The sequence below is a fragment of the Eucyclogobius newberryi genome, unplaced genomic scaffold (assembly GCF_026437365.1).
Source record: "Eucyclogobius newberryi isolate DKJ021-1_F unplaced genomic scaffold, fEucNew1.0.hap1 SCAF_13, whole genome shotgun sequence".
NCBI classification, from domain to species: domain Eukaryota; kingdom Metazoa; phylum Chordata; class Actinopteri; order Gobiiformes; family Gobiidae; genus Eucyclogobius; species Eucyclogobius newberryi.
In genome coordinates this window covers 37,005,723-37,113,280 of record NW_027315757.1, presented here as the reverse complement: position 1 = coordinate 37,113,280, position 107,558 = coordinate 37,005,723, and the positions used below count along the sequence as shown (strand labels likewise).

The window sequence follows — 107,558 nt, the reverse complement described above, 5'->3', positions numbered from 1 at the left end:
ACAGCGTAACGCGTGTCCTTTAAGTCAGTGTGTCCTTTAAGACAGTGTGTCCTTTAAGACAGTGTGTCCTTTAAGACAGTGTGTCCTTTAAGACAGCGTAAAGCGTGTCCTTTAAGACGGCGTAACGCGTGTCCTTTAAGACAGCGTAACGCGTGTCCTTTAAGACAGTGTGTCCTTTAAGACAGTGTGTCCTTTAAGACAGTGTGTCCTTTAAGACGGCGTAAAGCGTGTCCTTTAAGACGGCGTAACGCGTGTCCTTTAAGACGGCGTAACGCGTGTCCTTTAAGACAGCGTAACGCGTGTCCTTTAAGACAGCCTAACGCGTGTCCTTTAAGACAGCGTAACGCGTGTCCTTTAAGACAGCGTAACGCGTGTCCTTTAAGACAGCGTAACGCGTGTCCTTTAAGACAGCGCAACGCGTGTCCTTTAAGACAGCGCGACAGTGTGTCCTTTAAGACAGTGTGTCCTTTAAGACAGTGTGTCCTTTAAGACAGTGTGTCCTTTAAGACAGCGTAACGCGTGTCCTTTAAGACAGCGTAACGCGTGTCCTTTAAGACAGCGTAACGCGTGTCCTTTAAGACAGTGTGTCCTTTAAGACAGTGTGTCCTTTAAGAAAGTGTGTCCTTTAAGACAGTGTGTCCTTTAAGACAGTGTGTCCTTTAAGACAGCGTAACGCGTGTCCTTTAAGACAGCGTAACGCGTGTCCTTTAAGACAGCGTAACGCGTGTCCTTTAAGACAGCGTAACGCGTGTCCTTTAAGTCAGTGTGTCCTTTAAGACAGTGTGTCCTTTAAGACAGTGTGTCCTTTAAGACAGTGTGTCCTTTAAGACAGCGTAAAGCGTGTCCTTTAAGACGGCGTAACGCGTGTCCTTTAAGACAGCGTAACGCGTGTCCTTTAAGACAGTGTGTCCTTTAAGACAGTGTGTCCTTTAAGACAGTGTGTCCTTTAAGACGGCGTAAAGCGTGTCCTTTAAGACGGCGTAACGCGTGTCCTTTAAGACGGCGTAACGCGTGTCCTTTAAGACAGCGTAACGCGTGTCCTTTAAGACAGCCTAACGCGTGTCCTTTAAGACAGCGTAACGCGTGTCCTTTAAGACAGCGTAACGCGTGTCCTTTAAGACAGCGTAACGCGTGTCCTTTAAGACAGCGCAACGCGTGTCCTTTAAGACAGCGCGACAGTGTGTCCTTTAAGACAGTGTGTCCTTTAAGACAGTGTGTCCTTTAAGACAGTGTGTCCTTTAAGACAGCGTAACGCGTGTCCTTTAAGACAGCGTAACGCGTGTCCTTTAAGACAGCGTAACGCGTGTCCTTTAAGACAGTGTGTCCTTTAAGACAGTGTGTCCTTTAAGAAAGTGTGTCCTTTAAGACAGTGTGTCCTTTAAGACAGTGTGTCCTTTAAGACAGTGTGTCCTTTAAGACAGCGTAACGCGTGTCCTTTAAGACAGCGTAACGCGTGTCCTTTAAGACAGCGTAACGCGTGTCCTTTAAGACAGCGTAACGCGTGTCCTTTAAGTCAGTGTGTCCTTTAAGACAGTGTGTCCTTTAAGACAGTGTGTCCTTTAAGACAGTGTGTCCTTTAAGACAGCGTAACGCGTGTCCTTTAAGACAGCGTAACGCGTGTCCTTTAAGACAGCGTAACGCGTGTCCTTTAAGACAGCGTAACGCGTGTCCATTAAGTCAGTGTAAAGCACACGTGTCCTTTAAGACAGCGTAAAGCCTGTCCTTTAAGACAGCGTAACGCGTGTCCTTTAAGCCAGTGTGTCCTTTAAGACAGTGTGTCCTTTAAGACAGCGTAAAGCGTGTCCTTTAAGACAGCGTAACGCGTGTCCTTTAAGACGGTGTGTCCTTTAAGACAGCGTAACGCGTGTCCTTTAAGACGGTGTGTCATTTAAGACAGCGTAACGCGTGTCCTTTAAGACAGCGTAACGCGTGTCCTTTAAGACAGCGTAACGCGTGTCCTTTAAGACAGTGTGTCCTTTAAGACAGCGTAACGCGTGTCCTTTAAGTCAGCGTAACGCGTGTCCTTTAAGTCAGTGTAAAGCACACGTGTCCTTTAAGACAGTGTGTCCTTTAAGACAGTGTAACGCGTGTCCTTTAAGACAGTGTGTCCTTTAAGACAGCGTGTCCTTTAAGACAGTGTGTCCTTTAAGACAGTGTGTCCTTTAAGACAGTGTGTCCTTTAAGACAGCGTAACGCGTGTCCTTTAAGACAGTCTAACGCGTGTCCTTTAAGACAGCGTAAAGCGTGTCCTTTAAGACAGCGTAACGCGTGTCCTTTAAGACAGCGTAACGCGTGTCCTTTAAGACAGTGTGTCCTTTAAGACAGTGTGTCCTTTAAGACAGTGTGTCCTTTAAGACAGTGTGTCCTTTAAGACAGTGTGTCCTTTAAGACAGTGTAACGCGTGTCCTTTAAGTTAAAGTAATAAAAGAATAAATTGTCTCTTTTCTCTAAATCGGTTTAAATCAAGGACATTTCAGAACATGTTTGATAAAGAGCCAGTCGCACCTCAGGGTTTATGAAGTCCAAGAATGTTTCTCCAAATATTCAAAATCATCTGCAAAACAAAACCAGCGTTTAACGTTTCACGTAGACAACGATTCTTTTCATATTTGATTTTCTGGCTTTATATGAAATGAGACAAAAAGACATGATTTGTGTCATTTCCTCTTCAGAAACTCGGGCTTGTCGGGCCAGAGGTGCACTTTGACTTCAGATTGAGTCAGAGCCCAGTGCGAGTCATCACAGAGAGGAACAGGACGAGTCTGGAGAGTTTCAACAGAAGATTCTCAGAACCACGTCACAGTTGAGTGTTTTTGTGGCTCGGAGGGAGAGGACTTTCTAACCAGGATTAATCAAACTAATGTGAATGAAGATAATTGTACTCTAGCTGTGTTTGTGACGGGGGAAATGTCAGAGCAGGCTTTAAAGACTCAATTTACTATGATATGTGTCCTTTAAGTCAGTGTAACGCGTGTTCTTTAAGACAGCGTGTCCTTTAAGACAGTGTGTCCTTTAAGTCAGTGTAACGCCTGTTCTTTAAGTCAGTGTAACGCGTGTCCTTTAAGACAGCGTAACGCGTGTCCTTTAAGACAGCGTAACGCGTGTCCTTTAAGACAGTGTGTCCTTTAAGACGGTGTGTCCTTTAAGACAGCGTAACGCGTGTCCTTTAAGACAGCGCAACGCGTGTCCTTTAAGACAGTGTGTCCTTTAAGACAGTGTGTCCTTTAAGACAGCGTAACGCGTGTCCTTTAAGACAGCCTAACGCGTGTCCTTTAAGACAGCGTAACGCGTGTCCTTTAAGACAGCGTAACGCGTGTCCTTTAAGACAGCGTAACGCGTGTCCTTTAAGACAGCGCGACAGTGTGTCCTTTAAGACAGTGTGTCCTTTAAGACAGTGTGTCCTTTAAGACAGCGTAACGCGTGTCCTTTAAGACAGCGTAACGCGTGTCCTTTAAGACAGTGTGTCCTTTAAGACAGTGTGTCCTTTAAGACAGCGTAAAGTGTGTCCTTTAAGACGGCGTAACGCGTGTCCTTTAAGACGGCGTAACGCGTGTCCTTTAAAACAGTGTGTCCTTTAAGACAGCGTAACGCGTGTCCTTTAAAACAGTGTGTCCTTTAAGACAGCGTAACGCGTGTCCTTTAAGACAGTGTAACGCGTGTCCTTTAAGACAGCGTAACGCGTGTCCTTTAAGACAGCGTAACGCGTGTCCTTTAAGTCAGTGTGTCCTTTAAGACAGTGTGTCCTTTAAGACAGTGTGTCCTTTAAGACAGCATAACGCGTGTCCTTTAAGACAGCGTAACGCGTGTCCTTTAAGACAGCGCAACGCGTGTCCTTTAAGACAGTGTGTCCTTTAAGACAGTGTGTCCTTTAAGACAGTGTGTCCTTTAAGACAGTGTGTCCTTTAAGACAGCGTAACGCGTGTCCTTTAAGACAGCGTAACGCGTGTCCTTTAAGACAGCGTAACGCGTGTCCTTTAAGACAGTGTGTCCTTTAAGACAGTGTGTCCTTTAAGACAGTGTGTCCTTTAAGACGGCGTAAAGCGTGTCCTTTAAGACGGCGTAACGCGTGTCCTTTAAGACGGCGTAACGCGTGTCCTTTAAGACAGCGTAACGCGTGTCCTTTAAGACAGCCTAACGCGTGTCCTTTAAGACAGCGTAACGCGTGTCCTTTAAGACAGCGTAACGCGTGTCCTTTAAGACAGCGTAACGCGTGTCCTTTAAGACAGCGCAACGCGTGTCCTTTAAGACAGCGCGACAGTGTGTCCTTTAAGACAGTGTGTCCTTTAAGACAGTGTGTCCTTTAAGACAGTGTGTCCTTTAAGACAGCGTAACGCGTGTCCTTTAAGACAGCGTAACGCGTGTCCTTTAAGACAGCGTAACGCGTGTCCTTTAAGACAGTGTGTCCTTTAAGACAGTGTGTCCTTTAAGAAAGTGTGTCCTTTAAGACAGTGTGTCCTTTAAGACAGTGTGTCCTTTAAGACAGTGTGTCCTTTAAGACAGCGTAACGCGTGTCCTTTAAGACAGCGTAACGCGTGTCCTTTAAGACAGCGTAACGCGTGTCCTTTAAGACAGCGTAACGCGTGTCCTTTAAGTCAGTGTGTCCTTTAAGACAGTGTGTCCTTTAAGACAGTGTGTCCTTTAAGACAGTGTGTCCTTTAAGACAGCGTAACGCGTGTCCTTTAAGACAGCGTAACGCGTGTCCTTTAAGACAGCGTAACGCGTGTCCTTTAAGACAGCGTAACGCGTGTCCATTAAGTCAGTGTAAAGCACACGTGTCCTTTAAGACAGCGTAAAGCCTGTCCTTTAAGACAGCGTAACGCGTGTCCTTTAAGCCAGTGTGTCCTTTAAGACAGTGTGTCCTTTAAGACAGCGTAAAGCGTGTCCTTTAAGACAGCGTAACGCGTGTCCTTTAAGACGGTGTGTCCTTTAAGACAGCGTAACGCGTGTCCTTTAAGACGGTGTGTCATTTAAGACAGCGTAAAGCGTGTCCTTTAAGACAGCGTAACGCGTGTCCTTTAAGACAGCGTAACGCGTGTCCTTTAAGACAGCGTAACGCGTGTCCTTTAAGACAGCGTAACGCGTGTCCTTTAAGACAGTGTGTCCTTTAAGACAGCGTAACGCGTGTCCTTTAAGTCAGCGTAACGCGTGTCCTTTAAGTCAGTGTAAAGCACACGTGTCCTTTAAGACAGTGTGTCCTTTAAGACAGTGTAACGCGTGTCCTTTAAGACAGTGTGTCCTTTAAGACAGCGTGTCCTTTAAGACAGTGTGTCCTTTAAGACAGTGTGTCCTTTAAGACAGTGTGTCCTTTAAGACAGCGTAACGCGTGTCCTTTAAGACAGTCTAACGCGTGTCCTTTAAGACAGCGTAAAGCGTGTCCTTTAAGACAGCGTAACGCGTGTCCTTTAAGACAGCGTAACGCGTGTCCTTTAAGACAGTGTGTCCTTTAAGACAGTGTGTCCTTTAAGACAGTGTGTCCTTTAAGACAGTGTGTCCTTTAAGACAGTGTGTCCTTTAAGACAGTGTAACGCGTGTCCTTTAAGTTAAAGTAATAAAAGAATAAATTGTCTCTTTTCTCTAAATCGGTTTAAATCAAGGACATTTCAGAACATGTTTGATAAAGAGCCAGTCGCACCTCAGGGTTTATGAAGTCCAAGAATGTTTCTCCAAATATTCAAAATCATCTGCAAAACAAAACCAGCGTTTAACGTTTCACGTAGACAACGATTCTTTTCATATTTGATTTTCTGGCTTTATATGAAATGAGACAAAAAGACATGATTTGTGTCATTTCCTCTTCAGAAACTCGGGCTTGTCGGGCCAGAGGTGCACTTTGACTTCAGATTGAGTCAGAGCCCAGTGCGAGTCATCACAGAGAGGAACAGGACGAGTCTGGAGAGTTTCAACAGAAGATTCTCAGAACCACGTCACAGTTGAGTGTTTTTGTGGCTCGGAGGGAGAGGACTTTCTAACCAGGATTAATCAAACTAATGTGAATGAAGATAATTGTACTCTAGCTGTGTTTGTGACGGGGGAAATGTCAGAGCAGGCTTTAAAGACTCAATTTACTATGATATGTGTCCTTTAAGTCAGTGTAACGCGTGTTCTTTAAGACAGCGTGTCCTTTAAGACAGTGTGTCCTTTAAGTCAGTGTAACGCCTGTTCTTTAAGTCAGTGTAACGCGTGTCCTTTAAGACAGCGTAACGCGTGTCCTTTAAGACAGCGTAACGCGTGTCCTTTAAGACAGCGTAACGCGTGTCCTTTAAGACAGTGTGTCCTTTAAGACGGTGTGTCCTTTAAGACAGCGTAACGCGTGTCCTTTAAGACAGCGCAACGCGTGTCCTTTAAGACAGTGTGTCCTTTAAGACAGTGTGTCCTTTAAGACAGCGTAACGCGTGTCCTTTAAGACAGCCTAACGCGTGTCCTTTAAGACAGCGTAACGCGTGTCCTTTAAGACAGCGTAACGCGTGTCCTTTAAGACAGCGTAACGCGTGTCCTTTAAGACAGCGTAACGCGTGTCCTTTAAGACAGCGCGACAGTGTGTCCTTTAAGACAGTGTGTCCTTTAAGACAGTGTGTCCTTTAAGACAGTGTGTCCTTTAAGACAGTGTGTCCTTTAAGACAGTGTGTCCTTTAAGACAGTGTGTCCTTTAAGACAGCGTAACGCGTGTCCTTTAAGACAGCGTAACGCGTGTCCTTTAAGACAGCGTAACGCGTGTCCTTTAAGACAGCGTAACGCGTGTCCTTTAAGACAGTGTGTCCTTTAAGACAGTGTGTCCTTTAAGACAGTGTGTCCTTTAAGACAGTGTGTCCTTTAAGACAGCGTAACGCGTGTCCTTTAAGACAGCGTAACGCGTGTCCTTTAAGACAGCGCAACGCGTGTCCTTTAAGACAGTGTGTCCTTTAAGACAGTGTGTCCTTTAAGACAGTGTGTCCTTTAAGACAGCGTAACGCGTGTCCTTTAAGACAGCGTAACGCGTGTCCTTTAAGACAGTGTGTCCTTTAAGACAGTGTGTCCTTTAAGACAGCGTAAAGTGTGTCCTTTAAGACGGCGTAACGCGTGTCCTTTAAGACGGCGTAACGCGTGTCCTTTAAAACAGTGTGTCCTTTAAGACAGCGTAACGCGTGTCCTTTAAAACAGTGTGTCCTTTAAGACAGCGTAACGCGTGTCCTTTAAGACAGTGTAACGCGTGTCCTTTAAGACAGCGTAACGCGTGTCCTTTAAGACAGCGTAACGCGTGTCCTTTAAGTCAGTGTGTCCTTTAAGACAGTGTGTCCTTTAAGACAGTGTGTCCTTTAAGACAGCATAACGCGTGTCCTTTAAGACAGCGTAACGCGTGTCCTTTAAGACAGCGCAACGCGTGTCCTTTAAGACAGTGTGTCCTTTAAGACAGTGTGTCCTTTAAGACAGTGTGTCCTTTAAGACAGTGTGTCCTTTAAGACAGCGTAACGCGTGTCCTTTAAGACAGCGTAACGCGTGTCCTTTAAGACAGCGTAACGCGTGTCCTTTAAGACAGTGTGTCCTTTAAGACAGTGTGTCCTTTAAGACAGTGTGTCCTTTAAGACGGCGTAAAGCGTGTCCTTTAAGACGGCGTAACGCGTGTCCTTTAAGACGGCGTAACGCGTGTCCTTTAAGACAGCGTAACGCGTGTCCTTTAAGACAGCCTAACGCGTGTCCTTTAAGACAGCGTAACGCGTGTCCTTTAAGACAGCGTAACGCGTGTCCTTTAAGACAGCGTAACGCGTGTCCTTTAAGACAGCGCAACGCGTGTCCTTTAAGACAGCGCGACAGTGTGTCCTTTAAGACAGTGTGTCCTTTAAGACAGTGTGTCCTTTAAGACAGTGTGTCCTTTAAGACAGCGTAACGCGTGTCCTTTAAGACAGCGTAACGCGTGTCCTTTAAGACAGCGTAACGCGTGTCCTTTAAGACAGTGTGTCCTTTAAGACAGTGTGTCCTTTAAGAAAGTGTGTCCTTTAAGACAGTGTGTCCTTTAAGACAGTGTGTCCTTTAAGACAGCGTAACGCGTGTCCTTTAAGACAGCGTAACGCGTGTCCTTTAAGACAGCGTAACGCGTGTCCTTTAAGACAGCGTAACGCGTGTCCTTTAAGTCAGTGTGTCCTTTAAGACAGTGTGTCCTTTAAGACAGTGTGTCCTTTAAGACAGTGTGTCCTTTAAGACAGCGTAAAGCGTGTCCTTTAAGACGGCGTAACGCGTGTCCTTTAAGACAGCGTAACGCGTGTCCTTTAAGACAGTGTGTCCTTTAAGACAGTGTGTCCTTTAAGACAGTGTGTCCTTTAAGACAGTGTGTCCTTTAAGACGGCGTAAAGCGTGTCCTTTAAGACGGCGTAACGCGTGTCCTTTAAGACGGCGTAACGCGTGTCCTTTAAGACAGCGTAACGCGTGTCCTTTAAGACAGCCTAACGCGTGTCCTTTAAGACAGCGTAACGCGTGTCCTTTAAGACAGCGTAACGCGTGTCCTTTAAGACAGCGTAACGCGTGTCCTTTAAGACAGCGCAACGCGTGTCCTTTAAGACAGCGCGACAGTGTGTCCTTTAAGACAGTGTGTCCTTTAAGACAGTGTGTCCTTTAAGACAGTGTGTCCTTTAAGACAGCGTAACGCGTGTCCTTTAAGACAGCGTAACGCGTGTCCTTTAAGACAGCGTAACGCGTGTCCTTTAAGACAGTGTGTCCTTTAAGACAGTGTGTCCTTTAAGAAAGTGTGTCCTTTAAGACAGTGTGTCCTTTAAGACAGTGTGTCCTTTAAGACAGTGTGTCCTTTAAGACAGCGTAACGCGTGTCCTTTAAGACAGCGTAACGCGTGTCCTTTAAGACAGCGTAACGCGTGTCCTTTAAGACAGCGTAACGCGTGTCCTTTAAGTCAGTGTGTCCTTTAAGACAGTGTGTCCTTTAAGACAGTGTGTCCTTTAAGACAGTGTGTCCTTTAAGACAGCGTAACGCGTGTCCTTTAAGACAGCGTAACGCGTGTCCTTTAAGACAGCGTAACGCGTGTCCTTTAAGACAGCGTAACGCGTGTCCATTAAGTCAGTGTAAAGCACACGTGTCCTTTAAGACAGCGTAAAGCCTGTCCTTTAAGACAGCGTAACGCGTGTCCTTTAAGCCAGTGTGTCCTTTAAGACAGTGTGTCCTTTAAGACAGCGTAAAGCGTGTCCTTTAAGACAGCGTAACGCGTGTCCTTTAAGACGGTGTGTCCTTTAAGACAGCGTAACGCGTGTCCTTTAAGACGGTGTGTCCTTTAAGACAGCGTAACGCGTGTCCTTTAAGACAGCGTAACGCGTGTCCTTTAAGACAGTGTGTCCTTTAAGACAGCGTAACGCGTGTCCTTTAAGTCAGCGTAACGCGTGTCCTTTAAGTCAGTGTAAAGCACACGTGTCCTTTAAGACAGTGTGTCCTTTAAGACAGTGTAACGCGTGTCCTTTAAGACAGTGTGTCCTTTAAGACAGCGTGTCCTTTAAGACAGTGTGTCCTTTAAGACAGTGTGTCCTTTAAGACAGTGTGTCCTTTAAGACAGCGTAACGCGTGTCCTTTAAGACAGTCTAACGCGTGTCCTTTAAGACAGCGTAAAGCGTGTCCTTTAAGACAGCGTAACGCGTGTCCTTTAAGACAGCGTAACGCGTGTCCTTTAAGACAGTGTGTCCTTTAAGACAGTGTGTCCTTTAAGACAGTGTGTCCTTTAAGACAGTGTGTCCTTTAAGACAGTGTGTCCTTTAAGACAGTGTAACGCGTGTCCTTTAAGTTAAAGTAATAAAAGAATAAATTGTCTCTTTTCTCTAAATCGGTTTAAATCAAGGACATTTCAGAACATGTTTGATAAAGAGCCAGTCGCACCTCAGGGTTTATGAAGTCCAAGAATGTTTCTCCAAATATTCAAAATCATCTGCAAAACAAAACCAGCGTTTAACGTTTCACGTAGACAACGATTCTTTTCATATTTGATTTTCTGGCTTTATATGAAATGAGACAAAAAGACATGATTTGTGTCATTTCCTCTTCAGAAACTCGGGCTTGTCGGGCCAGAGGTGCACTTTGACTTCAGATTGAGTCAGAGCCCAGTGCGAGTCATCACAGAGAGGAACAGGACGAGTCTGGAGAGTTTCAACAGAAGATTCTCAGAACCACGTCACAGTTGAGTGTTTTTGTGGCTCGGAGGGAGAGGACTTTCTAACCAGGATTAATCAAACTAATGTGAATGAAGATAATTGTACTCTAGCTGTGTTTGTGACGGGGGAAATGTCAGAGCAGGCTTTAAAGACTCAATTTACTATGATATGTGTCCTTTAAGTCAGTGTAACGCGTGTTCTTTAAGACAGCGTGTCCTTTAAGACAGTGTGTCCTTTAAGTCAGTGTAACGCCTGTTCTTTAAGTCAGTGTAACGCGTGTCCTTTAAGACAGCGTAACGCGTGTCCTTTAAGACAGCGTAACGCGTGTCCTTTAAGACAGCGTAACGCGTGTCCTTTAAGACAGTGTGTCCTTTAAGACGGTGTGTCCTTTAAGACAGCGTAACGCGTGTCCTTTAAGACAGCGCAACGCGTGTCCTTTAAGACAGTGTGTCCTTTAAGACAGTGTGTCCTTTAAGACAGCGTAACGCGTGTCCTTTAAGACAGCCTAACGCGTGTCCTTTAAGACAGCGTAACGCGTGTCCTTTAAGACAGCGTAACGCGTGTCCTTTAAGACAGCGTAACGCGTGTCCTTTAAGACAGCGCGACAGTGTGTCCTTTAAGACAGTGTGTCCTTTAAGACAGTGTGTCCTTTAAGACAGTGTGTCCTTTAAGACAGTGTGTCCTTTAAGACAGTGTGTCCTTTAAGACAGTGTGTCCTTTAAGACAGCGTAACGCGTGTCCTTTAAGACAGCGTAACGCGTGTCCTTTAAGACAGCGTAACGCGTGTCCTTTAAGACAGTGTGTCCTTTAAGACAGTGTGTCCTTTAAGACAGTGTGTCCTTTAAGACAGTGTGTCCTTTAAGACAGTGTGTCCTTTAAGACAGTGTGTCCTTTAAGACAGCGTAACGCGTGTCCTTTAAGACAGCGTAACGCGTGTCCTTTAAGACAGCGCAACGCGTGTCCTTTAAGACAGTGTGTCCTTTAAGACAGTGTGTCCTTTAAGACAGTGTGTCCTTTAAGACAGCGTAACGCGTGTCCTTTAAGACAGCGTAACGCGTGTCCTTTAAGACAGTGTGTCCTTTAAGACAGTGTGTCCTTTAAGACAGCGTAAAGTGTGTCCTTTAAGACGGCGTAACGCGTGTCCTTTAAGACGGCGTAACGCGTGTCCTTTAAAACAGTGTGTCCTTTAAGACAGCGTAACGCGTGTCCTTTAAAACAGTGTGTCCTTTAAGACAGCGTAACGCGTGTCCTTTAAGACAGTGTAACGCGTGTCCTTTAAGACAGCGTAACGCGTGTCCTTTAAGACAGCGTAACGCGTGTCCTTTAAGACAGCGTAACGCGTGTCCTTTAAGTCAGTGTGTCCTTTAAGACAGTGTGTCCTTTAAGACAGCATAACGCGTGTCCTTTAAGACAGCGTAACGCGTGTCCTTTAAGACAGCGCAACGCGTGTCCTTTAAGACAGTGTGTCCTTTAAGACAGTGTGTCCTTTAAGACAGTGTGTCCTTTAAGACAGTGTGTCCTTTAAGACAGTGTGTCCTTTAAGACAGCGTAACGCGTGTCCTTTAAGACAGCGTAACGCGTGTCCTTTAAGACAGCGTAACGCGTGTCCTTTAAGACAGTGTGTCCTTTAAGACAGTGTGTCCTTTAAGACAGTGTGTCCTTTAAGACGGCGTAAAGCGTGTCCTTTAAGACGGCGTAACGCGTGTCCTTTAAGACGGCGTAACGCGTGTCCTTTAAGACAGCGTAACGCGTGTCCTTTAAGACAGCCTAACGCGTGTCCTTTAAGACAGCGTAACGCGTGTCCTTTAAGACAGCGTAACGCGTGTCCTTTAAGACAGCGTAACGCGTGTCCTTTAAGACAGCGCAACGCGTGTCCTTTAAGACAGCGCGACAGTGTGTCCTTTAAGACAGTGTGTCCTTTAAGACAGTGTGTCCTTTAAGACAGTGTGTCCTTTAAGACAGCGTAACGCGTGTCCTTTAAGACAGCGTAACGCGTGTCCTTTAAGACAGCGTAACGCGTGTCCTTTAAGACAGTGTGTCCTTTAAGACAGTGTGTCCTTTAAGAAAGTGTGTCCTTTAAGACAGTGTGTCCTTTAAGACAGTGTGTCCTTTAAGACAGTGTGTCCTTTAAGACAGCGTAACGCGTGTCCTTTAAGACAGCGTAACGCGTGTCCTTTAAGACAGCGTAACGCGTGTCCTTTAAGACAGCGTAACGCGTGTCCTTTAAGTCAGTGTGTCCTTTAAGACAGTGTGTCCTTTAAGACAGTGTGTCCTTTAAGACAGTGTGTCCTTTAAGACAGCGTAACGCGTGTCCTTTAAGACAGCGTAACGCGTGTCCTTTAAGACAGCGTAACGCGTGTCCTTTAAGACAGCGTAACGCGTGTCCATTAAGTCAGTGTAAAGCACACGTGTCCTTTAAGACAGCGTAAAGCCTGTCCTTTAAGACAGCGTAACGCGTGTCCTTTAAGCCAGTGTGTCCTTTAAGACAGTGTGTCCTTTAAGACAGCGTAAAGCGTGTCCTTTAAGACAGCGTAACGCGTGTCCTTTAAGACGGTGTGTCCTTTAAGACAGCGTAACGCGTGTCCTTTAAGACGGTGTGTCATTTAAGACAGCGTAAAGCGTGTCCTTTAAGACAGCGTAACGCGTGTCCTTTAAGACAGCGTAACGCGTGTCCTTTAAGACAGCGTAACGCGTGTCCTTTAAGACAGCGTAACGCGTGTCCTTTAAGACAGTGTGTCCTTTAAGACAGCGTAACGCGTGTCCTTTAAGTCAGCGTAACGCGTGTCCTTTAAGTCAGTGTAAAGCACACGTGTCCTTTAAGACAGTGTGTCCTTTAAGACAGTGTAACGCGTGTCCTTTAAGACAGTGTGTCCTTTAAGACAGCGTGTCCTTTAAGACAGTGTGTCCTTTAAGACAGTGTGTCCTTTAAGACAGTGTGTCCTTTAAGACAGCGTAACGCGTGTCCTTTAAGACAGTCTAACGCGTGTCCTTTAAGACAGCGTAAAGCGTGTCCTTTAAGACAGCGTAACGCGTGTCCTTTAAGACAGCGTAACGCGTGTCCTTTAAGACAGTGTGTCCTTTAAGACAGTGTGTCCTTTAAGACAGTGTGTCCTTTAAGACAGTGTGTCCTTTAAGACAGTGTGTCCTTTAAGACAGTGTGTCCTTTAAGACAGTGTAACGCGTGTCCTTTAAGTTAAAGTAATAAAAGAATAAATTGTCTCTTTTCTCTAAATCGGTTTAAATCAAGGACATTTCAGAACATGTTTGATAAAGAGCCAGTCGCACCTCAGGGTTTATGAAGTCCAAGAATGTTTCTCCAAATATTCAAAATCATCTGCAAAACAAAACCAGCGTTTAACGTTTCACGTAGACAACGATTCTTTTCATATTTGATTTTCTGGCTTTATATGAAATGAGACAAAAAGACATGATTTGTGTCATTTCCTCTTCAGAAACTCGGGCTTGTCGGGCCAGAGGTGCACTTTGACTTCAGATTGAGTCAGAGCCCAGTGCGAGTCATCACAGAGAGGAACAGGACGAGTCTGGAGAGTTTCAACAGAAGATTCTCAGAACCACGTCACAGTTGAGTGTTTTTGTGGCTCGGAGGGAGAGGACTTTCTAACCAGGATTAATCAAACTAATGTGAATGAAGATAATTGTACTCTAGCTGTGTTTGTGACGGGGGAAATGTCAGAGCAGGCTTTAAAGACTCAATTTACTATGATATGTGTCCTTTAAGTCAGTGTAACGCGTGTTCTTTAAGACAGCGTGTCCTTTAAGACAGTGTGTCCTTTAAGTCAGTGTAACGCCTGTTCTTTAAGTCAGTGTAACGCGTGTCCTTTAAGACAGCGTAACGCGTGTCCTTTAAGACAGCGTAACGCGTGTCCTTTAAGACAGCGTAACGCGTGTCCTTTAAGACAGTGTGTCCTTTAAGACGGTGTGTCCTTTAAGACAGCGTAACGCGTGTCCTTTAAGACAGCGCAACGCGTGTCCTTTAAGACAGTGTGTCCTTTAAGACAGTGTGTCCTTTAAGACAGCGTAACGCGTGTCCTTTAAGACAGCCTAACGCGTGTCCTTTAAGACAGCGTAACGCGTGTCCTTTAAGACAGCGTAACGCGTGTCCTTTAAGACAGCGTAACGCGTGTCCTTTAAGACAGCGTAACGCGTGTCCTTTAAGACAGCGCGACAGTGTGTCCTTTAAGACAGTGTGTCCTTTAAGACAGTGTGTCCTTTAAGACAGTGTGTCCTTTAAGACAGTGTGTCCTTTAAGACAGTGTGTCCTTTAAGACAGTGTGTCCTTTAAGACAGCGTAACGCGTGTCCTTTAAGACAGCGTAACGCGTGTCCTTTAAGACAGCGTAACGCGTGTCCTTTAAGACAGCGTAACGCGTGTCCTTTAAGACAGTGTGTCCTTTAAGACAGTGTGTCCTTTAAGACAGTGTGTCCTTTAAGACAGTGTGTCCTTTAAGACAGCGTAACGCGTGTCCTTTAAGACAGCGTAACGCGTGTCCTTTAAGACAGCGCAACGCGTGTCCTTTAAGACAGTGTGTCCTTTAAGACAGTGTGTCCTTTAAGACAGTGTGTCCTTTAAGACAGCGTAACGCGTGTCCTTTAAGACAGCGTAACGCGTGTCCTTTAAGACAGTGTGTCCTTTAAGACAGTGTGTCCTTTAAGACAGCGTAAAGTGTGTCCTTTAAGACGGCGTAACGCGTGTCCTTTAAGACGGCGTAACGCGTGTCCTTTAAAACAGTGTGTCCTTTAAGACAGCGTAACGCGTGTCCTTTAAAACAGTGTGTCCTTTAAGACAGCGTAACGCGTGTCCTTTAAGACAGTGTAACGCGTGTCCTTTAAGACAGCGTAACGCGTGTCCTTTAAGACAGCGTAACGCGTGTCCTTTAAGTCAGTGTGTCCTTTAAGACAGTGTGTCCTTTAAGACAGTGTGTCCTTTAAGACAGCATAACGCGTGTCCTTTAAGACAGCGTAACGCGTGTCCTTTAAGACAGCGCAACGCGTGTCCTTTAAGACAGTGTGTCCTTTAAGACAGTGTGTCCTTTAAGACAGTGTGTCCTTTAAGACAGTGTGTCCTTTAAGACAGCGTAACGCGTGTCCTTTAAGACAGCGTAACGCGTGTCCTTTAAGACAGCGTAACGCGTGTCCTTTAAGACAGTGTGTCCTTTAAGACAGTGTGTCCTTTAAGACAGTGTGTCCTTTAAGACGGCGTAAAGCGTGTCCTTTAAGACGGCGTAACGCGTGTCCTTTAAGACGGCGTAACGCGTGTCCTTTAAGACAGCGTAACGCGTGTCCTTTAAGACAGCCTAACGCGTGTCCTTTAAGACAGCGTAACGCGTGTCCTTTAAGACAGCGTAACGCGTGTCCTTTAAGACAGCGTAACGCGTGTCCTTTAAGACAGCGCAACGCGTGTCCTTTAAGACAGCGCGACAGTGTGTCCTTTAAGACAGTGTGTCCTTTAAGACAGTGTGTCCTTTAAGACAGTGTGTCCTTTAAGACAGCGTAACGCGTGTCCTTTAAGACAGCGTAACGCGTGTCCTTTAAGACAGCGTAACGCGTGTCCTTTAAGACAGTGTGTCCTTTAAGACAGTGTGTCCTTTAAGAAAGTGTGTCCTTTAAGACAGTGTGTCCTTTAAGACAGTGTGTCCTTTAAGACAGCGTAACGCGTGTCCTTTAAGACAGCGTAACGCGTGTCCTTTAAGACAGCGTAACGCGTGTCCTTTAAGACAGCGTAACGCGTGTCCTTTAAGTCAGTGTGTCCTTTAAGACAGTGTGTCCTTTAAGACAGTGTGTCCTTTAAGACAGTGTGTCCTTTAAGACAGCGTAAAGCGTGTCCTTTAAGACGGCGTAACGCGTGTCCTTTAAGACAGCGTAACGCGTGTCCTTTAAGACAGTGTGTCCTTTAAGACAGTGTGTCCTTTAAGACAGTGTGTCCTTTAAGACGGCGTAAAGCGTGTCCTTTAAGACGGCGTAACGCGTGTCCTTTAAGACGGCGTAACGCGTGTCCTTTAAGACAGCGTAACGCGTGTCCTTTAAGACAGCCTAACGCGTGTCCTTTAAGACAGCGTAACGCGTGTCCTTTAAGACAGCGTAACGCGTGTCCTTTAAGACAGCGTAACGCGTGTCCTTTAAGACAGCGCAACGCGTGTCCTTTAAGACAGCGCGACAGTGTGTCCTTTAAGACAGTGTGTCCTTTAAGACAGTGTGTCCTTTAAGACAGTGTGTCCTTTAAGACAGCGTAACGCGTGTCCTTTAAGACAGCGTAACGCGTGTCCTTTAAGACAGCGTAACGCGTGTCCTTTAAGACAGTGTGTCCTTTAAGACAGTGTGTCCTTTAAGAAAGTGTGTCCTTTAAGACAGTGTGTCCTTTAAGACAGTGTGTCCTTTAAGACAGTGTGTCCTTTAAGACAGCGTAACGCGTGTCCTTTAAGACAGCGTAACGCGTGTCCTTTAAGACAGCGTAACGCGTGTCCTTTAAGACAGCGTAACGCGTGTCCTTTAAGTCAGTGTGTCCTTTAAGACAGTGTGTCCTTTAAGACAGTGTGTCCTTTAAGACAGTGTGTCCTTTAAGACAGCGTAACGCGTGTCCTTTAAGACAGCGTAACGCGTGTCCTTTAAGACAGCGTAACGCGTGTCCTTTAAGACAGCGTAACGCGTGTCCATTAAGTCAGTGTAAAGCACACGTGTCCTTTAAGACAGCGTAAAGCCTGTCCTTTAAGACAGCGTAACGCGTGTCCTTTAAGCCAGTGTGTCCTTTAAGACAGTGTGTCCTTTAAGACAGCGTAAAGCGTGTCCTTTAAGACAGCGTAACGCGTGTCCTTTAAGACGGTGTGTCCTTTAAGACAGCGTAACGCGTGTCCTTTAAGACGGTGTGTCCTTTAAGACAGCGTAACGCGTGTCCTTTAAGACAGCGTAACGCGTGTCCTTTAAGACAGTGTGTCCTTTAAGACAGCGTAACGCGTGTCCTTTAAGTCAGCGTAACGCGTGTCCTTTAAGTCAGTGTAAAGCACACGTGTCCTTTAAGACAGTGTGTCCTTTAAGACAGTGTAACGCGTGTCCTTTAAGACAGTGTGTCCTTTAAGACAGCGTGTCCTTTAAGACAGTGTGTCCTTTAAGACAGTGTGTCCTTTAAGACAGTGTGTCCTTTAAGACAGCGTAACGCGTGTCCTTTAAGACAGTCTAACGCGTGTCCTTTAAGACAGCGTAAAGCGTGTCCTTTAAGACAGCGTAACGCGTGTCCTTTAAGACAGCGTAACGCGTGTCCTTTAAGACAGTGTGTCCTTTAAGACAGTGTGTCCTTTAAGACAGTGTGTCCTTTAAGACAGTGTGTCCTTTAAGACAGTGTGTCCTTTAAGACAGTGTAACGCGTGTCCTTTAAGTTAAAGTAATAAAAGAATAAATTGTCTCTTTTCTCTAAATCGGTTTAAATCAAGGACATTTCAGAACATGTTTGATAAAGAGCCAGTCGCACCTCAGGGTTTATGAAGTCCAAGAATGTTTCTCCAAATATTCAAAATCATCTGCAAAACAAAACCAGCGTTTAACGTTTCACGTAGACAACGATTCTTTTCATATTTGATTTTCTGGCTTTATATGAAATGAGACAAAAAGACATGATTTGTGTCATTTCCTCTTCAGAAACTCGGGCTTGTCGGGCCAGAGGTGCACTTTGACTTCAGATTGAGTCAGAGCCCAGTGCGAGTCATCACAGAGAGGAACAGGACGAGTCTGGAGAGTTTCAACAGAAGATTCTCAGAACCACGTCACAGTTGAGTGTTTTTGTGGCTCGGAGGGAGAGGACTTTCTAACCAGGATTAATCAAACTAATGTGAATGAAGATAATTGTACTCTAGCTGTGTTTGTGACGGGGGAAATGTCAGAGCAGGCTTTAAAGACTCAATTTACTATGATATGTGTCCTTTAAGTCAGTGTAACGCGTGTTCTTTAAGACAGCGTGTCCTTTAAGACAGTGTGTCCTTTAAGTCAGTGTAACGCCTGTTCTTTAAGTCAGTGTAACGCGTGTCCTTTAAGACAGCGTAACGCGTGTCCTTTAAGACAGCGTAACGCGTGTCCTTTAAGACAGCGTAACGCGTGTCCTTTAAGACAGTGTGTCCTTTAAGACGGTGTGTCCTTTAAGACAGCGTAACGCGTGTCCTTTAAGACAGCGCAACGCGTGTCCTTTAAGACAGTGTGTCCTTTAAGACAGTGTGTCCTTTAAGACAGCGTAACGCGTGTCCTTTAAGACAGCCTAACGCGTGTCCTTTAAGACAGCGTAACGCGTGTCCTTTAAGACAGCGTAACGCGTGTCCTTTAAGACAGCGTAACGCGTGTCCTTTAAGACAGCGCGACAGTGTGTCCTTTAAGACAGTGTGTCCTTTAAGACAGTGTGTCCTTTAAGACAGTGTGTCCTTTAAGACAGTGTGTCCTTTAAGACAGTGTGTCCTTTAAGACAGTGTGTCCTTTAAGACAGCGTAACGCGTGTCCTTTAAGACAGCGTAACGCGTGTCCTTTAAGACAGCGTAACGCGTGTCCTTTAAGACAGTGTGTCCTTTAAGACAGTGTGTCCTTTAAGACAGTGTGTCCTTTAAGACAGTGTGTCCTTTAAGACAGTGTGTCCTTTAAGACAGTGTGTCCTTTAAGACAGCGTAACGCGTGTCCTTTAAGACAGCGTAACGCGTGTCCTTTAAGACAGCGCAACGCGTGTCCTTTAAGACAGTGTGTCCTTTAAGACAGTGTGTCCTTTAAGACAGTGTGTCCTTTAAGACAGCGTAACGCGTGTCCTTTAAGACAGCGTAACGCGTGTCCTTTAAGACAGTGTGTCCTTTAAGACAGTGTGTCCTTTAAGACAGCGTAAAGTGTGTCCTTTAAGACGGCGTAACGCGTGTCCTTTAAGACGGCGTAACGCGTGTCCTTTAAAACAGTGTGTCCTTTAAGACAGCGTAACGCGTGTCCTTTAAAACAGTGTGTCCTTTAAGACAGCGTAACGCGTGTCCTTTAAGACAGTGTAACGCGTGTCCTTTAAGACAGCGTAACGCGTGTCCTTTAAGACAGCGTAACGCGTGTCCTTTAAGTCAGTGTGTCCTTTAAGACAGTGTGTCCTTTAAGACAGCATAACGCGTGTCCTTTAAGACAGCGTAACGCGTGTCCTTTAAGACAGCGCAACGCGTGTCCTTTAAGACAGTGTGTCCTTTAAGACAGTGTGTCCTTTAAGACAGTGTGTCCTTTAAGACAGTGTGTCCTTTAAGACAGTGTGTCCTTTAAGACAGCGTAACGCGTGTCCTTTAAGACAGCGTAACGCGTGTCCTTTAAGACAGCGTAACGCGTGTCCTTTAAGACAGTGTGTCCTTTAAGACAGTGTGTCCTTTAAGACAGTGTGTCCTTTAAGACGGCGTAAAGCGTGTCCTTTAAGACGGCGTAACGCGTGTCCTTTAAGACGGCGTAACGCGTGTCCTTTAAGACAGCGTAACGCGTGTCCTTTAAGACAGCCTAACGCGTGTCCTTTAAGACAGCGTAACGCGTGTCCTTTAAGACAGCGTAACGCGTGTCCTTTAAGACAGCGTAACGCGTGTCCTTTAAGACAGCGCAACGCGTGTCCTTTAAGACAGCGCGACAGTGTGTCCTTTAAGACAGTGTGTCCTTTAAGACAGTGTGTCCTTTAAGACAGTGTGTCCTTTAAGACAGCGTAACGCGTGTCCTTTAAGACAGCGTAACGCGTGTCCTTTAAGACAGCGTAACGCGTGTCCTTTAAGACAGTGTGTCCTTTAAGACAGTGTGTCCTTTAAGAAAGTGTGTCCTTTAAGACAGTGTGTCCTTTAAGACAGTGTGTCCTTTAAGACAGTGTGTCCTTTAAGACAGCGTAACGCGTGTCCTTTAAGACAGCGTAACGCGTGTCCTTTAAGACAGCGTAACGCGTGTCCTTTAAGACAGCGTAACGCGTGTCCTTTAAGTCAGTGTGTCCTTTAAGACAGTGTGTCCTTTAAGACAGTGTGTCCTTTAAGACAGTGTGTCCTTTAAGACAGCGTAACGCGTGTCCTTTAAGACAGCGTAACGCGTGTCCTTTAAGACAGCGTAACGCGTGTCCTTTAAGACAGCGTAACGCGTGTCCATTAAGTCAGTGTAAAGCACACGTGTCCTTTAAGACAGCGTAAAGCCTGTCCTTTAAGACAGCGTAACGCGTGTCCTTTAAGCCAGTGTGTCCTTTAAGACAGTGTGTCCTTTAAGACAGCGTAAAGCGTGTCCTTTAAGACAGCGTAACGCGTGTCCTTTAAGACGGTGTGTCCTTTAAGACAGCGTAACGCGTGTCCTTTAAGACGGTGTGTCATTTAAGACAGCGTAAAGCGTGTCCTTTAAGACAGCGTAACGCGTGTCCTTTAAGACAGCGTAACGCGTGTCCTTTAAGACAGCGTAACGCGTGTCCTTTAAGACAGCGTAACGCGTGTCCTTTAAGACAGTGTGTCCTTTAAGACAGCGTAACGCGTGTCCTTTAAGTCAGCGTAACGCGTGTCCTTTAAGTCAGTGTAAAGCACACGTGTCCTTTAAGACAGTGTGTCCTTTAAGACAGTGTAACGCGTGTCCTTTAAGACAGTGTGTCCTTTAAGACAGCGTGTCCTTTAAGACAGTGTGTCCTTTAAGACAGTGTGTCCTTTAAGACAGTGTGTCCTTTAAGACAGCGTAACGCGTGTCCTTTAAGACAGTCTAACGCGTGTCCTTTAAGACAGCGTAAAGCGTGTCCTTTAAGACAGCGTAACGCGTGTCCTTTAAGACAGCGTAACGCGTGTCCTTTAAGACAGTGTGTCCTTTAAGACAGTGTGTCCTTTAAGACAGTGTGTCCTTTAAGACAGTGTGTCCTTTAAGACAGTGTGTCCTTTAAGACAGTGTGTCCTTTAAGACAGTGTAACGCGTGTCCTTTAAGTTAAAGTAATAAAAGAATAAATTGTCTCTTTTCTCTAAATCGGTTTAAATCAAGGACATTTCAGAACATGTTTGATAAAGAGCCAGTCGCACCTCAGGGTTTATGAAGTCCAAGAATGTTTCTCCAAATATTCAAAATCATCTGCAAAACAAAACCAGCGTTTAACGTTTCACGTAGACAACGATTCTTTTCATATTTGATTTTCTGGCTTTATATGAAATGAGACAAAAAGACATGATTTGTGTCATTTCCTCTTCAGAAACTCGGGCTTGTCGGGCCAGAGGTGCACTTTGACTTCAGATTGAGTCAGAGCCCAGTGCGAGTCATCACAGAGAGGAACAGGACGAGTCTGGAGAGTTTCAACAGAAGATTCTCAGAACCACGTCACAGTTGAGTGTTTTTGTGGCTCGGAGGGAGAGGACTTTCTAACCAGGATTAATCAAACTAATGTGAATGAAGATAATTGTACTCTAGCTGTGTTTGTGACGGGGGAAATGTCAGAGCAGGCTTTAAAGACTCAATTTACTATGATATGTGTCCTTTAAGTCAGTGTAACGCGTGTTCTTTAAGACAGCGTGTCCTTTAAGACAGTGTGTCCTTTAAGTCAGTGTAACGCCTGTTCTTTAAGTCAGTGTAACGCGTGTCCTTTAAGACAGCGTAACGCGTGTCCTTTAAGACAGCGTAACGCGTGTCCTTTAAGACAGCGTAACGCGTGTCCTTTAAGACAGTGTGTCCTTTAAGACGGTGTGTCCTTTAAGACAGCGTAACGCGTGTCCTTTAAGACAGCGCAACGCGTGTCCTTTAAGACAGTGTGTCCTTTAAGACAGTGTGTCCTTTAAGACAGCGTAACGCGTGTCCTTTAAGACAGCCTAACGCGTGTCCTTTAAGACAGCGTAACGCGTGTCCTTTAAGACAGCGTAACGCGTGTCCTTTAAGACAGCGTAACGCGTGTCCTTTAAGACAGCGTAACGCGTGTCCTTTAAGACAGCGCGACAGTGTGTCCTTTAAGACAGTGTGTCCTTTAAGACAGTGTGTCCTTTAAGACAGTGTGTCCTTTAAGACAGTGTGTCCTTTAAGACAGCGTAACGCGTGTCCTTTAAGACAGCGTAACGCGTGTCCTTTAAGACAGCGTAACGCGTGTCCTTTAAGACAGTGTGTCCTTTAAGACAGTGTGTCCTTTAAGACAGTGTGTCCTTTAAGACAGTGTGTCCTTTAAGACAGTGTGTCCTTTAAGACAGCGTAACGCGTGTCCTTTAAGACAGCGTAACGCGTGTCCTTTAAGACAGCGTAACGCGTGTCCTTTAAGACAGCGTAACGCGTGTCCTTTAAGACGGTGTGTCCTTTAAGACAGCGCAACGCGTGTCCTTTAAGACAGTGTGTCCTTTAAGACAGTGTGTCCTTTAAGACAGCGTAACGCGTGTCCTTTAAGACAGCGTAACGCGTGTCCTTTAAGTCAGTGTAACGCGTGTCCTTTAAGTCAGTGTGTCCTTTAAGACAGTGTGTCCTTTAAGACAGTGTGTCCTTTAAGACAGCGTAAAGCGTGTCCTTTAAGACAGCGTAACGCGTGTCCTTTAAGACGGTGTGTCCTTTAAGACAGCGTAACGCGTGTCATTTAAGACAGCGTAAAGCGTGTCCTTTAAGACAGCGTAACGCGTGTCCTTTAAGACAGCGTAACGCGTGTCCTTTAAGACAGCGTAACGCGTGTCCTTTAAGACAGCGTAACGCGTGTCCTTTAAGACAGTGTGTCCTTTAAGACAGCGTAACGCGTGTCCTTTAAGTCAGCGTAACGCGTGTCCTTTAAGTCAGTGTAAAGCACACGTGTCCTTTAAGACAGTGTGTCCTTTAAGACAGTGTAACGCGTGTCCTTTAAGACAGTGTGTCCTTTAAGACAGCGTGTCCTTTAAGACAGTGTGTCCTTTAAGACAGTGTGTCCTTTAAGACAGTGTGTCCTTTAAGACAGCGTAACGCGTGTCCTTTAAGACAGTCTAACGCGTGTCCTTTAAGACAGCGTAAAGCGTGTCCTTTAAGACAGCGTAACGCGTGTCCTTTAAGACAGTGTGTCCTTTAAGACAGTGTGTCCTTTAAGACAGTGTGTCCTTTAAGACAGTGTGTCCTTTAAGACAGTGTGTCCTTTAAGACAGTGTGTCCTTTAAGACAGTGTGTCCTTTAAGACAGTGTGTCCTTTAAGACAGTGTAACGCGTGTCCTTTAAGTTAAAGTAATAAAAGAATAAATTGTCTCTTTTCTCTAAATCGGTTTAAATCAAGGACATTTCAGAACATGTTTGATAAAGAGCCAGTCGCACCTCAGGGTTTATGAAGTCCAAGAATGTTTCTCCAAATATTCAAAATCATCTGCAAAACAAAACCAGCGTTTAACGTTTCACGTAGACAACGATTCTTTTCATATTTGATTTTCTGGCTTTATATGAAATGAGACAAAAAGACATGATTTGTGTCATTTCCTCTTCAGAAACTCGGGCTTGTCGGGCCAGAGGTGCACTTTGACTTCAGATTGAGTCAGAGCCCAGTGCGAGTCATCACAGAGAGGAACAGGACGAGTCTGGAGAGTTTCAACAGAAGATTCTCAGAACCACGTCACAGTTGAGTGTTTTTGTGGCTCGGAGGGAGAGGACTTTCTAACCAGGATTAATCAAACTAATGTGAATGAAGATAATTGTACTCTAGCTGTGTTTGTGACGGGGGAAATGTCAGAGCAGGCTTTAAAGACTCAATTTACTATGATATGTGTCCTTTAAGTCAGTGTAACGCGTGTTCTTTAAGACAGCGTGTCCTTTAAGACAGTGTGTCCTTTAAGTCAGTGTAACGCCTGTTCTTTAAGTCAGTGTAACGCGTGTCCTTTAAGACAGCGTAACGCGTGTCCTTTAAGACAGCGTAACGCGTGTCCTTTAAGACAGCGTAACGCGTGTCCTTTAAGACAGTGTGTCCTTTAAGACGGTGTGTCCTTTAAGACAGCGTAACGCGTGTCCTTTAAGACAGCGCAACGCGTGTCCTTTAAGACAGTGTGTCCTTTAAGACAGTGTGTCCTTTAAGACAGCGTAACGCGTGTCCTTTAAGACAGCCTAACGCGTGTCCTTTAAGACAGCGTAACGCGTGTCCTTTAAGACAGCGTAACGCGTGTCCTTTAAGACAGCGTAACGCGTGTCCTTTAAGACAGCGTAACGCGTGTCCTTTAAGACAGCGCGACAGTGTGTCCTTTAAGACAGTGTGTCCTTTAAGACAGTGTGTCCTTTAAGACAGTGTGTCCTTTAAGACAGTGTGTCCTTTAAGACAGTGTGTCCTTTAAGACAGCGTAACGCGTGTCCTTTAAGACAGCGTAACGCGTGTCCTTTAAGACAGCGTAACGCGTGTCCTTTAAGACAGTGTGTCCTTTAAGACAGTGTGTCCTTTAAGACAGTGTGTCCTTTAAGACAGTGTGTCCTTTAAGACAGTGTGTCCTTTAAGACAGTGTGTCCTTTAAGACAGCGTAACGCGTGTCCTTTAAGACAGCGTAACGCGTGTCCTTTAAGACAGCGTAACGCGTGTCCTTTAAGACAGCGTAACGCGTGTCCTTTAAGACGGTGTGTCCTTTAAGACAGCGCAACGCGTGTCCTTTAAGACAGTGTGTCCTTTAAGACAGTGTGTCCTTTAAGACAGCGTAACGCGTGTCCTTTAAGACAGCGTAACGCGTGTCCTTTAAGTCAGTGTAACGCGTGTCCTTTAAGTCAGTGTGTCCTTTAAGACAGTGTGTCCTTTAAGACAGTGTGTCCTTTAAGACAGTGTGTCCTTTAAGACAGTGTGTCCTTTAAGACAGTGTGTCCTTTAAGACAGTGTGTCCTTTAAGACAGCGTAACGCGTGTCCTTTAAGACAGCGTAACGCGTGTCCTTTAAGACAGCGTAACGCGTGTCCTTTAAGACAGCGTAACGCGTGTCCTTTAAGACAGCGCAACGCGTGTCCTTTAAGACAGTGTGTCCTTTAAGACAGTGTGTCCTTTAAGACAGTGTGTCCTTTAAGACAGCGTAACGCGTGTCCTTTAAGACAGCGTAACGCGTGTCCTTTAAGACAGTGTGTCCTTTAAGACAGTGTGTCCTTTAAGACAGCGTAAAGTGTGTCCTTTAAGACGGCGTAACGCGTGTCCTTTAAGACGGCGTAACGCGTGTCCTTTAAAACAGTGTGTCCTTTAAGACAGCGTAACGCGTGTCCTTTAAAACAGTGTGTCCTTTAAGACAGCGTAACGCGTGTCCTTTAAGACAGTGTAACGCGTGTCCTTTAAGACAGCGTAACGCGTGTCCTTTAAGACAGCGTAACGCGTGTCCTTTAAGACAGCGCAACGCGTGTCCTTTAAGACAGTGTGTCCTTTAAGACAGTGTGTCCTTTAAGACAGCGTAACGCGTGTCCTTTAAGACAGCGTAACGCGTGTCCTTTAAGACAGCGTAACGCGTGTCCTTTAAGACAGTGTGTCCTTTAAGACAGTGTGTCCTTTAAGACGGCGTAAAGCGTGTCCTTTAAGACGGCGTAACGCGTGTCCTTTAAGACGGCGTAACGCGTGTCCTTTAAGACAGCGTAACGCGTGTCCTTTAAGTCAGCCTAACGCGTGTCCTTTAAGACAGCCTAACGCGTGTCCTTTAAGACAGCCTAACGCGTGTCCTTTAAGACAGCGTAACGCGTGTCCTTTAAGACAGCGTAACGCGTGTCCTTTAAGACAGCGTAACGCGTGTCCTTTAAGACAGCGCAACGCGTGTCCTTTAAGACAGCGCGACAGTGTGTCCTTTAAGACAGTGTGTCCTTTAAGACAGTGTGTCCTTTAAGACAGTGTGTCCTTTAAGACAGCGTAACGCGTGTCCTTTAAGACAGCGTAACGCGTGTCCTTTAAGACAGCGTAACGCGTGTCCTTTAAGACAGTGTGTCCTTTAAGACAGTGTGTCCTTTAAGAAAGTGTGTCCTTTAAGACAGTGTGTCCTTTAAGACAGTGTGTCCTTTAAGACAGCGTAACGCGTGTCCTTTAAGACAGCGTAACGCGTGTCCTTTAAGACAGCGTAACGCGTGTCCTTTAAGACAGCGTAACGCGTGTCCTTTAAGTCAGCGTAACGCGTGTCCATTAAGTCAGTGTAAAGCACACGTGTCCTTTAAGACAGCGTAAAGCCTGTCCTTTAAGACAGCGTAACGCGTGTCCTTTAAGACAGTGTGTCCTTTAAGACAGTGTGTCCTTTAAGACAGCGTAAAGCGTGTCCTTTAAGACAGCGTAACGCGTGTCCTTTAAGACGGTGTGTCCTTTAAGACAGCGTAACGCGTGTCCTTTAAGACGGTGTGTCATTTAAGACAGCGTAAAGCGTGTCCTTTAAGACAGCGTAACGCGTGTCCTTTAAGACAGCGTAACGCGTGTCCTTTAAGACAGCGTAACGCGTGTCCTTTAAGACAGCGTAACGCGTGTCCTTTAAGACAGTGTGTCCTTTAAGACAGCGTAACGCGTGTCCTTTAAGTCAGCGTAACGCGTGTCCTTTAAGTCAGTGTAAAGCACACGTGTCCTTTAAGACAGCGTAAAGCCTGTCCTTTAAGTCAGCGTAAAGCCTGTCCTTTAAGTCAGCGTAACGCCTGTCCTTTAAGTCAGCGTAACGCGTGTCCTTTAAGACAGTGTGTCCTTTAAGACAGTGTGTCCTTTAAGACAGTGTGTCCTTTAAGACAGTGTGTCCTTTAAGACAGTGTGTCCTTTAAGACAGCGTAACGCGTGTCCTTTAAGACAGCGTAACGTGTGTCCTTTAAGACAGTGTGTCCTTTAAGACAGTGTGTCCTTTAAGACAGTGTGTCCTTTAAGACAGTGTGTCCTTTAAGACAGCGTAAAGCGTGTCCTTTAAGACAGTGTAACGCGTGTCCTTTAAGTTAAAGTAATAAAAGAATAAATTGTCTCTTTTCTCTAAATCGGTTTAAATCAAGGACATTTCAGAACATGTTTGATAAAGAGCCAGTCGCACCTCAGGGTTTATGAAGTCCAAGAATGTTTCTCCAAATATTCAAAATCATCTGCAAAACAAAACCAGCGTTTAACGTTTCACGTAGACAACGATTCTTTTCATATTTGATTTTCTGGCTTTATATGAAATGAGACAAAAAGACATGATTTGTGTCATTTCCTCTTCAGAAACTCGGGCTTGTCGGGCCAGAGGTGCACTTTGACTTCAGATTGAGTCAGAGCCCAGTGCGAGTCATCACAGAGAGGAACAGGACGAGTCTGGAGAGTTTCAACAGAAGATTCTCAGAACCACGTCACAGTTGAGTGTTTTTGTGGCTCGGAGGGAGAGGACTTTCTAACCAGGATTAATCAAACTAATGTGAATGAAGATAATTGTACTCTAGCTGTGTTTGTGACGGGGGAAATGTCAGAGCAGGCTTTAAAGACTCAATTTACTATGATATGTGTCCTTTAAGTCAGTGTAACGCGTGTTCTTTAAGACAGCGTGTCCTTTAAGACAGTGTGTCCTTTAAGTCAGTGTAACGCCTGTTCTTTAAGTCAGTGTAACGCGTGTCCTTTAAGACAGCGTAACGCGTGTCCTTTAAGACAGCGTAACGCGTGTCCTTTAAGACGGTGTGTCCTTTAAGACAGCGCAACGCGTGTCCTTTAAGACAGTGTGTCCTTTAAGACAGTGTGTCCTTTAAGACAGCGTAACGCGTGTCCTTTAAGACAGTGTAACGCGTGTCCTTTAAGTCAGTGTAACGCGTGTCCTTTAAGTCAGTGTGTCCTTTAAGTCAGTGTGTCCTTTAAGACAGTGTCCTTTAAGACAGTGTGTCCTTTAAGACAGTGTGTCCTTTAAGACAGCGTAACGCGTGTCCTTTAAGACAGCGTAACGCGTGTCCTTTAAGACAGCGCAAAGCGTGTCCTTTAAGACAGCGCAACGCGTGTCCTTTAAGACAGTGTGTCCTTTAAGACAGTGTGTCCTTTAAGAGTGTCCTTTAAGACAGCGTAACGCGTGTCCTTTAAGACAGCGTAACGCGTGTCCTTTAAGACAGCGTAACGCGTGTCCTTTAAGACAGCGTAACGCGTGTCCTTTAAGACAGCGCAACGCGTGTCCTTTAAGACAGCGCGACAGTGTCCTTTAAGACAGTGTGTCCTTTAAGACAGTGTGTCCTTTAAGACAGTGTGTCCTTTAAGACAGTGTGTCCTTTAAGACAGCGTAACGCGTGTCCTTTAAGACAGTGTGTCCTTTAAGACAGCGTAACGCGTGTCCTTTAAGACAGCGTAACGCGTGTCCTTTAAGACAGCGTAACGCGTGTCCTTTAAGACAGCGTAACGCGTGTCCTTTAAGACAGCGTAACGCGTGTCCTTTAAGACAGCGTAACGCGTGTCCTTTAAGACAGCGTAACGCGTGTCCTTTAACACAGCGCAACGCGTGTCCTTTAAGACAGTGTGTCCTTTAAGACAGTGTGACCTTTAAGACAGTGTGTCCTTTAAGACAGTGTGTCCTTTAAGACAGCGTAACGCGTGTCCTTTAAGACAGCGTAACGCGTGTCCTTTAAGACAGCGTAACGCGTGACCTTTAAGACAGCGTAACGCGTGTCCTTTAAGACAGTGTAACGCGTGTCCTTTAAGACAGTGTGTCCTTTAAGACAGTGTGTCCTTTAAGACAGCGTAAAGCGTGTCCTTTAAGACAGCGTAACGCGTGTCCTTTAAGACAGCGTAACGCGTGTCCTTTAAGACAGCGTAACGCGTGTCCTTTAAGTCAGCGTAAAGCACACGTGTCCTTTAAGACAGCGTAAAGCCTGTCCTTTAAGACAGCGTAAAGCGTGTCCTTTAAGACAGCGTAACGCGTGTCCTTTAAGACAGCGTAACGCGTGTCCTTTAAGACAGCGTAACCCGTGTCCTTTAAGACAGCGTAAAGCGTGTCCTTTAAGACAGCGTAACGCGTGTCCTTTAAGACAGCGTAACGCGTGTCCTTTAAGACAGCGTAACGCGTGTCCTTTAAGACAGCGTAACGCGTGTCCTTTAAGACAGCGTAACGCGTGTCCTTTAAGACAGCGTAACGCGTGTCCTTTAAGACAGCGTAACGCGTGTCCTTTAAGACAGCGTAACGCGTGTCCTTTAAGACAGCGTAACACGTGTCCTTTAAGACAGTGTGTCCTTTAAGACAGTGTAACGCGTGTCCTTTAAGACAGTGTGTCCTTTAAGACAGTGTAACGCGTGTCCTTTAAGACAGCGTAACGCGTGTCCTTTAAGTCAGCGTAACGCGTGTCCTTTAAGTCAGTGTAAAGCACACGTGTCCTTTAAGACAGCGTAAAGCCTGTCCTTTAAGTCAGCGTAAAGCCTGTCCTTTAAGTCAGCGTAACGCCTGTCCTTTAAGTCAGCGTAACGCGTGTCCTTTAAGACAGTGTGTCCTTTAAGACAGTGTGTCCTTTAAGACAGTGTGTCCTTTAAGACAGTGTGTCCTTTAAGACAGTGTGTCCTTTAAGACAGCGTAACGCGTGTCCTTTAAGACAGCGTAACGCGTGTCCTTTAAGACAGTGTGTCCTTTAAGACAGTGTGTCCTTTAAGACAGTGTGTCCTTTAAGACAGCGTAAAGCGTGTCCTTTAAGACAGTGTAACGCGTGTCCTTTAAGTTAAAGTAATAAAAGAATAAATTGTCTCTTTTCTCTAAATCGGTTTAAATCAAGGACATTTCAGAACATGTTTGATAAAGAGCCAGTCGCACCTCAGGGTTTATGAAGTCCAAGAATGTTTCTCCAAATATTCAAAATCATCTGCAAAACAAAACCAGCGTTTAACGTTTCACGTAGACAACGATTCTTTTCATATTTGATTTTCTGGCTTTATATGAAATGAGACAAAAAGACATGATTTGTGTCATTTCCTCTTCAGAAACTCGGGCTTGTCGGGCCAGAGGTGCACTTTGACTTCAGATTGAGTCAGAGCCCAGTGCGAGTCATCACAGAGAGGAACAGGACGAGTCTGGAGAGTTTCAACAGAAGATTCTCAGAACCACGTCACAGTTGAGTGTTTTTGTGGCTCGGAGGGAGAGGACTTTCTAACCAGGATTAATCAAACTAATGTGAATGAAGATAATTGTACTCTAGCTGTGTTTGTGACGGGGGAAATGTCAGAGCAGGCTTTAAAGACTCAATTTACTATGATATGTGTCCTTTAAGTCAGTGTAACGCGTGTTCTTTAAGACAGCGTGTCCTTTAAGACAGTGTGTCCTTTAAGTCAGTGTAACGCCTGTTCTTTAAGTCAGTGTAACGCGTGTCCTTTAAGACAGCGTAACGCGTGTCCTTTAAGACAGCGTAACGCGTGTCCTTTAAGACGGTGTGTCCTTTAAGACAGCGCAACGCGTGTCCTTTAAGACAGTGTGTCCTTTAAGACAGTGTGTCCTTTAAGACAGCGTAACGCGTGTCCTTTAAGACAGTGTAACGCGTGTCCTTTAAGTCAGTGTAACGCGTGTCCTTTAAGTCAGTGTGTCCTTTAAGTCAGTGTGTCCTTTAAGACAGTGTCCTTTAAGACAGTGTGTCCTTTAAGACAGTGTGTCCTTTAAGACAGCGTAACGCGTGTCCTTTAAGACAGCGTAACGCGTGTCCTTTAAGACAGCGCAAAGCGTGTCCTTTAAGACAGCGCAACGCGTGTCCTTTAAGACAGTGTGTCCTTTAAGACAGTGTGTCCTTTAAGAGTGTCCTTTAAGACAGCGTAACGCGTGTCCTTTAAGACAGCGTAACGCGTGTCCTTTAAGACAGCGTAACGCGTGTCCTTTAAGACAGCGTAACGCGTGTCCTTTAAGACAGCGCAACGCGTGTCCTTTAAGACAGCGCGACAGTGTCCTTTAAGACAGTGTGTCCTTTAAGACAGTGTGTCCTTTAAGACAGTGTGTCCTTTAAGACAGTGTGTCCTTTAAGACAGCGTAACGCGTGTCCTTTAAGACAGTGTGTCCTTTAAGACAGCGTAACGCGTGTCCTTTAAGACAGCGTAACGCGTGTCCTTTAAGACAGCGTAACGCGTGTCCTTTAAGACAGCGTAACGCGTGTCCTTTAAGACAGCGTAACGCGTGTCCTTTAAGACAGCGTAACGCGTGTCCTTTAACACAGCGCAACGCGTGTCCTTTAAGACAGTGTGTCCTTTAAGACAGTGTGACCTTTAAGACAGTGTGTCCTTTAAGACAGTGTGTCCTTTAAGACAGCGTAACGCGTGTCCTTTAAGACAGCGTAACGCGTGTCCTTTAAGACAGCGTAACGCGTGACCTTTAAGACAGCGTAACGCGTGTCCTTTAAGACAGTGTAACGCGTGTCCTTTAAGACAGTGTGTCCTTTAAGACAGTGTGTCCTTTAAGACAGCGTAAAGCGTGTCCTTTAAGACAGCGTAACGCGTGTCCTTTAAGACAGCGTAACGCGTGTCCTTTAAGACAGCGTAACGCGTGTCCTTTAAGTCAGCGTAAAGCACACGTGTCCTTTAAGACAGCGTAAAGCCTGTCCTTTAAGACAGCGTAAAGCGTGTCCTTTAAGACAGCGTAACGCGTGTCCTTTAAGACAGCGTAACGCGTGTCCTTTAAGACAGCGTAACCCGTGTCCTTTAAGACAGCGTAAAGCGTGTCCTTTAAGACAGCGTAACGCGTGTCCTTTAAGACAGCGTAACGCGTGTCCTTTAAGACAGCGTAACGCGTGTCCTTTAAGACAGCGTAACGCGTGTCCTTTAAGACAGCGTAACGCGTGTCCTTTAAGACAGCGTAACGCGTGTCCTTTAAGACAGCGTAACGCGTGTCCTTTAAGACAGCGTAACACGTGTCCTTTAAGACAGCGTAACGCGTGTCCTTTAAGACAGCGTAACACGTGTCCTTTAAGACAGTGTGTCCTTTAAGACAGTGTAACGCGTGTCCTTTAAGACAGTGTGTCCTTTAAGACAGTGTAACGCGTGTCCTTTAAGACAGCGTAACGCGTGTCCTTTAAGTCAGCGTAACGCGTGTCCTTTAAGTCAGTGTAAAGCACACGTGTCCTTTAAGACAGCGTAAAGCCTGTCCTTTAAGTCAGCGTAAAGCCTGTCCTTTAAGTCAGCGTAACGCCTGTCCTTTAAGTCAGCGTAACGCGTGTCCTTTAAGACAGTGTGTCCTTTAAGACAGTGTGTCCTTTAAGACAGTGTGTCCTTTAAGACAGTGTGTCCTTTAAGACAGTGTGTCCTTTAAGACAGCGTAACGCGTGTCCTTTAAGACAGCGTAACGCGTGTCCTTTAAGACAGTGTGTCCTTTAAGACAGTGTGTCCTTTAAGACAGTGTGTCCTTTAAGACAGCGTAAAGCGTGTCCTTTAAGACAGTGTAACGCGTGTCCTTTAAGTTAAAGTAATAAAAGAATAAATTGTCTCTTTTCTCTAAATCGGTTTAAATCAAGGACATTTCAGAACATGTTTGATAAAGAGCCAGTCGCACCTCAGGGTTTATGAAGTCCAAGAATGTTTCTCCAAATATTCAAAATCATCTGCAAAACAAAACCAGCGTTTAACGTTTCACGTAGACAACGATTCTTTTCATATTTGATTTTCTGGCTTTATATGAAATGAGACAAAAAGACATGATTTGTGTCATTTCCTCTTCAGAAACTCGGGCTTGTCGGGCCAGAGGTGCACTTTGACTTCAGATTGAGTCAGAGCCCAGTGCGAGTCATCACAGAGAGGAACAGGACGAGTCTGGAGAGTTTCAACAGAAGATTCTCAGAACCACGTCACAGTTGAGTGTTTTTGTGGCTCGGAGGGAGAGGACTTTCTAACCAGGATTAATCAAACTAATGTGAATGAAGATAATTGTACTCTAGCTGTGTTTGTGACGGGGGAAATGTCAGAGCAGGCTTTAAAGACTCAATTTACTATGATATGTGTCCTTTAAGTCAGTGTAACGCGTGTTCTTTAAGACAGCGTGTCCTTTAAGACAGTGTGTCCTTTAAGTCAGTGTAACGCCTGTTCTTTAAGTCAGTGTAACGCGTGTCCTTTAAGACAGCGTAACGCGTGTCCTTTAAGACAGCGTAACGCGTGTCCTTTAAGACGGTGTGTCCTTTAAGACAGCGCAACGCGTGTCCTTTAAGACAGTGTGTCCTTTAAGACAGTGTGTCCTTTAAGACAGCGTAACGCGTGTCCTTTAAGACAGCGTAACGCGTGTCCTTTAAGACAGCGTAACGCGTGTCCTTTAAGACAGCGCAACGCGTGTCCTTTAAGACAGTGTGTCCTTTAAGACAGTGTGTCCTTTAAGAATGTGTGTCCTTTAAGACAGTGTGTCCTTTAAGACAGCGTAACGCGTGTCCTTTAAGACAGCGTAACGCGTGTCCTTTAAGACAGTGTGTCCTTTAAGACAGTGTGTCCTTTAAGACAGTGTGTCCTTTAAGACGGTGTGTCCTTTAAGACGGTGTGTCCTTTAAGACAGCGTAACGCGTGTCCTTTAAGACAGCGTAACGAGTGTCCTTTAAGACGGTGTGTCCTTTAAGACAGCGTAACGCGTGTCCTTTAAGACAGCGTAACGCGTGTCCTTTAAGACAGCGTAACGCGTGTCCTTTAAGACGGTGTGTCCTTTAAGACAGCGCAACGCGTGTCCTTTAAGACAGTGTGTCCTTTAAGACAGTGTGTCCTTTAAGACAGTGTGTCCTTTAAGACAGCGTAAAGTGTGTCCTTTAAGACGGCGTAACGCGTGTCCTTTAAGACAGCGTAACGCGTGTCCTTTAAAACAGTGTGTCCTTTAAGACAGCGTAACGCGTGTCCTTTAAGACAGTGTAACGCGTGTCCTTTAAGACAGCGTAACGCGTGTCCTTTAAGACAGCGTAACGCGTGTCCTTTAAGTCAGTGTGTCCTTTAAGACAGTGTGTCCTTTAAGACAGTGTGTCCTTTAAGACAGTGTGTCCTTTAAGACAGTGTGTCCTTTAAGACAGCGTAACGCGTGTCCTTTAAGACAGCGTAACGCGTGTCCTTTAAGACAGCGTAACGCGTGTCCTTTAAGACAGCGTAACGCGTGTCCTTTAAGACAGCGCAACGCGTGTCCTTTAAGACAGTGTGTCCTTTAAGACAGTGTGTCCTTTAAGAATGTGTGTCCTTTAAGACAGTGTGTCCTTTAAGACAGCGTAACGCGTGTCCTTTAAGACAGCGTAACGCGTGTCCTTTAAGACAGTGTGTCCTTTAAGACAGTGTGTCCTTTAAGACAGTGTGTCCTTTAAGACGGTGTGTCCTTTAAGACAGCGTAACGCGTGTCCTTTAAGACAGCGTAACGAGTGTCCTTTAAGACGGTGTGTCCTTTAAGACAGCGTAACGCGTGTCCTTTAAGACAGCGTAACGCGTGTCCTTTAAGACAGCGTAACGCGTGTCCTTTAAGACGGTGTGTCCTTTAAGACAGCGCAACGCGTGTCCTTTAAGACAGTGTGTCCTTTAAGACAGCGCAACGCGTGTCCTTTAAGACAGTGTGTCCTTTAAGACAGTGTGTCCTTTAAGACAGTGTGTCCTTTAAGACAGCGTAACGCGTGTCCTTTAAGACAGCGTAACGCGTGTCCTTTAAGACAGCGTAACGCGTGTCCTTTAAGAGTGTAACGCGTGTCCTTTAAGACAGTGTGTCCTTTAAGACAGTGTGTCCTTTAAGACAGCGTAACGCGTGTCCTTTAAGACAGCGTAACGCGTGTCCTTTAAGACAGCGTAACGCGTGTCCTTTAAGACAGCGTAACGCGTGTCCTTTAAGACAGCGTAACGCGTGTCCTTTAAGACAGTGTGTCCTTTAAGACAGTGTGTCCTTTAAGACGGCGTAAAGTGTGTCCTTTAAGACGGCGTAACGCGTGTCCTTTAAGACGGCGTAACGCGTGTCCTTTAAGACAGCGTAACGCGTGTCCTTTAAAACAGTGTGTCCTTTAAGACAGCGTAACGCGTGTCCTTTAAGACAGCGTAACGCGTGTCCTTTAAGACAGCGTAACGCGTGTCCTTTAAGACAGCGTAACGCGTGTCCTTTAAGACAGCGTAACGCGTGTCCTTTAAGTCAGTGTGTCCTTTAAGACAGTGTGTCCTTTAAGACAGTGTGTCCTTTAAGACAGTGTGTCCTTTAAGACAGCGTAACGCGTGTCCTTTAAGACAGCGTAACGCGTGTCCTTTAAGACAGCGTAACGCGTGTCCTTTAAGGCAACGCGTGTCCTTTAAGACAGTGTGTCCTTTAAGACAGTGTGTCCTTTAAGACAGTGTGTCCTTTAAGACAGTGTGTCCTTTAAGACAGCGTAACGCGTGTCCTTTAAGACAGCGTAACGCGTGTCCTTTAAGACAGTGTGTCCTTTAAGACAGTGTGTCCTTTAAGACAGTGTGTCCTTTAAGACGGTGTGTCCTTTAAGACAGCGTAACGCGTGTCCTTTAAGACAGCGTAACGAGTGTCCTTTAAGACGGTGTGTCCTTTAAGACAGCGTAACGCGTGTCCTTTAAGACAGCGTAACGCGTGTCCTTTAAGACGGTGTGTCCTTTAAGACAGCGCAACGCGTGTCCTTTAAGACAGTGTGTCCTTTAAGACAGTGTGTCCTTTAAGACAGCGTAACGCGTGTCCTTTAAGACAGTGTAACGCGTGTCCTTTAAGTCAGTGTAACGCGTGTCCTTTAAGTCAGTGTAACGCGTGTCCTTTAAGTCAGTGTGTCCTTTAAGTCAGTGTGTCCTTTAAGACAGTGTCCTTTAAGACAGTGTCCTTTAAGACAGTGTGTCCTTTAAGACAGTGTGTCCTTTAAGACAGCATAACGCGTGTCCTTTAAGACAGCGTAACGCGTGTCCTTTAAGACAGCGCAACGCGTGTCCTTTAAGACAGCGCAACGCGTGTCCTTTAAGACAGTGTGTCCTTTAAGACAGTGTGTCCTTTAAGACAGTGTGTCCTTTAAGACAGTGTGTCCTTTAAGACAGTGTGTCCTTTAAGACAGTGTGTCCTTTAAGACAGCGTAACGCGTGTCCTTTAAGACAGCGTAACGCGTGTCCTTTAAGACAGCGTAACGCGTGTCCTTTAAGACAGTGTGTCCTTTAAGACAGTGTGTCCTTTAAGACAGTGTGTCCTTTAAGACAGCGTAACGCGTGTCCTTTAAGACAGCGTAACGCGTGTCCTTTAAGACAGCGTAACGCGTGTCCTTTAAGACAGCGCAACGCGTGTCCTTTAAGACAGTGTGTCCTTTAAGACAGTGTGTCCTTTAAGACAGTGTGTCCTTTAAGACAGTGTGTCCTTTAAGACAGCGTAAAGTGTGTCCTTTAAGACGGCGTAACGCGTGTCCTTTAAGACAGCGTAACGCGTGTCCTTTAAGACAGTGTAACGCGTGTCCTTTAAGACAGTGTGTCCTTTAAGACAGTGTGTCCTTTAAGACAGCGTAAAGCGTGTCCTTTAAGACAGCGTAACGCGTGTCCTTTAAGACAGCGTAACGCGTGTCCTTTAAGACAGCGTAACGCGTGTCCTTTAAGTCAGCGTAAAGCACACGTGTCCTTTAAGACAGCGTAAAGCCTGTCCTTTAAGACAGCGTAAAGCGTGTCCTTTAAGACAGCGTAACGCGTGTCCTTTAAGACAGCGTAACGCGTGTCCTTTAAGACAGCGTAACCCGTGTCCTTTAAGACAGCGTAAAGCGTGTCCTTTAAGACAGCGTAACGCGTGTCCTTTAAGACAGCGTAACGCGTGTCCTTTAAGACAGCGTAACGCGTGTCCTTTAAGACAGCGTAACGCGTGTCCTTTAAGACAGCGTAACGCGTGTCCTTTAAGACAGCGTAACGCGTGTCCTTTAAGACAGCGTAACGCGTGTCCTTTAAGACAGCGTAACGCGTGTCCTTTAAGACAGCGTAACACGTGTCCTTTAAGACAGTGTGTCCTTTAAGACAGTGTAACGCGTGTCCTTTAAGACAGTGTGTCCTTTAAGACAGTGTAACGCGTGTCCTTTAAGACAGCGTAACGCGTGTCCTTTAAGTCAGCGTAACGCGTGTCCTTTAAGTCAGTGTAAAGCACACGTGTCCTTTAAGACAGCGTAAAGCCTGTCCTTTAAGTCAGCGTAAAGCCTGTCCTTTAAGTCAGCGTAACGCCTGTCCTTTAAGTCAGCGTAACGCGTGTCCTTTAAGACAGTGTGTCCTTTAAGACAGTGTGTCCTTTAAGACAGTGTGTCCTTTAAGACAGTGTGTCCTTTAAGACAGTGTGTCCTTTAAGACAGCGTAACGCGTGTCCTTTAAGACAGCGTAACGCGTGTCCTTTAAGACAGTGTGTCCTTTAAGACAGTGTGTCCTTTAAGACAGTGTGTCCTTTAAGACAGCGTAAAGCGTGTCCTTTAAGACAGTGTAACGCGTGTCCTTTAAGTTAAAGTAATAAAAGAATAAATTGTCTCTTTTCTCTAAATCGGTTTAAATCAAGGACATTTCAGAACATGTTTGATAAAGAGCCAGTCGCACCTCAGGGTTTATGAAGTCCAAGAATGTTTCTCCAAATATTCAAAATCATCTGCAAAACAAAACCAGCGTTTAACGTTTCACGTAGACAACGATTCTTTTCATATTTGATTTTCTGGCTTTATATGAAATGAGACAAAAAGACATGATTTGTGTCATTTCCTCTTCAGAAACTCGGGCTTGTCGGGCCAGAGGTGCACTTTGACTTCAGATTGAGTCAGAGCCCAGTGCGAGTCATCACAGAGAGGAACAGGACGAGTCTGGAGAGTTTCAACAGAAGATTCTCAGAACCACGTCACAGTTGAGTGTTTTTGTGGCTCGGAGGGAGAGGACTTTCTAACCAGGATTAATCAAACTAATGTGAATGAAGATAATTGTACTCTAGCTGTGTTTGTGACGGGGGAAATGTCAGAGCAGGCTTTAAAGACTCAATTTACTATGATATGTGTCCTTTAAGTCAGTGTAACGCGTGTTCTTTAAGACAGCGTGTCCTTTAAGACAGTGTGTCCTTTAAGTCAGTGTAACGCCTGTTCTTTAAGTCAGTGTAACGCGTGTCCTTTAAGACAGCGTAACGCGTGTCCTTTAAGACAGCGTAACGCGTGTCCTTTAAGACGGTGTGTCCTTTAAGACAGCGCAACGCGTGTCCTTTAAGACAGTGTGTCCTTTAAGACAGTGTGTCCTTTAAGACAGCGTAACGCGTGTCCTTTAAGACAGCGTAACGCGTGTCCTTTAAGACAGCGTAACGCGTGTCCTTTAAGACAGCGCAACGCGTGTCCTTTAAGACAGTGTGTCCTTTAAGACAGTGTGTCCTTTAAGAATGTGTGTCCTTTAAGACAGTGTGTCCTTTAAGACAGCGTAACGCGTGTCCTTTAAGACAGCGTAACGCGTGTCCTTTAAGACAGTGTGTCCTTTAAGACAGTGTGTCCTTTAAGACAGTGTGTCCTTTAAGACGGTGTGTCCTTTAAGACGGTGTGTCCTTTAAGACAGCGTAACGCGTGTCCTTTAAGACAGCGTAACGAGTGTCCTTTAAGACGGTGTGTCCTTTAAGACAGCGTAACGCGTGTCCTTTAAGACAGCGTAACGCGTGTCCTTTAAGACAGCGTAACGCGTGTCCTTTAAGACGGTGTGTCCTTTAAGACAGCGCAACGCGTGTCCTTTAAGACAGTGTGTCCTTTAAGACAGTGTGTCCTTTAAGACAGTGTGTCCTTTAAGACAGCGTAAAGTGTGTCCTTTAAGACGGCGTAACGCGTGTCCTTTAAGACAGCGTAACGCGTGTCCTTTAAAACAGTGTGTCCTTTAAGACAGCGTAACGCGTGTCCTTTAAGACAGTGTAACGCGTGTCCTTTAAGACAGCGTAACGCGTGTCCTTTAAGACAGCGTAACGCGTGTCCTTTAAGTCAGTGTGTCCTTTAAGACAGTGTGTCCTTTAAGACAGTGTGTCCTTTAAGACAGTGTGTCCTTTAAGACAGTGTGTCCTTTAAGACAGCGTAACGCGTGTCCTTTAAGACAGCGTAACGCGTGTCCTTTAAGACAGCGTAACGCGTGTCCTTTAAGACAGCGTAACGCGTGTCCTTTAAGACAGCGCAACGCGTGTCCTTTAAGACAGTGTGTCCTTTAAGACAGTGTGTCCTTTAAGAATGTGTGTCCTTTAAGACAGTGTGTCCTTTAAGACAGCGTAACGCGTGTCCTTTAAGACAGCGTAACGCGTGTCCTTTAAGACAGTGTGTCCTTTAAGACAGTGTGTCCTTTAAGACAGTGTGTCCTTTAAGACGGTGTGTCCTTTAAGACAGCGTAACGCGTGTCCTTTAAGACAGCGTAACGAGTGTCCTTTAAGACGGTGTGTCCTTTAAGACAGCGTAACGCGTGTCCTTTAAGACAGCGTAACGCGTGTCCTTTAAGACAGCGTAACGCGTGTCCTTTAAGACGGTGTGTCCTTTAAGACAGCGCAACGCGTGTCCTTTAAGACAGTGTGTCCTTTAAGACAGCGCAACGCGTGTCCTTTAAGACAGTGTGTCCTTTAAGACAGTGTGTCCTTTAAGACAGTGTGTCCTTTAAGACAGCGTAACGCGTGTCCTTTAAGACAGCGTAACGCGTGTCCTTTAAGACAGCGTAACGCGTGTCCTTTAAGAGTGTAACGCGTGTCCTTTAAGACAGTGTGTCCTTTAAGACAGTGTGTCCTTTAAGACAGCGTAACGCGTGTCCTTTAAGACAGCGTAACGCGTGTCCTTTAAGACAGCGTAACGCGTGTCCTTTAAGACAGCGTAACGCGTGTCCTTTAAGACAGCGTAACGCGTGTCCTTTAAGACAGTGTGTCCTTTAAGACAGTGTGTCCTTTAAGACGGCGTAAAGTGTGTCCTTTAAGACGGCGTAACGCGTGTCCTTTAAGACAGCGTAACGCGTGTCCTTTAAAACAGTGTGTCCTTTAAGACAGCGTAACGCGTGTCCTTTAAGACAGCGTAACGCGTGTCCTTTAAGACAGCGTAACGCGTGTCCTTTAAGACAGCGTAACGCGTGTCCTTTAAGTCAGTGTGTCCTTTAAGACAGTGTGTCCTTTAAGACAGTGTGTCCTTTAAGACAGTGTGTCCTTTAAGACAGTGTGTCCTTTAAGACAGCGTAACGCGTGTCCTTTAAGACAGCGTAACGCGTGTCCTTTAAGACAGCGTAACGCGTGTCCTTTAAGGCAACGCGTGTCCTTTAAGACAGTGTGTCCTTTAAGACAGTGTGTCCTTTAAGACAGTGTGTCCTTTAAGACAGTGTGTCCTTTAAGACAGCGTAACGCGTGTCCTTTAAGACAGCGTAACGCGTGTCCTTTAAGACAGTGTGTCCTTTAAGACAGTGTGTCCTTTAAGACAGTGTGTCCTTTAAGACGGTGTGTCCTTTAAGACAGCGTAACGCGTGTCCTTTAAGACAGCGTAACGAGTGTCCTTTAAGACGGTGTGTCCTTTAAGACAGCGTAACGCGTGTCCTTTAAGACAGCGTAACGCGTGTCCTTTAAGACGGTGTGTCCTTTAAGACAGCGCAACGCGTGTCCTTTAAGACAGTGTGTCCTTTAAGACAGTGTGTCCTTTAAGACAGCGTAACGCGTGTCCTTTAAGACAGTGTAACGCGTGTCCTTTAAGTCAGTGTAACGCGTGTCCTTTAAGTCAGTGTAACGCGTGTCCTTTAAGTCAGTGTGTCCTTTAAGTCAGTGTGTCCTTTAAGACAGTGTCCTTTAAGACAGTGTCCTTTAAGACAGTGTGTCCTTTAAGACAGTGTGTCCTTTAAGACAGCATAACGCGTGTCCTTTAAGACAGCGTAACGCGTGTCCTTTAAGACAGCGCAACGCGTGTCCTTTAAGACAGCGCAACGCGTGTCCTTTAAGACAGTGTGTCCTTTAAGACAGTGTGTCCTTTAAGACAGTGTGTCCTTTAAGACAGTGTGTCCTTTAAGACAGTGTGTCCTTTAAGACAGTGTGTCCTTTAAGACAGCGTAACGCGTGTCCTTTAAGACAGCGTAACGCGTGTCCTTTAAGACAGCGTAACGCGTGTCCTTTAAGACAGTGTGTCCTTTAAGACAGTGTGTCCTTTAAGACAGTGTGTCCTTTAAGACAGCGTAACGCGTGTCCTTTAAGACAGCGTAACGCGTGTCCTTTAAGACAGCGTAACGCGTGTCCTTTAAGACAGCGCAACGCGTGTCCTTTAAGACAGTGTGTCCTTTAAGACAGTGTGTCCTTTAAGACAGTGTGTCCTTTAAGACAGTGTGTCCTTTAAGACAGCGTAAAGTGTGTCCTTTAAGACGGCGTAACGCGTGTCCTTTAAGACAGCGTAACGCGTGTCCTTTAAAACAGTGTGTCCTTTAAGACAGCGTAACGCGTGTCCTTTAAGACAGTGTAACGCGTGTCCTTTAAGACAGCGTAACGCGTGTCCTTTAAGACAGCGTAACGCGTGTCCTTTAAGTCAGTGTGTCCTTTAAGACAGTGTGTCCTTTAAGACAGTGTGTCCTTTAAGACAGTGTGTCCTTTAAGACAGTGTGTCCTTTAAGACAGCGTAACGCGTGTCCTTTAAGACAGCGTAACGCGTGTCCTTTAAGACAGCGTAACGCGTGTCCTTTAAGACAGCGCAACGCGTGTCCTTTAAGACAGTGTGTCCTTTAAGACAGTGTGTCCTTTAAGAATGTGTGTCCTTTAAGACAGTGTGTCCTTTAAGACAGCGTAACGCGTGTCCTTTAAGACAGCGTAACGCGTGTCCTTTAAGACAGTGTGTCCTTTAAGACAGTGTGTCCTTTAAGACAGTGTGTCCTTTAAGACGGTGTGTCCTTTAAGACAGCGTAACGCGTGTCCTTTAAGACAGCGTAACGAGTGTCCTTTAAGACGGTGTGTCCTTTAAGACAGCGTAACGCGTGTCCTTTAAGACAGCGTAACGCGTGTCCTTTAAGACGGTGTGTCCTTTAAGACAGCGCAATGCGTGTCCTTTAAGACAGTGTGTCCTTTAAGACAGTGTGTCCTTTAAGACAGTGTGTCCTTTAAGACAGCGTAACGCGTGTCCTTTAAGACAGCGTAACGCGTGTTCTTTAAGACAGCGTAACGCGTGTCCTTTAAGAGTGTAACGCGTGTCCTTTAAGACAGTGTGTCCTTTAAGACAGTGTGTCCTTTAAGACAGTGTGTCCTTTAAGACAGTGTGTCCTTTAAGACAGTGTGTCCTTTAAGACAGCGTAACGCGTGTCCTTTAAGACAGCGTAACGCGTGTCCTTTAAGACAGCGTAACGCGTGTCCTTTAAGACAGCGTAACGCGTGTCCTTTAAGACAGCGTAACGCGTGTCCTTTAAGACAGCGTAACGCGTGTCCTTTAAGACAGCGTAACGCGTGTCCTTTAAGACAGCGTAACGCGTGTCCTTTAAGACAGTGTGTCCTTTAAGACAGTGTGTCCTTTAAGACAGTGTGTCCTTTAAGACAGTGTGTCCTTTAAGACGGCGTAAAGTGTGTCCTTTAAGACGGCGTAACGCGTGTCCTTTAAGACAGCGTAACGCGTGTCCTTTAAGACAGCGTAACGCGTGTCCTTTAAAACAGTGTGTCCTTTAAGACAGCGTAACGCGTGTCCTTTAAGACAGCGTAACGCGTGTCCTTTAAGACAGTGTGTCCTTTAAGTCAGTGTGTCCTTTAAGACAGTGTGTCCTTTAAGACAGCGTGTCCTTTAAGACAGCGTGTCCTTTAAGACAGTGTGTCCTTTAAGACAGCGTAACGCGTGTCCTTTAAGACAGCGTAACGCGTGTCCTTTAAGACAGCGTAACGCGTGTCCTTTAAAACAGCGTAACGCGTGTCCTTTAAGACAGCGCAACGCGTGTCCTTTAAGACAGTGTGTCCTTTAAGACAGTGTGTCCTTTAAGACAGTGTGTCCTTTAAGACAGCGTAACGCGTGTCCTTTAAGACAGCGTAACGCGTGTCCTTTAAGACAGTGTGTCCTTTAAGACAGTGTGTCCTTTAAGACAGTGTGTCCTTTAAGACAGTGTGTCCTTTAAGACGGTGTGTCCTTTAAGACAGCGTAACGCGTGTCCTTTAAGCCAGCGCAACGCGTGTCCTTTAAGACAGTGTGTCCTTTAAGACAGTGTGTCCTTTAAGACAGTGTGTCCTTTAAGACAGCGTAACGCGTGTCCTTTAAGACAGCGTAACGCGTGTCCTTTAAGACAGCGTAACGCGTGTCCTTTAAGACAGTGTGTCCTTTAAGACAGTGTGTCCTTTAAGACAGTGTGTCCTTTAAGACGGCGTAAAGTGTGTCCTTTAAGACGGCGTAACGCGTGTCCTTTAAGACAGCGCAACGCGTGTCCTTTAAGACAGTGTGTCCTTTAAGACAGTGTGTCCTTTAAGACAGTGTGTCCTTTAAGACAGCGTAACGCGTGTCCTTTAAGACAGCGCAACGCGTGTCCTTTAAGACAGTGTGTCCTTTAAGACAGTGTGTCCTTTAAGACAGTGTGTCCTTTAAGACAGCGTAACGCGTGTCCTTTAAGACAGCGTAACGCGTGTCCTTTAAGACAGCGTAACGCGTGTCCTTTAAGACAGTGTGTCCTTTAAGACAGTGTGTCCTTTAAGACAGTGTGTCCTTTAAGACGGCGTAAAGTGTGTCCTTTAAGACGGCGTAACGCGTGTCCTTTAAGACGGCGTAACGCGTGTCCTTTAAGACAGCGTAACGCGTGTCCTTTAAGACAGCCTAACGCGTGTCCTTTAAGACAGCGTAACGCGTGTCCTTTAAGACAGCGTAACGCGTGTCCTTTAAGACAGCGTAACGCGTGTCCTTTAAGACAGCGTAACGCGTGTCCTTTAAGACAGCGCAACGCGTGTCCTTTAAGACAGCGCGACAGTGTCCTTTAAGACAGTGTGTCCTTTAAGACAGTGTGTCCTTTAAGACAGTGTGTCCTTTAAGACAGCGTAACGCGTGTCCTTTAAGACAGTGTGTCCTTTAAGACAGCGTAACGCGTGTCCTTTAAGACAGCGTAACGCGTGTCCTTTAAGACAGCGTAACGCGTGTCCTTTAAGACAGCGTAACGCGTGTCCTTTAAGACAGCGTAACGCGTGTCCTTTAAAACAGCGTAACGCGTGTCCTTTAAGACAGCGCAACGCGTGTCCTTTAAGACAGTGTGTCCTTTAAGACAGTGTGTCCTTTAAGACAGTGTGTCCTTTAAGACAGCGTAACGCGTGTCCTTTAAGACAGCGTAACGCGTGTCCTTTAAGACAGTGTGTCCTTTAAGACAGTGTGTCCTTTAAGACAGTGTGTCCTTTAAGACGGTGTGTCCTTTAAGACAGCGTAACGCGTGTCCTTTAAGCCAGCGTAACGAGTGTCCTTTAAGACGGTGTGTCCTTTAAGACAGCGTAACGCGTGTCCTTTAAGACAGCGTAACGCGTGTCCTTTAAGATGGTGTGTCCTTTAAGACAGCGCAACGCGTGTCCTTTAAGACAGTGTGTCCTTTAAGACAGTGTGTCCTTTAAGACAGCGTAACGCGTGTCCTTTAAGACAGTGTAACGCGTGTCCTTTAAGTCAGTGTAACGCGTGTCCTTTAAGTCAGTGTGTCCTTTAAGTCAGTGTGTCCTTTAAGACAGTGTCCTTTAAGACAGCGTAACGCGTGTCCTTTAAGACAGCGTAACGCGTGTCCTTTAAGACAGCGCAACGCGTGTCCTTTAAGACAGCGCAACGCGTGTCCTTTAAGACAGTGTGTCCTTTAAGACAGTGTGTCCTTTAAGACAGTGTGTCCTTTAAGACAGCGTAACGCGTGTCCTTTAAGACAGCGTAACGCGTGTCCTTTAAGACAGCGTAACGCGTGTCCTTTAAGACAGTGTGTCCTTTAAGACAGTGTGTCCTTTAAGACGGCGTAAAGTGTGTCCTTTAAGACGGCGTAACGCGTGTCCTTTAAGACAGCGTAACGCGTGTCCTTTAAGACAGCCTAACGCGTGTCCTTTAAGACAGCGTAACGCGTGTCCTTTAAGACAGCGTAACGCGTGTCCTTTAAGACAGCGTAACGCGTGTCCTTTAAGACAGCGTAACGCGTGTCCTTTAAGACAGCGCAACGCGTGTCCTTTAAGACAGCGCGACAGTGTCCTTTAAGACAGTGTGTCCTTTAAGACAGTGTGTCCTTTAAGACAGTGTGTCCTTTAAGACAGCGTAACGCGTGTCCTTTAAGACAGTGTGTCCTTTAAGACAGCGTAACGCGTGTCCTTTAAGACAGCGTAACGCGTGTCCTTTAAGACAGCGTAACGCGTGTCCTTTAAGACAGCGTAACGCGTGTCCTTTAAGACAGCGTAACGCGTGTCCTTTAAGACAGCGTAACGCGTGTCCTTTAAGACAGCGTAACGCGTGTCCTTTAAGACAGCGCAACGCGTGTCCTTTAAGACAGCGTGTCCTTTAAGACAGTGTGACCTTTAAGACAGTGTGTCCTTTAAGACAGTGTGTCCTTTAAGACAGTGTGTCCTTTAAGACAGCGTAACGCGTGTCCTTTAAGACAGCGTAACGCGTGTCCTTTAAGACAGCGTAACGCGTGTCCTTTAAGACAGCGTAACGCGTGTCCTTTAAGACAGCGTAACGCGTGTCCTTTAAGACAGTGTGTCCTTTAAGACAGTGTGTCCTTTAAGACAGTGTGTCCTTTAAGACAGCGTAAAGCGTGTCCTTTAAGACAGCGTAACGCGTGTCCTTTAAGACAGCGTAACGCGTGTCCTTTAAGACAGCGTAACGCGTGTCCTTTAAGTCAGCGTAACGCGTGTCCTTTAAGTCAGCGTAAAGCACACGTGTCCTTTAAGACAGCGTAAAGCCTGTCCTTTAAGACAGCGTAAAGCGTGTCCTTTAAGACAGCGTAACGCGTGTCCTTTAAGACAGCGTAACGCGTGTCCTTTAAGACAGCGTAACGCGTGTCCTTTAAGACAGCGTAACGCGTGTCCTTTAAGACAGTGTGTCCTTTAAGACAGTGTGTCCTTTAAGACAGCGTAACGCGTGTCCTTTAAGACAGCGTAACGCGTGTCCTTTAAGACAGCGTAACGCGTGTCCTTTAAGACAGCGTAACGCGTGTCCTTTAAGACAGTGTGTCCTTTAAGACAGTGTGTCCTTTAAGACAGTGTGTCCTTTAAGACAGCGTAACGCGTGTCCTTTAAGACAGCGTAACGCGTGTCCTTTAAGACAGCGTAACGCGTGTCCTTTAAGACAGTGTGTCCTTTAAGACAGTGTGTCCTTTAAGACAGTGTGTCCTTTAAGACAGTGTGTCCTTTAAGACAGTGTGTCCTTTAAGACAGTGTGTCCTTTAAGACAGCGTAACGCGTGTCCTTTAAGACAGCGTAACGCGTGTCCTTTAAGACAGCGTAACGCGTGTCCTTTAAGACAGCGTAACGCGTGTCCTTTAAGACAGCGTAACGCGTGTCCTTTAAGACAGCGTAACGCGTGTCCTTTAAGACAGCGTAACGCGTGTCCTTTAAGACAGCGTAACGCGTGTCCTTTAAGACAGCGCAACGCGTGTCCTTTAAGACAGTGTGTCCTTTAAGACAGTGTGTCCTTTAAGACAGTGTGTCCTTTAAGACAGCGTAAAGCGTGTCCTTTAAGACAGCGTAACGCGTGTCCTTTAAGACAGCGTAACGCGTGTCCTTTAAGACAGCGTAACGCGTGTCCTTTAAGACAGCGCAACGCGTGTCCTTTAAGACAGTGTGTCCTTTAAGACAGTGTGTCCTTTAAGACAGTGTGTCCTTTAAGACAGCGTAACGCGTGTCCTTTAAGACAGCGTAACGCGTGTCCTTTAAGACAGTGTGTCCTTTAAGACAGTGTGTCCTTTAAGACAGTGTGTCCTTTAAGACGGTGTGTCCTTTAAGACAGCGTAACGCGTGTCCTTTAAGACAGCGTAACGAGTGTCCTTTAAGACGGTGTGTCCTTTAAGACAGCGTAACGCGTGTCCTTTAAGACAGCGTAACGCGTGTCCTTTAAGACGGTGTGTCCTTTAAGACAGCGCAACGCGTGTCCTTTAAGACAGTGTGTCCTTTAAGACAGTGTGTCCTTTAAGACAGCGTAACGCGTGTCCTTTAAGACAGTGTAACGCGTGTCCTTTAAGTCAGTGTAACGCGTGTCCTTTAAGTCAGTGTGTCCTTTAAGTCAGTGTGTCCTTTAAGACAGTGTCCTTTAAGACAGTGTGTCCTTTAAGACAGCATAACGCGTGTCCTTTAAGACAGCGTAACGCGTGTCCTTTAAGACAGCGTAACGCGTGTCCTTTAAGACAGCGCAACGCGTGTCCTTTAAGACAGCGCAACGCGTGTCCTTTAAGACAGTGTGTCCTTTAAGACAGTGTGTCCTTTAAGACAGCGTGTCCTTTAAGACAGCGTAACGCGTGTCCTTTAAGACAGCGTAACGCGTGTCCTTTAAGACAGCGTAACGCGTGTCCTTTAAGACAGTGTGTCCTTTAAGACAGTGTGTCCTTTAAGACAGCGTAACGCGTGTCCTTTAAGACAGCGTAACGCGTGTCCTTTAAGACAGTGTGTCCTTTAAGACAGTGTGTCCTTTAAGACAGTGTGTCCTTTAAGACAGTGTGTCCTTTAAGACAGTGTGTCCTTTAAGACAGTGTGTCCTTTAAGACAGTGTGTCCTTTAAGACAGCGTAACGCGTGTCCTTTAAGACAGCGTAACGCGTGTCCTTTAAGACAGCGTAACGCGTGTCCTTTAAGACAGCGTAACGCGTGTCCTTTAAGACAGCGTAACGCGTGTCCTTTAAGACAGCGTAACGCGTGTCCTTTAAGACAGCGTAACGCGTGTCCTTTAAGACAGCGTAACGCGTGTCCTTTAAGACAGCGTAACGCGTGTCCTTTAAGACAGCGCAACGCGTGTCCTTTAAGACAGTGTGTCCTTTAAGACAGTGTGTCCTTTAAGACAGCGTAAAGCGTGTCCTTTAAGACAGCGTAACGCGTGTCCTTTAAGACAGCGTAACGCGTGTCCTTTAAGACAGCGTAACGCGTGTCCTTTAAGACAGCGTAAAGCATGTCCTTTAAGACAGCGTAACGCGTGTCCTTTAAGACAGTCTAACGCGTGTCCTTTAAGACAGTGTGTCCTTTAAGACAGTGTGTCCTTTAAGACAGTGTGTCCTTTAAGACAGTGTGTCCTTTAAGACAGCGTAACGCGTGTCCTTTAAGACAGTCTAACGCGTGTCCTTTAAGACAGCGTAAAGCGTGTCCTTTAAGACAGCGTAACGCGTGTCCTTTAAGACAGTGTGTCCTTTAAGACAGTGTGTCCTTTAAGACAGTGTGTCCTTTAAGACAGTGTAACGCGTGTCCTTTAAGACAGTGTAACGCGTGTCCTTTAAGTTAAAGTAATAAAAGAACAAATTGTCTCTTTTCTCTAAATCGGTTTAAATCAAGGACATTTCAGAACATGTTTGATAAAGAGCCAGTCGCACCTCAGGGTTTATGAAGTCCAAGAATGTTTCTCCAAATATTCAAAATCATCTGCAAAACAAAACCAGCGTTTAACGTTTCACGTAGACAACGATTCTTTTCATATTTGATTTTCTGGCTTTATATGAAATGAGACAAAAAGACATGATTTGTGTCATTTCCTCTTCAGAAACTCGGGCTTGTCGGGCCAGAGGTGCACTTTGACTTCAGATTGAGTCAGAGCCCAGTGCGAGTCATCACAGAGAGGAACAGGACGAGTCTGGAGAGTTTCAACAGAAGATTCTCAGAACCACGTCACAGTTGAGTGTTTTTGTGGCTCGGAGGGAGAGGACTTTCTAACCAGGATTAATCAAACTAATGTGAATGAAGATAATTGTACTCTAGCTGTGTTTGTGACGGGGGAAATGTCAGAGCAGGCTTTAAAGACTCAATTTACTATGATATGTGTCCTTTAAGTCAGTGTAACGCGTGTTCTTTAAGACAGCGTGTCCTTTAAGACAGTGTGTCCTTTAAGTCAGTGTAACGCCTGTTCTTTAAGTCAGTGTAACGCGTGTCCTTTAAGACAGCGTAACGCGTGTCCTTTAAGACAGCGTAACGCGTGTCCTTTAAGACGGTGTGTCCTTTAAGACAGCGCAACGCGTGTCCTTTAAGACAGTGTGTCCTTTAAGACAGTGTGTCCTTTAAGACAGTGTAACGCGTGTCCTTTAAGTCAGTGTAACGCGTGTCCTTTAAGTCAGTGTGTCCTTTAAGTCAGTGTGTCCTTTAAGACAGTGTCCTTTAAGACAGTGTGTCCTTTAAGACAGTGTGTCCTTTAAGACAGCATAACGCGTGTCCTTTAAGACAGCGTAACGCGTGTCCTTTAAGACAGCGTAACGCGTGTCCTTTAAGACAGCGCAACGCGTGTCCTTTAAGACAGTGTGTCCTTTAAGACAGTGTGTCCTTTAAGACAGTGTGTCCTTTAAGACAGCGTAACGCGTGTCCTTTAAGACAGCGTAACGCGTGTCCTTTAAGACAGTGTGTCCTTTAAGACAGTGTGTCCTTTAAGACAGTGTGTCCTTTAAGACGGCGTAAAGTGTGTCCTTTAAGACGGCGTAACGCGTGTCCTTTAAGACAGCGTAACGCGTGTCCTTTAAGACAGCGTAACGCGTGTCCTTTAAGACAGCCTAACGCGTGTCCTTTAAGACAGCGTAACGCGTGTCCTTTAAGACAGCGTAACGCGTGTCCTTTAAGACAGCGTAACGCGTGTCCTTTAAGACAGTGTAACGCGTGTCCTTTAAGACAGCGCAACGCGTGTCCTTTAAGACAGCGCGACAGTGTCCTTTAAGACAGTGTGTCCTTTAAGACAGTGTGTCCTTTAAGACAGTGTGTCCTTTAAGACAGTGTGTCCTTTAAGACAGCGTAACGCGTGTCCTTTAAGACAGTGTGTCCTTTAAGACAGCGTAACGCGTGTCCTTTAAGACAGCGTAACGCGTGTCCTTTAAGACAGCGTAACGCGTGTCCTTTAAGACAGCGTAACGCGTGTCCTTTAAGACAGCGTAACGCGTGTCCTTTAAGACAGCGCAACGCGTGTCCTTTAAGACAGTGTGTCCTTTAAGACAGTGTGACCTTTAAGACAGTGTGTCCTTTAAGACAGTGTGTCCTTTAAGACAGCGTAACGCGTGTCCTTTAAGACAGCGTAACGCGTGTCCTTTAAGACAGCGTAACGCGTGTCCTTTAAGACAGCGTAACGCGTGTCCTTTAAGTCAGCGTAAAGCACACGTGTCCTTTAAGACAGCGTAAAGCCTGTCCTTTAAGACAGCGTAAAGCGTGTCCTTTAAGACAGCGTAACGCGTGTCCTTTAAGACAGCGTAACGCGTGTCCTTTAAGACAGCGTAACGCGTGTCCTTTAAGACAGCGTAACGCGTGTCCTTTAAGACAGCGTAAAGCGTGTCCTTTAAGACAGCGTAACGCGTGTCCTTTAAGACAGCGTAACGCGTGTCCTTTAAGACAGCGTAACGCGTGTCCTTTAAGACAGCGTAACGCGTGTCCTTTAAGACAGCGTAACGCGTGTCCTTTAAGACAGCGTAACGCGTGTCCTTTAAGACAGCGTAACGCGTGTCCTTTAAGACAGCGTAACGCGTGTCCTTTAAGACAGCGTAACACGTGTCCTTTAAGACAGTGTGTCCTTTAAGACAGTGTAACGCGTGTCCTTTAAGACAGTGTGTCCTTTAAGACAGTGTAACGCGTGTCCTTTAAGACAGCGTAACGCGTGTCCTTTAAGTCAGCGTAACGCGTGTCCTTTAAGACAGTGTGTCCTTTAAGACAGTGTGTCCTTTAAGACAGCGTAAAGCGTGTCCTTTAAGACAGCGTAACGCGTGTCCTTTAAGACGGTGTGTCCTTTAAGACAGCGTAACGCGTGTCCTTTAAGACGGTGTGTCATTTAAGACAGCGTAAAGCGTGTCCTTTAAGACAGCGTAACGCGTGTCCTTTAAGACAGCGTAACGCGTGTCCTTTAAGACAGCGTAACGCGTGTCCTTTAAGACAGCGTAACGCGTGTCCTTTAAGACAGTGTGTCCTTTAAGACAGCGTAACGCGTGTCCTTTAAGTCAGCGTAACGCGTGTCCTTTAAGTCAGTGTAAAGCACACGTGTCCTTTAAGACAGCGTAAAGCCTGTCCTTTAAGTCAGCGTAAAGCCTGTCCTTTAAGTCAGCGTAACGCCTGTCCTTTAAGTCAGCGTAACGCGTGTCCTTTAAGACAGTGTGTCCTTTAAGACAGTGTGTCCTTTAAGACAGTGTGTCCTTTAAGACAGTGTGTCCTTTAAGACAGTGTGTCCTTTAAGACAGCGTAACGCGTGTCCTTTAAGACAGCGTAACGCGTGTCCTTTAAGACAGTGTGTCCTTTAAGACAGTGTGTCCTTTAAGACAGTGTGTCCTTTAAGACAGTGTGTCCTTTAAGACAGTGTGTCCTTTAAGACAGCGTAACGCGTGTCCTTTAAGACAGTGTGTCCTTTAAGACAGTGTGTCCTTTAAGACAGTGTGTCCTTTAAGACAGTGTGTCCTTTAAGACAGTGTGTCCTTTAAGACAGTGTAACGCGTGTCCTTTAAGACAGTGTAACGCGTGTCCTTTAAGTTAAAGTAATAAAAGAACAAATTGTCTCTTTTCTCTAAATCGGTTTAAATCAAGGACATTTCAGAACATGTTTGATAAAGAGCCAGTCGCACCTCAGGGTTTATGAAGTCCAAGAATGTTTCTCCAAATATTCAAAATCATCTGCAAAACAAAACCAGCGTTTAACGTTTCACGTAGACAACGATTCTTTTCATATTTGATTTTCTGGCTTTATATGAAATGAGACAAAAAGACATGATTTGTGTCATTTCCTCTTCAGAAACTCGGGCTTGTCGGGCCAGAGGTGCACTTTGACTTCAGATTGAGTCAGAGCCCAGTGCGAGTCATCACAGAGAGGAACAGGACGAGTCTGGAGAGTTTCAACAGAAGATTCTCAGAACCACGTCACAGTTGAGTGTTTTTGTGGCTCGGAGGGAGAGGACTTTCTAACCAGGATTAATCAAACTAATGTGAATGAAGATAATTGTACTCTAGCTGTGTTTGTGACGGGGGAAATGTCAGAGCAGGCTTTAAAGACTCAATTTACTATGATATGTGTCCTTTAAGTCAGTGTAACGCGTGTTCTTTAAGTCAGTGTGTCCTTTAAGACAGTGTGTCCTTTAAGACAGTGTGTCCTTTAAGACAGCGTAACGCGTGTCCTTTAAGACAGCGTAACGCGTGTCCTTTAAGACAGTGTGTCCTTTAAGACAGTGTGTCCTTTAAGACAGTGTGTCCTTTAAGACAGTGTGTCCTTTAAGACAGTGTGTCCTTTAAGACAGTGTGTCCTTTAAGACAGTGTGTCCTTTAAGACAGTGTGTCCTTTAAGACAGTGTGTCCTTTAAGACAGCGTAACGCGTGTCCTTTAAGACAGTGTGTCCTTTAAGACAGCGTAACGCGTGTCCTTTAAGACAGCGTAACGCGTGTCCTTTAAGACAGCGTAACGCGTGTCCTTTAAGACAGCGTAACGCGTGTCCTTTAAGACAGCGTAACGCGTGTCCTTTAAGACAGCGCAACGCGTGTCCTTTAAGACAGTGTGTCCTTTAAGACAGTGTGACCTTTAAGACAGTGTGTCCTTTAAGACAGTGTGTCCTTTAAGACAGCGTAACGCGTGTCCTTTAAGACAGCGTAACGCGTGTCCTTTAAGACAGCGTAACGCGTGTCCTTTAAGACAGCGTAACGCGTGTCCTTTAAGTCAGCGTAAAGCACACGTGTCCTTTAAGACAGCGTAAAGCCTGTCCTTTAAGACAGCGTAAAGCGTGTCCTTTAAGACAGCGTAACGCGTGTCCTTTAAGACAGCGTAACGCGTGTCCTTTAAGACAGCGTAACGCGTGTCCTTTAAGACAGCGTAACGCGTGTCCTTTAAGACAGCGTAAAGCGTGTCCTTTAAGACAGCGTAACGCGTGTCCTTTAAGACAGCGTAACGCGTGTCCTTTAAGACAGCGTAACGCGTGTCCTTTAAGACAGCGTAACGCGTGTCCTTTAAGACAGCGTAACGCGTGTCCTTTAAGACAGCGTAACGCGTGTCCTTTAAGACAGCGTAACGCGTGTCCTTTAAGACAGCGTAACGCGTGTCCTTTAAGACAGCGTAACACGTGTCCTTTAAGACAGTGTGTCCTTTAAGACAGTGTAACGCGTGTCCTTTAAGACAGTGTGTCCTTTAAGACAGTGTAACGCGTGTCCTTTAAGACAGCGTAACGCGTGTCCTTTAAGTCAGCGTAACGCGTGTCCTTTAAGACAGCGTAACGCGTGTCCTTTAAGACAGCGTAACGCGTGTCCTTTAAGACAGCGTAACGCGTGTCCTTTAAGACAGCGTAACGCGTGTCCTTTAAGACAGTGTGTCCTTTAAGACAGTGTGTCCTTTAAGACAGCGTAACGCGTGTCCTTTAAGACAGCGTAACGCGTGTCCTTTAAGACAGCGTAACGCGTGTCCTTTAAGACAGCGTAACGCGTGTCCTTTAAGTCAGCGTAACGCGTGTCCTTTAAGTCAGCGTAAAGCACACGTGTCCTTTAAGACAGCGTAAAGCCTGTCCTTTAAGACAGCGTAAAGCGTGTCCTTTAAGACAGCGTAACGCGTGTCCTTTAAGACAGCGTAACGCGTGTCCTTTAAGACAGCGTAACGCGTGTCCTTTAAGACAGCGTAACGCGTGTCCTTTAAGACAGTGTGTCCTTTAAGACAGTGTGTCCTTTAAGACAGCGTAACGCGTGTCCTTTAAGACAGCGTAACGCGTGTCCTTTAAGACAGCGTAACGCGTGTCCTTTAAGACAGCGTAACGCGTGTCCTTTAAGACAGTGTGTCCTTTAAGACAGTGTGTCCTTTAAGACAGTGTGTCCTTTAAGACAGCGTAACGCGTGTCCTTTAAGACAGCGTAACGCGTGTCCTTTAAGACAGCGTAACGCGTGTCCTTTAAGACAGTGTGTCCTTTAAGACAGTGTGTCCTTTAAGACAGTGTGTCCTTTAAGACAGTGTGTCCTTTAAGACAGTGTGTCCTTTAAGACAGCGTAACGCGTGTCCTTTAAGACAGCGTAACGCGTGTCCTTTAAGACAGCGTAACGCGTGTCCTTTAAGACAGCGTAACGCGTGTCCTTTAAGACAGCGTAACGCGTGTCCTTTAAGACAGCGTAACGCGTGTCCTTTAAGACAGCGTAACGCGTGTCCTTTAAGACAGCGTAACGCGTGTCCTTTAAGACAGCGCAACGCGTGTCCTTTAAGACAGTGTGTCCTTTAAGACAGTGTGTCCTTTAAGACAGTGTGTCCTTTAAGACAGCGTAAAGCGTGTCCTTTAAGACAGCGTAACGCGTGTCCTTTAAGACAGCGTAACGCGTGTCCTTTAAGACAGCGTAACGCGTGTCCTTTAAGACAGCGCAACGCGTGTCCTTTAAGACAGTGTGTCCTTTAAGACAGTGTGTCCTTTAAGACAGTGTGTCCTTTAAGACAGCGTAACGCGTGTCCTTTAAGACAGCGTAACGCGTGTCCTTTAAGACAGTGTGTCCTTTAAGACAGTGTGTCCTTTAAGACAGTGTGTCCTTTAAGACGGTGTGTCCTTTAAGACAGCGTAACGCGTGTCCTTTAAGACAGCGTAACGAGTGTCCTTTAAGACGGTGTGTCCTTTAAGACAGCGTAACGCGTGTCCTTTAAGACAGCGTAACGCGTGTCCTTTAAGACGGTGTGTCCTTTAAGACAGCGCAACGCGTGTCCTTTAAGACAGTGTGTCCTTTAAGACAGTGTGTCCTTTAAGACAGCGTAACGCGTGTCCTTTAAGACAGTGTAACGCGTGTCCTTTAAGTCAGTGTAACGCGTGTCCTTTAAGTCAGTGTGTCCTTTAAGTCAGTGTGTCCTTTAAGACAGTGTCCTTTAAGACAGTGTGTCCTTTAAGACAGCATAACGCGTGTCCTTTAAGACAGCGTAACGCGTGTCCTTTAAGACAGCGTAACGCGTGTCCTTTAAGACAGCGCAACGCGTGTCCTTTAAGACAGCGCAACGCGTGTCCTTTAAGACAGTGTGTCCTTTAAGACAGTGTGTCCTTTAAGACAGCGTGTCCTTTAAGACAGCGTAACGCGTGTCCTTTAAGACAGCGTAACGCGTGTCCTTTAAGACAGCGTAACGCGTGTCCTTTAAGACAGTGTGTCCTTTAAGACAGTGTGTCCTTTAAGACAGCGTAACGCGTGTCCTTTAAGACAGCGTAACGCGTGTCCTTTAAGACAGTGTGTCCTTTAAGACAGTGTGTCCTTTAAGACAGTGTGTCCTTTAAGACAGTGTGTCCTTTAAGACAGTGTGTCCTTTAAGACAGTGTGTCCTTTAAGACAGCGTAACGCGTGTCCTTTAAGACAGCGTAACGCGTGTCCTTTAAGACAGCGTAACGCGTGTCCTTTAAGACAGCGTAACGCGTGTCCTTTAAGACAGCGTAACGCGTGTCCTTTAAGACAGCGTAACGCGTGTCCTTTAAGACAGCGTAACGCGTGTCCTTTAAGACAGCGTAACGCGTGTCCTTTAAGACAGCGTAACGCGTGTCCTTTAAGACAGCGCAACGCGTGTCCTTTAAGACAGTGTGTCCTTTAAGACAGTGTGTCCTTTAAGACAGCGTAAAGCGTGTCCTTTAAGACAGCGTAACGCGTGTCCTTTAAGACAGCGTAACGCGTGTCCTTTAAGACAGCGTAACGCGTGTCCTTTAAGACAGCGTAAAGCATGTCCTTTAAGACAGCGTAACGCGTGTCCTTTAAGACAGTCTAACGCGTGTCCTTTAAGACAGTGTGTCCTTTAAGACAGTGTGTCCTTTAAGACAGTGTGTCCTTTAAGACAGTGTGTCCTTTAAGACAGCGTAACGCGTGTCCTTTAAGACAGTCTAACGCGTGTCCTTTAAGACAGCGTAAAGCGTGTCCTTTAAGACAGCGTAACGCGTGTCCTTTAAGACAGTGTGTCCTTTAAGACAGTGTGTCCTTTAAGACAGTGTGTCCTTTAAGACAGTGTAACGCGTGTCCTTTAAGACAGTGTAACGCGTGTCCTTTAAGTTAAAGTAATAAAAGAACAAATTGTCTCTTTTCTCTAAATCGGTTTAAATCAAGGACATTTCAGAACATGTTTGATAAAGAGCCAGTCGCACCTCAGGGTTTATGAAGTCCAAGAATGTTTCTCCAAATATTCAAAATCATCTGCAAAACAAAACCAGCGTTTAACGTTTCACGTAGACAACGATTCTTTTCATATTTGATTTTCTGGCTTTATATGAAATGAGACAAAAAGACATGATTTGTGTCATTTCCTCTTCAGAAACTCGGGCTTGTCGGGCCAGAGGTGCACTTTGACTTCAGATTGAGTCAGAGCCCAGTGCGAGTCATCACAGAGAGGAACAGGACGAGTCTGGAGAGTTTCAACAGAAGATTCTCAGAACCACGTCACAGTTGAGTGTTTTTGTGGCTCGGAGGGAGAGGACTTTCTAACCAGGATTAATCAAACTAATGTGAATGAAGATAATTGTACTCTAGCTGTGTTTGTGACGGGGGAAATGTCAGAGCAGGCTTTAAAGACTCAATTTACTATGATATGTGTCCTTTAAGTCAGTGTAACGCGTGTTCTTTAAGACAGCGTGTCCTTTAAGACAGTGTGTCCTTTAAGTCAGTGTAACGCCTGTTCTTTAAGTCAGTGTAACGCGTGTCCTTTAAGACAGCGTAACGCGTGTCCTTTAAGACAGTGTGTCCTTTAAGACAGTGTGTCCTTTAAGACAGTGTAACGCGTGTCCTTTAAGTCAGTGTAACGCGTGTCCTTTAAGTCAGTGTGTCCTTTAAGTCAGTGTGTCCTTTAAGACAGTGTCCTTTAAGACAGTGTGTCCTTTAAGACAGTGTGTCCTTTAAGACAGCATAACGCGTGTCCTTTAAGACAGCGTAACGCGTGTCCTTTAAGACAGCGTAACGCGTGTCCTTTAAGACAGCGCAACGCGTGTCCTTTAAGACAGTGTGTCCTTTAAGACAGTGTGTCCTTTAAGACAGTGTGTCCTTTAAGACAGCGTAACGCGTGTCCTTTAAGACAGCGTAACGCGTGTCCTTTAAGACAGTGTGTCCTTTAAGACAGTGTGTCCTTTAAGACAGTGTGTCCTTTAAGACGGCGTAAAGTGTGTCCTTTAAGACGGCGTAACGCGTGTCCTTTAAGACAGCGTAACGCGTGTCCTTTAAGACAGCGTAACGCGTGTCCTTTAAGACAGCCTAACGCGTGTCCTTTAAGACAGCGTAACGCGTGTCCTTTAAGACAGCGTAACGCGTGTCCTTTAAGACAGCGTAACGCGTGTCCTTTAAGACAGCGTAACGCGTGTCCTTTAAGACAGCGCAACGCGTGTCCTTTAAGACAGCGCGACAGTGTCCTTTAAGACAGTGTGTCCTTTAAGACAGTGTGTCCTTTAAGACAGTGTGTCCTTTAAGACAGTGTGTCCTTTAAGACAGCGTAACGCGTGTCCTTTAAGACAGTGTGTCCTTTAAGACAGCGTAACGCGTGTCCTTTAAGACAGCGTAACGCGTGTCCTTTAAGACAGCGTAACGCGTGTCCTTTAAGACAGCGTAACGCGTGTCCTTTAAGACAGCGCAACGCGTGTCCTTTAAGACAGTGTGTCCTTTAAGACAGTGTGACCTTTAAGACAGTGTGTCCTTTAAGACAGTGTGTCCTTTAAGACAGCGTAACGCGTGTCCTTTAAGACAGCGTAACGCGTGTCCTTTAAGACAGCGTAACGCGTGTCCTTTAAGACAGCGTAACGCGTGTCCTTTAAGACAGCGTAACGCGTGTCCTTTAAGTCAGCGTAAAGCACACGTGTCCTTTAAGACAGCGTAAAGCCTGTCCTTTAAGACAGCGTAAAGCGTGTCCTTTAAGACAGCGTAACGCGTGTCCTTTAAGACAGCGTAACGCGTGTCCTTTAAGACAGCGTAACGCGTGTCCTTTAAGACAGCGTAACGCGTGTCCTTTAAGACAGCGTAACGCGTGTCCTTTAAGACAGCGTAAAGCGTGTCCTTTAAGACAGCGTAACGCGTGTCCTTTAAGACAGCGTAACGCGTGTCCTTTAAGACAGCGTAACGCGTGTCCTTTAAGACAGCGTAACGCGTGTCCTTTAAGACAGCGTAACGCGTGTCCTTTAAGACAGCGTAACGCGTGTCCTTTAAGACAGCGTAACGCGTGTCCTTTAAGACAGCGTAACGCGTGTCCTTTAAGACAGCGTAACGCGTGTCCTTTAAGACAGCGTAACACGTGTCCTTTAAGACAGTGTGTCCTTTAAGACAGTGTAACGCGTGTCCTTTAAGACAGTGTGTCCTTTAAGACAGTGTAACGCGTGTCCTTTAAGACAGCGTAACGCGTGTCCTTTAAGTCAGCGTAACGCGTGTCCTTTAAGACAGTGTGTCCTTTAAGACAGTGTGTCCTTTAAGACAGCGTAAAGCGTGTCCTTTAAGACAGCGTAACGCGTGTCCTTTAAGACGGTGTGTCCTTTAAGACAGCGTAACGCGTGTCCTTTAAGACGGTGTGTCATTTAAGACAGCGTAAAGCGTGTCCTTTAAGACAGCGTAACGCGTGTCCTTTAAGACAGCGTAACGCGTGTCCTTTAAGACAGCGTAACGCGTGTCCTTTAAGACAGCGTAACGCGTGTCCTTTAAGACAGTGTGTCCTTTAAGACAGCGTAACGCGTGTCCTTTAAGTCAGCGTAACGCGTGTCCTTTAAGTCAGTGTAAAGCACACGTGTCCTTTAAGACAGCGTAAAGCCTGTCCTTTAAGTCAGCGTAAAGCCTGTCCTTTAAGTCAGCGTAACGCCTGTCCTTTAAGTCAGCGTAACGCGTGTCCTTTAAGACAGTGTGTCCTTTAAGACAGTGTGTCCTTTAAGACAGTGTGTCCTTTAAGACAGTGTGTCCTTTAAGACAGTGTGTCCTTTAAGACAGCGTAACGCGTGTCCTTTAAGACAGCGTAACGCGTGTCCTTTAAGACAGTGTGTCCTTTAAGACAGTGTGTCCTTTAAGACAGTGTGTCCTTTAAGACAGTGTGTCCTTTAAGACAGTGTGTCCTTTAAGACAGCGTAACGCGTGTCCTTTAAGACAGTGTGTCCTTTAAGACAGTGTGTCCTTTAAGACAGTGTGTCCTTTAAGACAGTGTGTCCTTTAAGACAGTGTGTCCTTTAAGACAGTGTAACGCGTGTCCTTTAAGACAGTGTAACGCGTGTCCTTTAAGTTAAAGTAATAAAAGAACAAATTGTCTCTTTTCTCTAAATCGGTTTAAATCAAGGACATTTCAGAACATGTTTGATAAAGAGCCAGTCGCACCTCAGGGTTTATGAAGTCCAAGAATGTTTCTCCAAATATTCAAAATCATCTGCAAAACAAAACCAGCGTTTAACGTTTCACGTAGACAACGATTCTTTTCATATTTGATTTTCTGGCTTTATATGAAATGAGACAAAAAGACATGATTTGTGTCATTTCCTCTTCAGAAACTCGGGCTTGTCGGGCCAGAGGTGCACTTTGACTTCAGATTGAGTCAGAGCCCAGTGCGAGTCATCACAGAGAGGAACAGGACGAGTCTGGAGAGTTTCAACAGAAGATTCTCAGAACCACGTCACAGTTGAGTGTTTTTGTGGCTCGGAGGGAGAGGACTTTCTAACCAGGATTAATCAAACTAATGTGAATGAAGATAATTGTACTCTAGCTGTGTTTGTGACGGGGGAAATGTCAGAGCAGGCTTTAAAGACTCAATTTACTATGATATGTGTCCTTTAAGTCAGTGTAACGCGTGTTCTTTAAGTCAGTGTGTCCTTTAAGACAGTGTGTCCTTTAAGACAGTGTGTCCTTTAAGACAGCGTAACGCGTGTCCTTTAAGACAGCGTAACGCGTGTCCTTTAAGACAGTGTGTCCTTTAAGACAGTGTGTCCTTTAAGACAGTGTGTCCTTTAAGACAGTGTGTCCTTTAAGACAGTGTGTCCTTTAAGACAGTGTGTCCTTTAAGACAGTGTGTCCTTTAAGACAGTGTGTCCTTTAAGACAGTGTGTCCTTTAAGACAGCGTAACGCGTGTCCTTTAAGACAGTGTGTCCTTTAAGACAGCGTAACGCGTGTCCTTTAAGACAGCGTAACGCGTGTCCTTTAAGACAGCGTAACGCGTGTCCTTTAAGACAGCGTAACGCGTGTCCTTTAAGACAGCGTAACGCGTGTCCTTTAAGACAGCGCAACGCGTGTCCTTTAAGACAGTGTGTCCTTTAAGACAGTGTGACCTTTAAGACAGTGTGTCCTTTAAGACAGTGTGTCCTTTAAGACAGCGTGTCCTTTAAGACAGCGTAACGCGTGTCCTTTAAGACAGCGTAACGCGTGTCCTTTAAGACAGCGTAACGCGTGTCCTTTAAGTCAGCGTAAAGCACACGTGTCCTTTAAGACAGCGTAAAGCCTGTCCTTTAAGACAGCGTAAAGCGTGTCCTTTAAGACAGCGTAACGCGTGTCCTTTAAGACAGCGTAACGCGTGTCCTTTAAGACAGCGTAACGCGTGTCCTTTAAGACAGCGTAACGCGTGTCCTTTAAGACAGCGTAACGCGTGTCCTTTAAGACAGCGTAACGCGTGTCCTTTAAGACAGCGTAACGCGTGTCCTTTAAGACAGCGTAACGCGTGTCCTTTAAGACAGCGTAACGCGTGTCCTTTAAGACAGCGTAACGCGTGTCCTTTAAGACAGCGTAACGCGTGTCCTTTAAGACAGCGTAACGCGTGTCCTTTAAGACAGCGCAACGCGTGTCCTTTAAGACAGCGTAACACGTGTCCTTTAAGACAGTGTGTCCTTTAAGACAGTGTAACGCGTGTCCTTTAAGACAGTGTGTCCTTTAAGACAGTGTAACGCGTGTCCTTTAAGACAGCGTAACGCGTGTCCTTTAAGTCAGCGTAACGCGTGTCCTTTAAGACAGTGTGTCCTTTAAGACAGTGTGTCCTTTAAGACAGCGTAAAGCGTGTCCTTTAAGACAGCGTAACGCGTGTCCTTTAAGACGGTGTGTCCTTTAAGACAGCGTAACGCGTGTCCTTTAAGACGGTGTGTCATTTAAGACAGCGTAAAGCGTGTCCTTTAAGACAGCGTAACGCGTGTCCTTTAAGACAGCGTAACGCGTGTCCTTTAAGACAGCGTAACGCGTGTCCTTTAAGACAGCGTAACGCGTGTCCTTTAAGACAGTGTGTCCTTTAAGACAGCGTAACGCGTGTCCTTTAAGTCAGCGTAACGCGTGTCCTTAAAGTCAGTGTAAAGCACACGTGTCCTTTAAGACAGCGTAAAGCCTGTCCTTTAAGTCAGCGTAAAGCCTGTCCTTTAAGTCAGCGTAACGCCTGTCCTTTAAGTCAGCGTAACGCGTGTCCTTTAAGACAGTGTGTCCTTTAAGACAGTGTGTCCTTTAAGACAGTGTGTCCTTTAAGACAGTGTGTCCTTTAAGACAGCGTAAAGCGTGTCCTTTAAGACAGTGTAACGCGTGTCCTTTAAGTTAAAGTAATAAAAGAATAAATTGTCTCTTTTCTCTAAATCGGTTTAAATCAAGGACATTTCAGAACATGTTTGATAAAGAGCCAGTCGCACCTCAGGGTTTATGAAGTCCAAGAATGTTTCTCCAAATATTCAAAATCATCTGCAAAACAAAACCAGCGTTTAACGTTTCACGTAGACAACGATTCTTTTCATATTTGATTTTCTGGCTTTATATGAAATGAGACAAAAAGACATGATTTGTGTCATTTCCTCTTCAGAAACTCGGGCTTGTCGGGCCAGAGGTGCACTTTGACTTCAGATTGAGTCAGAGCCCAGTGCGAGTCATCACAGAGAGGAACAGGACGAGTCTGGAGAGTTTCAACAGAAGATTCTCAGAACCACGTCACAGTTGAGTGTTTTTGTGGCTCGGAGGGAGAGGACTTTCTAACCAGGATTAATCAAACTAATGTGAATGAAGATAATTGTACTCTAGCTGTGTTTGTGACGGGGGAAATGTCAGAGCAGGCTTTAAAGACTCAATTTACTATGATATGTGTCCTTTAAGTCAGTGTAACGCGTGTTCTTTAAGTCAGTGTGTCCTTTAAGACAGTGTGTCCTTTAAGACAGTGTGTCCTTTAAGACAGCGTAACGCGTGTCCTTTAAGACAGCGTAACGCGTGTCCTTTAAGACAGTGTGTCCTTTAAGACAGTGTGTCCTTTAAGACAGTGTGTCCTTTAAGACAGTGTGTCCTTTAAGACAGTGTGTCCTTTAAGACGGTGTGTCCTTTAAGACAGCGTAACGCGTGTCCTTTAAGACAGCGTAACGAGTGTCCTTTAAGACGGTGTGTCCTTTAAGACAGCGTAACGCGTGTCCTTTAAGACAGCGTAACGCGTGTCCTTTAAGACGGTGTGTCCTTTAAGACAGCGCAACGCGTGTCCTTTAAGACAGTGTGTCCTTTAAGACAGTGTGTCCTTTAAGACAGCGTAACGCGTGTCCTTTAAGACAGCGTAACGCGTGTCCTTTAAGACAGCGTAACGCGTGTCCTTTAAGAGTGTAACGTGTGTCCTTTAAGACAGTGTGTCCTTTAAGACAGTGTGTCCTTTAAGACAGTGTGTCCTTTAAGACAGCGTAAAGCGTGTCCTTTAAGACAGCGTAACGCGTGTCCTTTAAGACAGCGTAACGCGTGTCCTTTAAGACAGCGTAACGCGTGTCCTTTAAGACAGCGTAACGCGTGTCCTTTAAGACAGCGTAACGCGTGTCCTTTAAGACAGCGTAACGCGTGTCCTTTAAGACAGTGTGTCCTTTAAGACAGCGTAAAGTGTGTCCTTTAAGACGGCGTAACGCGTGTCCTTTAAGACAGCGTAACGCGTGTCCTTTAAAACAGTGTGTCCTTTAAGACAGCGTAACGCGTGTCCTTTAAGACAGTGTAACGCGTGTCCTTTAAGACAGCGTAACGCGTGTCCTTTAAGACAGCGTAACGCGTGTCCTTTAAGTCAGTGTGTCCTTTAAGACAGTGTGTCCTTTAAGACAGTGTGTCCTTTAAGACAGTGTGTCCTTTAAGACAGCGTAACGCGTGTCCTTTAAGACAGCGCAACGCGTGTCCTTTAAGACAGTGTGTCCTTTAAGACAGTGTGTCCTTTAAGAATGTGTGTCCTTTAAGACAGTGTGTCCTTTAAGACAGCGTAACGCGTGTCCTTTAAGACAGCGTAACGCGTGTCCTTTAAGACAGTGTGTCCTTTAAGACAGTGTGTCCTTTAAGACAGTGTGTCCTTTAAGACGGTGTGTCCTTTAAGACAGCGTAACGCGTGTCCTTTAAGACAGCGTAACGAGTGTCCTTTAAGACGGTGTGTCCTTTAAGACAGCGTAACGCGTGTCCTTTAAGACAGCGTAACGCGTGTCCTTTAAGACGGTGTGTCCTTTAAGACAGCGCAACGCGTGTCCTTTAAGACAGTGTGTCCTTTAAGACAGTGTGTCCTTTAAGACAGCGTAACGCGTGTCCTTTAAGACAGCGTAACGCGTGTCCTTTAAGACAGCGTAACGCGTGTCCTTTAAGACAGTGTAACGCGTGTCCTTTAAGACAGTGTGTCCTTTAAGAAAGTGTGTCCTTTAAGACAGTGTGTCCTTTAAGACAGCGTAACGCGTGTCCTTTAAGACAGCGTAACGCGTGTCCTTTAAGACAGCGTAACGCGTGTCCTTTAAGACAGCGTAACGCGTGTCCTTTAAGACAGCGTAACGCGTGTCCTTTAAGACAGCGTAACGCGTGTCCTTTAAGACAGCGCAACGCGTGTCCTTTAAGACAGTGTGTCCTTTAAGACAGTGTGTCCTTTAAGACAGTGTGTCCTTTAAGACAGTGTGTCCTTTAAGACAGTGTGTCCTTTAAGACAGTGTGTCCTTTAAGACAGCGTAACGCGTGTCCTTTAAGACAGCGTAACGCGTGTCCTTTAAGACAGCGTAACGCGTGTCCTTTAAGACAGTGTGTCCTTTAAGACGGCGTAAAGTGTGTCCTTTAAGACGGCGTAAAGTGTGTCCTTTAAGACGGCGTAAAGTGTGTCCTTTAAGACGGCGTAACGCGTGTCCTTTAAGACAGCGTAACGCGTGTCCTTTAAGACAGCGTAACGCGTGTCCTTTAAGACAGCGTAACGCGTGTCCTTTAAGACAGCGCAACGCTGTGTCCTTTAAGACAGCGCAACGCTGTGTCCTTTAAGACAGTGTGTCCTTTAAGACAGTGTGTCCTTTAAGACGGTGTGTCCTTTAAGACGGTGTGTCCTTTAAGACAGCGTAACGCGTGTCCTTTAAGACAGCGTAACGAGTGTCCTTTAAGACGGTGTGTCCTTTAAGACAGCGTAACGCGTGTCCTTTAAGACAGCGTAACGCGTGTCCTTTAAGACGGTGTGTCCTTTAAGACAGCGTAACGCGTGTCCTTTAAGACAGCGCAACGCGTGTCCTTTAAGACAGTGTGTCCTTTAAGACAGTGTGTCCTTTAAGACAGCGTAACGCGTGTCCTTTAAGACAGTGTAACGCGTGTCCTTTAAGTCAGTGTAACGCGTGTCCTTTAAGACAGTGTGTCCTTTAAGACAGTGTGTCCTTTAAGACAGTGTGTCCTTTAAGACAGCGTAAAGCGTGTCCTTTAAGACAGCGTAACGCGTGTCCTTTAAGACAGCGTAACGCGTGTCCTTTAAGACAGCGTAACGCGTGTCCTTTAAGTCAGCGTAAAGCACACGTGTCCTTTAAGACAGCGTAAAGCCTGTCCTTTAAGACAGCGTAAAGCGTGTCCTTTAAGACAGCGTAACGCGTGTCCTTTAAGACAGCGTAACGCGTGTCCTTTAAGACAGCGTAACGCGTGTCCTTTAAGACAGTGTGTCCTTTAAGACAGTGTGTCCTTTAAGACAGTGTGTCCTTTAAGACAGCGTAACGCGTGTCCTTTAAGACAGCGTAACGCGTGTCCTTTAAGACAGCGTAACGCGTGTCCTTTAAGACAGTGTGTCCTTTAAGACAGTGTGTCCTTTAAGACAGTGTGTCCTTTAAGACAGCGTAAAGCGTGTCCTTTAAGACAGCGTAACGCGTGTCCTTTAAGACAGCGTAACGCGTGTCCTTTAAGACAGCGTAACGCGTGTCCTTTAAGACAGCGTAACGCGTGTCCTTTAAGACAGCGTAACGCGTGTCCTTTAAGACAGCGTAACGCGTGTCCTTTAAGACAGCGTAACGCGTGTCCTTTAAGACAGCGCAACGCGTGTCCTTTAAGACAGTGTGTCCTTTAAGACAGTGTGTCCTTTAAGACAGTGTGTCCTTTAAGACAGCGTAAAGCGTGTCCTTTAAGACAGCGTAACGCGTGTCCTTTAAGACAGCGTAACGCGTGTCCTTTAAGACAGCGTAACGCGTGTCCTTTAAGACAGCGCAACGCGTGTCCTTTAAGACAGTGTGTCCTTTAAGACAGTGTGTCCTTTAAGACAGCGTAACGTGTGTCCTTTAAGACAGCGTAACGCGTGTCCTTTAAGACAGTGTGTCCTTTAAGACAGTGTGTCCTTTAAGACAGTGTGTCCTTTAAGACGGTGTGTCCTTTAAGACAGCGTAACGCGTGTCCTTTAAGACAGCGTAACGAGTGTCCTTTAAGACGGTGTGTCCTTTAAGACAGCGTAACGCGTGTCCTTTAAGACAGCGTAACGCGTGTCCTTTAAGACGGTGTGTCCTTTAAGACAGCGCAACGCGTGTCCTTTAAGACAGTGTGTCCTTTAAGACAGTGTGTCCTTTAAGACAGCGTAACGCGTGTCCTTTAAGACAGTGTAACGCGTGTCCTTTAAGTCAGTGTAACGCGTGTCCTTTAAGTCAGTGTGTCCTTTAAGTCAGTGTGTCCTTTAAGACAGTGTCCTTTAAGACAGTGTGTCCTTTAAGACAGTGTGTCCTTTAAGACAGCATAACGCGTGTCCTTTAAGACAGCGCAACGCGTGTCCTTTAAGACAGCGCAACGCGTGTCCTTTAAGACAGCGCAACGCGTGTCCTTTAAGACAGCGCAACGCGTGTCCTTTAAGACAGCGCAACGCGTGTCCTTTAAGACAGCGCAACGCGTGTCCTTTAAGACAGCGCAACGCGTGTCCTTTAAGACAGTGTGTCCTTTAAGACAGTGTGTCCTTTAAGACAGTGTGTCCTTTAAGACAGCGTAACGCGTGTCCTTTAAGACAGCGTAACGCGTGTCCTTTAAGACAGCGTAACGCGTGTCCTTTAAGACAGTGTGTCCTTTAAGACAGTGTGTCCTTTAAGACAGCGTAACGCGTGTCCTTTAAGACAGCGTAACGCGTGTCCTTTAAGACAGTGTGTCCTTTAAGACAGTGTGTCCTTTAAGACAGTGTGTCCTTTAAGACAGTGTGTCCTTTAAGACAGTGTGTCCTTTAAGACAGTGTGTCCTTTAAGACAGCGTAAAGCGTGTCCTTTAAGACAGCGTAACGCGTGTCCTTTAAGACAGCGTAACGCGTGTCCTTTAAGACAGCGTAACGCGTGTCCTTTAAGACAGCGTAACGCGTGTCCTTTAAGACAGCGCAACGCGTGTCCTTTAAGACAGTGTGTCCTTTAAGACAGTGTGTCCTTTAAGACAGTGTGTCCTTTAAGACAGTGTGTCCTTTAAGACAGCGTAAAGCGTGTCCTTTAAGACAGCGTAACGCGTGTCCTTTAAGACAGCGTAACGCGTGTCCTTTAAGACAGCGTAACGCGTGTCCTTTAAGACAGCGTAAAGCATGTCCTTTAAGACAGCGTAACGCGTGTCCTTTAAGACAGTCTAACGCGTGTCCTTTAAGACAGTGTGTCCTTTAAGACAGTGTGTCCTTTAAGACAGTGTGTCCTTTAAGACAGCGTAACGCGTGTCCTTTAAGACAGTCTAACGCGTGTCCTTTAAGACAGCGTAAAGCGTGTCCTTTAAGACAGCGTAACGCGTGTCCTTTAAGACAGTGTGTCCTTTAAGACAGTGTGTCCTTTAAGACAGTGTGTCCTTTAAGACAGTGTGTCCTTTAAGACAGTGTAACGCGTGTCCTTTAAGACAGTGTAACGCGTGTCCTTTAAGTTAAAGTAATAAAAGAACAAATTGTCTCTTTTCTCTAAATCGGTTTAAATCAAGGACATTTCAGAACATGTTTGATAAAGAGCCAGTCGCACCTCAGGGTTTATGAAGTCCAAGAATGTTTCTCCAAATATTCAAAATCATCTGCAAAACAAAACCAGCGTTTAACGTTTCACGTAGACAACGATTCTTTTCATATTTGATTTTCTGGCTTTATATGAAATGAGACAAAAAGACATGATTTGTGTCATTTCCTCTTCAGAAACTCGGGCTTGTCGGGCCAGAGGTGCACTTTGACTTCAGATTGAGTCAGAGCCCAGTGCGAGTCATCACAGAGAGGAACAGGACGAGTCTGGAGAGTTTCAACAGAAGATTCTCAGAACCACGTCACAGTTGAGTGTTTTTGTGGCTCGGAGGGAGAGGACTTTCTAACCAGGATTAATCAAACTAATGTGAATGAAGATAATTGTACTCTAGCTGTGTTTGTGACGGGGGAAATGTCAGAGCAGGCTTTAAAGACTCAATTTACTATGATATGTGTCCTTTAAGTCAGTGTAACGCGTGTTCTTTAAGACAGCGTGTCCTTTAAGACAGTGTGTCCTTTAAGTCAGTGTAACGCCTGTTCTTTAAGTCAGTGTAACGCGTGTCCTTTAAGACAGCGTAACGCGTGTCCTTTAAGACAGCGTAACGCGTGTCCTTTAAGACAGCGTAACGCGTGTCCTTTAAGACAGTGTGTCCTTTAAGACGGTGTGTCCTTTAAGACAGCGTAACGCGTGTCCTTTAAGACAGCGCAACGCGTGTCCTTTAAGACAGTGTGTCCTTTAAGACAGTGTGTCCTTTAAGACAGCGTAACGCGTGTCCTTTAAGACAGCCTAACGCGTGTCCTTTAAGACAGCGTAACGCGTGTCCTTTAAGACAGCGTAACGCGTGTCCTTTAAGACAGCGTAACGCGTGTCCTTTAAGACAGCGCGACAGTGTGTCCTTTAAGACAGTGTGTCCTTTAAGACAGTGTGTCCTTTAAGACAGTGTGTCCTTTAAGACAGTGTGTCCTTTAAGACAGTGTGTCCTTTAAGACAGTGTGTCCTTTAAGACAGCGTAACGCGTGTCCTTTAAGACAGCGTAACGCGTGTCCTTTAAGACAGCGTAACGCGTGTCCTTTAAGACAGTGTGTCCTTTAAGACAGTGTGTCCTTTAAGACAGTGTGTCCTTTAAGACAGTGTGTCCTTTAAGACAGTGTGTCCTTTAAGACAGTGTGTCCTTTAAGACAGTGTGTCCTTTAAGACAGCGTAACGCGTGTCCTTTAAGACAGCGTAACGCGTGTCCTTTAAGACAGCGCAACGCGTGTCCTTTAAGACAGTGTGTCCTTTAAGACAGTGTGTCCTTTAAGACAGTGTGTCCTTTAAGACAGCGTAACGCGTGTCCTTTAAGACAGCGTAACGCGTGTCCTTTAAGACAGTGTGTCCTTTAAGACAGTGTGTCCTTTAAGACAGCGTAAAGTGTGTCCTTTAAGACGGCGTAACGCGTGTCCTTTAAGACGGCGTAACGCGTGTCCTTTAAAACAGTGTGTCCTTTAAGACAGCGTAACGCGTGTCCTTTAAAACAGTGTGTCCTTTAAGACAGCGTAACGCGTGTCCTTTAAGACAGTGTAACGCGTGTCCTTTAAGACAGCGTAACGCGTGTCCTTTAAGACAGCGTAACGCGTGTCCTTTAAGTCAGTGTGTCCTTTAAGACAGTGTGTCCTTTAAGACAGCATAACGCGTGTCCTTTAAGACAGCGTAACGCGTGTCCTTTAAGACAGCGCAACGCGTGTCCTTTAAGACAGTGTGTCCTTTAAGACAGTGTGTCCTTTAAGACAGTGTGTCCTTTAAGACAGTGTGTCCTTTAAGACAGTGTGTCCTTTAAGACAGCGTAACGCGTGTCCTTTAAGACAGCGTAACGCGTGTCCTTTAAGACAGCGTAACGCGTGTCCTTTAAGACAGTGTGTCCTTTAAGACAGTGTGTCCTTTAAGACAGTGTGTCCTTTAAGACGGCGTAAAGCGTGTCCTTTAAGACGGCGTAACGCGTGTCCTTTAAGACGGCGTAACGCGTGTCCTTTAAGACAGCGTAACGCGTGTCCTTTAAGACAGCCTAACGCGTGTCCTTTAAGACAGCGTAACGCGTGTCCTTTAAGACAGCGTAACGCGTGTCCTTTAAGACAGCGTAACGCGTGTCCTTTAAGACAGCGCAACGCGTGTCCTTTAAGACAGCGCGACAGTGTGTCCTTTAAGACAGTGTGTCCTTTAAGACAGTGTGTCCTTTAAGACAGTGTGTCCTTTAAGACAGCGTAACGCGTGTCCTTTAAGACAGCGTAACGCGTGTCCTTTAAGACAGCGTAACGCGTGTCCTTTAAGACAGTGTGTCCTTTAAGACAGTGTGTCCTTTAAGAAAGTGTGTCCTTTAAGACAGTGTGTCCTTTAAGACAGTGTGTCCTTTAAGACAGTGTGTCCTTTAAGACAGCGTAACGCGTGTCCTTTAAGACAGCGTAACGCGTGTCCTTTAAGACAGCGTAACGCGTGTCCTTTAAGACAGCGTAACGCGTGTCCTTTAAGTCAGTGTGTCCTTTAAGACAGTGTGTCCTTTAAGACAGTGTGTCCTTTAAGACAGTGTGTCCTTTAAGACAGCGTAACGCGTGTCCTTTAAGACAGCGTAACGCGTGTCCTTTAAGACAGCGTAACGCGTGTCCTTTAAGACAGCGTAACGCGTGTCCATTAAGTCAGTGTAAAGCACACGTGTCCTTTAAGACAGCGTAAAGCCTGTCCTTTAAGACAGCGTAACGCGTGTCCTTTAAGCCAGTGTGTCCTTTAAGACAGTGTGTCCTTTAAGACAGCGTAAAGCGTGTCCTTTAAGACAGCGTAACGCGTGTCCTTTAAGACGGTGTGTCCTTTAAGACAGCGTAACGCGTGTCCTTTAAGACGGTGTGTCATTTAAGACAGCGTAAAGCGTGTCCTTTAAGACAGCGTAACGCGTGTCCTTTAAGACAGCGTAACGCGTGTCCTTTAAGACAGCGTAACGCGTGTCCTTTAAGACAGCGTAACGCGTGTCCTTTAAGACAGTGTGTCCTTTAAGACAGCGTAACGCGTGTCCTTTAAGTCAGCGTAACGCGTGTCCTTTAAGTCAGTGTAAAGCACACGTGTCCTTTAAGACAGTGTGTCCTTTAAGACAGTGTAACGCGTGTCCTTTAAGACAGTGTGTCCTTTAAGACAGCGTGTCCTTTAAGACAGTGTGTCCTTTAAGACAGTGTGTCCTTTAAGACAGTGTGTCCTTTAAGACAGCGTAACGCGTGTCCTTTAAGACAGTCTAACGCGTGTCCTTTAAGACAGCGTAAAGCGTGTCCTTTAAGACAGCGTAACGCGTGTCCTTTAAGACAGCGTAACGCGTGTCCTTTAAGACAGTGTGTCCTTTAAGACAGTGTGTCCTTTAAGACAGTGTGTCCTTTAAGACAGTGTGTCCTTTAAGACAGTGTGTCCTTTAAGACAGTGTGTCCTTTAAGACAGTGTGTCCTTTAAGACAGTGTAACGCGTGTCCTTTAAGTTAAAGTAATAAAAGAATAAATTGTCTCTTTTCTCTAAATCGGTTTAAATCAAGGACATTTCAGAACATGTTTGATAAAGAGCCAGTCGCACCTCAGGGTTTATGAAGTCCAAGAATGTTTCTCCAAATATTCAAAATCATCTGCAAAACAAAACCAGCGTTTAACGTTTCACGTAGACAACGATTCTTTTCATATTTGATTTTCTGGCTTTATATGAAATGAGACAAAAAGACATGATTTGTGTCATTTCCTCTTCAGAAACTCGGGCTTGTCGGGCCAGAGGTGCACTTTGACTTCAGATTGAGTCAGAGCCCAGTGCGAGTCATCACAGAGAGGAACAGGACGAGTCTGGAGAGTTTCAACAGAAGATTCTCAGAACCACGTCACAGTTGAGTGTTTTTGTGGCTCGGAGGGAGAGGACTTTCTAACCAGGATTAATCAAACTAATGTGAATGAAGATAATTGTACTCTAGCTGTGTTTGTGACGGGGGAAATGTCAGAGCAGGCTTTAAAGACTCAATTTACTATGATATGTGTCCTTTAAGTCAGTGTAACGCGTGTTCTTTAAGACAGCGTGTCCTTTAAGACAGTGTGTCCTTTAAGTCAGTGTAACGCCTGTTCTTTAAGTCAGTGTAACGCGTGTCCTTTAAGACAGCGTAACGCGTGTCCTTTAAGACAGCGTAACGCGTGTCCTTTAAGACGGTGTGTCCTTTAAGACAGCGCAACGCGTGTCCTTTAAGACAGTGTGTCCTTTAAGACAGTGTGTCCTTTAAGACAGTGTAACGCGTGTCCTTTAAGTCAGCGTAACGCGTGTCCTTTAAGACAGCGTAACGCGTGTCCTTTAAGACAGCGCAACGCGTGTCCTTTAAGACAGCGCGACAGTGTCCTTTAAGACAGTGTGTCCTTTAAGACAGTGTGTCCTTTAAGACAGTGTGTCCTTTAAGACAGTGTGTCCTTTAAGACAGCGTAACGCGTGTCCTTTAAGACAGTGTGTCCTTTAAGACAGTGTGTCCTTTAAGACAGTGTGACCTTTAAGACAGTGTGTCCTTTAAGACAGTGTGTCCTTTAAGACAGCGTAACGCGTGTCCTTTAAGACAGCGTAACGCGTGTCCTTTAAGACAGCGTAACGCGTGTCCTTTAAGACAGCGTAACGCGTGTCCTTTAAGACAGTGTAACGCGTGTCCTTTAAGACAGTGTGTCCTTTAAGACAGTGTGTCCTTTAAGACAGTGTGTCCTTTAAGACAGCGTAAAGCGTGTCCTTTAAGACAGCGTAACGCGTGTCCTTTAAGACAGCGTAACGCGTGTCCTTTAAGACAGCGTAACGCGTGTCCTTTAAGACAGCGTAACGCGTGTCCTTTAAGACAGCGTAACGCGTGTCCTTTAAGACAGCGTAACGCGTGTCCTTTAAGACAGTGTAACGCGTGTCCTTTAAGACAGTGTGTCCTTTAAGACAGTGTAACGCGTGTCCTTTAAGACAGCGTAACGCGTGTCCTTTAAGTCAGCGTAACGCGTGTCCTTTAAGTCAGTACAAAGCACACGTGTCCTTTAAGACAGCGTAAAGCCTGTCCTTTAAGACAGCGTAACGCGTGTCCTTTAAGACAGTGTGTCCTTTAAGACAGTGTGTCCTTTAAGACAGCGTAAAGCGTGTCCTTTAAGACAGCGTAACGCGTGTCCTTTAAGACGGTGTGTCCTTTAAGACAGCGTAACGCGTGTCCTTTAAGACGGTGTGTCATTTAAGACAGCGTAAAGCGTGTCCTTTAAGACAGCGTAACGCGTGTCCTTTAAGACAGCGTAACGCGTGTCCTTTAAGACAGCGTAACGCGTGTCCTTTAAGACAGCGTAACGCGTGTCCTTTAAGACAGTGTGTCCTTTAAGACAGCGTAACGCGTGTCCTTTAAGTCAGCGTAACGCGTGTCCTTTAAGTCAGTGTAAAGCACACGTGTCCTTTAAGACAGCGTAAAGCCTGTCCTTTAAGTCAGCGTAAAGCCTGTCCTTTAAGTCAGCGTAACGCCTGTCCTTTAAGTCAGCGTAACGCGTGTCCTTTAAGACAGTGTGTCCTTTAAGACAGTGTGTCCTTTAAGACAGTGTGTCCTTTAAGACAGTGTGTCCTTTAAGACAGTGTGTCCTTTAAGACAGCGTAACGCGTGTCCTTTAAGACAGCGTAACGCGTGTCCTTTAAGACAGTGTGTCCTTTAAGACAGTGTGTCCTTTAAGACAGTGTGTCCTTTAAGACAGTGTGTCCTTTAAGACAGTGTGTCCTTTAAGACAGCGTAAAGCGTGTCCTTTAAGACAGTGTAACGCGTGTCCTTTAAGTTAAAGTAATAAAAGAATAAATTGTCTCTTTTCTCTAAATCGGTTTAAATCAAGGACATTTCAGAACATGTTTGATAAAGAGCCAGTCGCACCTCAGGGTTTATGAAGTCCAAGAATGTTTCTCCAAATATTCAAAATCATCTGCAAAACAAAACCAGCGTTTAACGTTTCACGTAGACAACGATTCTTTTCATATTTGATTTTCTGGCTTTATATGAAATGAGACAAAAAGACATGATTTGTGTCATTTCCTCTTCAGAAACTCGGGCTTGTCGGGCCAGAGGTGCACTTTGACTTCAGATTGAGTCAGAGCCCAGTGCGAGTCATCACAGAGAGGAACAGGACGAGTCTGGAGAGTTTCAACAGAAGATTCTCAGAACCACGTCACAGTTGAGTGTTTTTGTGGCTCGGAGGGAGAGGACTTTCTAACCAGGATTAATCAAACTAATGTGAATGAAGATAATTGTACTCTAGCTGTGTTTGTGACGGGGGAAATGTCAGAGCAGGCTTTAAAGACTCAATTTACTATGATATGTGTCCTTTAAGTCAGTGTAACGCGTGTTCTTTAAGACAGCGTGACGCGTGTCCTTTAAGTCAGTGTGTCCTTTAAGACAGTGTGTCCTTTAAGACAGTGTGTCCTTTAAGACAGTGTGTCCTTAAGTCAGTGTAACGCGTGTTCTTTAAGTCAGTGTAACGCGTGTCCTTTAAGACAGCGTAACGCGTGTCCTTTAAGTCAGTGTGTCCTTTAAGACAGTGTGTCCTTTAAGACAGTGTGTCCTTTAAGACAGTGTGTCCTTTAAGACAGCGTAACGCGTGTCCTTTAAGACAGCGTAACGCGTGTCCTTTAAGACAGCGTAACGCGTGTCCTTTAAGACAGCGCAACGCGTGTCCTTTAAGACAGTGTGTCCTTTAAGACAGTGTGTCCTTTAAGACAGTGTGTCCTTTAAGACAGTGTGTCCTTTAAGACAGCGTAAAGTGTGTCCTTTAAGACGGCGTAACGCGTGTCCTTTAAGACAGCGTAACGCGTGTCCTTTAAGACAGCGTAACGCGTGTCCTTTAAAACAGTGTGTCCTTTAAGACAGCGTAACGCGTGTCCTTTAAGACAGTGTAACGCGTGTCCTTTAAGACAGCGTAACGCGTGTCCTTTAAGACAGCGTAACGCGTGTCCTTTAAGTCAGTGTGTCCTTTAAGACAGTGTGTCCTTTAAGACAGTGTGTCCTTTAAGACAGTGTGTCCTTTAAGACAGTGTGTCCTTTAAGACAGCGTAACGCGTGTCCTTTAAGACAGTGTGTCCTTTAAGACAGTGTGTCCTTTAAGACAGTGTGTCCTTTAAGACAGTGTGTCCTTTAAGACGGTGTGTCCTTTAAGACAGCGTAACGCGTGTCCTTTAAGACAGCGTAACGCGTGTCCTTTAAGACAGCGTAACGCGTGTCCTTTAAGACGGTGTGTCCTTTAAGACAGCGCAACGCGTGTCCTTTAAGACAGTGTGTCCTTTAAGACAGTGTGTCCTTTAAGACAGCGTAACGCGTGTCCTTTAAGACAGCGTAACGCGTGTCCTTTAAGACAGCGTAACGCGTGTCCTTTAAGAGTGTAACGTGTGTCCTTTAAGACAGTGTGTCCTTTAAGACAGTGTGTCCTTTAAGACAGCGTAACGCGTGTCCTTTAAGACAGCGTAACGCGTGTCCTTTAAGACAGCGTAACGCGTGTCCTTTAAGACAGCGTAACGCGTGTCCTTTAAGACAGCGTAACGCGTGTCCTTTAAGACAGCGTAACGCGTGTCCTTTAAGACAGTGTGTCCTTTAAGACAGCGTAAAGTGTGTCCTTTAAGACGGCGTAACGCGTGTCCTTTAAGACAGCGTAACGCGTGTCCTTTAAAACAGTGTGTCCTTTAAGACAGCGTAACGCGTGTCCTTTAAGACAGTGTAACGCGTGTCCTTTAAGACAGCGTAACGCGTGTCCTTTAAGACAGCGTAACGCGTGTCCTTTAAGTCAGTGTGTCCTTTAAGACAGTGTGTCCTTTAAGACAGTGTGTCCTTTAAGACAGTGTGTCCTTTAAGACAGTGTGTCCTTTAAGACAGCGTAACGCGTGTCCTTTAAGACAGCGTAACGCGTGTCCTTTAAGACAGCGTAACGCGTGTCCTTTAAGACAGCGTAACGCGTGTCCTTTAAGACAGCGCAACGCGTGTCCTTTAAGACAGCGCAACGCGTGTCCTTTAAGACAGTGTGTCCTTTAAGACAGTGTGTCCTTTAAGACAGTGTGTCCTTTAAGACAGTGTGTCCTTTAAGACAGCGTAAAGTGTGTCCTTTAAGACGGCGTAACGCGTGTCCTTTAAGACAGCGTAACGCGTGTCCTTTAAAACAGTGTGTCCTTTAAGACAGCGTAACGCGTGTCCTTTAAGACAGTGTAACGCGTGTCCTTTAAGACAGCGTAACGCGTGTCCTTTAAGACAGCGTAACGCGTGTCCTTTAAGTCAGTGTGTCCTTTAAGACAGTGTGTCCTTTAAGACAGTGTGTCCTTTAAGACAGTGTGTCCTTTAAGACAGCGTAACGCGTGTCCTTTAAGACAGCGTAACGCGTGTCCTTTAAGACAGCGTAACGCGTGTCCTTTAAGACAGCGCAACGCGTGTCCTTTAAGACAGTGTGTCCTTTAAGACAGTGTGTCCTTTAAGAATGTGTGTCCTTTAAGACAGTGTGTCCTTTAAGACAGTGTGTCCTTTAAGACAGCGTAACGCGTGTCCTTTAAGACAGTGTGTCCTTTAAGACAGTGTGTCCTTTAAGACAGTGTGTCCTTTAAGACAGTGTGTCCTTTAAGACGGTGTGTCCTTTAAGACAGCGTAACGCGTGTCCTTTAAGACAGCGTAACGAGTGTCCTTTAAGACGGTGTGTCCTTTAAGACAGCGTAACGCGTGTCCTTTAAGACAGCGTAACGCGTGTCCTTTAAGACAGCGTAACGCGTGTCCTTTAAGACGGTGTGTCCTTTAAGACAGCGCAACGCGTGTCCTTTAAGACAGTGTGTCCTTTAAGACAGTGTGTCCTTTAAGACAGCGTAACGCGTGTCCTTTAAGACAGCGTAACGCGTGTCCTTTAAGACAGCGTAACGCGTGTCCTTTAAGAGTGTAACGTGTGTCCTTTAAGACAGTGTGTCCTTTAAGACAGTGTGTCCTTTAAGACAGTGTGTCCTTTAAGACAGCGTAAAGCGTGTCCTTTAAGACAGCGTAACGCGTGTCCTTTAAGACAGCGTAACGCGTGTCCTTTAAGACAGCGTAACGCGTGTCCTTTAAGACAGCGTAACGCGTGTCCTTTAAGACAGCGTAACGCGTGTCCTTTAAGACAGTGTGTCCTTTAAGACAGCGTAAAGTGTGTCCTTTAAGACGGCGTAACGCGTGTCCTTTAAGACAGCGTAACGCGTGTCCTTTAAAACAGTGTGTCCTTTAAGACAGCGTAACGCGTGTCCTTTAAGACAGTGTAACGCGTGTCCTTTAAGACAGCGTAACGCGTGTCCTTTAAGACAGCGTAACGCGTGTCCTTTAAGTCAGTGTGTCCTTTAAGACAGTGTGTCCTTTAAGACAGTGTGTCCTTTAAGACAGTGTGTCCTTTAAGACAGTGTGTCCTTTAAGACAGCGTAACGCGTGTCCTTTAAGACAGCGTAACGCGTGTCCTTTAAGACAGCGTAACGCGTGTCCTTTAAGACAGCGCAACGCGTGTCCTTTAAGACAGTGTGTCCTTTAAGACAGTGTGTCCTTTAAGAATGTGTGTCCTTTAAGACAGTGTGTCCTTTAAGACAGCGTAACGCGTGTCCTTTAAGACAGCGTAACGCGTGTCCTTTAAGACAGTGTGTCCTTTAAGACAGTGTGTCCTTTAAGACAGTGTGTCCTTTAAGACGGTGTGTCCTTTAAGACAGCGTAACGCGTGTCCTTTAAGACAGCGTAACGAGTGTCCTTTAAGACGGTGTGTCCTTTAAGACAGCGTAACGCGTGTCCTTTAAGACAGCGTAACGCGTGTCCTTTAAGACGGTGTGTCCTTTAAGACAGCGCAACGCGTGTCCTTTAAGACAGTGTGTCCTTTAAGACAGTGTGTCCTTTAAGACAGCGTAACGCGTGTCCTTTAAGACAGCGTAACGCGTGTCCTTTAAGACAGTGTGTCCTTTAAGACAGTGTGTCCTTTAAGACAGTGTGTCCTTTAAGACAGCGTAAAGCGTGTCCTTTAAGACAGCGTAACGCGTGTCCTTTAAGACAGCGTAACGCGTGTCCTTTAAGACAGCGTAACGCGTGTCCTTTAAGACAGCGTAACGCGTGTCCTTTAAGACAGCGTAACGCGTGTCCTTTAAGACAGCGTAACGCGTGTCCTTTAAGACAGTGTGTCCTTTAAGACAGTGTGTCCTTTAAGACAGTGTGTCCTTTAAGACAGTGTGTCCTTTAAGACAGTGTGTCCTTTAAGACAGTGTGTCCTTTAAGACAGCGTAACGCGTGTCCTTTAAGACAGCGTAACGCGTGTCCTTTAAGACAGCGTAACGCGTGTCCTTTAAGACAGTGTGTCCTTTAAGACGGCGTAAAGTGTGTCCTTTAAGACGGCGTAACGCGTGTCCTTTAAGACAGCGTAACGCGTGTCCTTTAAGACAGCGTAACGCGTGTCCTTTAAGACAGCGTAACGCGTGTCCTTTAAGACAGCGTAACGCGTGTCCTTTAAGACAGCGCAACGCTGTGTCCTTTAAGACAGCGCAACGCTGTGTCCTTTAAGACAGTGTGTCCTTTAAGACAGTGTGTCCTTTAAGACGGTGTGTCCTTTAAGACGGTGTGTCCTTTAAGACAGCGTAACGCGTGTCCTTTAAGACAGCGTAACGAGTGTCCTTTAAGACGGTGTGTCCTTTAAGACAGCGTAACGCGTGTCCTTTAAGACAGCGTAACGCGTGTCCTTTAAGACGGTGTGTCCTTTAAGACAGCGCAACGCGTGTCCTTTAAGACAGTGTGTCCTTTAAGACAGTGTGTCCTTTAAGACAGCGTAACGCGTGTCCTTTAAGACAGCGTAACGCGTGTCCTTTAAGTCAGTGTAACGCGTGTCCTTTAAGTCAGTGTGTCCTTTAAGTCAGTGTGTCCTTTAAGACAGTGTGTCCTTTAAGACAGCGTAACGCGTGTCCTTTAAGACAGCGTAACGCGTGTCCTTTAAGACAGCGTAACGCGTGTCCTTTAAGACAGCGTAACGCGTGTCCTTTAAGACAGCGTAACGCGTGTCCTTTAAGACAGCGTAACGCGTGTCCTTTAAGACAGTGTGTCCTTTAAGACAGTGTGTCCTTTAAGACAGTGTGTCCTTTAAGACAGTGTGTCCTTTAAGACGGCGTAAAGTGTGTCCTTTAAGACGGCGTAACGCGTGTCCTTTAAGACGGCGTAACGCGTGTCCTTTAAGACGGCGTAACGCGTGTCCTTTAAGACGGCGTAACGCGTGTCCTTTAAGACAGCGTAACGCGTGTCCTTTAAGACAGCGTAACGCGTGTCCTTTAAGACAGCGTAACGCGTGTCCTTTAAGACAGCGTAACGCGTGTCCTTTAAGACAGTGTGTCCTTTAAGACAGTGTAACGCGTGTCCTTTAAGACAGCGTAACGCGTGTCCTTTAAGACAGCGTAACGCGTGTCCTTTAAGACAGCGTAACGCGTGTCCTTTAAGACAGCGTAACGCGTGTCCTTTAAGACAGCGTAACGCGTGTCCTTTAAGACAGCGCAACGCGTGTCCTTTAAGACAGTGTGTCCTTTAAGACAGTGTGTCCTTTAAGACAGTGTGTCCTTTAAGACAGTGTGTCCTTTAAGACAGTGTGTCCTTTAAGACAGCGTAACGCGTGTCCTTTAAGACAGCGTAACGCGTGTCCTTTAAGACAGCGTAACGTGTGTCCTTTAAGACAGCGTAACGCGTGTCCTTTAAGACAGCGTAACGCGTGTCCTTTAGGACAGTGTAACGCGTGTCCTTTAAGACAGTGTGTCCTTTAAGACAGTGTGTCCTTTAAGACAGTGTGTCCTTTAAGACAGTGTGTCCTTTAAGACAGCGTAAAGCGTGTCCTTTAAGACAGTGTGTCCTTTAAGACAGCGTAAAGCGTGTCCTTTAAGACAGCGTAACGCGTGTCCTTTAAGACAGCGTAACGCGTGTCCTTTAAGTCAGCGTAAAGCACACGTGTCCTTTAAGACAGCGTAAAGCCTGTCCTTTAAGACAGCGTAAAGCGTGTCCTTTAAGACAGCGTAACGCGTGTCCTTTAAGACAGCGTAACGCGTGTCCTTTAAGACAGCGTAACGCGTGTCCTTTAAGACAGCGTAACGCGTGTCCTTTAAGACAGCGTAACGCGTGTCCTTTAAGACAGCGTAACGCGTGTCCTTTAAGACAGCGTAACGCGTGTCCTTTAAGACAGCGTAACGCGTGTCCTTTAAGACAGCGTAACGCGTGTCCTTTAAGACAGCGTAACGCGTGTCCTTTAAGACAGCGTAACGCGTGTCCTTTAAGACAGCGTAACGCGTGTCCTTTAAGACAGTGTGTCCTTTAAGACAGTGTAACGCGTGTCCTTTAAGACAGCGTAACGCGTGTCCTTTAAGACAGTGTGTCCTTTAAGACAGTGTGTCCTTTAAGACAGTGTGTCCTTTAAGACAGCGTAACGCGTGTCCTTTAAGTCAGTGTGTCCTTTAAGACAGTGTGTCCTTTAAGACAGTGTGTCCTTTAAGACAGTGTGTCCTTTAAGACAGCGTAACGCGTGTCCTTTAAGACAGCGTAACGCGTGTCCTTTAAGACAGCGTAACGCGTGTCCTTTAAGACAGTGTGTCCTTTAAGCCAGCGTAACACGTGTCCTTTAAGACAGCGTAACGCGTGTCCTTTAGGACAGTGTAACGCGTGTCCTTTAAGACAGTGTGTCCTTTAAGACAGTGTGTCCTTTAAGACAGTGTGTCCTTTAAGACAGTGTGTCCTTTAAGACAGCGTAACGCGTGTCCTTTAAGACAGTGTAACGCGTGTCCTTTAAGACAGTGTGTCCTTTAAGACAGTGTGTCCTTTAAGACAGTGTGTCCTTTAAGACAGCGTAACGCGTGTCCTTTAAGACAGTGTAACGCGTGTCCTTTAAGACAGCGTAAAGCGTGTCCTTTAAGACAGCGTAACGCGTGTCCTTTAAGACAGTGTGTCCTTTAAGACAGTGTGTCCTTTAAGACAGTGTGTCCTTTAAGACAGTGTGTCCTTTAAGACAGTGTAACGCGTGTCCTTTAAGACAGTGTAACGCGTGTCCTTTAAGTTAAAGTAATAAAAGAACAAATTGTCTCTTTTCTCTAAATCGGTTTAAATCAAGGACATTTCAGAACATGTTTGATAAAGAGCCAGTCGCACCTCAGGGTTTATGAAGTCCAAGAATGTTTCTCCAAATATTCAAAATCATCTGCAAAACAAAACCAGCGTTTAACGTTTCACGTAGACAACGATTCTTTTCATATTTGATTTTCTGGCTTTATATGAAATGAGACAAAAAGACATGATTTGTGTCATTTCCTCTTCAGAAACTCGGGCTTGTCGGGCCAGAGGTGCACTTTGACTTCAGATTGAGTCAGAGCCCAGTGCGAGTCATCACAGAGAGGAACAGGACGAGTCTGGAGAGTTTCAACAGAAGATTCTCAGAACCACGTCACAGTTGAGTGTTTTTGTGGCTCGGAGGGAGAGGACTTTCTAACCAGGATTAATCAAACTAATGTGAATGAAGATAATTGTACTCTAGCTGTGTTTGTGACGGGGGAAATGTCAGAGCAGGCTTTAAAGACTCAATTTACTATGATATGTGTCCTTTAAGTCAGTGTAACGCGTGTTCTTTAAGACAGCGTGACGCGTGTCCTTTAAGTCAGTGTGTCCTTTAAGACAGTGTGTCCTTTAAGACAGTGTGTCCTTTAAGACAGTGTGTCCTTTAAGACAGTGTGTCCTTTAAGTCAGTGTAACGCGTGTTCTTTAAGTCAGTGTAACGCGTGTCCTTTAAGACAGCGTAACGCGTGTCCTTTAAGTCAGTGTGTCCTTTAAGACAGTGTGTCCTTTAAGACAGTGTGTCCTTTAAGACAGCGTAACGCGTGTCCTTTAAGACAGCGTAACGCGTGTCCTTTAAGACAGCGCAACGCGTGTCCTTTAAGACAGCGCAACGCGTGTCCTTTAAGACAGTGTGTCCTTTAAGACAGTGTGTCCTTTAAGACAGTGTGTCCTTTAAGACAGTGTGTCCTTTAAGACAGTGTGTCCTTTAAGACAGCGTAACGCGTGTCCTTTAAGACAGCGTAACGCGTGTCCTTTAAGACAGTGTGTCCTTTAAGACAGTGTGTCCTTTAAGACAGTGTGTCCTTTAAGACAGTGTGTCCTTTAAGACAGCGTAACGCGTGTCCTTTAAGACAGCGTAACGCGTGTCCTTTAAGACAGCGTAACGCGTGTCCTTTAAGACAGCGTAACGCGTGTCCTTTAAGACAGCGCAACGCGTGTCCTTTAAGACAGTGTGTCCTTTAAGACAGTGTGTCCTTTAAGACAGTGTGTCCTTTAAGACAGCGTAACGCGTGTCCTTTAAAACAGTGTGTCCTTTAAGACAGCGTAACGCGTGTCCTTTAAGACAGTGTAACGCGTGTCCTTTAAGACAGCGTAACGCGTGTCCTTTAAGACAGCGTAACGCGTGTCCTTTAAGTCAGTGTGTCCTTTAAGACAGTGTGTCCTTTAAGACAGTGTGTCCTTTAAGACAGTGTGTCCTTTAAGACAGTGTGTCCTTTAAGACAGCGTAACGCGTGTCCTTTAAGACAGCGTAACGCGTGTCCTTTAAGACAGCGCAACGCGTGTCCTTTAAGACAGTGTGTCCTTTAAGACAGTGTGTCCTTTAAGACAGTGTGTCCTTTAAGACAGTGTGTCCTTTAAGACAGCGTAACGCGTGTCCTTTAAGACAGCGTAACGCGTGTCCTTTAAGACAGTGTGTCCTTTAAGACAGTGTGTCCTTTAAGACAGTGTGTCCTTTAAGACGGTGTGTCCTTTAAGACAGCGTAACGCGTGTCCTTTAAGACAGCGTAACGAGTGTCCTTTAAGACGGTGTGTCCTTTAAGACAGCGTAACGCGTGTCCTTTAAGACAGCGTAACGCGTGTCCTTTAAGACGGTGTGTCCTTTAAGACAGCGCAACGCGTGTCCTTTAAGACAGTGTGTCCTTTAAGACAGTGTGTCCTTTAAGCCAGTGTGTCCTTTAAGACAACATAACGCGTGTCCTTTAAGACAGCGTAACGAGTGTCCTTTAAGACAGCGTAACGCGTGTCCTTTAAGACAGCGCAACGCGTGTCCTTTAAGACAGCGCAACGCGTGTCCTTTAAGACAGCGTGTCCTTTAAGACAGTGTGTCCTTTAAGACAGTGTGTCCTTTAAGACAGTGTGTCCTTTAAGACAGCGCAACGCGTGTCCTTTAAGACAGCGTAACGCGTGTCCTTTAAGACAGTGTGTCCTTTAAGACAGTGTGTCCTTTAAGACAGTGTGTCCTTTAAGACAGTGTGTCCTTTAAGACGGCGTAAAGTGTGTCCTTTAAGACGGCGTAACGCGTGTCCTTTAAGACAGCGCAACGCGTGTCCTTTAAGACAGTGTGTCCTTTAAGACAGTGTGTCCTTTAAGACAGTGTGTCCTTTAAGACAGCGTAACGCGTGTCCTTTAAGACAGCGTAACGCGTGTCCTTTAAGACAGTGTGTCCTTTAAGACAGTGTGTCCTTTAAGACAGTGTGTCCTTTAAGACAGTGTGTCCTTTAAGACGGCGTAAAGTGTGTCCTTTAAGACGGCGTAACGCGTGTCCTTTAAGACGGCGTAACGCGTGTCCTTTAAGACAGCCTAACGCGTGTCCTTTAAGACAGCCTAACGCGTGTCCTTTAAGACAGCCTAACGCGTGTCCTTTAAGACAGCGTAACGCGTGTCCTTTAAGACAGCGTAACGCGTGTCCTTTAAGACAGCGTAACGCGTGTCCTTTAAGACAGCGCAACGCGTGTCCTTTAAGACAGCGCGACAGTGTGTCCTTTAAGACAGTGTGTCCTTTAAGACAGTGTGTCCTTTAAGACAGTGTGTCCTTTAAGACAGTGTGTCCTTTAAGACAGTGTGTCCTTTAAGACAGCGTAACGCGTGTCCTTTAAGACAGCGTAACGCGTGTCCTTTAAGACAGCGTAACGCGTGTCCTTTAAGACAGCGTAACGCGTGTCCTTTAAGACAGCGTAACGCGTGTCCTTTAAGACAGCGTAACGCGTGTCCTTTAAGACAGCGTAACGCGTGTCCTTTAAGACAGCGTAACGCGTGTCCTTTAAGACAGCGCAACGCGTGTCCTTTAAGACAGCGTGTCCTTTAAGACAGCGTGTCCTTTAAGACAGTGTGTCCTTTAAGACAGCGTAACGCGTGTCCTTTAAGACAGCGTAACGCGTGTCCTTTAAGACAGCGTAACGCGTGTCCTTTAAGACAGCGTAACGCGTGTCCTTTAAGACAGTGTGTCCTTTAAGACAGTGTGTCCTTTAAGACGGCGTAAAGTGTGTCCTTTAAGACGGCGTAACGCGTGTCCTTTAAGACAGCGTAACGCGTGTCCTTTAAGACAGCGTAACGCGTGTCCTTTAAGACAGCGTAACGCGTGTCCTTTAAGACAGCGTAACGCGTGTCCTTTAAGACAGTGTGTCCTTTAAGACAGTGTGTCCTTTAAGACAGTGTGTCCTTTAAGACAGCGTAACGCGTGTCCTTTAAGACAGCGTAACGCGTGTCCTTTAAGACAGCGTAACGCGTGTCCTTTAAGACAGCGTAACGCGTGTCCTTTAAGACAGCGTAACGCGTGTCCTTTAAGACAGCGTAACGCGTGTCCTTTAAGACAGTGTGTCCTTTAAGACAGTGTGTCCTTTAAGACAGTGTGTCCTTTAAGACAGTGTGTCCTTTAAGACAGCGTAAAGCGTGTCCTTTAAGACAGCGTAACGCGTGTCCTTTAAGACAGCGTAACGCGTGTCCTTTAAGTCAGCGTAAAGCACACGTGTCCTTTAAGACAGCGTAAAGCCTGTCCTTTAAGACAGCGTAAAGCGTGTCCTTTAAGACAGCGTAACGCGTGTCCTTTAAGACAGCGTAACGCGTGTCCTTTAAGACAGCGTAACGCGTGTCCTTTAAGACAGCGTAACGCGTGTCCTTTAAGACAGCGTAACGCGTGTCCTTTAAGACAGCGTAACGCGTGTCCTTTAAGACAGCGTAACGCGTGTCCTTTAAGACAGCGTAACGCGTGTCCTTTAAGACAGTGTAACGCGTGTCCTTTAAGACAGCGTAACGCGTGTCCTTTAAGACAGTGTAACGCGTGTCCTTTAAGACAGCGTAACGCGTGTCCTTTAAGTCAGCGTAACGCGTGTCCTTTAAGACAGTGTGTCCTTTAAGACAGTGTGTCCTTTAAGACAGCGTAAAGCGTGTCCTTTAAGACAGCGTAACGCGTGTCCTTTAAGACGGTGTGTCCTTTAAGACAGCGTAACGCGTGTCCTTTAAGACGGTGTGTCATTTAAGACAGCGTAAAGCGTGTCCTTTAAGACAGCGTAACGCGTGTCCTTTAAGACAGCGTAACGCGTGTCCTTTAAGACAGCGTAACGCGTGTCCTTTAAGACAGCGTAACGCGTGTCCATTAAGACAGTGTGTCCTTTAAGACAGCGTAACGCGTGTCCTTTAAGTCAGCGTAACGCGTGTCCTTTAAGTCAGTGTAAAGCACACGTGTCCTTTAAGACAGCGTAAAGCCTGTCCTTTAAGTCAGCGTAAAGCCTGTCCTTTAAGTCAGCGTAACGCCTGTCCTTTAAGTCAGCGTAACGCGTGTCCTTTAAGACAGTGTGTCCTTTAAGACAGTGTGTCCTTTAAGACAGTGTGTCCTTTAAGACAGCGTAACGCGTGTCCTTTAAGACAGCGTAACGCGTGTCCTTTAAGACAGTGTGTCCTTTAAGACAGTGTGTCCTTTAAGACAGTGTGTCCTTTAAGACAGTGTGTCCTTTAAGACAGTGTGTCCTTTAAGACAGCGTAACGCGTGTCCTTTAAGACAGCGTAACGCGTGTCCTTTAAGACAGCGTAACGCGTGTCCTTTAAGACAGCGTAACGCGTGTCCTTTAAGACAGCGTAACGCGTGTCCTTTAAGACAGCGTAACGCGTGTCCTTTAAGACAGCGTAACGCGTGTCCTTTAAGACAGCGTAAAGCGTGTCCTTTAAGACAGCGTAACGCGTGTCCTTTAAGACAGCGTAAAGCATGTCCTTTAAGACAGCGTAACGCGTGTCCTTTAAGACAGTCTAACGCGTGTCCTTTAAGACAGCGTAAAGCGTGTCCTTTAAGACAGCGTAACGCGTGTCCTTTAAGACAGTGTAACGCGTGTCCTTTAAGACAGTGTGTCCTTTAAGACAGCGTGTCCTTTAAGACAGTGTGTCCTTTAAGACAGTGTGTCCTTTAAGACAGTGTGTCCTTTAAGACAGCGTAACGCGTGTCCTTTAAGACAGCGTAACGCGTGTCCTTTAAGACAGTCTAACGCGTGTCCTTTAAGACAGCGTAAAGCGTGTCCTTTAAGACAGCGTAACGCGTGTCCTTTAAGACAGCGTAACGCGTGTCCTTTAAGACAGTGTGTCCTTTAAGACAGTGTGTCCTTTAAGACAGTGTGTCCTTTAAGACAGTGTGTCCTTTAAGACAGTGTAACGCGTGTCCTTTAAGTTAAAGTAATAAAAGAATAAATTGTCTCTTTTCTCTAAATCGGTTTAAATCAAGGACATTTCAGAACATGTTTGATAAAGAGCCAGTCGCACCTCAGGGTTTATGAAGTCCAAGAATGTTTCTCCAAATATTCAAAATCATCTGCAAAACAAAACCAGCGTTTAACGTTTCACGTAGACAACGATTCTTTTCATATTTGATTTTCTGGCTTTATATGAAATGAGACAAAAAGACATGATTTGTGTCATTTCCTCTTCAGAAACTCGGGCTTGTCGGGCCAGAGGTGCACTTTGACTTCAGATTGAGTCAGAGCCCAGTGCGAGTCATCACAGAGAGGAACAGGACGAGTCTGGAGAGTTTCAACAGAAGATTCTCAGAACCACGTCACAGTTGAGTGTTTTTGTGGCTCGGAGGGAGAGGACTTTCTAACCAGGATTAATCAAACTAATGTGAATGAAGATAATTGTACTCTAGCTGTGTTTGTGACGGGGGAAATGTCAGAGCAGGCTTTAAAGACTCAATTTACTATGATATGTGTCCTTTAAGTCAGTGTAACGCGTGTTCTTTAAGACAGCGTGACGCGTGTCCTTTAAGTCAGTGTGTCCTTTAAGACAGTGTGTCCTTTAAGACAGTGTGTCCTTTAAGACAGTGTGTCCTTTAAGTCAGTGTAACGCGTGTTCTTTAAGTCAGTGTAACGCGTGTCCTTTAAGACAGCGTAACGCGTGTCCTTTAAGTCAGTGTGTCCTTTAAGACAGTGTGTCCTTTAAGACAGTGTGTCCTTTAAGACAGCGTAACGCGTGTCCTTTAAGACAGCGTAACGCGTGTCCTTTAAGACAGCGTAACGCGTGTCCTTTAAGACAGCGCAACGCGTGTCCTTTAAGACAGTGTGTCCTTTAAGACAGTGTGTCCTTTAAGACAGCGTAACGCGTGTCCTTTAAGACAGTGTAACGCGTGTCCTTTAAGACAGCGTAACGCGTGTCCTTTAAGACAGCGTAACGCGTGTCCTTTAAGTCAGTGTGTCCTTTAAGACAGTGTGTCCTTTAAGAAAGTGTGTCCTTTAAGACAACATAACGCGTGTCCTTTAAGACAGCGTAACGAGTGTCCTTTAAGACAGCGTAACGCGTGTCCTTTAAGACAGCGCAACGCGTGTCCTTTAAGACAGCGCAACGCGTGTCCTTTAAGACAGTGTGTCCTTTAAGACAGTGTGTCCTTTAAGACAGTGTGTCCTTTAAGACAGTGTGTCCTTTAAGACAGTGTGTCCTTTAAGACAGCGCAACGCGTGTCCTTTAAGACAGCGTAACGCGTGTCCTTTAAGACAGTGTGTCCTTTAAGACAGTGTGTCCTTTAAGACAGTGTGTCCTTTAAGACAGTGTGTCCTTTAAGACGGCGTAAAGTGTGTCCTTTAAGACGGCGTAACGCGTGTCCTTTAAGACAGCGCAACGCGTGTCCTTTAAGACAGTGTGTCCTTTAAGACAGTGTGTCCTTTAAGACAGTGTGTCCTTTAAGACAGCGTAACGCGTGTCCTTTAAGACAGCGTAACGCGTGTCCTTTAAGACAGTGTGTCCTTTAAGACAGTGTGTCCTTTAAGACAGTGTGTCCTTTAAGACGGCGTAAAGTGTGTCCTTTAAGACGGCGTAACGCGTGTCCTTTAAGACGGCGTAACGCGTGTCCTTTAAGACAGCGTAACGCGTGTCCTTTAAGACAGCCTAACGCGTGTCCTTTAAGACAGCGTAACGCGTGTCCTTTAAGACAGCGTAACGCGTGTCCTTTAAGACAGCGTAACGCGTGTCCTTTAAGACAGCGTAACGCGTGTCCTTTAAGACAGCGCAACGCGTGTCCTTTAAGACAGCGCGACAGTGTGTCCTTTAAGACAGTGTGTCCTTTAAGACAGTGTGTCCTTTAAGACAGTGTGTCCTTTAAGACAGTGTGTCCTTTAAGACAGCGTAACGCGTGTCCTTTAAGACAGCGTAACGCGTGTCCTTTAAGACAGCGTAACGCGTGTCCTTTAAGACAGCGTAACGCGTGTCCTTTAAGACAGCGTAACGCGTGTCCTTTAAGACAGCGTAACGCGTGTCCTTTAAGACAGCGCAACGCGTGTCCTTTAAGACAGCGTGTCCTTTAAGACAGCGTGTCCTTTAAGACAGTGTGTCCTTTAAGACAGTGTGTCCTTTAAGACAGTGTGTCCTTTAAGACAGCGTAACGCGTGTCCTTTAAGACAGCGTAACGCGTGTCCTTTAAGACAGCGTAACGCGTGTCCTTTAAGACAGCGTAACGCGTGTCCTTTAAGACAGCGTAACGCGTGTCCTTTAAGACAGTGTGTCCTTTAAGACAGTGTGTCCTTTAAGACGGCGTAAAGTGTGTCCTTTAAGACGGCGTAACGCGTGTCCTTTAAGACAGCGTAACGCGTGTCCTTTAAGACAGCGTAACGCGTGTCCTTTAAGACAGCGTAACGCGTGTCCTTTAAGACAGCGCAACGCGTGTCCTTTAAGACAGTGTGTCCTTTAAGACAGTGTGTCCTTTAAGACAGTGTGTCCTTTAAGACAGCGTAACGCGTGTCCTTTAAGACAGCGTAACGCGTGTCCTTTAAGACAGCGTAACGCGTGTCCTTTAAGACAGCGTAACGCGTGTCCTTTAAGACAGCGTAACGCGTGTCCTTTAAGACAGTGTAACGCGTGTCCTTTAAGACAGTGTGTCCTTTAAGACAGTGTGTCCTTTAAGACAGTGTGTCCTTTAAGACAGCGTAAAGCGTGTCCTTTAAGACAGCGTAACGCGTGTCCTTTAAGACAGCGTAACGCGTGTCCTTTAAGTCAGCGTAAAGCACACGTGTCCTTTAAGACAGCGTAAAGCCTGTCCTTTAAGACAGCGTAAAGCGTGTCCTTTAAGACAGCGTAACGCGTGTCCTTTAAGACAGCGTAACGCGTGTCCTTTAAGACAGCGTAACGCGTGTCCTTTAAGACAGCGTAACGCGTGTCCTTTAAGACAGCGTAACGCGTGTCCTTTAAGACAGCGTAAAGCGTGTCCTTTAAGACAGCGTAACGCGTGTCCTTTAAGACAGCGTAACGCGTGTCCTTTAAGACAGCGCAACGCGTGTCCTTTAAGACAGCGTAACGCGTGTCCTTTAAGACAGCGTAACGCGTGTCCTTTAAGACAGCGTAACGCGTGTCCTTTAAGACAGCGTAACGCGTGTCCTTTAAGACAGCGTAACGCGTGTCCTTTAAGACAGCGTAACGCGTGTCCTTTAAGACAGCGTAACGCGTGTCCTTTAAGTCAGCGTAACGCGTGTCCTTTAAGACAGTGTGTCCTTTAAGACAGTGTGTCCTTTAAGACAGCGTAAAGCGTGTCCTTTAAGACAGCGTAACGCGTGTCCTTTAAGACGGTGTGTCCTTTAAGACAGCGTAACGCGTGTCCTTTAAGACGGTGTGTCATTTAAGACAGCGTAAAGCGTGTCCTTTAAGACAGCGTAACGCGTGTCCTTTAAGACAGCGTAACGCGTGTCCTTTAAGACAGCGTAACGCGTGTCCTTTAAGACAGCGTAACGCGTGTCCTTTAAGACAGTGTGTCCTTTAAGACAGCGTAACGCGTGTCCTTTAAGTCAGTGTGTCCTTTAAGACAGTGTGTCCTTTAAGACAGTGTGTCCTTTAAGACAGTGTGTCCTTTAAGACAGCGTAACGCGTGTCCTTTAAGACAGCGTAACGCGTGTCCTTTAAGACAGCGTAACGCGTGTCCTTTAAGACAGTGTGTCCTTTAAGCCAGCGTAACACGTGTCCTTTAAGACAGCGTAACGCGTGTCCTTTAGGACAGTGTAACGCGTGTCCTTTAAGACAGTGTGTCCTTTAAGACAGTGTGTCCTTTAAGACAGTGTGTCCTTTAAGACAGTGTGTCCTTTAAGACAGCGTAACGCGTGTCCTTTAAGACAGTGTAACGCGTGTCCTTTAAGACAGTGTGTCCTTTAAGACAGTGTGTCCTTTAAGACAGTGTGTCCTTTAAGACAGCGTAACGCGTGTCCTTTAAGACAGTGTAACGCGTGTCCTTTAAGACAGCGTAAAGCGTGTCCTTTAAGACAGCGTAACGCGTGTCCTTTAAGACAGTGTGTCCTTTAAGACAGTGTGTCCTTTAAGACAGTGTGTCCTTTAAGACAGTGTGTCCTTTAAGACAGTGTAACGCGTGTCCTTTAAGACAGTGTAACGCGTGTCCTTTAAGTTAAAGTAATAAAAGAACAAATTGTCTCTTTTCTCTAAATCGGTTTAAATCAAGGACATTTCAGAACATGTTTGATAAAGAGCCAGTCGCACCTCAGGGTTTATGAAGTCCAAGAATGTTTCTCCAAATATTCAAAATCATCTGCAAAACAAAACCAGCGTTTAACGTTTCACGTAGACAACGATTCTTTTCATATTTGATTTTCTGGCTTTATATGAAATGAGACAAAAAGACATGATTTGTGTCATTTCCTCTTCAGAAACTCGGGCTTGTCGGGCCAGAGGTGCACTTTGACTTCAGATTGAGTCAGAGCCCAGTGCGAGTCATCACAGAGAGGAACAGGACGAGTCTGGAGAGTTTCAACAGAAGATTCTCAGAACCACGTCACAGTTGAGTGTTTTTGTGGCTCGGAGGGAGAGGACTTTCTAACCAGGATTAATCAAACTAATGTGAATGAAGATAATTGTACTCTAGCTGTGTTTGTGACGGGGGAAATGTCAGAGCAGGCTTTAAAGACTCAATTTACTATGATATGTGTCCTTTAAGTCAGTGTAACGCGTGTTCTTTAAGACAGCGTGACGCGTGTCCTTTAAGTCAGTGTGTCCTTTAAGACAGTGTGTCCTTTAAGACAGTGTGTCCTTTAAGACAGTGTGTCCTTTAAGACAGTGTGTCCTTTAAGTCAGTGTAACGCGTGTTCTTTAAGTCAGTGTAACGCGTGTCCTTTAAGACAGCGTAACGCGTGTCCTTTAAGTCAGTGTGTCCTTTAAGACAGTGTGTCCTTTAAGACAGTGTGTCCTTTAAGACAGCGTAACGCGTGTCCTTTAAGACAGCGTAACGCGTGTCCTTTAAGACAGCGCAACGCGTGTCCTTTAAGACAGCGCAACGCGTGTCCTTTAAGACAGTGTGTCCTTTAAGACAGTGTGTCCTTTAAGACAGTGTGTCCTTTAAGACAGTGTGTCCTTTAAGACAGTGTGTCCTTTAAGACAGCGTAACGCGTGTCCTTTAAGACAGCGTAACGCGTGTCCTTTAAGACAGTGTGTCCTTTAAGACAGTGTGTCCTTTAAGACAGTGTGTCCTTTAAGACAGTGTGTCCTTTAAGACAGCGTAACGCGTGTCCTTTAAGACAGCGTAACGCGTGTCCTTTAAGACAGCGTAACGCGTGTCCTTTAAGACAGCGTAACGCGTGTCCTTTAAGACAGCGCAACGCGTGTCCTTTAAGACAGTGTGTCCTTTAAGACAGTGTGTCCTTTAAGACAGTGTGTCCTTTAAGACAGCGTAACGCGTGTCCTTTAAAACAGTGTGTCCTTTAAGACAGCGTAACGCGTGTCCTTTAAGACAGTGTAACGCGTGTCCTTTAAGACAGCGTAACGCGTGTCCTTTAAGACAGCGTAACGCGTGTCCTTTAAGTCAGTGTGTCCTTTAAGACAGTGTGTCCTTTAAGACAGTGTGTCCTTTAAGACAGTGTGTCCTTTAAGACAGTGTGTCCTTTAAGACAGCGTAACGCGTGTCCTTTAAGACAGCGTAACGCGTGTCCTTTAAGACAGCGCAACGCGTGTCCTTTAAGACAGTGTGTCCTTTAAGACAGTGTGTCCTTTAAGACAGTGTGTCCTTTAAGACAGTGTGTCCTTTAAGACAGCGTAACGCGTGTCCTTTAAGACAGCGTAACGCGTGTCCTTTAAGACAGTGTGTCCTTTAAGACAGTGTGTCCTTTAAGACAGTGTGTCCTTTAAGACGGTGTGTCCTTTAAGACAGCGTAACGCGTGTCCTTTAAGACAGCGTAACGAGTGTCCTTTAAGACGGTGTGTCCTTTAAGACAGCGTAACGCGTGTCCTTTAAGACAGCGTAACGCGTGTCCTTTAAGACGGTGTGTCCTTTAAGACAGCGCAACGCGTGTCCTTTAAGACAGTGTGTCCTTTAAGACAGTGTGTCCTTTAAGCCAGTGTGTCCTTTAAGACAACATAACGCGTGTCCTTTAAGACAGCGTAACGAGTGTCCTTTAAGACAGCGTAACGCGTGTCCTTTAAGACAGCGCAACGCGTGTCCTTTAAGACAGCGCAACGCGTGTCCTTTAAGACAGCGTGTCCTTTAAGACAGTGTGTCCTTTAAGACAGTGTGTCCTTTAAGACAGTGTGTCCTTTAAGACAGCGCAACGCGTGTCCTTTAAGACAGCGTAACGCGTGTCCTTTAAGACAGTGTGTCCTTTAAGACAGTGTGTCCTTTAAGACAGTGTGTCCTTTAAGACAGTGTGTCCTTTAAGACGGCGTAAAGTGTGTCCTTTAAGACGGCGTAACGCGTGTCCTTTAAGACAGCGCAACGCGTGTCCTTTAAGACAGTGTGTCCTTTAAGACAGTGTGTCCTTTAAGACAGTGTGTCCTTTAAGACAGCGTAACGCGTGTCCTTTAAGACAGCGTAACGCGTGTCCTTTAAGACAGTGTGTCCTTTAAGACAGTGTGTCCTTTAAGACAGTGTGTCCTTTAAGACAGTGTGTCCTTTAAGACGGCGTAAAGTGTGTCCTTTAAGACGGCGTAACGCGTGTCCTTTAAGACGGCGTAACGCGTGTCCTTTAAGACGGCGTAACGCGTGTCCTTTAAGACAGCCTAACGCGTGTCCTTTAAGACAGCCTAACGCGTGTCCTTTAAGACAGCCTAACGCGTGTCCTTTAAGACAGCGTAACGCGTGTCCTTTAAGACAGCGTAACGCGTGTCCTTTAAGACAGCGTAACGCGTGTCCTTTAAGACAGCGCAACGCGTGTCCTTTAAGACAGCGCGACAGTGTGTCCTTTAAGACAGTGTGTCCTTTAAGACAGTGTGTCCTTTAAGACAGTGTGTCCTTTAAGACAGTGTGTCCTTTAAGACAGTGTGTCCTTTAAGACAGCGTAACGCGTGTCCTTTAAGACAGCGTAACGCGTGTCCTTTAAGACAGCGTAACGCGTGTCCTTTAAGACAGCGTAACGCGTGTCCTTTAAGACAGCGTAACGCGTGTCCTTTAAGACAGCGTAACGCGTGTCCTTTAAGACAGCGTAACGCGTGTCCTTTAAGACAGCGTAACGCGTGTCCTTTAAGACAGCGCAACGCGTGTCCTTTAAGACAGCGTGTCCTTTAAGACAGCGTGTCCTTTAAGACAGTGTGTCCTTTAAGACAGCGTAACGCGTGTCCTTTAAGACAGCGTAACGCGTGTCCTTTAAGACAGCGTAACGCGTGTCCTTTAAGACAGCGTAACGCGTGTCCTTTAAGACAGTGTGTCCTTTAAGACAGTGTGTCCTTTAAGACGGCGTAAAGTGTGTCCTTTAAGACGGCGTAACGCGTGTCCTTTAAGACAGCGTAACGCGTGTCCTTTAAGACAGCGTAACGCGTGTCCTTTAAGACAGCGTAACGCGTGTCCTTTAAGACAGCGTAACGCGTGTCCTTTAAGACAGTGTGTCCTTTAAGACAGTGTGTCCTTTAAGACAGTGTGTCCTTTAAGACAGCGTAACGCGTGTCCTTTAAGACAGCGTAACGCGTGTCCTTTAAGACAGCGTAACGCGTGTCCTTTAAGACAGCGTAACGCGTGTCCTTTAAGACAGCGTAACGCGTGTCCTTTAAGACAGCGTAACGCGTGTCCTTTAAGACAGTGTGTCCTTTAAGACAGTGTGTCCTTTAAGACAGTGTGTCCTTTAAGACAGTGTGTCCTTTAAGACAGCGTAAAGCGTGTCCTTTAAGACAGCGTAACGCGTGTCCTTTAAGACAGCGTAACGCGTGTCCTTTAAGTCAGCGTAAAGCACACGTGTCCTTTAAGACAGCGTAAAGCCTGTCCTTTAAGACAGCGTAAAGCGTGTCCTTTAAGACAGCGTAACGCGTGTCCTTTAAGACAGCGTAACGCGTGTCCTTTAAGACAGCGTAACGCGTGTCCTTTAAGACAGCGTAACGCGTGTCCTTTAAGACAGCGTAACGCGTGTCCTTTAAGACAGCGTAACGCGTGTCCTTTAAGACAGCGTAACGCGTGTCCTTTAAGACAGCGTAACGCGTGTCCTTTAAGACAGTGTAACGCGTGTCCTTTAAGACAGCGTAACGCGTGTCCTTTAAGACAGTGTAACGCGTGTCCTTTAAGACAGCGTAACGCGTGTCCTTTAAGTCAGCGTAACGCGTGTCCTTTAAGACAGTGTGTCCTTTAAGACAGTGTGTCCTTTAAGACAGCGTAAAGCGTGTCCTTTAAGACAGCGTAACGCGTGTCCTTTAAGACGGTGTGTCCTTTAAGACAGCGTAACGCGTGTCCTTTAAGACGGTGTGTCATTTAAGACAGCGTAAAGCGTGTCCTTTAAGACAGCGTAACGCGTGTCCTTTAAGACAGCGTAACGCGTGTCCTTTAAGACAGCGTAACGCGTGTCCTTTAAGACAGCGTAACGCGTGTCCATTAAGACAGTGTGTCCTTTAAGACAGCGTAACGCGTGTCCTTTAAGTCAGCGTAACGCGTGTCCTTTAAGTCAGTGTAAAGCACACGTGTCCTTTAAGACAGCGTAAAGCCTGTCCTTTAAGTCAGCGTAAAGCCTGTCCTTTAAGTCAGCGTAACGCCTGTCCTTTAAGTCAGCGTAACGCGTGTCCTTTAAGACAGTGTGTCCTTTAAGACAGTGTGTCCTTTAAGACAGTGTGTCCTTTAAGACAGCGTAACGCGTGTCCTTTAAGACAGCGTAACGCGTGTCCTTTAAGACAGTGTGTCCTTTAAGACAGTGTGTCCTTTAAGACAGTGTGTCCTTTAAGACAGTGTGTCCTTTAAGACAGTGTGTCCTTTAAGACAGCGTAACGCGTGTCCTTTAAGACAGCGTAACGCGTGTCCTTTAAGACAGCGTAACGCGTGTCCTTTAAGACAGCGTAACGCGTGTCCTTTAAGACAGCGTAACGCGTGTCCTTTAAGACAGCGTAACGCGTGTCCTTTAAGACAGCGTAACGCGTGTCCTTTAAGACAGCGTAAAGCGTGTCCTTTAAGACAGCGTAACGCGTGTCCTTTAAGACAGCGTAAAGCATGTCCTTTAAGACAGCGTAACGCGTGTCCTTTAAGACAGTCTAACGCGTGTCCTTTAAGACAGCGTAAAGCGTGTCCTTTAAGACAGCGTAACGCGTGTCCTTTAAGACAGTGTAACGCGTGTCCTTTAAGACAGTGTGTCCTTTAAGACAGCGTGTCCTTTAAGACAGTGTGTCCTTTAAGACAGTGTGTCCTTTAAGACAGTGTGTCCTTTAAGACAGCGTAACGCGTGTCCTTTAAGACAGCGTAACGCGTGTCCTTTAAGACAGTCTAACGCGTGTCCTTTAAGACAGCGTAAAGCGTGTCCTTTAAGACAGCGTAACGCGTGTCCTTTAAGACAGCGTAACGCGTGTCCTTTAAGACAGTGTGTCCTTTAAGACAGTGTGTCCTTTAAGACAGTGTGTCCTTTAAGACAGTGTGTCCTTTAAGACAGTGTAACGCGTGTCCTTTAAGTTAAAGTAATAAAAGAATAAATTGTCTCTTTTCTCTAAATCGGTTTAAATCAAGGACATTTCAGAACATGTTTGATAAAGAGCCAGTCGCACCTCAGGGTTTATGAAGTCCAAGAATGTTTCTCCAAATATTCAAAATCATCTGCAAAACAAAACCAGCGTTTAACGTTTCACGTAGACAACGATTCTTTTCATATTTGATTTTCTGGCTTTATATGAAATGAGACAAAAAGACATGATTTGTGTCATTTCCTCTTCAGAAACTCGGGCTTGTCGGGCCAGAGGTGCACTTTGACTTCAGATTGAGTCAGAGCCCAGTGCGAGTCATCACAGAGAGGAACAGGACGAGTCTGGAGAGTTTCAACAGAAGATTCTCAGAACCACGTCACAGTTGAGTGTTTTTGTGGCTCGGAGGGAGAGGACTTTCTAACCAGGATTAATCAAACTAATGTGAATGAAGATAATTGTACTCTAGCTGTGTTTGTGACGGGGGAAATGTCAGAGCAGGCTTTAAAGACTCAATTTACTATGATATGTGTCCTTTAAGTCAGTGTAACGCGTGTTCTTTAAGACAGCGTGACGCGTGTCCTTTAAGTCAGTGTGTCCTTTAAGACAGTGTGTCCTTTAAGACAGTGTGTCCTTTAAGACAGTGTGTCCTTTAAGTCAGTGTAACGCGTGTTCTTTAAGTCAGTGTAACGCGTGTCCTTTAAGACAGCGTAACGCGTGTCCTTTAAGTCAGTGTGTCCTTTAAGACAGTGTGTCCTTTAAGACAGTGTGTCCTTTAAGACAGCGTAACGCGTGTCCTTTAAGACAGCGTAACGCGTGTCCTTTAAGACAGCGTAACGCGTGTCCTTTAAGACAGCGCAACGCGTGTCCTTTAAGACAGTGTGTCCTTTAAGACAGTGTGTCCTTTAAGACAGCGTAACGCGTGTCCTTTAAGACAGTGTAACGCGTGTCCTTTAAGACAGCGTAACGCGTGTCCTTTAAGACAGCGTAACGCGTGTCCTTTAAGTCAGTGTGTCCTTTAAGACAGTGTGTCCTTTAAGAAAGTGTGTCCTTTAAGACAACATAACGCGTGTCCTTTAAGACAGCGTAACGAGTGTCCTTTAAGACAGCGTAACGCGTGTCCTTTAAGACAGCGCAACGCGTGTCCTTTAAGACAGCGCAACGCGTGTCCTTTAAGACAGTGTGTCCTTTAAGACAGTGTGTCCTTTAAGACAGTGTGTCCTTTAAGACAGTGTGTCCTTTAAGACAGTGTGTCCTTTAAGACAGCGCAACGCGTGTCCTTTAAGACAGCGTAACGCGTGTCCTTTAAGACAGTGTGTCCTTTAAGACAGTGTGTCCTTTAAGACAGTGTGTCCTTTAAGACAGTGTGTCCTTTAAGACGGCGTAAAGTGTGTCCTTTAAGACGGCGTAACGCGTGTCCTTTAAGACAGCGCAACGCGTGTCCTTTAAGACAGTGTGTCCTTTAAGACAGTGTGTCCTTTAAGACAGTGTGTCCTTTAAGACAGCGTAACGCGTGTCCTTTAAGACAGCGTAACGCGTGTCCTTTAAGACAGTGTGTCCTTTAAGACAGTGTGTCCTTTAAGACAGTGTGTCCTTTAAGACGGCGTAAAGTGTGTCCTTTAAGACGGCGTAACGCGTGTCCTTTAAGACGGCGTAACGCGTGTCCTTTAAGACAGCGTAACGCGTGTCCTTTAAGACAGCCTAACGCGTGTCCTTTAAGACAGCGTAACGCGTGTCCTTTAAGACAGCGTAACGCGTGTCCTTTAAGACAGCGTAACGCGTGTCCTTTAAGACAGCGTAACGCGTGTCCTTTAAGACAGCGCAACGCGTGTCCTTTAAGACAGCGCGACAGTGTGTCCTTTAAGACAGTGTGTCCTTTAAGACAGTGTGTCCTTTAAGACAGTGTGTCCTTTAAGACAGTGTGTCCTTTAAGACAGCGTAACGCGTGTCCTTTAAGACAGCGTAACGCGTGTCCTTTAAGACAGCGTAACGCGTGTCCTTTAAGACAGCGTAACGCGTGTCCTTTAAGACAGCGTAACGCGTGTCCTTTAAGACAGCGTAACGCGTGTCCTTTAAGACAGCGCAACGCGTGTCCTTTAAGACAGCGTGTCCTTTAAGACAGCGTGTCCTTTAAGACAGTGTGTCCTTTAAGACAGTGTGTCCTTTAAGACAGTGTGTCCTTTAAGACAGCGTAACGCGTGTCCTTTAAGACAGCGTAACGCGTGTCCTTTAAGACAGCGTAACGCGTGTCCTTTAAGACAGCGTAACGCGTGTCCTTTAAGACAGCGTAACGCGTGTCCTTTAAGACAGTGTGTCCTTTAAGACAGTGTGTCCTTTAAGACGGCGTAAAGTGTGTCCTTTAAGACGGCGTAACGCGTGTCCTTTAAGACAGCGTAACGCGTGTCCTTTAAGACAGCGTAACGCGTGTCCTTTAAGACAGCGTAACGCGTGTCCTTTAAGACAGCGCAACGCGTGTCCTTTAAGACAGTGTGTCCTTTAAGACAGTGTGTCCTTTAAGACAGTGTGTCCTTTAAGACAGCGTAACGCGTGTCCTTTAAGACAGCGTAACGCGTGTCCTTTAAGACAGCGTAACGCGTGTCCTTTAAGACAGCGTAACGCGTGTCCTTTAAGACAGCGTAACGCGTGTCCTTTAAGACAGTGTAACGCGTGTCCTTTAAGACAGTGTGTCCTTTAAGACAGTGTGTCCTTTAAGACAGTGTGTCCTTTAAGACAGCGTAAAGCGTGTCCTTTAAGACAGCGTAACGCGTGTCCTTTAAGACAGCGTAACGCGTGTCCTTTAAGTCAGCGTAAAGCACACGTGTCCTTTAAGACAGCGTAAAGCCTGTCCTTTAAGACAGCGTAAAGCGTGTCCTTTAAGACAGCGTAACGCGTGTCCTTTAAGACAGCGTAACGCGTGTCCTTTAAGACAGCGTAACGCGTGTCCTTTAAGACAGCGTAACGCGTGTCCTTTAAGACAGCGTAACGCGTGTCCTTTAAGACAGCGTAAAGCGTGTCCTTTAAGACAGCGTAACGCGTGTCCTTTAAGACAGCGTAACGCGTGTCCTTTAAGACAGCGCAACGCGTGTCCTTTAAGACAGCGTAACGCGTGTCCTTTAAGACAGCGTAACGCGTGTCCTTTAAGACAGCGTAACGCGTGTCCTTTAAGACAGCGTAACGCGTGTCCTTTAAGACAGCGTAACGCGTGTCCTTTAAGACAGCGTAACGCGTGTCCTTTAAGACAGCGTAACGCGTGTCCTTTAAGTCAGCGTAACGCGTGTCCTTTAAGACAGTGTGTCCTTTAAGACAGTGTGTCCTTTAAGACAGCGTAAAGCGTGTCCTTTAAGACAGCGTAACGCGTGTCCTTTAAGACGGTGTGTCCTTTAAGACAGCGTAACGCGTGTCCTTTAAGACGGTGTGTCATTTAAGACAGCGTAAAGCGTGTCCTTTAAGACAGCGTAACGCGTGTCCTTTAAGACAGCGTAACGCGTGTCCTTTAAGACAGCGTAACGCGTGTCCTTTAAGACAGCGTAACGCGTGTCCTTTAAGACAGTGTGTCCTTTAAGACAGCGTAACGCGTGTCCTTTAAGTCAGCGTAACGCGTGTCCTTTAAGTCAGTGTAAAGCACACGTGTCCTTTAAGACAGCGTAAAGCCTGTCCTTTAAGTCAGCGTAAAGCCTGTCCTTTAAGTCAGCGTAACGCCTGTCCTTTAAGTCAGCGTAACGCGTGTCCTTTAAGACAGTATGTCCTTTAAGACAGTGTGTCCTTTAAGACAGTGTGTCCTTTAAGACAGTGTGTCCTTTAAGACAGTGTGTCCTTTAAAACAGTGTGTCCTTTAAGACAGCGTAACGCGTGTCCTTTAAGACAGTGTGTCCTTTAAGACAGTGTGTCCTTTAAGACAGTGTGTCCTTTAAGACAGTGTGTCCTTTAAGACAGTGTAACGCGTGTCCTTTAAGTTAAAGTAATAAAAGAATAAATTGTCTCTTTTCTCTAAATCGGTTTAAATCAAGGACATTTCAGAACATGTTTGATAAAGAGCCAGTCGCACCTCAGGGTTTATGAAGTCCAAGAATGTTTCTCCAAATATTCAAAATCATCTGCAAAACAAAACCAGCGTTTAACGTTTCACGTAGACAACGATTCTTTTCATATTTGATTTTCTGGCTTTATATGAAATGAGACAAAAAGACATGATTTGTGTCATTTCCTCTTCAGAAACTAAAGGACAGCCTAACGCGTGTCCTTTAAGACAGCGTAACGCGTGTCCTTTAAGACAGCGTAACGCGTGTCCTTTAAGACAGCGTAACGCGTGTCCTTTAAGACAGCGCAACGCGTGTCCTTTAAGACAGCGCGACAGTGTGTCCTTTAAGACAGTGTGTCCTTTAAGACAGTGTGTCCTTTAAGACAGTGTGTCCTTTAAGACAGTGTGTCCTTTAAGACAGTGTGTCCTTTAAGACAGCGTAACGCGTGTCCTTTAAGACAGCGTAACGCGTGTCCTTTAAGACAGCGTAACGCGTGTCCTTTAAGACAGCGTAACGCGTGTCCTTTAAGACAGCGTAACGCGTGTCCTTTAAGACAGCGTAACGCGTGTCCTTTAAGACAGCGTAACGCGTGTCCTTTAAGACAGCGCAACGCGTGTCCTTTAAGACAGCGTGTCCTTTAAGACAGCGTGTCCTTTAAGACAGTGTGTCCTTTAAGACAGTGTGTCCTTTAAGACAGTGTGTCCTTTAAGACAGCGTAACGCGTGTCCTTTAAGACAGCGTAACGCGTGTCCTTTAAGACAGCGTAACGCGTGTCCTTTAAGACAGCGTAACGCGTGTCCTTTAAGACAGCGTAACGCGTGTCCTTTAAGACAGTGTGTCCTTTAAGACAGTGTGTCCTTTAAGACGGCGTAAAGTGTGTCCTTTAAGACGGCGTAACGCGTGTCCTTTAAGACAGCGTAACGCGTGTCCTTTAAGACAGCGTAACGCGTGTCCTTTAAGACAGCGTAACGCGTGTCCTTTAAGACAGCGCAACGCGTGTCCTTTAAGACAGTGTGTCCTTTAAGACAGTGTGTCCTTTAAGACAGTGTGTCCTTTAAGACAGCGTAACGCGTGTCCTTTAAGACAGCGTAACGCGTGTCCTTTAAGACAGCGTAACGCGTGTCCTTTAAGACAGCGTAACGCGTGTCCTTTAAGACAGCGTAACGCGTGTCCTTTAAGACAGCGTAACGCGTGTCCTTTAAGACAGTGTGTCCTTTAAGACAGTGTGTCCTTTAAGACAGTGTGTCCTTTAAGACAGCGTAAAGCGTGTCCTTTAAGACAGCGTAACGCGTGTCCTTTAAGACAGCGTAACGCGTGTCCTTTAAGTCAGCGTAAAGCACACGTGTCCTTTAAGACAGCGTAAAGCCTGTCCTTTAAGACAGCGTAAAGCGTGTCCTTTAAGACAGCGTAACGCGTGTCCTTTAAGACAGCGTAACGCGTGTCCTTTAAGACAGCGTAACGCGTGTCCTTTAAGACAGCGTAACGCGTGTCCTTTAAGACAGCGTAACGCGTGTCCTTTAAGACAGCGTAAAGCGTGTCCTTTAAGACAGCGTAACGCGTGTCCTTTAAGACAGCGTAACGCGTGTCCTTTAAGACAGCGTAACGCGTGTCCTTTAAGACAGCGTAACGCGTGTCCTTTAAGACAGCGTAACGCGTGTCCTCTAAGACAGCGTAACCCGTGTCCTTTAAGACAGTGTAACGCGTGTCCTTTAAGACAGCGCAACGCGTGTCCTTTAAGACAGTGTGTCCTTTAAGACAGTGTGTCCTTTAAGACAGCGTAACGCGTGTCCTTTAAGACAGCGTAACGCGTGTCCTTTAAGACAGCGTAACGCGTGTCCTTTAAGACAGCGTAACGCGTGTCCTTTAAGACAGTGTGTCCTTTAAGACAGTGTGTCCTTTAAGACAGTGTGTCCTTTAAGACAGTGTGTCCTTTAAGACAGCGTAAAGCGTGTCCTTTAAGACAGCGTAACGCGTGTCCTTTAAGACAGCGTAACGCGTGTCCTTTAAGACAGCGTAACGCGTGTCCTTTAAGACAGCGTAACGCGTGTCCTTTAAGACAGCGTAACGCGTGTCCTTTAAGACAGCGTAACGCGTGTCCTTTAAGACAGTGTGTCCTTTAAGACAGTGTGTCCTTTAAGACAGTGTGTCCTTTAAGACAGTGTGTCCTTTAAGACAGTGTGTCCTTTAAGACAGCGTAACGCGTGTCCTTTAAGACAGCGTAACGCGTGTCCTTTAAGACAGCGTAACGCGTGTCCTTTAAGACAGTGTGTCCTTTAAGACGGCGTAAAGTGTGTCCTTTAAGACGGCGTAAAGTGTGTCCTTTAAGACGGCGTAACGCGTGTCCTTTAAGACGGCGTAACGCGTGTCCTTTAAGACAGCGTAACGCGTGTCCTTTAAGACAGCGTAACGCGTGTCCTTTAAGACAGCGTAACGCGTGTCCTTTAAGACAGCGCAACGCTGTGTCCTTTAAGACAGCGCAACGCTGTGTCCTTTAAGACAGTGTGTCCTTTAAGACAGTGTGTCCTTTAAGACAGTGTGTCCTTTAAGACGGTGTGTCCTTTAAGACAGCGTAACGCGTGTCCTTTAAGACAGCGTAACGAGTGTCCTTTAAGACGGTGTGTCCTTTAAGACAGCGTAACGCGTGTCCTTTAAGACAGCGTAACGCGTGTCCTTTAAGACGGTGTGTCCTTTAAGACAGCGCAACGCGTGTCCTTTAAGACAGTGTGTCCTTTAAGACAGTGTGTCCTTTAAGACAGCGTAACGCGTGTCCTTTAAGACAGTGTAACGCGTGTCCTTTAAGTCAGTGTAACGCGTGTCCTTTAAGTCAGTGTGTCCTTTAAGTCAGTGTGTCCTTTAAGACAGTGTGTCCTTTAAGACAGCATAACGCGTGTCCTTTAAGACAGCGTAACGCGTGTCCTTTAAGACAGCGTAACGCGTGTCCTTTAAGACAGCGTAACGCGTGTCCTTTAAGACAGCGTAACGCGTGTCCTTTAAGACAGCGTAACGCGTGTCCTTTAAGACAGTGTGTCCTTTAAGACAGTGTGTCCTTTAAGACAGTGTGTCCTTTAAGACAGTGTGTCCTTTAAGACAGTGTGTCCTTTAAGACGGCGTAACGCGTGTCCTTTAAGACGGCGTAACGCGTGTCCTTTAAGACGGCGTAACGCGTGTCCTTTAAGACGGCGTAACGCGTGTCCTTTAAGACAGCGTAACGCGTGTCCTTTAAGACAGCCTAACGCGTGTCCTTTAAGACAGCCTAACGCGTGTCCTTTAAGACAGCGTAACGCGTGTCCTTTAAGACAGCGTAACGCGTGTCCTTTAAGACAGCGCAACGCGTGTCCTTTAAGACAGCGCGACAGTGTGTCCTTTAAGACAGTGTGTCCTTTAAGACAGTGTGTCCTTTAAGACAGTGTGTCCTTTAAGACAGTGTGTCCTTTAAGACAGTGTGTCCTTTAAGACAGCGTAAAGCGTGTCCTTTAAGACAGTGTGTCCTTTAAGACAGCGTAAAGCGTGTCCTTTAAGACAGTGTAACGCGTGTCCTTTAAGACAGCGTAACGCGTGTCCTTTAAGACAGCGTAACGCGTGTCCTTTAAGTCAGCGTAAAGCACACGTGTCCTTTAAGACAGCGTAAAGCCTGTCCTTTAAGACAGCGTAACGCGTGTCCTTTAAGACAGCGTAACGCGTGTCCTTTAAGACAGCGTAACGCGTGTCCTTTAAGACAGCGTAACGCGTGTCCTTTAAGACAGCGTAACGCGTGTCCTTTAAGACAGCGTAACGCGTGTCCTTTAAGACAGCGTAACGCGTGTCCTTTAAGACAGCGTAACGCGTGTCCTTTAAGACAGCGTAACGCGTGTCCTTTAAGACAGTGTGTCCTTTAAGACAGTGTAACGCGTGTCCTTTAAGACAGCGTAACGCGTGTCCTTTAAGACAGCGTAACGCGTGTCCTTTAAGACAGCGTAACGCGTGTCCTTTAAGACAGCGTAACGCGTGTCCTTTAAGACAGCGTAACGCGTGTCCTTTAAGACAGCGTAACGCGTGTCCTTTAAGACAGCGTAACGCGTGTCCTTTAAGACAGCGCAACGCGTGTCCTTTAAGACAGTGTGTCCTTTAAGACAGTGTGTCCTTTAAGACAGTGTGTCCTTTAAGACAGTGTGTCCTTTAAGACAGTGTGTCCTTTAAGACAGCGTAACGCGTGTCCTTTAAGACAGCGTAACGCGTGTCCTTTAAGACAGCGTAACGCGTGTCCTTTAAGACAGCGTAACGCGTGTCCTTTAAGACAGCGTAACGCGTGTCCTTTAGGACAGTGTAACGCGTGTCCTTTAAGACAGTGTGTCCTTTAAGACAGTGTGTCCTTTAAGACAGTGTGTCCTTTAAGACAGTGTGTCCTTTAAGACAGCGTAAAGCGTGTCCTTTAAGACAGTGTGTCCTTTAAGACAGCGTAAAGCGTGTCCTTTAAGACAGCGTAACGCGTGTCCTTTAAGACAGCGTAACGCGTGTCCTTTAAGTCAGCGTAAAGCACACGTGTCCTTTAAGACAGCGTAAAGCCTGTCCTTTAAGACAGCGTAAAGCGTGTCCTTTAAGACAGCGTAACGCGTGTCCTTTAAGACAGCGTAACGCGTGTCCTTTAAGACAGCGTAACGCGTGTCCTTTAAGACAGCGTAACGCGTGTCCTTTAAGACAGCGTAACGCGTGTCCTTTAAGACAGCGTAACGCGTGTCCTTTAAGACAGCGTAACGCGTGTCCTTTAAGACAGCGTAACGCGTGTCCTTTAAGACAGCGTAACGCGTGTCCTTTAAGACAGCGTAACGCGTGTCCTTTAAGACAGCGTAACGCGTGTCCTTTAAGACAGCGTAACGCGTGTCCTTTAAGACAGCGTAACGCGTGTCCTTTAAGACAGCGTAACGCGTGTCCTTTAAGACAGTGTGTCCTTTAAGACAGTGTAACGCGTGTCCTTTAAGACAGCGTAACGCGTGTCCTTTAAGACAGTGTGTCCTTTAAGACAGTGTGTCCTTTAAGACAGTGTGTCCTTTAAGACAGCGTAACGCGTGTCCTTTAAGTCAGTGTGTCCTTTAAGACAGTGTGTCCTTTAAGACAGTGTGTCCTTTAAGACAGTGTGTCCTTTAAGACAGCGTAACGCGTGTCCTTTAAGACAGCGTAACGCGTGTCCTTTAAGACAGCGTAACGCGTGTCCTTTAAGACAGTGTGTCCTTTAAGCCAGCGTAACACGTGTCCTTTAAGACAGCGTAACGCGTGTCCTTTAGGACAGTGTAACGCGTGTCCTTTAAGACAGTGTGTCCTTTAAGACAGTGTGTCCTTTAAGACAGTGTGTCCTTTAAGACAGTGTGTCCTTTAAGACAGCGTAAAGCGTGTCCTTTAAGACAGTGTAACGCGTGTCCTTTAAGTTAAAGTAATAAAAGAATAAATTGTCTCTTTTCTCTAAATCGGTTTAAATCAAGGACATTTCAGAACATGTTTGATAAAGAGCCAGTCGCACCTCAGGGTTTATGAAGTCCAAGAATGTTTCTCCAAATATTCAAAATCATCTGCAAAACAAAACCAGCGTTTAACGTTTCACGTAGACAACGATTCTTTTCATATTTGATTTTCTGGCTTTATATGAAATGAGACAAAAAGACATGATTTGTGTCATTTCCTCTTCAGAAACTCGGGCTTGTCGGGCCAGAGGTGCACTTTGACTTCAGATTGAGTCAGAGCCCAGTGCGAGTCATCACAGAGAGGAACAGGACGAGTCTGGAGAGTTTGAACAGAAGATTCTCAGAACCACGTCACAGTTGAGTGTTTTTGTGGCTCGGAGGGAGAGGACTTTCTAACCAGGATTAATCAAACTAATGTGAATGAAGATAATTGTACTCTAGCTGTGTTTGTGACGGGGGAAATGTCAGAGCAGGCTTTAAAGACTCAATTTACTATGATATGTGTCCTTTAAGTCAGTGTAACGCGTGTTCTTTAAGACAGTGTGTCCTTTAAGACAGTGTGTCCTTTAAGACAGTGTGTCCTTTAAGACAGTGTGTCCTTTAAGACAGTGTGTCCTTTAAGACAGCGTAACGCGTGTCCTTTAAGACAGCGTAACGCGTGTCCTTTAAGACAGCGTAACGCGTGTCCTTTAAGACAGTGTGTCCTTTAAGACAGTGTGTCCTTTAAGACAGTGTGTCCTTTAAGACAGTGTGTCCTTTAAGACAGCGTAACGCGTGTCATTTAAGACAGCGTAACGCGTGTCCTTTAAGACAGTGTAACGCGTGTCCTTTAAGACAGTGTGTCCTTTAAGACAGTGTGTCCTTTAAGACAGCGTAAAGTGTGTCCTTTAAGACGGCGTAACGCGTGTCCTTTAAAACAGTGTGTCCTTTAAGACAGCGTAACGCGTGTCCTTTAAGACAGTGTAACGCGTGTCCTTTAAGACAGCGTAACGCGTGTCCTTTAAGACAGCGTAACGCGTGTCCTTTAAGTCAGTGTGTCCTTTAAGACAGTGTGTCCTTTAAGACAGTGTGTCCTTTAAGACAGTGTGTCCTTTAAGACAGTGTGTCCTTTAAGACAGCATAACGCGTGTCCTTTAAGACAGCGTAACGCGTGTCCTTTAAGACAGCGTAACGCGTGTCCTTTAAGACAGCGCAACGCGTGTCCTTTAAGACAGTGTGTCCTTTAAGACAGTGTGTCCTTTAAGACAGTGTGTCCTTTAAGACAGCGTAACGCGTGTCCTTTAAGACAGCGTAACGCGTGTCCTTTAAGACAGCGTAACGCGTGTCCTTTAAGACAGCGTAACGCGTGTCCTTTAAGACAGCGTAAAGCATGTCCTTTAAGACAGCGTAACGCGTGTCCTTTAAGACAGCCTAACGCGTGTCCTTTAAGACAGCGTAACGCGTGTCCTTTAAGACAGCGTAACGCGTGTCCTTTAAGACAGCGCAACGCGTGTCCTTTAAGACAGCGCGACAGTGTGTCCTTTAAGACAGTGTGTCCTTTAAGACAGTGTGTCCTTTAAGACAGTGTGTCCTTTAAGACAGCGTAACGCGTGTCCTTTAAGACAGCGTAACGCGTGTCCTTTAAGACAGCGTAACGCGTGTCCTTTAAGACAGCGTAACGCGTGTCCTTTAAGACAGCGTAAAGCGTGTCCTTTAAGACAGCGTAACGCGTGTCCTTTAAGACAGCCTAACGCGTGTCCTTTAAGACAGCGTAACGCGTGTCCTTTAAGACAGCGTAACGCGTGTCCTTTAAGACAGCGCAACGCGTGTCCTTTAAGACAGCGCGACAGTGTGTCCTTTAAGACAGTGTGTCCTTTAAGACAGTGTGTCCTTTAAGACAGTGTGTCCTTTAAGACAGTGTGTCCTTTAAGACAGTGTGTCCTTTAAGACAGCGTAACGCGTGTCCTTTAAGACAGCGTAACGCGTGTCCTTTAAGACAGCGTAACGCGTTAAGACAGCGTAACGCGTGTCCTTTAAGACAGCGTAACGCGTGTCCTTTAAGACAGCGTAACGCGTGTCCTTTAAGACAGCGCAACGCGTGTCCTTTAAGACAGCGTGTCCTTTAAGACAGCGTGTCCTTTAAGACAGTGTGTCCTTTAAGACAGTGTGTCCTTTAAGACAGCGTAACGCGTGTCCTTTAAGACAGCGTAACGCGTGTCCTTTAAGACAGCGTAACGCGTGTCCTTTAAGACAGCGTAACGCGTGTCCTTTAAGACAGTGTGTCCTTTAAGACAGTGTGTCCTTTAAGACAGTGTGTCCTTTAAGACAGCGTAAAGTGTGTCCTTTAAGACGGCGTAACGCGTGTCCTTTAAGACAGCGTAACGCGTGTCCTTTAAGACAGCGTAACGCGTGTCCTTTAAGACAGCGTAACGCGTGTCCTTTAAGACAGCGCAACGCGTGTCCTTTAAGACAGCGCAACGCGTGTCCTTTAAGACAGTGTGTCCTTTAAGACAGTGTGTCCTTTAAGACAGTGTGTCCTTTAAGACAGTGTGTCCTTTAAGACAGTGTGTCCTTTAAGACAGTGTGTCCTTTAAGACAGCGTAACGCGTGTCCTTTAAGACAGCGTAACGCGTGTCCTTTAAGACAGCGTAACGCGTGTCCTTTAAGACAGCGTAACGCGTGTCCTTTAAGACAGCGTAACGCGTGTCCTTTAAGACAGTGTGTCCTTTAAGACAGTGTGTCCTTTAAGACAGTGTGTCCTTTAAGACGGCGTAAAGTGTGTCCTTTAAGACGGCGTAACGCGTGTCCTTTAAGACAGCGTAACGCGTGTCCTTTAAGACAGCGTAACGCGTGTCCTTTAAGACAGCGTAACGCGTGTCCTTTAAGACAGCGCAACGCGTGTCCTTTAAGACAGTGTGTCCTTTAAGACAGTGTGTCCTTTAAGACAGTGTGTCCTTTAAGACAGCGTAACGCGTGTCCTTTAAGACAGCGTAACGCGTGTCCTTTAAGACAGCGTAACGCGTGTCCTTTAAGACAGCGTAACGCGTGTCCTTTAAGACAGCGTAACGCGTGTCCTTTAAGA

General features: G+C 45.8%; 24 non-coding genes across 24 annotated transcripts; all 24 read right to left on the bottom strand.

Moving 5' to 3' along the window:
* Positions 1-2,661: 2,661 nt before the first annotated feature.
* LOC140358894 (small nucleolar RNA SNORD88) lies at positions 2,662-2,752 on the bottom strand. Its single transcript, XR_011926774.1, has one exon. It is a non-coding gene; the product is annotated as a small nucleolar RNA SNORD88 (small nucleolar RNA).
* Positions 2,753-5,788: 3,036 nt separating this feature from the next.
* LOC140358893 (small nucleolar RNA SNORD88) lies at positions 5,789-5,879 on the bottom strand. Its single transcript, XR_011926773.1, has one exon. It is a non-coding gene; the product is annotated as a small nucleolar RNA SNORD88 (small nucleolar RNA).
* A 4,120-nt stretch (positions 5,880-9,999) lies between these two features.
* Positions 10,000-10,090, bottom strand: LOC140358892 (small nucleolar RNA SNORD88). The gene has a single exon (XR_011926772.1). It is a non-coding gene; the product is annotated as a small nucleolar RNA SNORD88 (small nucleolar RNA).
* Positions 10,091-13,556: 3,466 nt separating this feature from the next.
* LOC140358891 (small nucleolar RNA SNORD88) lies at positions 13,557-13,647 on the bottom strand. The gene has a single exon (XR_011926771.1). It is a non-coding gene; the product is annotated as a small nucleolar RNA SNORD88 (small nucleolar RNA).
* Positions 13,648-17,750: 4,103 nt separating this feature from the next.
* LOC140358890 (small nucleolar RNA SNORD88) lies at positions 17,751-17,841 on the bottom strand. Its single transcript, XR_011926770.1, has one exon. It is a non-coding gene; the product is annotated as a small nucleolar RNA SNORD88 (small nucleolar RNA).
* Positions 17,842-21,283: 3,442 nt separating this feature from the next.
* Positions 21,284-21,374, bottom strand: LOC140358889 (small nucleolar RNA SNORD88). Its single transcript, XR_011926769.1, has one exon. It is a non-coding gene; the product is annotated as a small nucleolar RNA SNORD88 (small nucleolar RNA).
* Positions 21,375-23,495: 2,121 nt separating this feature from the next.
* Positions 23,496-23,586, bottom strand: LOC140358888 (small nucleolar RNA SNORD88). The gene has a single exon (XR_011926768.1). It is a non-coding gene; the product is annotated as a small nucleolar RNA SNORD88 (small nucleolar RNA).
* Positions 23,587-27,159: 3,573 nt separating this feature from the next.
* On the bottom strand, positions 27,160-27,250 carry LOC140358886 (small nucleolar RNA SNORD88). The gene has a single exon (XR_011926766.1). It is a non-coding gene; the product is annotated as a small nucleolar RNA SNORD88 (small nucleolar RNA).
* A 2,618-nt stretch (positions 27,251-29,868) lies between these two features.
* Positions 29,869-29,959, bottom strand: LOC140358885 (small nucleolar RNA SNORD88). Its single transcript, XR_011926765.1, has one exon. It is a non-coding gene; the product is annotated as a small nucleolar RNA SNORD88 (small nucleolar RNA).
* A 2,618-nt stretch (positions 29,960-32,577) lies between these two features.
* On the bottom strand, positions 32,578-32,668 carry LOC140358884 (small nucleolar RNA SNORD88). The gene has a single exon (XR_011926764.1). It is a non-coding gene; the product is annotated as a small nucleolar RNA SNORD88 (small nucleolar RNA).
* Positions 32,669-37,547: 4,879 nt separating this feature from the next.
* Positions 37,548-37,638, bottom strand: LOC140358883 (small nucleolar RNA SNORD88). Its single transcript, XR_011926763.1, has one exon. It is a non-coding gene; the product is annotated as a small nucleolar RNA SNORD88 (small nucleolar RNA).
* Positions 37,639-48,421: 10,783 nt separating this feature from the next.
* On the bottom strand, positions 48,422-48,512 carry LOC140358882 (small nucleolar RNA SNORD88). Its single transcript, XR_011926762.1, has one exon. It is a non-coding gene; the product is annotated as a small nucleolar RNA SNORD88 (small nucleolar RNA).
* A 3,107-nt stretch (positions 48,513-51,619) lies between these two features.
* On the bottom strand, positions 51,620-51,710 carry LOC140358881 (small nucleolar RNA SNORD88). Its single transcript, XR_011926761.1, has one exon. It is a non-coding gene; the product is annotated as a small nucleolar RNA SNORD88 (small nucleolar RNA).
* Positions 51,711-56,104: 4,394 nt separating this feature from the next.
* Positions 56,105-56,195, bottom strand: LOC140358880 (small nucleolar RNA SNORD88). Its single transcript, XR_011926760.1, has one exon. It is a non-coding gene; the product is annotated as a small nucleolar RNA SNORD88 (small nucleolar RNA).
* A 3,090-nt stretch (positions 56,196-59,285) lies between these two features.
* LOC140358879 (small nucleolar RNA SNORD88) lies at positions 59,286-59,376 on the bottom strand. The gene has a single exon (XR_011926759.1). It is a non-coding gene; the product is annotated as a small nucleolar RNA SNORD88 (small nucleolar RNA).
* Positions 59,377-61,556: 2,180 nt separating this feature from the next.
* On the bottom strand, positions 61,557-61,647 carry LOC140358878 (small nucleolar RNA SNORD88). Its single transcript, XR_011926758.1, has one exon. It is a non-coding gene; the product is annotated as a small nucleolar RNA SNORD88 (small nucleolar RNA).
* A 5,438-nt stretch (positions 61,648-67,085) lies between these two features.
* Positions 67,086-67,176, bottom strand: LOC140358875 (small nucleolar RNA SNORD88). Its single transcript, XR_011926757.1, has one exon. It is a non-coding gene; the product is annotated as a small nucleolar RNA SNORD88 (small nucleolar RNA).
* A 3,476-nt stretch (positions 67,177-70,652) lies between these two features.
* LOC140358873 (small nucleolar RNA SNORD88) lies at positions 70,653-70,743 on the bottom strand. Its single transcript, XR_011926755.1, has one exon. It is a non-coding gene; the product is annotated as a small nucleolar RNA SNORD88 (small nucleolar RNA).
* A 2,223-nt stretch (positions 70,744-72,966) lies between these two features.
* LOC140358872 (small nucleolar RNA SNORD88) lies at positions 72,967-73,057 on the bottom strand. Its single transcript, XR_011926754.1, has one exon. It is a non-coding gene; the product is annotated as a small nucleolar RNA SNORD88 (small nucleolar RNA).
* A 7,160-nt stretch (positions 73,058-80,217) lies between these two features.
* On the bottom strand, positions 80,218-80,308 carry LOC140358871 (small nucleolar RNA SNORD88). The gene has a single exon (XR_011926753.1). It is a non-coding gene; the product is annotated as a small nucleolar RNA SNORD88 (small nucleolar RNA).
* A 5,333-nt stretch (positions 80,309-85,641) lies between these two features.
* LOC140358870 (small nucleolar RNA SNORD88) lies at positions 85,642-85,732 on the bottom strand. The gene has a single exon (XR_011926752.1). It is a non-coding gene; the product is annotated as a small nucleolar RNA SNORD88 (small nucleolar RNA).
* A 4,109-nt stretch (positions 85,733-89,841) lies between these two features.
* LOC140358869 (small nucleolar RNA SNORD88) lies at positions 89,842-89,932 on the bottom strand. The gene has a single exon (XR_011926751.1). It is a non-coding gene; the product is annotated as a small nucleolar RNA SNORD88 (small nucleolar RNA).
* Positions 89,933-95,289: 5,357 nt separating this feature from the next.
* Positions 95,290-95,380, bottom strand: LOC140358868 (small nucleolar RNA SNORD88). The gene has a single exon (XR_011926750.1). It is a non-coding gene; the product is annotated as a small nucleolar RNA SNORD88 (small nucleolar RNA).
* Positions 95,381-104,712: 9,332 nt separating this feature from the next.
* LOC140358867 (small nucleolar RNA SNORD88) lies at positions 104,713-104,803 on the bottom strand. Its single transcript, XR_011926749.1, has one exon. It is a non-coding gene; the product is annotated as a small nucleolar RNA SNORD88 (small nucleolar RNA).
* Positions 104,804-107,558: the final 2,755 nt, after the last annotated feature.